The sequence below is a fragment of the Balaenoptera acutorostrata genome, chromosome 1 (assembly GCF_949987535.1).
Source record: "Balaenoptera acutorostrata chromosome 1, mBalAcu1.1, whole genome shotgun sequence".
NCBI classification, from domain to species: domain Eukaryota; kingdom Metazoa; phylum Chordata; class Mammalia; order Artiodactyla; family Balaenopteridae; genus Balaenoptera; species Balaenoptera acutorostrata.
In genome coordinates this window covers 19,979,389-20,101,921 of record NC_080064.1, presented here as the reverse complement: position 1 = coordinate 20,101,921, position 122,533 = coordinate 19,979,389, and the positions used below count along the sequence as shown (strand labels likewise).

Below are 122,533 nucleotides of genomic sequence, written 5' to 3'. Positions count from 1 at the left end.
GTGCCTGTACATGGCTCTTGATGGTAAGGATTGTTGATCTGATGATTGGCTGGAGTGGGATGATGGGAAAGGCCTCCTTGTCAAGAGCCCTAAGACAGGCCACAGTAAGTCTGCCCTTCTCCATTCCCTTCCTCTCACACCTCCTGTCCCAGCTGGACCCTGTATTTTCTGGACCAACCATAGCCCAAACCCCTTTGGCTCTAGCCAAGTTGCAGCCTTTCACCTCTGCAACCTGAAAGGACCCTTTGGGATCCTAAGGGCACAGAACTGGGCTGAGATGAGGCCTGACACAGAGCTCCCCAGTTCCCCACACTGCCACCACCAATCAGGAAGCAGGGGAGATCAGCAGTGGCCATTTAACAGATGAGTGAGACAGGGAAGAGGAAATCATTTGCTCTCATTCAAAAGACCAAGGGCCAGACAGGAATTCAAGGCTGTTCCTCCTCTTCTCCTGGGACTTTCTGATGGCCAAGGGGTTGGGATTGGCATGTGAGCTTCAACTGAGCTCAAAATAGCTCAGAATAGCCTGGAGAGAGATCATCACACCCTATTTCACATATGAGGAAATTGCATACCCACCTCTTTCAGCAGCTTCGATCCCCTCAAACCCACCAGGCATGGCTGGCCCAGCTGCCTTGAGCTTTGTTCCTGTCCCACGTGAGTCACAGAAAAATCCAGACATTGGATGGCCACCTCCTATACGTGTGTCTGCATCCCCCAGAGAACCCTGTTAATGAATGATGTTCATAGTATGTTTAGAACAGAAACAGTTTAGAAATAGCCCAGATATCCCACAAAGGGGGCTGGTCAAACAAATGATCACACATCCTTACTGTGGAAATCAGTGTGCCATGGCGAATGATGACACATAGCACTTAACTATGTGCAGGCACTCCTCTAAGTATCATATGCATTTTGATCTAATCCTCACAACAATCCTATGACACAGAGATTACTGCTGGTGCCATATTACAGATGAGAAAACTGTGACACACACAACTACTGAGCCTGCGCTCTAGAGCCCGCAAGCCACAACTATTGAGCCCACGTGCCACAACTACTGAAGCCCGTGTGCCTAGAGCCCACGCTCTGCAACAAGAGAAGCCACGACAGTGAGAAGCCCACGCACCGCAACGAGGAGTGGCCCCCGCTCGCCGCAACTAGAGAAAGCCCGCACGCAGCAACGAAGACCCAACCCAACCAAAAATAAATAAATAAATAAATAAATTTATTTAAAAAAAAAAAAGAAGAAAAGAAAACTGTGGCACAGAGAAGTTAAGTCATTTACCTAAGGTCACACAGTAAGTGATAGAGCTAGGATTCAAACCCAGGCAGTCTGGTGTCAGAGCCTGGGCTCTTATCCACCATGATAGTGTTATAGAAAGATTTTTCCTGGCTTGGAAACCGCTTATGATATTCTGTTCATGAAAAAAACAAGCTACTAAACATTTGCTCTATAATCCCTTTTTCGTAGGGGAAGAAAACAAGGCATAAATTCACATGAATAGAAAAAAATCTGAAAGGATATATACACAAAGAAGTAGAGCTGGTTTGGGGAGATGATGAAATCATGGGTGCTTTATGTAAGCTTTATGCACCTTTGCAGTTTTGAAGTTTTCTGTGGTAAACATGCCAAGCTTGTGCCACAATAATAATGCTAACATTTATGGAGTGTTTTCTACACATGTGACACTTCATGTGCATTACCTCATTTAATCTTCACAACCACCCTGTGAGATTGACCCTGATTTTCTCCACTTTACAGGTAAAGAAACAGACTCAGAGATATTGGTAATCTTACCGAAGGTCACACAGCTACTAATTTGCAGAGCTAGGATTTGAACCCATGTTGCCTGACTCCAGAGCTCATGTTTGTTAAATGAATAAATTATTGACGTAGCCACACTTTAACCAGGCATGCCCAGAGCAGGATCACACCCTTGGTGTGGACAAGCTTCCAGAGAGGAGATGGAGGGCCTACCTACCTCCTTGGTCACTGCTCATGACTGAGTTTTACAATACTTGACTCAGGTGAGGAGGGCGTGGTGAGTATTCTCACAGAGTCCTGTTTTTTACAGAAAACGCATGATGACATGTGAAAGCTGCAGTCTCTCTGACTTGATTCATCACACCCGGAGGACGCCTGGTCACTCAGAACAGGAGGCCCAGTCATGGCACCACTTGCTCACCTTCATTTCCAAAACCCAGGTTGCCGAGCATGCTTACATAGTCTCACATTTATAATAACTCCGTGAGGAAAGCAAAGCAGCTCATCTTATTTGACTCATGAGGAAATTGAGACTGTGAGTTGTTTAGTTAATGGAAGGCAGAATTGCAAAGTAGTTAACAGCACAAGCCACGGCATCAGATGGATGTGGGTTGGGTTCCGACTCTGCTGTTTATTAGCTTTGTGACTTTGGGCGCTCACATCACCTCTCTGAGCCGTAGTTTTCTCATCTGTAAAATGAGAGTGGTGATGCCTGTACTCACAGGCTTGAGGGGAAGAGTAGGTGAAATAATGTATGCAAAATGCTGGGTCCAGTGCTTGGCATTCCAGAAATGGCAGCTGTTATTCAGTCAACAGATATTTATTGAGCACCTACTATGGACTAAGCATCAGGTGCTGAGGATACAACAGTCAAAAGTCCCTGGTCTCCTGTTGCTTGGATCTGAGTCAGCGAGGGCGGGAGCATGCAGATACCTGGGGGGAGGGGTGCTTTTGGCATAGGGAGTGGCAGGTGCACACAGAACCTTTTCCCCCCAACATTTTGTTACGAAAAATTTCAAACATATACCAAAAATGTTGAAAGAAATGTTCAGTGAAAAGCCATGCACCTCCCACCTAGAGTCGACAATTAACATTTGATTCGCTTTATGACATTTCTGGCCTAGATCGCCTGTGCTTTTTTGTACTAGGGGCCCTGCCTTGAAGATTTGAAGTCAGACTATCTGGAACTGTCATCAGAAAACAGGGGTCTTTTGCAAGAGTTAGAGAGGAAGACAGAAAACTCCCCTTTTGACCAGTCCTCTGGGAGAGGCCACCTGTGGGGGGGGTCCCCTCCCTTTAATAAAAGAAGCCTTCCTGTTCACTGAGGAGCTTGGCCCTCTTGTCAAGCGGTCAGTCCCTCACTGAGGCAGGATCAGGACACATAGGGGGTTAGGATGCCCCTGTGAGAACCAGCTGTCGTCATCACTGAATTTGCTAGCTGGTAAACACAACCATCAGGGGCTCCAGGCACAGGAGCTGGCAGCGACTGGAAATCTTTGGTGTTCATCTGCCTGACATTTGGTTTCCCTGGGCTGCCTGGCTTACAACCTGCTGGTACAGGACCCATGCCAACAGGGGTCACATTCATTTATCCCCCTCACAGGGGAGTCCCTCTTTAAGGAAACCCAGCTCATAAGAAGTGCTGTTGGCCAGAAAAGGACCAGAAATCAGAACCAGGGCTGACCATGAGGGCTAATCTCTAGAGACCAGGGCACCTACTCCCTTATTTACTGTTGAGATAGCAGAAGGCTTAGAACCCTACATTCCTAGACTTTTAGAAGTGGAAGAAGACTTAGAAGTTATCTGGGCTAAAGTTAAGTGGTTAAACACCCAGGTGCACAAGTCAGACTGCCCGGCTTGAAATCCCAGCTCTATTACTTACTGGTCCCATAAACTTGGGCGAGTCACCTAACCTTTCTGTGCCTCAGCTTCCTCTGTTGTAGTAAAGGCTAATAGTCCCATCTCACAGGCTAGTTAACTGAGTTCATACATGTAAAGTGCCTAGGACAGTGCCTAGCATGCTAAGTGCTTAGTAAATTTTAGCTCCCGAAAATACCTAAAGCAAAAGTAACCAGGTAGTGGTTTGCAGCCATTTTTTTTCCTACGCATGTCTTAACATACTGTGTCATTATTATTTTACAAAAGTGGGATCATACTTACACACTGTTCTGTAATTTCCTTTTTCACCAAATAATATATCCTCTGTGCCGTTTTTGAGAAACCTTAAAAGCATTTTCCTCTGGATTTCCCCCCATGTTCAGAATCATCATATGGGTGGCAGATTGTGTATCCTGTAGTTTACTTAACCAGTCTTCTACTATTGGACATTTAGGTTATTCTCAATTTTCTCCCTTCTGTAAATAAAGCTGTGCTGAGCAAGAAGTGACTGTTGCCAATGACTGTATGACCTTGGGTGTGACCTTCTGGGTCTCAGTTTCTTCATCTAAAAACAAAAAGACAAGATTCTACCAGGTGATTAAAATCTCCCTTGATCCAGATATGAATCACATGCCAGACATCTCTGACCAGCAACCATCAGCTTCTGCTTGCATTCCCCCAGTGACAGGGTGCTCACTACCCCATGAATGGTCAATAAACTATCCACTCATGTTGGGCCAAAATCTGCCTCCCTGCTACTCCCAGCCAAGTTTTAGTCTCTGGGCTTCCATAAATTCAGTCTATACTCAGTGGCCAGTGGCTGGCCAGTGCAGAAGGTAAAAAACTTTGATTCCTCCCTCCCTCCCTTTCTCCATGCTTACTATGTATTAGATCTTCTGCTGAGCAAATGGATGTGGCCACAGGAAAAGTTAGCTGCAGAGTCAGAACTAGATCTCAGGTGCCCTAAATCCTATTCCAGGGGACTGTCCTCCATTGTGGGTTGGGCATGCTAAGGCCGGTGGCCATCCTCAAATGCATTGCAGTGTTCATGCCCCAGGCAGAGTCCTGGGATGCTCTGTGAGCAGGTGACCAGAATGGGGGACAATTTTAGTCTCTGGCTGGATCAGGACTCCCACCAGGGTTTTACTAGAGCTGGACCCAAGCCTCTTTTCTTTTCTCCCACCTGTCCTTAAGAGATTTAGAAACAGGTCAATTTAAATACAGTTTCAAATAAAAATAATTTCAACTGTGTAGCTCTGAGGAGTTAGTTCTCTGTGGGGCCTATGTCCTCCCCAGGGCTTAGCATTGCTCTTTGCTTTCATTCATTCATTCATTCATTCATTCAATATATCCTTTTTAAGAGCCCACTTGGTGCCCTCTCTGACATGTGGTAAGGTTTTAAAGAGAGATTTTGCCAATCCAAAGCCCCATCTGAGCTTTAGTTTCCCCATTTGTAAAATAGAGGTGTTGAGTTGATCTATTCTTTGCCATTCTTGCAAGATATAGTGAAGGTAAATGAAGTAAGGGGTAGAGAAGGATTCTCATGTTTGGGGATCGAGTGAATGAATGCCCTCTTTTCAACTGAGCACAGTGCCTGCAGTAGGAATGTAGCAACTACTTGTTGAATGAATAAATCAATGAATGATTGAATGAATCAGTTAATGTTGGAATAAATGCATTTTTTTCCTCCTCCCTGTTACTGCCCCTCTGCTCCTGTGTTAACTACATAGACAGGCCAGCAGGGCCAGCTGTGCAGCCTGAGATAAGGCCTTGGGTGGGTGTCTCCCCTATCCCTCCCCTGAGTGGGTGTGGAGCCGAGGTGTAATGCCCAGTGCTGGTGGAACTGCCGCACAGAGACGGACACAGGATGGGCTCTAAGTACCAAAAGTCTGTGCGGGGCCTGCTGACCCTGTGGGCCTTTATGCTGGAGGTGACTCTCATTCTCATCTTCTTCTTTTTCACCTCCTATGAAACTTCTGTAAAGGAACAGAAGAAGCTCCTGAGGACCTATCGTGGTGAGTGTCCAGAGGGGAGGTGGTCACAGAGGCAAATAGCAGGGACAGGGGAAGAGGAGGTCTGTGGTCCTCCAGGGGCCTAGGGGCTCCTTTCCACAAAGTCTCCGAGGAAAGGGGTTCCCTCATCCTCTTCCATTCGTTGCGCAAAGACCAAGCCAACAATACAGTCTCTTCTTTAGGACCGGTGTCACCATCACCTCTTCCATGAAGCCTCCCTTGATTTGTCAGGGCAGAGGGAGGGGCCTCCTTTTCTGTGTTCCTAGTATTCCCTTTGCCAAATGGTCTTCACAATTCTCTGCTTCTCTGCTTCCCCACCCCCGCTGCTCTCTCCTTAAAAGCAATGAATTTCATGTTGCTGTCAGGTTTGGGGGATTTCGTTTCCTTTTTTTGGTCTCTTTTTCTCATTTCTGTACCACCCTCCTTTTGGAAGCTTTCCTCTCACTTAGGGGCTGGGAAGTCTGCTTTCTGCCTGCAAATCCAGAGCCATAAGCTCTGGCTGAAGGGGAATGTAGGATGGTTGTTATTTTATATGCAGCTAAAAATATTCATAGACTGTGATGAGAACAACTCTAAACAAGACAGACATCCACAGTGGTGTGGCTTTTGCTTTTCTTAAAAGTTGAGATGAGTTTTCAAGTATATCAGTGGGTCAATATGTTGTTTATGATAACGGAAGGGCCTCCTTGAGTGAAGTCCCTGGGACAAAGCTGAAGCTTGAGCCTAGTTGAATGCTTGCTTGTTTCTAATTGATGTTAACTAGTTAACTGGAAGCAAAGGGAAGGCATCCCTGGGCCCTCAGCAGTGGAAAGAAGGACAAGGAGATGACTTGGGGAGGAAAGTCCCTACACTGCTTAATGGGCCAGCCCAGAGAGGGCTCTCAGTGCTGGACAAGTGAGGCCTGGACACAATTTTAATTCATTTCAATTTACTTTAATTCTTTTTAATCCGGTACAATGTAATTCAATCCATTCACTCATTCATTCCCTCAACCCTGTATTACAAACCATGTGAGATCCAAACGTATGCTAATCAGGGATGATATTTATTGATTACTTACTAGGTACCAGGCACTATTCTAAATGCTTTACCATAACTCTACAAGACAGGTACTATTATGATCTCCGTTGTCCTTGTGAGGAAACTGGGCACTTAGACATGGAGTGACTTGCCCAAGGTTGTTCAGCTAGCAGTAGCACAGCAGATTTAAACTTAGTCAGCCTTATATTTAAAATAGGTAACCAACAAGGACCTACTGTATAGCACAGGAAACTCTGCTCAATACTCTGTAATAACCTAAATGGGAAAAGAATTTTAAAAAGAATAAATCCACGTATATGTATAACTGAATCACTTTGCTGTATACCTGAAACTAACACATTGTTAATCAACTATACTACAGTATAAAAGTTAAAAAATTAAAAAGAAAAATTAAATTGATTAAATAAATAAATAAATAAAACTAAATTAAGGGAAAAAAATAAACTTAGGCAGCCTGGTTTGAGTTTCCATGCCCTTAACCATGATGCTTCACGACCCCATTTTACAGTAAGTTTGAGTCTCTTGTCATATAATCAGTAGACGTAGGAGCCAATATTTCAACTTTGTCGTTTAGGTACAGGGTCCCTCTTCTTTACCCCTAGGCTGTGCTGCTAACATATAATAGATATAAGCATCCTCAGATGCTCACTTTGTATGGAAGCACAGAGGAGGGCCCACAACCCAGGCAGGGAGATGGTTATGTCAGGAAAGGCCTCTGGAGAGAAGTGACTGCCCAGCCAGGCTTTGGAGGCTCAGTAGGAGTTACCATGTGAAAATGGAGGGTCGAGAGCGCAGCAGGAACCGTTGTGTGTACACTCATCGGACTGCACCAATCCGGGGTTTAACACTGCAGTGCTGTTGGAGCATAAATAGGGAAGCAGGGTGTGGTGGACCCATTGCATTGAGTAAGAAGTTTGCCCTTCATTCTTTTGATCTAATAGGAAGCAGGAGCGTGATCAGTTTGGGTTTGGGTTATGGAGAAAGCCATTCCAGGGCTGGCATGGGCATGGGGAAGGGAGCGTGACTTGAGGTAGAAGGCCAGTGTGGAGGCTGTAGTGTAGTATGGACCAGGGGGCTTCAAATTTTTCTGATCATGCACGCCATTATGCAAGCATGCACCATATTTATATGTACTGCTACATGAATACATTTTGTACATTATTATACATGTACACAACTTAGAAAATTTGAAAGAAATCAAAAGTAAATATAAAATATTTTCAAATTACTGATCATGATGGTGTCAGTCACTCTTAAGGCAAGGTCCATTGTTACTGTTTTTTTTTTAAAGGAAAGTTTTTTTTTTCCCACACTATTTTTAAAATATTTATTTATTTATTTTTGGCTGTGTTGGGTCTTCGTTTCTGTGCGAGGGCTTTCTCTCCTTGCGGCAAGCGGGGGCCACTCTTCATCGCGGTGCGCGGGCCTCTCACTAACGCGGCCTCTCTTGTTGCAGAGCACAGGCTCCAGACGCGCAGGCTCAGTAGTTGTGGCTCACGGGCCTAGTTGCTCCACGGCATGTGGGATCTTCCCAGACCAGGGCTTGAACCCGTGTCCCCTGCATTGGCAGGCAGATTCTCAACCACTGCGCCAGCAGGGAAGCCCCCATTGTTACTGTTAATGATAGTGGATGTGGACTTCCCTGGTGGTGCAGTGGTTAAGAATCCACCTGCAAAGGCAGGGCACACAGGTTCGATCCCTGGTCCGGGAAGATCCCACATGCCGTGGAGCAGCTAAGCCCGTGCTCCGCAAGTGAGCCCGTGTGCCACAACTACTGAAGCCTGCGCGCCTAGAGCTGGTACACTGCAACAAGAGAAGCCACTGCAGTAAGAAGCCCACGCACTGCAATGAAGAGTAGCCCCAACTCGCCGCAACTAGTGAAAGCCCGCGTGCAGCAATGAAGACCCAATGCAGCGAAATAAATAAATAAATAAATAAATAAATAAATAAATGATAGCGGATGGCAATCCATTCCTCGGGGTCTTCTTGACAATTTCAAATTATCTTGCTTGACTTCTTGTCAGATATGGTTCGACTGACTTTTTTTTTTTAAACTCTGAATGTGGCTGACGGAGGGTCTGCACGAGGAGAAGTATCACTCTGCCCTTTTGTTTCTGTATGTTTGGCTGCCATTATTGTTCTGCCTTCAATCTGTGTTTTTTGGCAGGAGTTGTTTGAGCCATTAGTCCATTTTGTGAAGGTTAGTTGACTTAAAACTAGGTAGCAATCTGTCAATCCACTTAACCTAATCCAGTCCCTGTAAACGATAAGTTATTTAAACCAACCAATTCTTTTTTTTTTTAACATCTGTATTGGAGTATAATTGCTTTACAATGGTAGGTTAGTTTCTGCTTTATAACAAAGTGAATCAGCTATAAATATACATATATCCCCATATCTCCTCCCTCTTGCGTCTCCCTCCCACCCTCCCTATCCCACCCTTCGAGGTGGTCACAAAGCACCGAGCTGATCTCCCTGTGCTATGTGGCTGCTTCCCACTAGCTATCTATTTTACATTTTGAAGTGTATATATGTCCATGCCACTCTCTCACTTCGTCCCAGCTTACCCTTCCCCCTCCCCGTGTCCTCAAGTCCATTCTCTACATCTGCGTCTTTATTCCTGTCCTGCCCCTAGGTTCTTCAGAACCATTTTTTTTTTTTAGATTCCATATATATGTGTTAGCTATACGGTATTTGTTTTTCTCTTTCTGACTTACTTTACTCTGTATGACAGACTCTAGGTCCATCCACCTCACTACAAATAACTCAATTTCGTTTCTTTTTATGGCTGAGTAATATTCCATTATATATATGTGCCACATCTTCTTTATCCATTCATCTGTCGATGGACACTTAGGTTGCTTCCATGTCCTGGCTATTGTAAATAGAGCTGCAATGAACATTGTGGTACATGACTCTTTTTGAATTATGGTTTTCTCAGGGTATATGTCTAGTAGTGGGATTGCTGGGTCGTATGTAAACCAGCCAATTCTTAAAAAGGACATTTTTAAGACAATCTGGAAACTGGAGAAAAACATCAATATTATATAATATACAGAAATTATTGTTAGTTTTGTTAGGTGTGATAATAGCATAGTGGGTGGTTTTTAACCTATTTAGAAACAGGTTTAACAATTTAACAAATAGTGGGCCCTGTTTGTTAGAAAAGCATATTGAAATGGAATGATGTCTAGGGTCTGCTTCATGCCAAAAAAAAAAAAAAAAGAAGAAGAAGAAAGGAAACAAGGATAATAAAAACAAGATTGACCCCATGTGACAATCATCAAAGCTGGGAATGGGTACATGAGGTTCATCATGCTACTCTGTTTTTGTGTATGCTTAAAATTTTCCATAATATAGAGGTAAATTAAAAAAAAAAATCCCTGTCGTTAGTTGCAACATGACGAATATCGAGAAACACGTCACCCCCGTGCTCAGTGGCCCAATATTCCCTTAGAACACCTTCTGAAGCTAGGAGACTAAACTGTCTGACATCCTGAGCAAGTGAGAGGAGGCTCCTGGGTTCATCTGAACATTAAATGCTTGCAGAGTTGCAAACTTCACCAAGTGCCTTTAGGGGTAGAAGAGCCTAGATTAGTGGTTCTCAAAATGTGGTCCCCAGACTAGCCACCTCAGAATCCCCTGGGAACTTGTTAGAAATACCCGGGCCCCCATCCATACCTACTGATCTGAAACTCTAGGGTGGGGCCCAGCAACCTGTGTTTTACCAAGCGCTCTAAGTGACTCTAATGCTCATGGAAGTTTGAGGACTACTGGAGCTAGACTGATTCACATCTTGCCTCTGCCTCTTCTTAGCTGTGAGACCTTGGGCAAATCACTCAACCTCTCTCTGCCTCTGTTTTAACCTCTGTCACATGATGATAGTACTTTTTTAGTTGTCGAAAGGATTAGAATGAACACATACCAAGACTGATAAAGAGTATTATCTTTTATTATGAATAAACTTTAATTTCTTAATTTTGTTAGTAAAAATGAATAGAGCTAGAGTGCTAATATCTCTTCTTCCAGCAGCCCCTGTGGATTGCCTGGAGCATCTTCTGAGGGGTGTGATCCCTACTCTGGTGACCACTGGCCTGGATGACCTGTGATGAGGCCAAATGGGCAGGGACAAGAGAGGAGAAGTGAAGAGTCAGATTCAAGAGCTATTTAGGAGATAAAATCAGCTGTTCTTGGTGAAAACGAGGGAGGAGTCAAGGATGGCTTCATATGTGAGATTTGGCAGATGGAGGAGCCCATTCCTGAGATGAGAGACACAAGGGGAGGGGCAGATTGTGGGATAAATGAACAATGATATGTTCATTCTGGGCTTGGGATTCAGGTGCCTGTGAGATGCTTGGGGGAAGCAAGTGCATCCATTATCTATTGCTGCATAACAAACCACCCCCAACCTTAGTGGTTCAAAAGAGAAATCATCTAACTTGCTCCTGATTATGATTCCATGGTTCAGCAATTTTAGCTGTACTTGGTGATGCAGTTCTTCTGTCAGTTTTACCTAGGGTCACTATGCATCTCCAGCCTGGAGGTTTGACTGTGGCTGAATGGCCTCAGATAACCTCATTCGCATGTTCGTCAGTTGGTACTGGCTGGCAGCTAGCCCATGTGGTTTCAGCAGACTAGCCCAGACTTTTCACATGGCAGCAAATGAGTTACCACGGTAAGAGAGGGCAAGCCCCAATGCGCAGGTGCTTTTCAAGCCTCTGCTTGTATCGTGTTTGCTAATGTCCCATTAACCAAAGCCAATCACAAGGCTCAACTCAGGTGGGAGGGGTCTATACTGGAAGGCATGATTCACTGGGAGCCATTACTCTGACAACCTATCACACAGAGCCTGCTTGCAAGCTGCCACATTGGGGGACCATCCTGGGCGCTGCACTGTGGCTACCACCCAATTGCCCCCGTACTCCTTAGAAGCAGTAAGCAGAGCTACTAAAAGACAAGAGGGGCTTTGCCAGTGACATATAAATACCCCCAAACCCTGGAACCTTCTATATCTCAGCCTTGACTGCCCCTTTGATTGGGCAATCTCTTTTTCTTGTCCCAGGCTGCTGCAGGGGTGCGGGTGGGGTGAGAGGCTGCGGGGAAGGGGACGGCAGCATGGGGCTCCGTGGATGGTCCCTGACAGGGGCTGCAGAGGTCCTCCCAGTCAGTGGTGGGGAGCACAGTGTGGAGGCCGAGCCCAGGGCCTGAGGGACAGAAGCTGGGCCTGGCTTCAGAGCTGACGATGCTGAAGTGTCTGCAGGCCAGAGGGAGGGGCTAGGGTGGGTGGGGACACAGAGTGAGACTCCCAGGGGCAGCCAGGCCGAAGGAAGGGGGCACAGTCTTGCCCAAAGTCAGAGCTAACAAGTGGCAGGCGTGGAATAATAGTTACTAATACTTACCATGCACCCAGTGCTAGGCTAAGCAATTCGAAGGAGCCAGAGAGCTCGGTACTCACAGCAAACCTCTGAGCAGGTGCTATTGTTTCAGACCATTTTACAGACTAGCAAGCAGGAACACAGAGGTAGAGCCAGACTCTGAACTCTGACAACCTGACTCAGAGGTCCACACTCTTCATTTGACACTATGGAGACTGAAGAATGTATGGAGAGGCAGGATGGTATAGTGGTTAAGCCCAGGGAGTCAGGATTCAGCTCTGCCACCAACATTTGCTAGCTGTGTGACCTGGGCTAATTACAGCACCTCTCTGTGCCTCCCTGTCCCCATCTGTAAAATGGGGATAATAAATAGTACCTCCTGCATGGGCTTGTTGAAGGTTAAGGCTGGCAGGCACTTGGAAGAGTGCCTGGTATGTGGCGGGCACCATGTATGTGCCCGCTGTTACAGTGATGGTAATTATTGTCCTGCAGGACTCCCAGGTTAGACTTTCTCTAAGTCATGGAACTTTCATAAACTTTAGAAGGCCTGCCTTAGACAGTATGTAAAACTCCCCTCTGGGGCCCGGTTGTTGGGGCCCCTGAAGCAATCCTCTCCTTATCACCCCTGGACACCTTAGCATCATTAGCTTATCAGACCAGCAGCTGATGAGGGGCGCAGCACAGGGTCTGAGAGGCAGAGGCTGACACCAGTGGGGATGCCCTGAGCTGGGACCCAGCGCTGAAGTTGGGGTCCAGGTCGTGAGACATGGGAGGAGCAGGGGTGGGCCAGAGCCCTGGGAGGCTGGGAGAGGAAACGGGAGGATGCAGGGGGTGAGAGTAAAGGGACCCTGAAATCAAATGTGATTTACTGACCAGTTTGGGGTGAATGTGCTCTGTCAACAGCTCCCAGAAACTGCCACCCTAATTTCATCCCCCTGGCTGAAGCACAACCCCACCCTCAAGGACACTGTGGGGTCTTGGGAGGAGGGTCCTGAGTGCCTATACCTGGCAGCAGGCGTGGCAGCTGTGCCTGATAAAGCTCCCAACCAAGAGCCTCTGACTTTCTATCTTTAGAGCCTCACGTCTGCCGTAATCCTGGTGCCCTTCCCCTCCCCACCCACTGACCCCCTCCTCTGAACACACCAGAGCGGTGAGATCCTTACAGAGTATCAAGTCTGACTCCCATGTGTTACAGATAGAGAAACGGAGACCCAAAGAGGGCAAGGGACTTGCCTAAGGTCCTTTAGTGCGTTGCGGGCAAACAAGAGCAAGAGACAGCCTAGCCTGATGGGAGGGCACTGCACCAGGAGTCCAGAGCTTGGCTCTGTTACTGACATGCTGTGTGCCCTTAAGTAAGTCACAGGCTGTCTCTGGTCCCCTTCTGTAGAATGAGAGGAAAAGGCAAGCATCCTCCTACTCATGGAATCTTCGATAAGTCTGGACCCTTTGCATATAGCATTGTTGCAAGATGGTGGATGTGTTTGTTTGTTTGTTAGTTTGTTTTTTAACAGCAGTGTTTAAGAAAAGATTGAATTTGAATATCTAAAGTGGGGTTTGCAGTCTCCAATTGGCCATAGCCCTCACCACTCCCTAATACACATTTTACCCTTTATATACATAGTTTCCTGCTCAGCTCCTGAAGGAATTTGAGGGATCCCAAGAGGAGCCCCTATACAAAATGTGCCCTGCCCACCCCCATTCCACCCCCATTCCTAAGGGGATGCAAGCAGGAGATGGAAACATTGCCTCCCCCTCCCTTATGTCAGAGAAAAAAGGTGAAAGAAGTTGAATCCTCCTGATTGTCCACTTCTCACCCACTCCCCAAGTCCCCAGATCCCATGGAGATGCCCGGGTCTCCTATAACCTGGTGTTGTCAGACTGACCTGGGATCATCAACACCCACCCAAGTCCTATGTGCAAGATTCTAGGTATGTGTATTTTTCAATGAAAGTGAATTTAAATGTAAATTGAAGAGGCTTTGGAGAGATCTGGAAATGAGAGCTTCCTTGTTATCAGAGCCAAGGGTGGAGACCAGGTGAATTCTTATTGCTGTGATGGTGATGATGGTGCTGGTGGTGAATAGCCACCATTTACTGAGCTTTTTCCATGTGCCAGGCATGGTGCTAAGCTCTTGAACAAAACATTACTTCCTCTGGCTCTCCCAGCACCCTCCGAGGGGGGGATAATTGCCCTTATTTAGCTGAGGAGGAAAGTAAGCAACCCACAAGGCCGTGCAGCTAAGAGGTTGAAACATAAAAATTGCCATTTTTATAGGTCAAAATGGTCAAATGTTGGCAATTTAATATGGCTTAACCTAATAGGGAATGATAGAGGTGGAGTCAAACAGAACTGTCTGACCTCAAAGCCCATGCTTTTTCCTTTAAAAAAAAATTACTTACTGTCCACATGCTGGCTGTAGAAATTTTTAACACTGAACATTTTTTAAAAAATAAAACTCTCCTAAACCCAGAGATAATCTCCATGGGGCAAAAAATTCCTTCAAGATCTCTCTCCAGGCATTTGTACATGTATGAACATAGTTGGTGTTTGTTGATAAAATAGTCTTTACTATTCTGAACAATTATGTGCCTCATACTGTTTGATTCTGGCAACCTGATAGGACAGGTATGATTATTTTTCCCATTTAATAGATCAGAAAAGCAGGAGGGCAGATAGTGTGGTAGCTCAAGGCACAGGCTCCAGAGCAGACCAGCTAGGTTGAAATCCCAACTCTACCAACTGGAGCAAGTTACTTAACCCCTCTGTGCCTCAGTTTTCTTGTCTGTAAAATGGTGATAATAACAGTACCTGGGACTTCCCTGGTGGCGCAGTTGTTAAGACTCCGCACTCCCAATGCAGGGGGCCCAGGTTCGTTCCCTGGTCAGGGCATTAGATCCCACATGCATGCTGCAACTATAAATTTGCATGCTACAGCTAAGGAGCCCGCCGGCCACAACTAAGACCCGGGGCAAACAAACAAATAAATAAATAATATTAAAAAAAAAAAACAGCACCCACCTTGAAGGATGCTTGTGAGAGCTAAATGAGATAGTTTATGTGAAGTGTTTAAAACAGTGTTGGCATTTGGTAAATACTTAATAAATGTTGGCTGTTATTAAAACTCAGAGACATTAAATAACTAGACTAAGCCACACAGCTGGAAAGTGCCAGAGCCCTGATATGACCCAAGCTTATCTGGTTCCAGAGCCCAAACTGTTATCCATTTTGCAAACCTGGAATTAATTCAAAGCATCCACCTGTTTCCTTTTGCTGGTCCCCTTCGGAACATTAGCTAAGTCCCTTGCGCTCATCTGTCACAGCAGCCCCTGCTGTGCAGGGTCTGAGGCTGGGAAAGGGAGGGTCACCCATGTGGCTCTGGTGCTTTCTGCTGGCCCACCAGGTCCCTTTCAGCAGGGGTCAAAGGGAGAGAGCCGTTTGCTGCGAAGATAATTTTGGTTCTTGCCTATGAACCTCTAGACCCGCTTCTGCCCCCTCTTCTGCATGACCTGAGCTAAGTCACCAGCTTCTGTGGCCTTATTTTCTCTCACACATGATCAGGAGGCTGAACCAGATTCTCAAAAGCAGGAGTCAGTACCTTTACTGAGTGTAAACTATGTGCAAGGACTTGTCCTGATGCTCTACACGTGTTCATATCATTGTGTTTAATAATAACAATAATTGCTGCATTTACTGAGCACTCACTATGGGCCAAGCCCTGCATTAGCTCAGTTAAACCTTCCCTCAAACCTGCATGGTATGTATGTGTTATCCCCATTATTCAGATGAGAAAACTGAGGCTCAAAGAGGGGAAGTAACTTGACTAAGCACTCTTCAATGATCTTTAATGTCCCTTCCAGCTGCCGTTCTGTAAAACTCCAATTTCACACAACCCTCCACCTTGTCTGCTTCTCTTCCTCCTTCTCGACATCTCTTCCCTGAGCAGACTTCCAGGATGTTATCATCATGGCAGTCCTCGGCTTGGGTTTCCTCAACACATCTTTGCGGAGACACTGCTGGAGCAGCGTGGCCTTCAATCTCTTCATGCTGGCCCTCGGGGTGCAGCTAACAGTCCTGCTGGATGGCTTCCTGAAGCAACTCTCCCTTAGGAAGATGGTCCTCAATCTTTCCAGGTAACTGGATGGCCGCTGGATCACTTTTGGGTCCTTGGGGGTCTGGGGCCCAAGAGGGCAGATTCTAGAAGAGCTGGCTTGTCCCCTTCTCTTTCTAGCACCGACACCATGCAATATTCAGGACTTATTTATACTAACAAATTACTCATTGTTTGTCTAAAATTCAAATTTAACTGGCATCCTCTATTTTATCTGACAACCCTACTCTGTGACATCACAAGGGGCCCAGATCTACAGCCCACCCTGTATCCTTTCTTTTTTATTGATTTTGATTTCATAAACTTATACAATAAATATTAGTTCAAAGAAAAAATTAATAGAGATTAGACAAAAAGAAATAGAAATCTCACACTCAAAGAGAGAGTCTCTTGAAAAGAAGGAAGTACTCTCAGTCCTCAAATGCTGGTGGACAAGAAATAGCCTTGTCTTTAGTTTCTTTAAATTAACTTTGATTTATTTAGATGCCTTTATAAGAACTAGCAAAATTAACCTGTGTTGCTAGAAGTCAGAATAATGGTTACCTGAGGAAGGTGGTGTCTATTGATTAGGAAGGGGCACAAAAGAAGTTTATGTGGTGCAGTAAACATTCTCTATGTTATCCTGTGTGATGGTTACACAAGAGTATATATGTATACACACACACATACATTAAGTTGTACATACCTGCAAAAAAAGTCATTCACACTTAATAGGAGGAACCAGGTAAAATTTTTCTTTAAAAATTGTTTTTTGGTTTTATCCAATTCTGAAACTTTGTCTTGCCCAGATGATGGGTAAATCCCACCTTAGGTATCTTGGGGACCCCTTCAAGGCCATTCTACCCTCCCCTCTGAGACCCTACTAAACCTCTGGGCACTGCTGTTAAACATCTCTCCATGAACCAGGCTCTGTGCTGGGCACTTCACAAACATTGTTTGTTTAGCCCTTCCAAGTAGGGGTCTGATGTGGCGTACAGGCAAGGAACTAGACGCTCAGAGCTCGTAAGACACTTGCCTAGGGTCACATAGCTAACTGGTGGAAATGGCTTCAGTTTTAACTCTGTAACCTTTCCCACACACTGCAGAGTGGTCCTGACAAGAAACACAGTGTAGCCAGCTCCCCACGGGCCCTGAAAAAAACTCTTCACCTTTTTTCTTTTAAACCATTTTAGGGCTAATCCCCATGGGGATTCAATAACCCCAGTAACCACCTGGGAAGTGACAAAGGGCATTCTGGGGGAACTCCAATAGGGTGGTCCTGGTCTGGTGTTTCTGCTGCCTTGGCTTAAGGTCACACAAGCCTTCGGCTTCCTGAGCCTGAGTCTCCAGGCATCTCCAGGCTGCCCCTTCTTCTGACGTCCTGCCTGCAGGAATCTGTTTGCTCTCCACTCAATCCAGAAAGACAAGAAGAGGCCATTTACAGCCCGAGTGAACGCCCCTGCCCTGCCCTGCCCACTTGGGTCCTCCCAGCTGCGACCCCCAATGGGGCTGGCTTCACAGATTTGAACAATGGGCTCCTTCCTGGACTTTCCTGCTCTGGCTGGGCTGGTGGGCGGTGTCCAGGCCTGCCTCTCAGACAGGCCCTCTCCTGCGGCCTCACCCGCCCGAGGCCTGACTTGGCACTGAATCGGTTCTGCCTTGAGTCACCGATGACCAGTCCCTTCAGGGCAGGGGCCTGTCTTATTCAGTTTTGTCCTCCTTTGTTTTCCTCACATAGTAAGGACTTAGTAAATGGTTATTGGAACAAAGATGAAAATAAAAAGAACCCTGAAAGTTGTGATATTTTTAATGCTGTGTGTTAAAAGGTCTTGGAGGGCCTATCATAGCAATAACCAACCCCCTTACTTTGCTTGACTCACTTTGCCCTCCCAACAGCTCCGTAGGCCTTGCCTCTCCCTTATAGATGAGGACATGGAAACACAGAGTGGTTAAGTCATTTGCCCAAGGCCACACAGCCAGGAAGTGGCTGAGTCAGGATTCCAACCTTGGCAGCCTGAACAAGACTGTGCTAAGCACCGTACTTCACTGTCTCAATACCTCCCTGGTCCCAGCTGGCCCCTGAGGTCTGAAATCCTCCCACTGGCACAGAATCTCTTGAATTAGGCTTTTGCCAGTTAAATGAGTGCTCGCCCAAAAGATAACATGGCCAGCCACAGTGAAGCACTGAGTGACCCTTCATTTCAAATAATTCCTGGCCCCTTCCCCATACCTTTGGCCTCCTCTGGCTTTCCCTCTGAAGTCCTTGAGCCTTAAGTAGGACACTACCTTGGCAGCAAACAGTGGGAAGTCTGTGTCCAGACTTCAGAACACAGGCTTTGGATCCAGGCCAAATGGGTGGGTTTGAACCTTACATTTGTCATTAACTAGCTGTGTGGCCATTACCAAAACAGTCACCTCTTCCAGTCTCAATGTCCTCACCTGTAAAATGGAGGTACTGAATGGTACCCTAGCACCATGTACAGAGGGCTACCTGGAGGATTAAAATTTAAATGAGGTGATGTACTTGCAAGCCTGTTATACATAATGCTCAATAGATTATTATTATTACTATCACTATTATGGTGGTGGTGGTGGTTGTAGCATCATCATCATCAACTCCCAGGGGGAGGGGTGGTCTCAGCAAAGTGCCAGAGGAGTGTGGGTTGGTTTAACCACAATGGATTGTCCAGCTCAGTGCCACCTCCTCCAGGAAGCCCTCCCTGATGAGTCCAGTTCACATTGCTCTCTCCCTCCAGTGAACCCCTCTGGCCTTGTGATATTGCAGATGGTTTTAATTGACAGGGTCATGATGTCCGCTTTGTCTCCCCAGCCCAATCATAAGTGTCTTGAAAACAAAAATTGTTTTCTCCTTCTGAATCCCTGCACTAAGCTTGCTCACTTGTCAAGGGAAGGAAGGAATCAGTAATAGCACTGAGTTAGTTCTTTGTGCCAGTCATGGTGTGCTAGACACACATGCACGACTATTCCTTCTAATCCCCCGCAACACTCCCATGAGATAAGTATTATCATCCTTCTTATTTTACAGATGAAGAAACAGGCTCAGTGAGATTAAATAGCTGTTCAAGTGGAAAAGCTGGAACTGGAAGCCAGGCTTGTCCTACTTCCAAACCCAGTCTCTTTCCACTACAGGGTGTGGGAGAGAGGAGGGTGGTGGTGCCTGAAGGATGGGCGGGCAGGTGAAGAGCGCCCTCTATTGAGCATCTGTGAGTGATGACAGTAGAAGAGAAGCCCAGGGCAGAATCCTAGTAGTCAGATCCCAGAAGCGGTCCCGTGGGAACAATCAGACATTCATATGAGAACTTCGGAGCATCCTCAGTACAGATGAGTGTATGCAGATCAATCAGAGTGTGGCTGCCATCCTGGGTGGGGGAGGGGATGAAAGAGACCCCAGACTCGGCAGCCTCCATCCCCATGAGAGCGGAAATTTTGTCTATTTGCTCTCCTACTCCATCCCCAGTTTCTTGAAAAGTTTCAGGCAGAGAGTAGGTCCTCAACAAGTGTTTGCTGAATGAGTGGATGAATGAATGGGAGGCATACTTCCTTCTCAGTCATCCCTGTCTTGCCCCCTCTCCCCAGTATTCAGATATCCACCATGAGCGCTACATCTGTGCTGATCTCAGTGGGTGTCATCCTGGGGAAGGTCAACCTGCTGCAGCTGCTGTTGATGACATTGATAGAGGTGACAGCCTTTAGTGCCACGAGGATGGTCGGCAAGGAAGTCTTCAATGTGAGTCATGGTGCTGTGAGAAGGGACCTCAGGGATGAGGGCTGAGCAGGTGAAAGGGGAGGGCTCTGTCTCCATTTGATAAAGCTTCTGGGATTAAAAAAATTAAAGACGGACCAAAATGGGGTTGCAAAAGTGTGGTCTATGCTAAACATTTAAACATAGCAAGCAAATGCTATGAAGGCGGTTCCCACGGTAAAAACTGTCAAGGAAAGAGGTCAATTCCCAGAGATGGAAAGCCCACTGTGGGCAATGCATTATAAGCCTTTTCCTGCTTTGTTATGGTTTTCATAGTGGTTGTTTTAAAAAGCTGCATTAATTCAAAGCCATCTCCTCTCTTCTCTGCAGCTTCAATGTGTTAGTTTAGCTGGTCCGGGGGAGGGTTTGGCACTGATTTTGAGAGTTCACTGCTTCTCCTCAAAAACTTCAATTCAGCCTGGGTTTGTTGCATGGAAGGGCTCAGGGGAAACTAGAGCCAGAAACCAGAGCTGTTCCCAGTAGAGGCAACTCAAGAAGTGAGTATTCCAAGCTGACGATTCCCAAATGTGGTTTTTGGATTCCTGGGGGACCTCAAAGAGATTAAAAATGCAAGACCTCTTCAGTTCTTACAAGGGAATTCCACAGACTTTCATTTTCATGTGTGACTGAGGGTTCCCTACCATTCATTCATTCCTTTCACAAATATTTATTCTGAGCCTATTATGTACCAGGCACTCTTCTAGGCAGTGGGAAAATGCAGCTGTCGTGGAACTTCTATTTCAGAGGGAAAGACTGCCAATAAACAATAAAAAGGCAAAAGATACAGTGTGTTAGATAGTGATAAGTACTATGGAGAAAAAAATAAAATGAGGAAAGCAGACAGGAATAGCTGTGAGGGAGGATAAAGTGTTAGAGAGGTTGGCCAAGGAAGGCTTCACTGGGCAAATAATTTTTGAGTAAAGAGCTGAAGGCAGCAGGTTTGCAAGTCACGTGGGTATCTGAGGACAGTGGCAGATGGAGGGCAGGGCCGTGGGAGTGGTCTGCCTCTTTCAGGAGGAGGATTGTGTCAGTGACACTGTTTAGAATTGTTGGCACATGATGATAATAAAAAGCAGATGGACTTTTAGTTGCTTTAATTGTTTTAAATTCTCTACAGACAATGCATCCCCTTATTGCCTGTACCCAGGGTGGACCACTCCCTCCACCCTGCACTCCAGGCAGTGGAACAGACGGTGCAAGGTGGTACTGACGTGGGAGCATGAGTGTGGGTTTGAGGAAGAGCAAGGACAGTGTGTGTGGAATGAGCAGGAGGTGAAGTCACAGAGGTTGTGCGAGAGCAGATCATGCAGGGTCCTGTAGGTCATAGTAAGAACGCTGACTTTGACATTGAGGGAGACATTGAGGAATTCCCACCCCCCTCACTGGGGGATTTGAGCAGAAATATGCCATGAGCTAAGATTTTAACAGGGTCTCTCTGGTTGCTACGTGGAGAAGAGTCAGTTAGGGGACAAGGGCGGAAATGGGGAGACAAGTTAGAAGATTACTGCAAAAATTTGGGAAAGTGTTGATGGTGGCTTAAACCAAGGTGGGGGTCAGTGGAGCATGGTGGTAAAAATTCTGCCAAATCTGGACATTTGTTGAAGGCACAGCTGACAGGACTTACCAGGAGCCCACGAAGTGAGTTATGAAGGGTTACTAAATTTGATATTCGTAAAGCAAAATTAGCATATAGCTGGAATTTTCTGAACACTTTAGTTCAGTATTATAAAAATTCCGGCTGCTTCATGTTGCAAAGATCATATCACTCATACTCTATGCAAAATTTGAAATTCTGCCAAAATGTAGGAAGCAGTGGGGTACATGTCCGTGTGGCTCTTCCCCCACCTAAGTGGACTTCAGCCAAAAGTGTTTAAAGCCAACCAGAGGGGAGTTCCCTGGCAGTCCAGTGGTTAGGACTTGGCGCTTTCACTGCTGTGGCCTGGATTCAATTCCTGGTCCTGGAACTAAGATCCTGCAAGCCACAAGACTCAGCCAACTAAATAAATAAAGCCAACCAGAAACCTGTCGGGAATAAATACACAGCAACTCACGGGACTCCTCTGAAAGGGGGGCTGCTGGGCTGGGTCAGCCTCCTGACTTCAAGTCACGCCTCCTACATGAAGCCAGAACTTTCTCCAAGGAACACGGGAGGTTCCCTCCCTGTGGGCAGAAGATGCTGACACTCACTGTTCCCGCTGGGTTTTGTTGCAGATGGACAACCACATAAGCATGATGTACATCCACGTGTTTGCGGCCTGTTTCGGGCTGACTGTGGCCTGCTGCCTCCCAAAGCCTCTGCCCAATGCAGCGGAGGACAAAGATCAGACGGCAACGAGCCCCAGTTTGTTCGCCATGCTGGGTGAGGACAAGGTGGCGTGGGTGGGCTCAGATCTGGGGTGGGCAAGAGGCTCCAAAAGGGCTCTGCAGAAAAATCTCTCTCCTTTTCCAAACTTCTCTGGGTGTCTGAAGCCCTTCGGTAATGATCCATTTCCTCAAGTAGTATCTGATGAATTCACATCTTTGAAGGAAGCATTCCCCTCTAGGGAACTTCTCTTCATTAATATCCAAAGGAGAGGAGAGGCTCATTACATCTCAGTTTAAATAAGGTTATCCAATCCTTTTGTCCTGAACTTAAAGCAGAGAATTGGACACGTGAAGAAAGCCAGGCCTGGGAGTGGAGGAAAGAACGGGGGTGGGAAGAGAGGAGTAATAATGATGTATCAATAGTTTGAAGAGCTCCAGTAAAAGTGATGAACTTAGAGGCTGGGAGAGGCTTAGACGAAGGAAATCAGGCAGTGAGATCGCCAGCAGGCAACTGAATACCAGGCCATTGGGCCAAATGAAAGCATCCCATTAATTTTTAAAAATAAGCATTTAGCCATCAAAGGCCAGGGTCAGGAGGCCTGGGGTTTGGTGATTTCAACTCTCTGGACCTTAGTTTCCTTGCCTGTAAAGTATGTTAGCTGGGCCCTACCAGCTTAAGAATTCAGAGTGGAGACATGATTTGCCCAAAGTCACAGAGCAAGAAAGTGACAGAGATGAGACTTGCCAGGTCCAGAATTCTCCTGTCTGAAGTCCCCCTGGCTCAGGCTTTGGAGCAGGAATACTGGTTCCGGCCACTGACCCTCTCTGGCCTCCAGGCACCCTCTTCTTGTGGATGTTCTGGCCGAGTTTCAACTCCGCTCTGCTGGACATTCTGGATGAAAAAAAGAAGGCCTTGTTCAACACCTACTACGCCCTTGCGGTCAGCATGGTGACAGCCATCTCAGTGTCAGCCTTGACTCACCCTCAAGGGAAGATCAACATGGTGAGGAGGGGGCCTTTCCCTTGGGCAGCACTTGGGTCTTCTAGGCCTGACACACATATTCACACCCCACCCGCCAGCCTCAGTGCCAGCGCCACAGGTCGGGAAAGAGCATATCGGGTGATGGGGTCTTGTCTGCAGCATCGTGGGGCATCAGCCCATCAGCACTGCCTTGTCAAAATGGGCCTGAAACATAGGAGACTGTCAAATGAGCAAAGGCCCTCTGGGGGGAGTGATTAAATCTATGAGCCTTGACATCAAACAAATCCAAGTCTGAACCCCATTTCTGCTAGTTACTGAAACCAGCTCCCATGAGCAAGAGTCAGCAGAGAAAAACGGGTAGAATGAGGCATCCTCTCCCCTTCCCCCAAGAACTTTCAAGAATGGAATAAACGGAATCAGAAGTAAAGAACTTTGTTCCCCTAGCCATCTGAACTTGGCCAAGCCACTTAAACTTTTTGAGTCTCAACTCCGTCATATGTAAAGGTGGGAATTGAGAGATGATGCACGTGAAGGGCTTCATGTGGAATAAGTGCTGGGCAAATATTAGCTGCTATTGTCAACGTAGCTGCGAGTCTGTGTGTAAGTTTTCGGGGGAGAGATGGGTGAGATGGTAGACTAAAGACAAAACAAGGTCCCATGATGATCAGGGCATGAGGTCAGCCAGCCAGACATGATGGGAAAAAGTCTAGACAGATCGGGGTTGGGGGGCGGTGGTAAGGGGCAGGGGTGAAGGGGAGAGAAGGTGGCCAAGGATGACAGGTTAAGTGCACTAAGGGGAGGTGAGGGTCCCCACAGGTGAGCTCCATGGTCACAGGGAGTCTAGGATCAGACAAGGTAGGGACATCCAGGGAGGCAGGTGTAGGCATCAGGTCAGGGAAGCCCAGAAGCTGGTCCCAGGGCCCAGAGCTCCAAGATCTGGGTAGAATTGAGAGGGGCAGAGAGCAGTAGCATAAGAGCAGGGCAAGGCCGCAGTTCTAGAGGAATGAAGGTCAGAGCAGAGACATGACCCAGGAACAAGAGCCAGCTTCTCGGGATGGGGTCCAATAATACAGGATGACATAGGCACCAAGTAGCCAATAATAATAATAGTAGAAAATGATAATAATGGCTTATATTTTGGGGGCATTTACTCATGTTCTATGCCAGGCATTGGGCTCAGAGTTTTATATATGGTAACTCAATTTTCACAATGACCATATCAGTAGATACAATCAAAACCCCATTTTTCTGGTGACAAAGTGAAAGCACTGAGTGGTTAAGTGCCCAAGGACACATCACAGCTAAGTGTGAGCATGGCTAGGATCCTGAGTAACTGCACTTTCAGGCTAAATGACTCCCAATCAGGGTGACTGCTCCCTGAGCCTGAGAAGTGGGGTGAGATAAGACCGTTGGTGAACTCCCAGCAGAGGGGAGGGGCTGGTTTCAGGATCAGAGAAGCAGGGAAGATGTTACACTGTTGTCTTGCTACCGGCTTACCAAGTAATTTAGAGAGATGCTGTCCTCTCTGTGTCATTTCATTCACCCACAAGCTATTGCTTTGCAGACTCACATCCACAATGCGGTTCTGGCAGGAGGTGTGGCTGTGGGCGCCCCCTGTTACCTGATCCCTTCTCCTTGGCTTGCCATGGTGCTGGGTCTCGTGGCTGGGCTGATCTCCATCTGGGGAGCCAAGTACCTGCAGGTAAGGAGCTGGGCGACGAACACCTGCTGCTTTGGCTTCCACCAGAGTCCGGGCCCCTAGAACATGGCGGGCCATCTTGTAGTGGCAAGGGCTGCATTAGGCAGCCGTTGGCACCTTCTCAATTTAGCTTCAGAGCTTGGGTGAGGGACTCACCCAGGTTGGGTGGTGCATTTGTTAAGATCTGGGGAGCTAGTATCAGAACCTATTCAAGCTTGCTCAGGAATAAGGGGGATTTGTTAGAAGGCTACTGGGGTATCACCGAACCCAAGGACAGGAATGCTGCTGGGAGCCCAGGAAAGGCTGGCACCAGGGATGCGGGTCTTGTGGGGAACCCAAGAAGTCCCTGCTCTTCTTTTTTTGCTTTTCCTGAACATCTGCTTTATTCTCACTCTGTAGACTTCCTTCTTCTTCTCCTACTCCACACGGTGGAATGTCGTCTTTCTCTTCAAGAAAGCAGCCAGGTGAAATCTCTTGGCCCCAGTTGCAAATTCTTTGGAGAAGGGGCTCCTTGGTCTAACTTGGATAATGTGCCCATCTTTGGCTGGGTGGGAGGTAGGACACATCATACATGCACGTCTGCTGTCCATGAACCATGTGAATGGGGGTGGGAAGGGCAGCACTCAAAAAAGGGATGCTGGGCTGATAATCTAGGTCACGTCCACTTCTGATTATTTAGTTCTTCTTCTAAGTGGATGGATTTTTCTTCCTTCAATATTCAACATATACTGGTAATATCAGAATGCTCCATTATAGCCGATTTGTTATCACACACTTCTAAGAGAAATATTTAGGAGCAACAGATCTTCATAGGTTTGAAGACCTGATGGAGGAAAAAGGAATAGACTTTTGGATGACACAAGAAGATGAATTTGGATGAACCGTGGATATTCAGGGAGGCAGTTTCAATCCCAGATAAGGAAGAACTTACCAACAGTTCGATCTGACCAAAAGATGGGGTAGTCTGCTTTTCATCTTTGGAGTGGAAGCACATGTCTTTTATCTCCTCTGGCTTTGAGATCCTCTGATGAAAGTAGGACATATTCAGCAAAACGTGTATCACGGGAATTCCCTGGCGATCCAGTGGTTAGGCCTCCGAGCTTTCACTGCAGAGGGCCCAGGTCCAATCCCTGGTTGGGGAACTAAGATCCCACAAGCTGCGCGGCGTGGCCAAAAAACATGTATCACAAGTATCATGAGGCTCAGTGTCCGTCACTTTCTCTATGCCTCAGGTTCCTTGAGTCTATCACTGCGGGAAGGATTCAAAGATGATTCACTGATTTTTCATTCATTCATTCACTCATTCATTCATTCATTCAACACATTTGTTTTAACAGTCATCCTGCTTCCCAAGCTATAGTGTAGTGAAGGAAATGGACAAATAAACGCAACACAGTGTGTTAACTGCTACTGGAGCACATCTAAGCTGGCCTGAGATGGATCAGGAAATGCTTCCCAGAGCAGAGAACGTCTTACCCGAGCATTGACAAAGAACTAATATTAGCCAGGGAAAGAAGTGGGAAATGTACTCCAGGCAGAAGGAACAGTGTGTTCAAAGGCTCAATGGCGAGAAGAGCATGTGACCCAACCAGGAAATGGAAAGATGTTCTTTGAGCTGAAGCATAAAGTTCATCAGGGAGTGTGCCTCTCACCATAGCCTTGAGAGATGGCAGGTGCTCAGGAATACCTTCTGGGTGAGTTCAAGAGCCTGAATTTTTATTCCCAAGACAAAGAGGATTCTAAGGAGGGAACTAGCCTGATCAAATTTGCATTGGTATCCACATCTGTTGGCTCCCGGCCATCTGGGAGGCCAAGTGATGAAATGGAAGGAGAACTGACTGGGCGTCCAGAGGTGTGGTCAGATTGTTTCCTTTTAATCAGCCATGTAGTCTCTTGGATGGCAGTTAGGTTTGGTCTAGACCAGTGGGTCTCAGTCAGCCCCTGGGGACATTTGACAATATCTGGAGACAGTTTCGGTTGACACACTTGGGAGAGGGGTGCTCCTGGCATCTAGAAGGTACAGGCCAGGGATGCCGCTAAACCTCCTACAGTGCACAGGAGGGGCCCTAGCATAACACAGAATTATCAGCCCCAAATGTGAGTAGTGTGGACAACGGACCAGCATTGGTGTCACCTGGGACTTTGCTAGAAATGCAGACTCTCAGGCCCCAGACCCACTAAATCCAACTCTGCATTTTAATGAGCTCCCCAGGTGCTGTGAGTGCACATTCAAATCTGAGAAGCACTTACTTAGTTGAGTCCTAATGCCCATCCCCCTGGATGCCCTGGATGCCAAGGGTCTGTGAAAGGGTGGGTAAGGAGTATCAGTTCCACATGCAGATCTGCTGATAATGGTATTTGCCCCCAGGTGTGTCTTCAACGAATGCTGGACCTCCATGACACCTATGGCGTGCAATATACCTTCGGCTTGCCGGGTCTACTCGGAGGGATCACCAACATTGTGCTGATGGCGCTTCAGGTCAAGTGGACCAAGATTTCCACGTAGGTCACTTGGCTCAGCCCCTTATCACCCCATCCAACACAGGAAGGAGTGTGCCCAGAGCCCTTGGCCGGGGAAGGGGGGGGTTACATTCAGGACCGGGCAGTCAGAGACCTCAGTGAATATTCATTGGCCAATTTATTCTGAAATTCTGCCCAGCCCCTACTGTGTATGGACTTATCACCTGTCCAGGCCACTTCTTTCTAAAGCAGGCAGCTTGGGTGCAGGGCAAAGACAGACAGTCCTGAGTCCTCCCGAAATGCAGACAGAGCAGGCAATCAGGCTCAAGCCAATTGAGCCTGTTTTCCAGTCCCTGGTGGTTTAGGTTGTGGTGAAGTGTGCCGTGGGGTCTTGACCTCTTACTAGCTGGGCCGTGCTACCTAACCTCTCTGAGCCTCTGTCACCCGATGGTAAATGAAGATAATGATAATTCCTCCCCTCATAGGGGTGTTGGATGCTACTTGAGGCCAGGTACTGTGTGGTTAAGAGGCTTTGATATGTTCATGTAGGAAAATGCTGAGTACAGCCCATCCCTGAGACCCAGAGAGGGAAGGAGCTTGGCTAAGGTCACACAGTGAGGTGGGACCGTGGGTCTCTGGACCAGAGTCAGGTCCTGTGCCCCCCAGACAATGGACAGCAATGATCAGAACCCTGGCCATCACCTTCTGGAAGTTGTTTATCTTCTTGTTTCTTTCCTTTCTTTTTTTTTTTTTTTTGCGGTGGGGGGCAGTTGTTTATCTTCTGAATGTGACTCACATATAATGAAAGAGTGACTTGGGCACAGGGATAGATTTTTCCAGATGAACTGAGTTAGTGATAACAATAATAATATAACTGATGACAATCAGTACTGTTTATTGACTGATTTCTAAATGCTAGGCATTATGCTAAAATCGTTACGTCATCATCTCAGTCAATCCTCACAACCACCTGGTGAGGTATTATTAGCTTTCCCTAAGAAATGATACTTCGGGGGAGTTAGCTGTCCAAGGTCATGTGGCTGAAACCTGGCAGTAAAGGTTATGAGCACCTGCGGTGGGTGATGAGAGCTCATCGTTGTGGAGGTATCTCAAAGAAATCATGGAGGTCTGCGTCCCTCAGTTCCAACAACAGAGACGACCATAGCCCCAAGTTATAGGAATCCTCTATGAGCAGGCGAGATATACCTCCATGAGCTGCTTGGGGGTGAGGAGGGTCCCATTTGGGGGTGGGGAGGGGATGGTCTGTGTGAAGCAGTGCATCTCTGTAATGGACTCCAATGATATGCCTGCCTCTGTTTCAATAGCTGTGCAACTCTCAGCAAAGCTTTTTCCTCTCTCCGGGCTCCTGAGTTTCCCTCTGTAAAATGAGAGGTTGACCTAGCAGGGTCCTACACTCAGATACCTGTAGGGACCAGGCAGGTAAGGTTAAAAATGAAACCGGTGAGGGGAGGAAACTATGGGCATTTGCTCTTCAGTGCCAGGCAGCTAATACCATGCAGGGTCCCAGGATAAGTGTTGCCAGATCTAATGACTTTTCAAAAGTCAGAAATCCAGAGTTATGCATGTACTCTTCCAAGCATTGGCAAAAGATTCAAAATCATTAGAAACATTGTGTGGGCCAAATTCTGCTCGTGGGCTGCCGACCTGGAACGTCTGGACCGCCTACCCTTCCATCCCCCAAATGCTGTGATTCTGTGGCTCTCCTAGAACAGTGGCTTTCAACAGCATCAGCATCACCTGGGACTTGTTTGAAATGCAAATCATACCCCACCCCAGACCCACACAATTAGAAATCTGGGGGCAGGCCCAGCAGTCTGTTTTAACGAGTCCTCTGTGTGATTCTCATACAAGCTCAAGTTTGAGAACTATTGGCCTATAGCAAAAAAAAACCCCCCAAAAACAAAGCAAAACCGTCAACCAGCAGTGTGCTGCTAAAGGATTAACAACTGGCTCTCCAGGGAAACAAAGCCCTGACTTAGAGCATTTGCTGATTTCTCCCTGTGGCCAATTTCAAGCCATCAAGGTAAGACCCCTGAATGTGGAGTTGAGAAGAGATGAGATCTATCGGCCTGTGTGTCTGTGTGAACTGGCTCCAGCACCCCTCTGCAAGTCAAGTCTCATCAGGATGAGACAGCCGAGGACCAAGAAGCAGTCCTCTCTCCTCTGCAGGAACCTGGCAAAGGGAAGGGCACAGTGACAGCAATGACCCCTCTCAGGGTGGCCTCTGGTCTGCTGGAAGTAAAGGGCACAGGCTTCAGGGACAAACAGACCAAGGTCACTTTTACCAGTTGTGTGACCTTAGGCATGGTATTCAAACTCTCTTTAAATCTCAGTTTTCTATCTGTAAAATAGGATAATAAGATCCATGTCCCAGGGCTGCTGTGAAGATTCAGCAACGTATAATAATTAAAGGGCTCAGGACAGTGCTTGGCATGGAGTAAACACCCAACACATAGCGCCTTTCTTTATGATGGTTACGGATGCTGCTGCCGCCGTAGGAGGGGCATCTGGATGTAGTGGAAAGATGGGGAAAGGACTGAGCTGGCAGTCAGAGCGCTTTCTGGGAAGTGTGGATCAGCTGCTTTATTAGCTCTGTGTCATTGGATGAGTCAGTTGACTTTACATTCATTCCACAGACAATATTTGTCGATTTCCTATTTGGGTGAGCGAATGTAAATGAGTCAGATGCTGTGCTTGGAGGCTGGATGGAGCATTTTTCACAAATTGTGGGATTTTTTAAAAATAAATCTATTTATTTAATTTATTTATTTTTGGCCGCGTTGGGTCTTCGTTACTGCGCGCGGGCTTTCTCTAGTTGCGGCAAGCAGGGGCCACTCCTCGTTGCGGTGTGCAGGCTTCTCATTGCGGTGGCTTCTCTTGTTGCAGAGCACGGGCTCTAGGCACACGGGCTTCAGTAGTTGTGGCACGCGGGCTCAGTAGTTGTGGCTCACGGGCTCTAGAGTGCAGGCTCACTATTTGTGGTGCACGGGCTTAGTTGCTCCACGGCATGTGGGATCTTCCCGGACCAGGGCTCGAACCCGTGTCCCCTGCATTGGCAGGTGGATTCCCAACCACTGCGCCACCAGGGAAGCCCAAATTGTGGGATTTTAAGTGGTGTGAAGATACACTTAAAGAGCACTGAATCACACAGTGCAGATGCTCTTTTTCACTTCTCATGCAATCTGTTGATTACATCAGGGAGAAAGTCTCCACCTGGGGCTGAGTGTCTCCACACTCTTCCAGCACCCGCTGACCTCTGATTTAAATAGCTGCAGACGTATGATGACGTAATGATTTTAGCATAATGCCTCAGGCTGAGATTTGCCCAGGTTGCCTCATCTGGGGGAGAGTAAAGCAATGTTTTGTTTTCATTGTATCTCTTTTTACAGTTACCTCCTATGTCTCTTCCATTTATGCAAGTGACACAAGGTTTTCTTTTAAATACATTTATTTAAATGTAAAAAAAAAAAGTCTATTTAAAGAAAAATATTTGTAACAAACGGTATCCCTGGAATTCGGATATGGCCAAATTTGTGAAGGTAACCCTCCAATGCTGAAATTTGGCCACCTTTATGGGTAGACAGACCTGCCTGGTTTGGATCCCAAGAGCCATTCATTCCAAGCCACATGGCATTGGAACCCTTGGTTCACTCTCCTAACCTGGACCTCCCATTTGTGAAAAAGGGACTTTCTCATAGGCCTGCTGTGAGGATCACATAAAACCAGATGGTAAACCATGGAGCTGAGGGCCTGGCACAGGGAGCCCATCCTGCACGGGGAAAGTTAATCTGGCGATTTCTACTTCATCCATTTCTGCTCTCAGATGGCATCAGGGTAGAGTGAATTGTGGGCTGGAAGTCAGCAGATTTGGGTTTAGCCTTTATTCCACCACTCATTAATTTTTTGAGAAACTTTTTTCTTGTGGTATAATCTACATCCAGAATAGTCAAATATCCTTAGGGTACCACTTGGTGACTTCTGACACACCCGGTAACCAGCACCCAGAACTCCTTCGTGTCCTGTCCCAGGGTAACCACTAACCTGACTTCTAAAAGCATCAGTCAGTTTTGCCTGCTTTTGTCCTTTATATACATGGAATCATACAGGAGGTCTGCTCTTGTGTGCTTGGCTTCTTATACTCAACATTGCAGTTGTGAGATTCATCCATGTCGTTGAGTATCTCTGTTGATTGCTCATTTTCAATGGTGTATGGCAATGAATTGTGCTTGCGTTTAATTTATAAAGGCAACTGAGTGGCAACACAGAGAGGTCAATGTCATCGAAAGGAAACTTTAATGTTACTCACAGTTGCCCTGGAAATGAGAGGCACGGCATCCACGCAGGGACACATGAAAGCTTATCACATGCAGGTACCAGGCAGTAGAGAGTGAGGGGAACAGAGACTACGTCTTTAGGACTTAGTGGTAGGGGAGGAACGTAGGGGCGCCCCCTATTGGGAGGAAGTGAAAACACATATGTTAGAGTTTGTGGTTGGGGGGTTTGTAATATGAGTTTTGCATTCCCATGAAAGCTGACTTACGAGAGAGAGGTAAACAACTTTGGCCATTAGCTTGGCCCTGTGATAAATGAGTGCCGAGTAGACAAATATAAAATTTAAGAAAACACAGAACAGAGCTCCATTATATGATTACAGCACAATTTATCCATTATTGATGAGCATTTGGGTTGTTTCTAGTTTGGAACTATTATGAACCTTCTAGTATTGCTGCCATGAACATTCTAGCACTTTTTTTTTTTTTTGAACATATGAATGCACTTCTGTTGAGTATATGCCTAGAAGTGGAACTGTTGGGTCGTACAGTATTCATACAATCCGTGTCAGTGAATACTTCCAGTTTTCCATTGTGGTTTGTGCAGTAGAACCTGAGAGCTTCCTTTACCCCATATATTTTCTAACATTCCATCTTTTCCTTCTTTTTAATTTTAGCCATTTAGGTTTCAAACTTACTGTTTTAATTTTAATTTCCCTGATGACTAATTAAGTGGAGTACTTTTCATATCTGCTTTGTGGACATTTGAATACCTTCTCTTGTGAAATGTCTGTTCAGGTTCTTTTGCCCATTTTTCTGTTGTGTGTTCTGACTTTTTATTGATTTGTAGGAATTCTTTTTTTTTTTAATTTTTTAATTTATTTGGCTGCATTGGGTCTTTGTTGCTGCATGCGGGCTTTCCCCCGTTGCGGTGAGCGGGGGCTACTCTTCGTTGTGGTACGCAGCCTTCTCATTGGGGTGGCTTCTCTTGTTGCGGAGCACAGGCTCTAGGCGCACGGGCTTCAGTAGTTGTGGCTCGCAGGCTCTAGGGCGCGCATGCTCAGTAGTTGTGGCACATGGGCTTAGTTGCTCTGAGGCATGTGGGATCTTCCCAGATCAGGGCTCGAACCCGTGTCCCCTGCATTGGCAGGCGGACTCTTATGCACTGTGCCACCAGGAAAGTCCCTCGATTTTTTACTTTCTTAATGGTATCTTTTGATGAACAGTAGTTTTAATTTTTATCATAGTCAAATTTATCATTGTTCCCTCTATGTTTAGCTCCTGTGTGTCATGTTTAAGAACTTTTTGCCTACTGCAAGGTCACACAGGTGTCCTCCAAGGGCCACTTAATAGTTTAAAGTGAAGCCCTGGGGTTGCTTTGAAGGAGAGAGGACAGGCAAGTATGTCCAAGGTGTAGGCAGGGGAAATGGGTCTGATGGTCAAGCTATACTCCATCTCGCCCTGACAGAAACAAAACCTTCATCTTTAATTGCCTAATGAGGAAACTCAGGACTGTGAGAGGTTAAGTGCCTAGGGTCGTGCAGCTAGTGACAGAACTGGGACTTGAACTTGGGTTTTCTGACTTCTAGTCTAGTTCATCGTTCATGGGGGTCTGAGAACTAAAGTAAGCTAAAGAGGATCTTGAAATCCCTTCTTCCCCTTCTACATGTCTGCATAGCTTTGTGGGAGAATGACAGGAATGTACTGCCTAGGGAGGGGACATTTGTTCTCCTGGTGGCCCTTCCTGACAGCATCACTACTGATGCAGTCTTTTCTGTCCCCAGTGACCTCTGCAGCCTAATGCCCAAATGTGACCACCTCTGCTTTGTCATTTCTAGGCTTGGCTACCAGATACTCACCGACTCCGGGGCATTCAGCTTCACCATCATTATGGGTATGGGATCTGGTCTTCTGACAGGTCAGTGTGAGACCACCCTTCTTCCACCATTGTCCTGGGCACAGGGCCTGGGCCTAGACTGCACCTGCCCCATCCCTGGACGAGTATGTGCCCATCCCCTTCCCTCTGAACCCACCCCCTCAGCTCCAGCCAAAGGAGGCAAAGAGCCCAGACCTTGATTAAAAAATAAAGGAACACAGAATTACAAACTTTCATAATTGGAAAGGTCCTCAGAAGTCACCTGGACACTGCAGCCTCTTGAGCCCAGGACTGGTGATTTCATCAAATTTTGCACAGAAGACCAAGGAGACCCTTATGCTACACCTGAGAACACCTAAATACTATTTTGTTCAGCAAATATTTGTTCAATATCTGCTATGAGCCAGGCACTATTCTTAGGTACTCGGGATACAGCAGTGAACCAACCAAATTCCCTGGCCTCATCGAGTTGACATTCTAGATGGGGAGGGGGCTTTTACCATAAACAGAAAAAATAATAATAATAAAATAAAATAAAAAATATATATGTGCTATGTCAGATAGTAATAAGCACTATGAAGGGAAATAAATCAGGGTAGGGGGAACGTAGAGTTATTGTGAAGGTGGGCTGCTCTTTTAGAAGGGTGGTAAGGAAGGCCTATCTAAGAAGTTGACTTTTAAGCAAGGACTTGAATGCAAAAAATGAGGGAGATACCATGTGTTTATTTGGGAGAAGAACCTTCCATGAAAAGGGACAGCAATTGCAAAGGCACTGAGGCAGGAGCATGCATTGCATGTTTGGGGAACAGCAAGGATGTCAGTGTAGCTGATGTGGATGGAGTGACAGGGAGAGAGTGGCAGGGGTTGAGGATAGAGTGGTAGCAAGGAGCCAGATCATTCTGAGAGATGGGAAGGCATTAGAGATCTGTAAACAGAGGATTGATGTTTTTTTGCTTCTGCAATATGACAGACCTGCAAAGAATCTTGGGGAGATACCAATTTGCCAGTCTTACATGCTAGGTGAAAACATGCATTTGGTACAGAACTGTTCACTGTTATTCTACAACAAACAGCTTTTATTGGTTAGACTTTCATATATTGTATCTCTAAGCATGGAGTGAATGGCAAATAAGAGACAAAATAGCATAAGTAGACACTAAGGAGTTGTGTGATCTTGGGCATGTGACTTTGGGCATTGGCTGTCTTCTCTGTAAAATGAAATGATTATAGTAACTAATCATATGGCATCCTTTCAGCTCTAAAACATGTATGAAAGTACTGTTTGGAGTTTTAGAGAGTGAGATTGGCTAGACTTGCTTTAACGTAACAATTGGCCTCAGCTTTCAACAGAGTCTGAGGTGATTAATTAAATACAGATAAGAAAAATGTCTCCAGCCATCACTTTACATTCTATTCATGGTGGCAGTCCAACCCTGAATAGGGTTGCCAGATTTAGCAAGTGAAAACACAAGGCACCCAATTTGGAATTCAAAAGTAACTGAGCATCTTGTATTTTATCTGGCAGCCCTACACCTGCCCTCTCACACCATTTACCACTCTCCCCAGCGTGTGGAGGCTTCCTCTGCTTCACTGAAGCCAAGAAAGAGAATAGAGGAAAGATACTCCTATTATTCCTTTAAGAGTTAAGACCAACCAGCTTTCCTCTTCACATGTTGCTTTCCACATGAGGGAGCCAGTGATAAAAAAGGACTTGGACAATGGAAGCGGAAAGAGGCCTCCAAGAGGCCAAGATGGCAACAAATTGACCCCCTAAAGCCAAGCATTTTACATATGAAGAGACCCCGTTCCGTGGAGCCCATCTATAATATATGCACTTATTTAAGAAACCATCTTATCAAGCATAGTTACGGGGTTTCCCAGGTCAGGCAGATTAGAAATAGCAGATTAGACGTGGACAGGTTTCTAGAAGCAAGTCACCCTGGTAGAAGTTAGAAGTGAAAGCAGAGAGCCTGGCAGGAGAAGAGAAATTCCTAAAACCAGTCACAAGAACATGAGAAGCTTGGGCTGCTGGAGAACAGGCCAGTAACCTTCAGCAGCTGTAGCCCTTCTCCAGGTTACACAGCACATTTCATAAAAGGATGTTCCTAGGAACAGTTCTGATTTTTTTTTTAAAAAGTCTAAATGTGTTCAGTGTTGTCTCATAAGACAAGAAAATATAATAATTTTAGGGGATTTGCATCAGATGAGTAAGCCTCAGCTATCTGGAAAATATATGTAAGCGACAGGGATCATTTCTGAGTAATTCTAGCTAAATGAGGTGTGCTGATTGCACTCTACATGCCAGTATCAGTTAAAGGCACGCACTGTAAGACGAAAATATGAATAAGCACACACCTACTCTTGTTAATCTTACTATTTAATACATTGGGACTGATCATCATTAAAAACACACAGATAAACCTATCAATGGCATTTCCCTACTTCACGTGAAAGGTAAACACTACTTTATGTACTGGAAATTTGGCAGACTTTGAGCGACTGGGGAAGGCACAGGGCCCGAGCTCTCTGGGCGGAGGAGGGATGGGTGAAAAGAACAGGCACAGAAGCAAGTTGTTATAAACTACTTTCCTAACAAGTGGAATCTTGAGCTGAGGTCACTGGGACTTTATTGGAACCAGTGAGGATGGACCTGCAGGGTGGCTATTTGAGTCGCTCTCCATGGTAGCTTTTGCATTTTAAATGGATCAGCTCTTAAGTGGGGCACGGTCTAACAGGGTCCTTCTATTCCGTCTTGGGAAGTGTGTTAATCCATGACTATCGTATACCTTCCTGCGTAACCAAATCCTTTGCATGTAATTGCTCTTGCCAGTTCCTTTTGAAAGATGTCTATAGAATTAATTAAGCTGGTCCAGGAAGGACAGTGCTTCAATTTGTCTATCTCCTGGTTGTGGAAGAAAAAAGGATTTCTGTTGAGATACCATAGTTGACATAATATTTTGATTAATTTTGAGATAACAAATGCAATCATCTAAGTGTGTAACATTTAATTATGAATTTAAACAGGTTTGCTCTTAAACCTCAAAATATGGAAGTCACCTCACGTGGTTAACTATTTTAATGACCAAACTTTCTGGAAGGTAAGAGTTTTAACCTATTAATGTCTAAGGTTTTGAGTAAATGAACTTAAAAAGATACCTGGGTATATATGTTAACTTGCTGTTTATGAGAGTAAAGTAACAAACAAACAAATCCAAGATGTGTGTGTGAGCATGTGTGCATGCGTGCGTGCGTGTGTGTGTGTGTGTGTGTGTGTGTGTGTTGGTGGGGGGGTGGGGAGGTAGTAAAGGTTCCCATTTCCCTGATGCCTCAAAATCACTGAGGGTCAGGGGTGCGAGAACTGTCACTGGCCACATGTCTCCTCCCCACCTGGAGTCACCAAAGTGGGCGGGCGAACAGTTTGACGTGAAGGTGATGGAATTCTGCAGTGCAAGAGCCAGAAGGACCACAGGGGCCAGCGAGTCCAATCCCCTCACTTGATGGACCTCCAAGTGGAGCCATGAGTACCCAAGTTCTCACAGGGAGTGAGTGGCACAGCTGAAGAAATCAGAGCTAGTGGGGACATGAGAAAACTTGCAGGTGTCTGGGGTTATTTAGTCAGGGGACATAAAGCTCAAACAACTCAGCTGCTGCTGAGGGTCTGTGTGACATTGTAGTGTTTGTTGTCATGACTGGGCTAGAAAGGAGGTCAGGGCTCATTCCCTGAAACCCCACTGCCCTCCTCCCTTTAACCCACACTCACAGTTCACAAAGCATTCTGATGTCTGTCACCTTAGGTAATCTTCCAATTGATGCTGAGGTTGGCTGGGCAAGCAGGGACCCATATTGCCAAGTTATAAATGGGAAGTGGGGGCCGACAGAGGGCAGGCTAATGCCCAGCATCATGCTTTTGTGTGTGGAAGCAGTCCTTCTGAGTCCCAGGCCAACCCTTTCTCCACCCAGCAGGCCAAGATACTGACCACTAAAGGGACAGAGAACCAGCCTTACTACAGGCCTTGGCATTTGTGTCTGTAGGGGCGAAACAGAGAGAACCTACGGAGAAAACCCACCTCGTCTCCCTTTCCTTCATCTCCGCGCTCTCTTTCCTCCTCTTCCTCTTGAAACAGCTTTCTAGAGGTATACTTGACAATGAACTGCACATATTTAAAGCATACATTTTGATACATTAAACATGTTTATACTCCTATGAAACCATGACCGCAATAAAGGTAAGAACATATCCATCACCACCAAACATTTCCTCCTGACTCTTTGAAACTGGTCCCTCCTGACTCCACCCTGTTCCATCCCCAGGCCACCACTGAGCTGCTTTCTGTCCTATAGATTAGCTTACATTTTCTATAATTTTATGTAAATGGAAGCACATGGCATGTACTCTTCTTCGTCTGGCTTCTTTTGCTCAGTGTAATTATTCTGGGAGTCATCCACGTTGTTGTGTGTAATCTGCCTCATCTTGCACCAGCTTCTCTCTATATGGCTTCTCCCAACAGCTAGTCTCTCCCAGTCCCCTGCAAGTGTTCTTGCCCCTTTAGCAGAAGCAGTGTAATCCAGTGAAAGGACTCAGAAAACTGGCTTCATCCATCCATTCATTCCACAAGTGCTTATTGAGCAACTATTATATACCAAGCACTCTGCTCATTAACGAGAGATACCACAAATAGGACAAATATCCAGCTCAATTATTTGGGTTGCAATAAATACTTGCTGAACAAATGAAGGAAATCTGAGGAACGCACCCCTCCCAACACTAGCCCCTTGCAGCAGCAGGTGAAATGGAGATTGTGTCCCTGGAACAAGAAGACCTGGATTCTAGTCACCATTCTGCAAGGTCTGATGTAGGCAAGACCCTTGACCTCTCTCACTGGTAAAATAAGAACAGTAACCTTCATTCTACCTCACTGGGTTGTTTTGAAGACCAAATGGGGTCATAACATATGTGACCACATTATGTAAAATGCAAACTGCCATGTGAATGTGAAAGTTTATTACTAGGGGCTTAGACAAAGGAATGTGTAAGCCTAACAGCTATCATTTATTGCAAGCCTATTGTTTCCGATTCTGTGCTGGATGCTTTTCAACATTATCTGATTTTATCTTCGCAAAAACCCTGCGTAAGAATAAGTCTCCCCGTCTGCAGATGAGGAGTAACTTGTCCAAAATGACAGAGCTAGTAAATGGAACAGGAGGAATTTGAATCGGTGTCAGTTTGGCTCCAAAGACACAGCATGTATGTGTTGTGGGCAGCTACTGGAGAATGGTTATTTCTCCCCTCATCTTCTGATGTATTTTTTTTACAGCTGAGTAGAACTACTTATTCAGCAGCGTAACACTTATAGCTTGCATTTAAAAAGCAAGAATACAAACTTCCAAAGCTGATAAATCCAGGGGTGATTTTTTTTTTTCTTTTTTGGTAAACCATCCAAAAAGACATTTTAAACGTTATGGAATGCCCTTTATTGTATGTCATAGAAGCAGACTACTGGGGGTTGGAAGGGACATTCCTTCACTGGTTGCCCAGACCATGCTCAGCACTTCCTGGGATGGGGCACTCACCACCCCCCAAGAACACCCATCCCATCCTTGGATGATTTTATTAAGATGTACTCATTCATTCACTCATTATTAACTCCATAAATATATTATCTAATATGTGATCAATATTGTATGAAGAGCTGGGGAGACAAATCTAAATAAAATTTAGTTCTAGGTCTTAAGGAGCTGCATGTACTAATCCTTCGTCTTCCTGGAAATTACAGTGATCCTCACCCAGATACTGATTTACAAAAATCCAATTTATAATTTTTCATATGTCTTCTGCCTTCGCTAAGAGGATAAATTCTTTCAACTTTTAATTTCAATTTCATAAACCATGGATTTTATTTCATGCTTTCCAAGGCACAAGGACCCACTGACATCCGTTTATTAAAATGAAGAAAGGAACTTTTTTTTGCGAGTCTCCCATGGACAAGCCCCTGTTCTGATTATTGTGTGGATGCAAACAGAGAAAATAGGGGTCTAAGCACTTAGAAGAACTGGATCTTTACCTGTGCACAGCTCTATCTATTAGGTACTAAATAAGTAACGCTGGCAGTAGCTGCTAGTTGAACCAGCAGAGGCAGAGGTCACAAGCTTGGGGAGGTCAGGATTTGCTGGACGTGGCTAAGTGACAGAAAGTGAAAGACATTCCAAGAAAGGGGAGGATTGAGAGCAAACACAGGAGAAGCATGAAGCAACTGGCTCAGGGGCGAGTTGGTGAAGAGGAGGATGAATGGTGGGCAGAGTCACTTGAATCATCCTTCAGGCGATGGGAAGCTCCCAAGGTTTACGTGGGGAAATGGTGCTGTAAAATGAATGTTTCGGGGGTGAGCAGTATGACAGGATTAAGCATGTAGGATGGATTCTGAAATGACTGCGGTATACTCAAGGTCATCCATGGCTTTCTGAACACATATTTGCTGTTTATTTTTTTCATGATTGTATTGCCAAGAAATTTAAACACCACCACTGTTTTAGCACAAAAACACGACAAAATGTGTTGAGTTCCTCTTGCTGTTTTACGCAAAACAGCATAGCCCTGTCACACTGGTGTCACCCCTGCTTCTGATTTAACACAGATGTTCTAGACACACAGTAAGGGTCCAAAAAATGCTCGTTCTGCCAAAATGAGGAGAGCCGGTTTTTAAAGCAAAGTAGGAAAACAGATCAGGAGCCTGCTGATTCCTCCCCTTTGGGAGGGGCCCAGTGGAAACAGCCTTATCTGGGAGGCAGATCTGAATTGAGTCCTAGCTCACCCACCACAGGCTGGTGTCCTTGGGCAAGTCACTTTACTTCTGTGGGGTGGAAGGGAGGCTCAGTTCCTTCATTTGTGAAATGAGATCAAATTCAACGTTCAGGAGTCAGACAGATCTGGGTTCTACCACCTCTAGCTCTGTGATCTCTGAAATGGAGATATCTCACTAGGTTGTTGGAAGGATTTAAGGGAGGTAACATGTGTGAAATGTTAGCACACTGATCCATAGAAAACACCGCATAAACTTTAGCTACTCTGATTTCTGGTTCTAGAATTCTGTGATCCAAGGCTACTCAACATGCAGTGATGTTGTATGGCAGGGTACCACATGGCACTACCAAAGAACTGAGGATCGACTTATTTAGCTTGCAGAAGAGAAGACCCAAGGGAGACCTAAGAACAATCTTCAAACACTTGAGAGACTGTCATGTAGAAGAGGGAAAATATTTTTTTCTATGCTTCTCCAAAGAATTTAACTAGGCCCAGTGGGTGATGCAGTATAAATTGCTAACAATTTGAACTGTCTGCAAAACGGAATAAACTACTTCATGTGGTAGTGAGTCTCCTGTCATTGGAGGTGTTCAGACACAAGCCAGGTGACCATTAATGATCCATGTAAAGAGCTATATGAAATGAGATCTAGCTATCTAAGAGATCTTCCACTTCAGATTTTATGAAAGGACTAAGACCTTTGTGATGAAACAACATTTTGGGCAACATAAGTTTCGAAAGATCAAGCCAGAATCAATATGTGTACAATATTAAGCATATAATAAGGGTTCATCTGTAATAAAAAATGTTTGCTTTCCTTTTACAGTTTCCACATTTGGCTGTTGGATATTAAGCGAAAGCATCCAAGAAAAACGAGGCCTGTTTGAAAACAACTTCTTTTCACTGTTGCCCATTTTTCTGTGTGTGTGACAAACACTCATTACAGCAAAGTCTCCTTATGTACAATGAAACAGGTCAGAGATAGATTTGATATTAAAAATAAAAGACTAAAAACATAAGGGATAATTTTATATTATAATAATTTTAAATAATTATGTTTGATTTCATGAAAGATGATGCTATCATTTTCTTGGGTGCAGACACACAGTTCACAAAACTAAGGTTTTGGTTCAATTTTAATGACAATTCCTAGATTCTTTCTTGAGCTTAATAAAGTATTAAGCTATCAGTTAACTCATCTACATCAGCAAAGCAGACGATATAAAACAGGGGAAAACTAAGAACTCACTTAGATTTAGCCCTTGCAGACACTGTGCTTTTATTCCAGTGGTTTTACAAGGAGTTTTTACTCCCTGAGCATATCCTGAATTTAACTGTGGGGAAGACATTCGTGGTCAAACGTGGAGATACACTGCCTCAAGATTTAAAAACTAGTTCTGTGACCTTGAGGAAATCATTTAAATTGCCATGGTCTGGGTTCCCTTATCAGTAAGAAGAGAAGGTGAACTTCAACCCCTAAGATTGCCTCCACTTCTCACATCCTGTGGATCTAAAACCTCACCAGGAGTGATTTGCTGTGAGATGACAGCAACACAGCCATTTCTTTGAATAGTTGATGACCAGGCAACATTCAAATTGTACACACTGGGAGAAAACTATGGCTGACATAGAAAGGGGACCACTGGGACTTCTCTGGTGGTCCAGTGGTAAAGAATCCGCCTTCCAATGTGGGGGACGAGGGTTCGATCCCTGGTCGGGGAAGATCCCACATGCCACGGAGTAACTAAGCCCGTGCACCACAACTACTGAGCTCGCGTGCCTCAACTAGAGAGCCCGTGTACCGCAAACCACAGAGCCCACACCCTCTGGAACCCGCGCACAGCAGCTAGAGAAGAGAAAACCCGCCGCCACAACTAGACAGGAGCCCACACGCTGCAACGAAGATCCCGCGTGCCGCAACGAAGATGCAGCCAAACAAACAAACAAACAAACAAACAATTTAAAATAAAAAATAAATATTAAAAAAAAAGGACCACAATTTAAATCTAAGAGATATTTGGCATTTAATGAATGGCTAATTGTAGCAAGTTTTATGTAAGAAAACATTTTAAGCTTTAGTTCTGAAGAACATGTATCCCACAGTTAGCTAGTTTATTAAAGAAAAAATAAATTCCCATTTTGCCAAAGTGGGGCGCCTGGGGGATAACAGAATTCCAAAGAGGAACAGACTAAGAATTCCCAGTAGTTAACATTTGTCATTATAATTGACCCTGCTGGTCTATCTTGAGCTTAGTGGTTCAGTACAGAGATACAATGAAATGGAATCCCATTTATTATCAAACCGACAACAGAATTAGTCACCTGAGTAAAGACCAGTGTCAAATCCCTATCCTCTTCCTCTTTCCTTCCATGGTGGCTGTGGAGTGACTGTCAGCGTCCCACCAGGACCAGGTATCACAGCTGAGTTACTACTCACCCCCTTCCCCCCCTACATCAGTGCCACTGAAGGGACACTTTTGAGGAGACTGGCGGCAGGACTGTGGGGCTACTCTCTTTCAACATGTTCACTCACCCCTTGGGAGATGCTCAATAGTTACTTACACTGAAATATTTACAGAATTTGTGGCAAAACCATATAAACCAAACACAAAGTATACTGAGAAAGAATTCTGACCACTGAGTAGTTTTTTAAAAACAATACGTTTATATTTCATTTAACATTTGACACAGAAGAGGCCACATTTAAATAAACACATTCAATCTTCAGAGCACTTTAACTGCAGTTTTGCACCTTGGATATGACAAATACTCATATAAGATGCTTCCATAATTTCTTTTGTGATTTATTTTTATTTTTACAAATTATACCATGATAAAACATAATAAAAATTTCTCATGTGAAATATTTTTCTTTAACATTTTACAAGTTAAGCAAATGCATACCACAATAGATTTTGCTGTTGTTGTTGTTGTTTAAATAGGGAGTTCTCATGATTTTAGTATTATACAAATTTAAGTTGAGACTACACTCAGAAAGAAGTTTAGAAAAAGGCATTACAAAAGACTGGGAGTGAGTAGTGAAAAAAAAAAACAAACCCATGCAGGACTTCTCTGCAGTAAGAAATCAGATGTTTTCACTGCCACAAGTCTTCAGTGCGGCCAAACTTAAAAACGAGTCCTCTGTGAATAAAATAAGAAACATCACATGACTAGCTGAGTTTGGTGAAAGAAAGACTGTGTGAGATTTAGAATCGTGGGAAACTAACAACAAAGAATAATTGATGAGTTGTATGGAAAAAACCCATGGGATGTATCAGAACAGAAACTGATCATTCTAAGGTAGTAAATTCTTTCACTGTGCTCAGCTGTGCTATTTACCATTAGCTTCCCTGCATCCTTAACTTCTGAGTTTGGAGACATATGTCCCTCCTAAAAAGTTAACCAATGTTTAGCATGTAACCATTATATGCCTGATTTTATCTAATTCATTTAACAAGCCTTTTTTTCTTTTAACATCTTTATTGGAGTATAATTGCTTTACAATGGTGTGTTAGTTTCTGCTTTATAAAAAAGTGAATCAGCTATACATATACATATATCCCCATATCCCCACATTTAGGTTGATTCCATATCCTGGCTATTGCAAATAGTGCTGCAATGAACATGATTGTACATGTATCTTTTTGAATTATGGTTTTCTCAGGGTATATGCCCAGTAGTGGGATTGCTGGGTCATATGGTAGTTCTATTTTTAGGTTTTTAAGGAACCTCCATACTGTTCTCCATAGTGGCTGTATCAATTTACATTCCCACCAACAGTGCAAGAGGGTTCCCTTTTCTCCACACCCTCTCCAGCATTTATTGTTTGTAGATCTTTTGATGATGGCTATTCTGACTGGTGTGAGGTGATACCTCATTGTAGTTTTGATTTGCATTTCTCTAATGATTAGTGATGTTCAGCATCCTTTCATGTGTTTGTTGACAATCTATATATCTTCTTTGGAGAAATGTCTATTTAGGTCTTTTGCCCATTTTTGGATTGGGTTGTTTGTTTTTTTGATATTGAGCTGCATGAGCTGCTTGTAAATTTTGGAGATTAATCCTTTGTCAGTTGCTTCATTTGCAAATATTTTCTCCCATTCAGAGGGTTGTCTTTTCATCTTGTTTATGTTTTCCTTTGCTGTGCAAAAGCTTTTAAGTTTCATTAGGTCCCAGTTGTTTATTTTTGTTTTTATTTCTATTTCTCTAGGAGGTGGGTCAAAAAGGATCTTGCTGTGATTTATGTCATAGAGTGTTCTGCCTATGTTTTCCTCTAAGAGTTTTATAGCGTCTGGCCTTACATTTAGGTCTTTAATCCATTTGGAGTTTATTTTTGTGTATGGTGTTAGGGAGTGTTCTAATTTCATTCTTTTACATGTAGCTGTCCAGTTTTCCCAGCACCACTTATTGAAGAGGCTGTCTTTTCTCCATTGTATATTCTTGCCTCCTTTATCAAAGATAAGGTGACCACATGTGCATGGGTTTATCTCTGGGTTTTCTATCCTGTTCCATTGATCTATATTTCTGTTTTTGTGCCAGTACCATACTGTCTTGATTACTGTAGTTTTGTAGTATAGTCTGAAGTCCAGGAGCCTGATTCCTCCAGCTCCGTTTTTCTTTCTCAAGATAGCTTTGGCTATTCGGGGTCTTTTGTGTTTCCATACAAATTGTGAAATTTTTTGTTCTAGTTCTGTGAAAAATGCCATTGGTAGTTTGATAGGGATTGCACTGAATCTGTAGATTACTTTGGGTAGTATAGTCATTTTCACAATGTTGATTCTTCCAATCCAAGAACATGGTATACCTCTCCATCTGTTTGTATCATCTTTACTTTCTTTCATCAGTGTCTTATAGTTTTCTGCATACAGGTCTTTTGTCTCCTTAGGTAGGTTTATTCCTAGGTATTTTATTCTTTTTGTTGCAGTGGTAAATGGGAGTGTTTCCTTGATTTCTCTTTCAGATTTTTCATCATTAGTGTATAGGAATGCAAGAGACTTCTGTGCATTAATTTTGTATCCTGCTACTTTACCAAATTCATTGATTAGCTCTAGCAGTTTTCTGGTAGCATCTTTAGGATTCTCTATGTATAGTATCATGTCATCTGCAAACAGTGACAGCTTTACTTCTTTTCTGATTTGGATTCCTTTTATTTCTTTTTCTTCTCTGAGTGCTGTGGCTAAAACTTCCAAAACTATGTTGAATAATAGTGGTCAGAGTGGACAACCTTGTCTTGTTCCTGATCTTAGAGAAAATGGTTTCAGTTTTTCACCACTGAGGACAATGTTGGCTGTGGGTTTGTCATATATGGCCTTTATTATGTTGATGTAAGTTCTCTCTATGCCTACTTTCTGGAGGGTTTTTTTTTTATCATAAATGGGTGTTGAATTTTGTCAAAAGCTTTTTCTGCATCTATTGAGAGGATCATATGGATTTTCTTCTTCAATTTGTTAATATGGTTTATCACATTGATTGATATGGATATATTGAAGAATTCTTGCATCCCTGGGATAAACCTCACTTGTTCATGGTGTATGATCCTTTTAATGTGCTGTTGGATTCTGTTTGCTAGTATTTTTTTGAGGATTTTTGCGTCTATGTTCATCAGTGATATTGGCCTGTAGTTTTCTTTCTTTGTGACATCTTTGTCTCGTTTTGGTATCAGGGTGATAATGGCCTTGTAGAATGAGTTTGGGAGTGTTCCTTCTCTGCTATATTTTGGAAGAGTTTGAGAAGGATAGGTGTTAGCTCTTCTCTAAATGTTTGATAGAATTCGCCTGTGAAGCCATCTGGTCCTGGGCTTTTGTCTGCTGGAAGATTTTTAATCAGTCTCAATTTCAGTGCTTGTGATTGGTCTGTTTATATTTTCTGTTTCTTCCTGGTTCAGTATCGGAAGGTTGTGCTTTTCTAACAATTTGTCCATTTCTTCCAGGTTGTCCATTTTATTGGCATAGAGTTGCTTGTAGTAATCGCTCATGATCCTGTGTATTTCTGCAGTGTCAGTTGTTACTTCTCCTTTTTCATTTCTAATTCTATTGATTTGTCTTCTCCCTTTTTTTCTTGATGAGGCTGGCTAATGGTTTATCAATTTTGTGTATCTTCTCAAAGAACCAGCTTTTAGTTTTATTGATCTTAGCTATTGTTTCCTTCATTTCTTTTTCATTTATTTCTGATCTGATCTTTATGATTTCTTTCATTCTGCTAACTTTGGGGGTTTTTTGCTCTTCTTTCTCTAATTGCTTTAGGTGTAAGGTTAGGTTGTTTATTTGAGATGTTTCTTGTTTCTTGAGGTAGGATTGTGTTGTTATAAACTTCCCTCTTACAACTGCTTTTGCTGCATCCCATAGGTTTTGGGTCATCGTGTTTTCATTGTCATTTGTTTCTAGGTATTTTTTGATTTCCTCTTTGATTTCTTCAGAGATCTCTTGGTTATTTAGTAGTGTATTGTTTACCCTCCATGTGTTTGTATTTTTTACAGATTTTTTCCTGTAATTGATATCTAGTCTCATAGCGTTGTGGTCGGAAAAGATACTTGATATGATTTCAATTTTCTTAAATCTACCAAGGCTTGATTTGTGACCCAAGATATGGTCTATCCTGGAGAATGTTCCACGAGCACTTAAGAAAAGTGTATTCTGTTGTTCTTGGATGGAATATCCTATAAATATCAATTAAATCCATCTTGTTTAATGTATCATTGAAATCTTGTGTTTCCTTATTTATTTTCATTTTGGATGATCTGTCCATTGGTGAAAGTGGGGTGTTAAAGTCCCCTACTATGATTGTGTTACTGTCGATTTCCCCTTTTATGGCTGTTAGCATTTGCCTTATGAATTGAGGTGCTCCTATGTTGGGTGCATAAATATTTACAATTGTTACATCTTCTTTTTGGATTGATCCCTTGGTCATTATGTAGTGTCCTTCTTTGTCTCTTGTAATTGCCTTTATTTTAAAGTCTATTTTGTCTGATATGAGAATTGCTACTCCAGCTTTCTTTTGATTTCCATTTGCATGGAATATCTTTTTCCATCCCCTCGCTTTCAGTCTGTATGTGTCCCTAGGTCTGAAGTGGGTCTCTTGTAGACAGCATATATACGGGTCTTGTTTTTGTTATCCATTCAGCCAGTCTATGTCTTTTGGTTGGAGCATTTAATCCATTTACATTTAAGGTAGTTATCAATATGTATGTTCCTATTACCATTTTCTTAATTGATTTGGGTTTGTTATTGTAGGTCTTTTCCTTCTCTTGTGTTTCCTGCCGAGAGAAGTTCCTTTAGCATTTGTTGTAAAGCTGGTTTGGTGGTGCTGATTCTCTTAGCTTTTGCTTGTCTGTAAAGGTTTTAATTTCTCCATCGAATCTGAATGAGATCCTTGCTGGGTAGAGTAATCTTGGTTGTAGTTTTTTCCCTTTCATCCCTTTAAATATGTCCTGCCACTCCCTTCTGGCTTGCAGAGTTTCTGCTGAAAGATCAGCTGTTAACCTTATGGGGATTCCCTTGTATGTTATTTGTTGCTTTTCCTCTGCTGCTTTTAATATTTTCTCTTTGTATTTAATTTTTGATAGCTTGATTAATATGTGTCTTGGCATGTTTCTCCTTGGATATATCCCGTATGGGACTCTCTGCACTTCCTGGACTTGATTGACTATTTCCTTTCCCATATTAGGGAAGTTTTCAACTATAATCTCTTCAAATATTTTCTCAGTCCCTTTCTTTTTCTCTTCTTCTTCTGGGACCCCTATAATTTGAATGTTGGTGTGCTTAATGTTGTCCCAGAGGTCTCTAAGACTGTCTTCAATTCTTTTCATTCTTTTTTCTTTATTCTGCTCTGTGGTAGTTATTTCCACTATTTTATCTTCCAGGTCACTTATCCGTTTTTCTGCCTCAGTTATTCTATTGATTCCTTCTAGAGAATTTTTAATTTCATTTCTTGTGTTGTTCATCACTGTTTGTTTGCTCTTTAGTTCTTCTAGGTCCTTGTTAAAAATTTCTTGTATTTTCTCCATTGTATTTCCAAGATTTTGGATCATCTTTACTATTATTGCTCTGAATTCTTTTTCAGGTAGACTGCCTATTTCCTCTTCATTTGTTTGGTCTGGTGGGTTTTTACCTTGCTCCTTTATCTGCTGTGTGTTTCTCTGTCTTCTCATTTTGCTTAACTTACTGTGTTTGGGGTCTCCTTTTTGCAGGCTGCAGGTTTGTAGTTCCTGTTGTTTTTGGTGTCTGCCCGCAGTGGCTAAGGTTGGTTCAGTGTGTTGTGTAGGCTTCCTGGTGGAGGGGACTGGTGCCTGTGTTCTGGTGGATGAGGCTGGATCTTGTCTTTCTGGTGGGCAGGACCATGTCCGGTGGTGTGTCTCGGGGTGTCTGTGACCTTATTATGATTTTTGGTAGCCTCTCTGCTAATGGGTGGGGTTGTATTCCTGTCTTGCTAGTTGTTTGCCATGGGGTGTCCAGCACTGTAGCTTGCTGGTCGTTGAGTGGAGCTGGGTCTTAGCGTTGAGATGGAGATCTCTGGGAGAGCTCTCGCCATTTGATATTATGTGGAGCTGGGAGGTCTCTGGTGGACCAATGTCCTGAACTCGGCTCTCCCACCTCAGAGGCACAGGCCTGACGCCCGGCCGGAGCACCAAGACCCTGTCAGCCACACGGCTGCTGCCATTTTCCCCTGGCCAACAAGCCTTTTTTAAGTTGAGGTGCTAGGTGCTAGAAGCTAGGGCTATAAAAGTAAAGATACAGTCCCTGCCTTCAAGTTGCTCATGTTCTTGATGACACAATGTGGTAGTATAGGGGGTGGGGGTGGGGAGACACATATGTATCACATGTTAAGGGAGCAGAGAACATATGGGAATTTATTTTGCCTGGATGTGTTAGAAAAGGATTTACAGAGGAGGTAATATGAGATGAATTTTGAAGGATAAGCAGGAGTTTGAATGGGAGGTTGGGAGGAACAGGAGCTAGTGGGATGATGAAGGAAGATGTTTTAGGGAGAGGAAAAGGAAAAGTAGATCAAAAGGCAAAGAGGAATAAAAGACCATGGGGCCTCAGAACAAGCCCAGGAGATGGATGTGTCAGGAAATGCCCTCACAGAGCTTACACTCTAGGTTTTAGTTTGGGAAGTATCTATAGTTGTCTTCAAGGCTTCAGTTTAAGAGGGCAGACTGGAATTATATGCATAAGAATATGTATACACACACATATATATATCTCAATATAAATATCTGTGGTGTAGTAAAGCAGCGGAGAGTCCAATATGGCCAGAGTATAGTTTAAGAATCAAGGAAGATGAGCAACGGCAGTGGCCAGATTTGGTAAGCCAATTGACCAGGGTGGCAAATTGCCCACAGGGGCCTTCGGTGCCTTAGATGAGTCAAGGGGGCAGGCACCAGCCTGTGATCTACTAAAGGGGCAGCTGGTACTCAGGCCCAGGCAATGCATGAGATAGGACTATGCAGAGATGCATCCCCATTAAAAGAAACAACTTTAGCTCCAGCGGATTGTTGCTGAGCAGGACCCAGGTTGTTAGATCATCTAGCTTTTCAAGAAAGGCCCCAAATTCCAATTTTTGATGAAATCTCTTGATTTTTAAATGTCAGCTCCATAAAACAAAAAATAGTGTATAGGCTAAATAAAACAGAATTGTGGGCAGAATTTGGCTGGATAGTCACTAGTGGTAACCTCTTCTGTAGACAGCTCCGAGTTTTGAAAAATTTTAAGGTGGGACATGACAGGCTTAGAGCTTTGTTTAAGAAGGAAACCTGACATAGGAAAACTGGATCCAAGAGAGGGATAGTCCAGGATGTGAAGTGCTCAGGAAGGGATGAGGACGACCAAACATAACAATGGAAATAGACAAAAAGAGAACTGGTTTAAGACAATTCAGAAGCAGACTCGTCATCAGGGCTTGGATGTGGGGAGTAAGTGCAAGGGAGAAATGAGAGGAGTGGACGCTTCAGTGGCATCTGCTGGTTTTCATATCTGTTTTCCAATCTCCAGTGTATACTCAAGGTTAAACCCTCAATCAAAATGGTTGATTTAAAACAGGTTTCATAGGGAATTCCCTGGCGCTCCACTGGTTAGGACTCTGCGCTACCACTGCAGGGGGCCCAGGTTCGATCCCTGGTGGGGGAACTAAGATCCTGTAAGCTTAGCAGCACGGCCAAAAAATTAAAAAAACAGGTTCCATAGGCCTTTATAAAGGTAAACACCTGAGTGTTTTTTGATGAAAACAAAAATGCAACCAGGAAAAAACAAAAAAAAGTGCAACCAGGAAGTCATCTATACCCTCTCTTGGAAGTATATGAATTTCTCTTTATAAAGGATTTCATAAACCTCCAAAAAGTGATTTGATCTCTGCTCTTCCAGGTAATATCAAACCTACTGCTGCAAAAAAAGAAAAACCGAAGTTGGGTATTAGGGCCCCTACTCTCCAGAGAGCTTAAAAGAGATGTGGTAACTTCAGCACACTAGTCACCAGATGTAAACTATAATCTCAATAGTTTCTTGGGCAAGAGCCAGTCCCTCCTACATTGTCAGATGGTCACCTTTGGTACTGACATCAGTTTCTGAAACAGTAATTTCTAAGCTGTTGCTGAGAATTGTTCTGTTATAAATCAAAATGGTAGGCAATCTGCTACAACTGTTCTAACAATGGTGTCTATTAGTTGAATTTAATTTCAATTTGCTTACAGTATTTTCACAAAACCAAATTAGTTTTTAGACTTAATAGATAGAATAGTAATAAATGAGAAATTAACCAAACTCGTTGCATAGAAAAGTAATTTATTATAACTAATTTGAGACAATGACAAGTCACTGATCGGTTTCCAAGGTTTTGTGAAATGTGATAACTACCATATGAACTTAACGTGTTTCTTCCCTCATTGGAAAAGATAAAAGTTTCCCACAAATCTTCACTCAATCCTCTGGTTCCTCCCTGCTGTGATAGAGTAACTTCTCTGCCAAAAACAGTATCTCAAGGTGGAACTTACTTTATCCTCTACCTCTGCCAGAGAAAATGATGATTAAAATAAAGAAGTCTGCTGTTTGCCCTTCCTTGGCTGGTTCTCGTAAATCCCCTCCCCACCACTCCATCCTGAAACTTTTCTAACCCCTGCCTCTGACCCTGTTACACTGCCTTCCTTTGGCTGAAGTTGTGGGGCACTGAATTCCCCCGAGCACCTCTAACCCTGTGGAGATACTGGAGTAGTGAGCTCAGGGTGCCTGGTCTTTCTTTAAAGATGCCCAAGCCTCAGCATTGCAGCTTGAAAGGAAAAGAAATCATAAATATCAACACTGTCCCTCTCATAAACACAGGCTACATTACCCTATAAAATAACAAACTTACCCATATTTACCAAATTTGCATAACCTGGGGAGTGAGGTTTGTTCACTTTGTATTTTTCATGTACAGTGTTACATTCTTTAAAAAAAAAAAAAAAAAAAGAAGGCAGGAGGGAAACAGTACTAAGCAACTGGTTGAAGATTCACCAAAAGGAGAAAACGTCAATTAAATTCATTCCAGGGCTTCCCTGGTGGCGCAGTGGTTGAGAGTCTGCCTGCCAATGCAGGGGACACGGGTTCGAGCCCTGGTCTGGGAGGATCCCACATGCCGCGGGGCAACTGGGCCCGTGAGCCACAATTACTGAGCCTGCGTGTCTGGAGCCTGTGCTCCGCAACAGGAGAGGCCGCGATGGTTGGAGGCCTGCGCACCGCGATGAAGAGTGGTCCCCGCTTGCCGCAGCTGGAGAGGGCCCTCGCACAGAAACGAAGACCCAACACAGCCATAAATAAATTTAAAAAAAATAAAAAAATTTAAAAAATTAAAAAAAAAAAATTCATTCCAAATTTCAAATTTCACCCTCATAGTAGCTGGAGACTGAACTTTGAAGTCAGATAGCCTGCATTTCAGCCACATGATCTCAAACATGAGCTCTGTGCCTGTTTCTCACATAAAAAATGGTGATACTAATGGAGCCACCTTCCGAGTCATGTTGGGGATTAACTGAGAGCACACGTGTAACACTAAGATGATGCCCTGCACATAAAAAGTGCTCAATAAACTTTGGTCATTATTATTTTCTGCACAAAAATCAATGGACTAACATTTTTTAAAAAACTCTTTGGGTTTTCTCCACTAGTTTCAAGATGCAAGGTATGACCCAAAGAGGCTGTGTATCTTGCCACATGTAAGTTCACATTTTTCTTATTTCTAAACTGATTTTATAAAATTGCAAAAATGCTTTGTGGTAGAATGGAAGAAGTGTGAATACCAGCTGCTGACTATTATTAAAGGGCAACTGTTAGCATTGCATGAGTGGTTCAAGTAGATATGGGGCATCTATTTCCTTTCAGGAGGTGGGTGGGAAGGGACAGGGAAGGAAAAGTCCTAGAATAGACTGTCCTAGAATATACAACATATAAAGAAGATACAGAATATAAAGGTTTTTTTAAAACCTATTTTGGATTAAGGACATCTTTGAAAATCTGATGAAAGCCACAGACTCTCTTCCCAGAAACAAGCAGAAAAACCAATGTCTTGCATACAGAAATACCCGGTGGTTCCCAATCTTCAGAAGCCTACCCATGGAACGGAAGTTAAGAACTCCTGATGCACAGGATAAAGAGAAGTTTTTGTTGTTGTTGTTGTTTTGGGGGGGAGGGGTTAAGTGGGAGGCCAGGGATAGGGGAAAGGGCAGGCCCTAAGTGTCCAGGAAAGAATGAACATTAGAAAAGATTAGTGATAAAAGTATTAAGGTCTTAGCAATCTTTTAATTTGTCATTGCATCAGAAGGATAAAAAAATGTCAGGGCTTTTCCTCTACCCCTCAAATGTCACAAATTCTAGTGACACCAAGGATAGTAAGAACCATAAAATGCATTCAGAAACAAAATTTTAAGGAGAAATGATTTTAAGCAGGCTTTCATTAAAAGCAACTGTTAGAGATACAGATTTTAAATGAACAGTGCCAGTGTTATGTAACTAAATCTACACAAATCACAGTTCTTCGTTAAAGGGGAGGTGGTGGCAATTTAAAAAATCGATGTATGTTCCCAAGGTGGGCAGCAAGCCAACCCGTGTAGTAAAAATATCTTTCTCAGCCTCATTCTTCGTATTTTATGACACTAACATGGGGAAGGGGCATTAGACAGGGGGAAATTAAGCAACTAAATATAGTAAATGACATAAAATAAACCATTATTTTAAAAAAAGATAGGATGAAGAATGCAAAACAAACTTACCCAAAAAAGATGAAGGCATTTTGGAAAAATACAGCAATTCCAGGGTATACGATGGCTTTTTCTGTAAAAGTAATTGTAATACTTAGAGGTTTATGATCTCAACACATTGTTTCTGATAAACTGGTGCATATCAGTTTTCCTGCCTAACATAATTGATTTTTCTGGTAACTATAGTTGGTGTGGGCATTAAATGGCATAATACATACGACAGAGTGTAGCGCTGGTAGCCTCCTTCATTTATTTAACAAATACTGAGTACATATTATGTGCCAGCACTGTTCAATGTGCTGAGGATACTGCAGTAAATAAAACAGGCAAAGTGTTTGCCTTCACGGAGCTAGAGAATACCAAGAATAAATAAGGAGAAAAAGCAGGAAAGGTATAGGAAATGTAGTGAATGATGATATTTTATACAGGTGGGCAGAAAAACCACATGAGAAGGTGACACTGGCATAAGGACACGAAGAAGGAAGTGGGGGCAGGAGCCATGCAGAAACAGTGGAACAACAAGTGCAAAAGCCCTGGGGTGGGAGTGGCCTGGTACATTAGAGGAATGGTCATGTGGGCCGAAGAGAGAAAAGCAGGAGACAGATCAGAGAAGTACGAGGGGCAGGCTGGGAGGTGCGGATCCTCTAGAGCCTTGCAGTAATGGTGAGGACTTTGATTTTCACTCTGGGTGAGAGGAAAAGCCATCGGAGGGTTTTGAGCAGAAAAGTGACCTGAGCTGACACATTTCAATAGGATCCTTCTGGTTGCTGTGCTGACAGTAGACTAAAGGGGGGAAGGGGAGAAACAGAAACCAGTGAGGCGGCTATTTTAGGAAATCAGGCCAGAGACTATAATGGATTGAACCAGGGTGGGAGCCATGGAGAAGGTAAAAAGTGGTCAGATGCAAGACCACTTTTTTTTTTTTTTTTTGAAATTCACGTTCTTTTATTTATTTATTTATTTATTTATTTATGACTGTGTTGAGTCTTCGTTTCTGTGCGAGGGCTTTCTCTAGTTACGGCAAGTGGGGACCACTCTTCATCGCTGTGCGCGGGCCTCTCACCATCGCGGCCTCTCTTGTTGCGGAGCACAGGCTCCAGACGCGCAGGCTCAGCAGTTGTGGCTCACGGGCCTAGTTGCTCCACGGCACGTGGGATCTTCCCAGACCAGGGCTCGAACCCGTGTCGCCTGCATTAGCAGGCAGATTCTCAACCACTGCGCCACCAGGGAAGCCCAAGACCACTTTTTTTAATAGCAGAATCAACAGGATTTGCTGATGGACTGGGGTGTGTGGGATGTGAGAGAAAGAGGTGTCATCCTTGACAGGCCTTAACCACCCAGGTTTTGGGCTTAAACACCTGGATGGAGAAAGCAGCCCCTAACTAAGACGGGCAAGACTGCCAGAGGACCATTTTGTCCCCATTTTATCCTCGACTTAAGTTGAAATTCTCATAAATTTCTACTATTGGAACTGTTAATCATCGCTGACTAATTGACAAACTGAGGCATGATGAATAGATGAATAGCAACTTTTTCTCATAATAGTTTCAGATTAATCTGATTACCATAACCACTGGTTTGTATAAGCCTTCTCTACTAGAAGGCCACATTAAATAACTATTAACACTAGATTGACTCATAAAGATCCTATATAAAGGCAACTTTATAAAATTCCAGATCTGCTGCTAATAATTCTCAAAGCATAACCTGGCTTCAGAAGCCTTTAGGAAAATAACTTAAAAGTGTATGAGATGAACACATTCCTACAAAAAGGGGCTCTGTATCAATAGTTGTATCTAGGAAAGAAGAATTATCAGTAATTTTATTTTCCTCTGAGCTCTTTTATAGTCTCAATTTCCTACAATGAACAAGAATTATGCACTTCACATGATAAAAGGTAACATTTTTGTTTTTAAAACATGATGGTGATAGATTTTATAGCAGCAAGAAAACTACTTATGATATCATGTTAAATGCAAAAGGCTAGGTTCAAAATTATATTTATACTATGATTATAACTACTTAAAAAACGCAAGATACCAAAGGAATATACCAAAATATTTAAGAGTAGAAAGATTATTATAGTTTTTCTTTTCTTTCTTTTCTACATTTTTAGTAACATGGTTTTATAATATATAAATAAAAGAAAAAATATAAATATTTAAAACTGCCTATCATTCCTATCTGTAAGATTAAAACAATTTTAATAAAAAATCAGGAAACCAATGATTTCAATCCAAGAATTACATTTTATTCAAAGAAGTAAAATGTTAAAATATGAGCTAGCTTAGATCTCTGCTGGTCTAGTTTGGCAAATCATTAATATTATATTTTTACTATGATAAGCATCGTCAATTTTACCCAGAACATTAAATGGATCTCATGTTTTTCTGGGGTCCCTCAAGGCAAAATTTCAGCCAGGGACCCAAAGGCAGGTCTTTTCCTAGCTTGCCTTAAACTGGCCTTATATAGCAGATACGCCTTAAGGGTTAATTTGCTTTTCTGTCTAAAAGAAGATGCTATCATATTATCACGGAGGCTTAGCTCAATAAATTTCAATTCTAGGATGTTAGAGCTTTGCCTGGATATTATTCAGCAAGTCAAAACTTGCCAAATAGCTGGACAACATGTGTTCTGCTTTTGAGGTTTTTGGAAGCCAAAGAGAAACAAGGTATAGAGCTGTGTTCCATTCCTTCCAGGCTCTAGATTAGAAAATACAGAAGAAAGGCACACTAAAAACATAGCAAACAAACAAAACAAATACAGATAGGGGGAGGAGAGTTCCCAGGCACAAATGCCTTGCTAGTATGAAAAAAGCTTTATTCTGAAGAAAAACCAACTTTAACACAAAATTTCAGTATTCCATTGAAGTAAAATAAAAACTGCGTTTTCTCTTACCTTTAGCAACATACCCTCCAAAAAGAATCCACATAGATGCGATCAGAGAGCCAAAGGCCAACATGAAACCAATGAACAGCCAAATGCGAGCACCTTAAGGAAAATAATATTTTACCAGAATTGTTTCTCAAATGGCAGCAGTCAGTTCAAATAACTTTTCAAAAAGAAGACAAAAACCCAAAGAGAAAAAAATGTGTAGTTGTCATTAAAGTCTAAAGCAAGACCAGTGAAAAATGTGCTGAGTATCATCAGTGTGGACGTTGGCCCTTTTCCTGTTGGTTGGTTGGTCTGTATATTCTAAGTGCCTAAGCTTACTTTCCCCAACTATGACACTGAGAAAAACTTCACTCTCCCTTCCTATATAAATCTCACGAAATATGTTTCCCTATATTTAGAAGCTCCTTCTCCAAGTATTTTTAGAAATTGTGCTCCAAAGTTTAAAGCCCTCCAAGAGAACTTGCAAACAATAACATAGGTATACTTAACAAAAAATTCATACTCAGTGATATGTGAACCTAAACACTACCGTATTTCCCTTTCAAGCAAGTCAGGCAGCAAAGCAAATTCAAATTTAGTGTGGCTGGCACTTAGGACTAAGTTGCATTAAAATTATGTTAACAGAGAAAGACAACCAACTTATAAATCACATTATACAATATTTATGAAGATTTGATATGAAATAAATGGAGTTATTAGATGGCCTAAAATGAATTCTGAGATGAGTTTGTTTAATTAGCACAAATACATTTTAATAAAAACACTGCCCTGCTCAATAAAGCACAGCAAATAGAATGTTATACATAAATTTCTGATTTCATACCCAAAACATAAAATAGTTCTGAAATAATAAGCTGTTACTCATAGATGAGATACTAAAACAAATACAACTAGCTCTGGACCCCCAAAGCTGTGCTAGCTAACAAATTTTATTTATGGATGGATTGATTGATTGATTGATTGATTGATTGATTTATGGATAATATTATTGGCTTATTATTACCAACACTAACTGCTAACGTTCATCTCTGTTTAGAGTTTACAAGGTTGTGGTACGTCAGTATTTCTGTATCTCTTCTACTTAAGTTGATCTACAAAGAGAGTGAACCAAAGGAGTCTGAAAGCATAGACCAGAGCTGACTACTGCAGTTTCTCCTGTTTCATTAGGGAAAGAAAAAAAAAAAGTCACCTGAAATTTGCCTATATCCAGGTTTATTTTTGTATGGATATAATATTTTAAGTTTACCACTTAAACTGCTCAATAAATATCTGCCCCCTCAAATCTTTGACTAAACTGGACCCTATAGGAAGCTGTGCTATACGTATCCTGTATTCTGCCTACCTTGGGTACATGGCCATGGGGTTCAGGGGATATGAGTTCCTTAGTTGAGCAGGGCAGGCCTGGGTGAATCTAAGCACTAAAATTCTATTATTCTATTCAGTTTTGCAAGATTAAAAGAGTTGCACAACAAAAATGAATGCACCTACTACTGAACTGTATACTTAAATTTTGGTAAATTTTATGTTGTGTATTTTAAAACACACCAAAAAACTATGACTCTAAGCTATTTCAAAATGCTAATTCAATCAAGTAAGGTTTGCAAAAAAGGGAAGAAAATAATTTATATGGTATAGCTTCTTTTAAAAAAAAATAATTAATTAATTAATTAATTAATTAGGCTGCACTGGGTCTTAGTTGCGGCACACGCAATCTTCATTGCTGTGTGTGGGATCTTTGTTGCAACATGTGGGATCTTTAGTTGTGGCATGTGGGCTCCAGTTCCCTGACCAGGGATCCAACCCAGGCCCCCTGCATTGGGAGCGCAAAGTCTTAACCACTGGACCATCAGGGAAGTCCGGGTACAGTCTCAAGTAGCAGAAATTCTATTTTGCACATGTATTCTTTATTATATACTGTTCTTTACCGTACTCTGTATACATTTATATCCACATATTATTGCACAGGGTTATATATTCAAAACTGTGCATATATTTAAAAATACTATTCTGCAATCTTTGATCAAATGCGACTTTTACCTTAGGCCTTGGAACCTATAACCTCTCCTTGGAACCTATAACCTATCTCCAATCTGAAGGAGTCAGACAAGTGGCCCTTCCATGTATAATTCTCATTTTAAGGGTGTATAGTAAGATGTTTTTTGCACCTATTTACCTGTTTGACCCAGGCAACCTTCACTGTAACTATCACCTCGCACTTGTCCATTCGATACTGCATTAATCCTGTGTGAATACAATAAAACCAAGAGATCAGGGTCTCTGACTCTTAACAGGAAATTATCCATGACATCAAATTACCAGGTACAATAAGCTAGAGTTCTGAAAATTTCAGGTAAGTCTTCATAAGTCTTGAGTAATGGGTTTATACACCTTAGGCAAGTCCCCTCAACCAGATATCCTGTAAAGCAGTGGCCATAGTCCCCAGACCAGCAGAATCAGCATCACCTGGGAATTCTTTAGAAAGAAAATTCCCCGGCTCCACCCCAAGTTTATTGAAGCAGAAACGCTGGGTATGGGCCCCAGCAATCTGAATTTTAACAAATCCTTCAGGTGATTCTGATGCTTGTTAAAATTTGAGAGTGAAATTCTCAAAATTATATCTTGTTAAGATTGGAAGGATCTTTACCTTGGTCCTATCTAGTTTTCCATTTGTACACATCAGACATACTCAACATGAAGAGATGCAAGTGGTAAAATCTTGTTTTTTCAATCCCTGTTACACATTCCAGACATAAGAAGTCTTTTGCTGACTTTCACAGAATACTAAATTGAGATAGCCTTGCTTTCTTTAGAAGTATCCTCTGAAAATTTTAAAATATTATGGGAAACTGTTCACAATATATCAAGAAGTTAGAAAACTATGTATGTGTGTATGTGTGTGTGTGTGTGTGTGTGTGTATCTCCATTTAACTGTGTATGTGTGAGTGTCTACTGCTAGAAAGACACAGGGGCTGTGTCTATCGTATTTCTCACTTTTAGTCTCAGTGCCTAGCACAGGGATTGGCAAATAGTAGGTGCTAAATACATGAACCCTAATTTTTTCACAACAACATAAAGTCTTAATTTATTCATTCAAATCTAAGTTTTAAAAAGAATGACCAAAATACTCTTAATTATTTTTAGTGATCTCTTTTAAGTTATTTGGTACATAAAACAAACACATTTTAAAACAAGTTTCATATTTTTAAACAATGCAGATGTTCTTGGGCTAGTGGCTATTGGCTCTTCTTTTTCCTTGCTGAGCCACCTGAATACACTTCACAGCCCTCTGTGGGACAGCCATGACCCTGCCTCGTCAGTCTTCACCACTAGGCACATCCTCGAATGAACAACCTCTTTTTGTTCTCTGGTATTACGGGTTTTATACATATCTCAAACTTATAGAAAAGTCCCAAGTATAGTTCAAATAAATTTGTTTTCCTGAAACATTTGACACTTGCCAACATGATGACCCATAACCCCAGAAATTTGTATGTATTTCCTACAAATGAGACAGTTCTACTGAACAATACAACCATCAAGATCGGGAAATTAACAATGATCCATTCCCATTAGCTAACCATCAGACCTCATTCAAGTTCCCCGGTTGTCCCAATAATGCTCTAAATAGTAAAAGGATCCGGTCCAGAACCATGAGGGACATTTTGTTCTCCTGTCTCTTTAGTCTCCGCAGTCTGGACAGTTCCGCAGTCTTCTCTGGCTTTTATGACCTTGACCCTTTACTCCAGCCATGCTGGTCCCCTTGCCATACAGCCTTTGTGCTTGCTCTTCCGTCTGCCTGGAATGATCCTCTCTTATGTATCTCCATGATCAGATCCTTAACTTCTTCAAATCTGTACTTAAAAATCACCTTCCAGTAAGGCCTTCCTTGACTCTATTTAAAATTTCTGCACCCCCTGCTGACATCTCATATCCCCCCCTCTGCTTTTTCTCCCTATCACTTATCATTATCTTACATGCTATATATTTAAGTTATTTCTCTTTAGTTACAATCTGCCTCACTCATTAAGGTATAAATTCCATAAATGCATGGATTTTCCTGTTTTATATACTGTATTTACTGTACCTAGAGCAGAGCCTGGGAATATAAAAGCTTAATAAATATTTGTTGGATGAATGAATAAACAAACTCTTAGACAAAGTATATGGTTTCTGACGTGAAAGTAAAGTTATAAACACTGGCAGCCTAGAAATAAAAGGATAGCTGAGAGAAGCTGGGAGACAGAAGTGGGAGAGGAGAGGTGGAAGGAAGAACAGAAAAGAAGCCTGCTGCTTTTCTTCATCAGCCCTTCTCTATGATTTGACTTTTAAACCATGTCCCATATGTTAATTTGGTAACACTTAAAAAATTTAACTCTACTCAACTGTATGTAAAACATTTTTCTTTTGTGACAATCTGTAAGTCATGTCACTAACAATGACACTTACATTAGGAAGGCTATGGTTGCTATAACACCACAGGCATGGTAGGAGTGGTTGAACTCTTCCATGCTGGGATAAATGACAGCTGCATCTATGATAATCCACCAGCCTGTAAAAAACTAAAACAAACAAACCACAAAAAGGAGAAAGTACAGTTATTTCATATCTTACTGGATAAAAAGAAAGCAAGGAATCTTGCTTTCCAGCAAAGAAAGCAAGGAATCAGGCAAAGAATCTAAGTGAAGAGATCCCTTCTAATAAAGTCCAAAATTTTCTTAAATGTTCCAGCAGTTTCTTGCATATAATTAGTATATGGCTTAATATCTGATGAAAAATTAGATACCCTAAAGTCCCACAGCAATTATTATTTATTAACACTTCTTTTCTAAGTCTACTTTAGTCATTATTTTATGTTGCCATATTAAAGTCTGTAATCTAATTTTGTGAACTAGAAGTTACAATATTTCATGGCAGGAGAAAGGAAAAAAGTGATTCAGACTCCAGCTGACAGGAGGAGTGGCCTGTTGTCGATATACTATAAGCCTCCAGGAAGATATTATTGAAAATGGAAAAAAAAAAAAGTATTGAAAATAATATAGGGAATAATTATCGTTGATAGAATTTTAGCTAGCCTCTTGGTGTTGTGAAATAAACAATGGCTATGCAGTACTGCTTTCCCTTTTGATGAATTATAGTGCAGTCTACAGATGGTTTCAGAGATTATGCTAAATTCAATTTAAATACCAAATTATAATTTATCTTAATTTCATTTGGCTCTGGACACTATCAAGGGCAAACATATAATGAAAAAACATTAAAACTGCACAAATATTTTTATCACATGAGCAGAAACTTACAATAAGATGATATTAAGCAAATACTGACAAGTAGCTTAGAAGGTTTGGAAAGTAACCCCCTTCTCTATCCCCACTTGCAACCCTGACCTAGTTCGCTCTCAGCATTGCCATCTTCAGGGAATTATTTTAAAATAACTATTTTAGGCTAATCAAATTATTTTTATCAGGTTACAGACAGATCCATACTCCATTAATGACTTTTTTACTAGCTAGTGCAAGTACTCTTTCACTGTTTTTTTTTCACCCTTAGCTCAATGTATTCAAGATATTTTCTTCATAGACTAACATTCAAAGCTTTTTTTTTTTTTAAGAGCAGAATTTCTATAGTAGTTTTATATTTTGACATTACTTTGGAAAAATATAGGATAATTATTTTTCATAGATTATAACTGTCAGAGACTAGGCAAAGAGGACATATTTAAACTTAGAGTTTTGTTTGTTTAAAATTCACTCTTTAGAGCATATGACAACATTAGAGGACAAAACAAATATCAGATACCTTGAAGGATCTGTAATGTAAATAAGAATTTTATACTATAAATTACTTCTAAGCAATATATTTTTATGAGTTCTTTCTTTCTATTTTCTAATGAGATTGAGAAGAAAGTTAATGCTGGATCATGGAGAAACACAATCATATCTCTTGAATGGTTTTGACCTGATTGTTTCTTAAACACTTCTTAGTAACTTAATGTACTTATTAAGAGGAAGCATAATCCATGCTATGAGTAAGTGTATAAAATATACTGTCTTACTATACAATTTTTTTCATGCAGTTAAAGTAAAATAATCTAATCAAATTTCAAGCCATAATGTCAACTCTTTAAATGGAATAACTAAACCCTCCCATAAATAAAACAAAATATCAACATTTATTTTTAAAAATTCAGTAGTCAAAGATAAAATAAATAGCACTTACTTAAAGACATCACACAGAGCTTTAAATACATAAAAACAAACACACCAAAATAATGAAGGCCCAAATTATCAAGGACACTTACTAGGATACCAGCAGCAATGGAAGCAATAGTATTGCGCTTTTCCCCCCAATCAATGCATTCTGAGCATCTCAAGCCTTCTAGAAATCCAGACATTTTTTTCAGGTCACTTGAAAAAACAAACAAACAAAAAAACCAACTAAAGTACTTCTATTGACTTGCTTCAAACCTGACTTGTGTTTCTAGAAAATAATTAACAGTTCAGGAATAATTTAATAAAAGTGAAGTTACAAATACTTTATCTGGCTACATATACTTCAGAATATTTGATTTAGCTTTTGATGAATTTCCACATAACTTTGGAAAACAAAATGTGGACTCATTTAAGTTTTTTTTTTTAATTTAAAAGATAGTTTCGGTATATTTTAAGCAATATAAACAAAAGTGGGCATCCAAATATTGAAAAAATTTTACACTGATTATTAATTTTAATTCCAAACTAAGTTATTATGTGACTTAGATATTTACAGTCCAGCAGCACTAGCATAGCAAAGAGACAAATGATAACACTTTGGTTCTGAGTTAAAGCATGGACTCAGATGAAAAATATTTCTCTTAGCAATTTACACATTTTGTCATAGAACATGTTTCTTCACACTCAGATTAAGAAATTAAACACTGCACCCGCATCACATCCCTTCACTTCATTATTTTTTCCTTCTCTATGTCTGTCTGTTGGCGTCATTTCTATGTAAAGAACACCCATTTCATTTTAGTAAGCTCTATCTCTGATTCTAACATGTTTTCCACCCAAAAGAAAGCACAAAATTGAAGTCAATATTAATTCAGACCATAAAAAAAGAAGAAAGAAAAAAAAAGAAAGGAAGGAAGGAAGAAATTAAAGAAAGAAGGAAGGAAAGAAAGGAAAGAAAGAAAGAAAACGCACTGCTATATTACCATGGCTAAATTACCATAGACGACATTTACATAAAACATTCCTTAGAGCTGGGCCATACAAACCCGGTCTGAGACACATCCATAGGATCTCTATTTCAGAATATGAAAAAGCCTGCATTAAGTGTAAATTGTTAATAATCAAGCAAACATCCTAACTCCTACAGCGAATCTTAACCTGTCCATGAAGCTACTCTGTAGCCAGCAACTATGGTTGTTCGAAAACATATTCTAAAAAAGAGCAATGAATCCAGTTGGAAACTCCCTTTTAAAAATTAAATTTAAAACTGTGATTATACCCAGTGCTAATATGCCTTTAGAACAAGTCCAATTTTGAAAATTCACTCGTTTTATTCTTCCCTGGAAGGAACGGCAAGCCAGTATGTTGTTTTCGGTTCACCCCAATGACGCCGCCCCGAATCCGTTTTTCTTTGGTTTATTACCCGCACAACTCGTGCCCAAACTCCGCCCTCCAGATTCTGGGGATCTGAGGTGTAGAGAGTGGCCTGCGACTGGGAAGATGTGGAAACTAGTTCTAGCTCTTATGGCTCGGCCATCTCCCTCGCCGAGGGAACCAGCCAGCTTACACTCCTTCCGGGGTGTCAGTTTCTGCAGCTCTCAAGTAGGGGGGCATGCTGAGTTTCAGGGATCCTGTGACGTGCCGGGGAGGGCGCTGTCCGGAGTGCGGAGGAGGTCGCCCTCTCCCGCCGCCGGCCGGACACGAGTCAGCAGGAAGTGGCCAGGAAGGGTCCAGCAAGGCACAGCCTGAGCCTGCAGCTTCCCAGAGGGTGGACCCAACGACTCAGGCAGCATCAGCCGGGCAGACACTCCCGGGTCCCGGCCTCATCCGGCCTGCGGCAGTTCCTCCCCTTCCCCCACTCCTGCCTGGCACTTACGTCCAGCCCCGCGCGTGCAGTCGGTCCAGAGCCCGGTGTCGCGCCGCGCCGGGCCGCCTCACTTTCCCAGTTCCAGCCAAGAAAACAAAACAGCTACAGGCCGCCGGATACCCGGATTGAGCAGCACCGCCCCGGGAGCTCGGTCGCGCATGCGGAGACGCGGCGGAGGGAGCGGCGCGGGGAGAGAGTAGGACTCGCTGAGGGAGGGCTAGAGAGAGCCACGCCCACCGCGCCGACGTCTCTGCGCATGCTCCGGGCGCCAGCTGTGGGGATGCTCCGGGCGCTAGCTGTGGGGATGCTCCGGGCGCTAGCTGTGGGGACTTTCCGCAGCGCTCAGTTCACATGTGTACGTCGGAAGTGATACTTGGGTCCGGCATTCAAGGGTAGGTGTGAGAAGTTGCTTTCTCCTAAGCTTTCGAAAGAAGGCGTTTGTTGGGGCTCTGTATCCGTCTTCAGTGAGGTGGTAAATTTTCTAGTGCTGGGGTCGCTCACACAGTTATCTCAGGCATGGGTCCTGTGTGGTGCAAAACGTAGGTCCGGGTTCGCGGCCCCACAGCACTAATCGGGGTTTTAAAGTCCCGTTTATTTTCTCAGAGCCTGGCCCCGTCCTCGCCGTAGCTTCGCCTCCGTAAGTGGCGGGGTCATTCCCGGGAGGCGGGGACCTCCCGGTTCTGGAAGCGGGCTACCTGGGCGACCCAGAGGGTCCCGGCGCGGTGACCCTCTTCTGAGACTTGAGCTTTTTTTTCCGTTTGCTTGAAGGCAGGGCTTCTCAGCCTAGGCACTACTGACATTTTGGGCCAGATAATTCTGTTTTTTGGGGGGGAGCAGTCCTGTGCGCTGTAGGGTGTTTATCTGCATCCCCTTCTTTCCCCCAGTTGTGACAACCAAAAATGTCTCCAGATTGCCAGACATCCCCTCCCGGGGAAAATCGTCGGGAGATAGGATTAGGTTTAGGAGATACTCTGGGTTTTGGGGAAGTGACCCTTTTCAGAGCCGGCAGCAACGATGTCTTAGCTACGTGAACGAACTTGTGGCCGGGCTCGCGCGCTCTTCCAGACGCTCTCGTTCCTGTTCCAGCGTCTCGCTGGAGTCGGTCGTGGTCCAGGAGTCAAGAGCCCGCCCGGGAGAAGGAGCAGGTCACGGTCTCGGTCCGAAAGGCGCCACCAGAGAAAGTACGGGCGCCACTCGCAGTCTTCCTCGCGGAGCGGGTCGCAATCCCGCAGGAAGTGCCGCTCTCGGGGAAGGTCGTATTACAGAAGGGCCTTCTCGAACACGCAGGGTGACAGTACTAGGGCTTTGACCCTGTGGTGTACCCGAAAGAACACAGCACTTGGAGGGAGAGATCCAGGAAGAGGTCGCAGAGCAGAACCCCGTTTCCTGTAAGTAAGAAAGGTGGGTGGGTTATTTGTGGTTAAGAGAGGCGCACAGGTTCACCTCTTTTTACATGTAGGGCGACAGTATATGAGTAGGCTAGGGAACCAAGGTTGTTGTATCATTTAATTTCTTTGATTTCTTTTGATGTATGAAATCTCTGTAGCTTTGGGTTGGGGGCGGTATTATCTTTTTTAAAAAATAAATTTATTTATTTTATTATTTTATTTTATTTATTTATTGTTTCTGGCTGCGTTGCGTCTTCGTTGCTGCGCGTGGGCTTTCTCCAGTTGCGTCGAGCGGGAGCTACTCTTTGTTGCGGTGCGCGGGCTTCTCATTGCGGTGGCTTCTCTTGTTGCGGAGCATGGGCTCTAGGCGCGCGGGCTTCAGTAGTTGGGCGTCGCAGGCTCTAGAGCACAGGGTCAGTAGTTGTGGCGTACGGGCTTAGTTGCTCCGCGGCATGTGGGATCTTCCCGGACCAGAGATCGAACCCGTGTCCCCTGCACTGGTAGGTGGATTCTCAACCATTGCACCACCAGAGAGGCCCGTGGGGGCGGTATTATCTGATTAGCAGACAAAACTATACAATCACAATCTATAGCCTGTTTTTAAATGGACATCATACCCCTCGAGATTAAAGATTAATTGTGGCTTTAAATGGCTCAAGGTGGAGGAATCTAGTGCAGGCAGTTCTTAATGGAACCTTTTAAATGTCTATTAATGACATTAGTTTACCAGCTCTGAGCAGCTTTAACAAATCTTGCCTTCAGCTTTTAATAAGTTAACTAATGACTGCGGGAGGAACGGTATTAATTTTCCTTTCTCTTTTGCGTTTTCTGTCTCCACCCTTTTTTACATTTACTGGCATAACAAGACTGTGGAGTATTTTATAAACATAAGTGAGCATCTTTATCTTGCTTTTATAATAAAGTGCATCCTTAGTTTGTCATTCTTAGCCTTTTTGGGGTATGCTATAGAATTAATGAGTGTTCGGTGTTTTCTTTGTAGGTAAAATGGAGCTATTAGAAATAGCAAAAGCAAGCGCAGCTAAATCATTCAGAACAGCCAACCTTGACTTCCCAGCTAGTCTCAGAACTGTTCCTTGTAGCTAAAGAAAGAAACTGTGGAACAGCTGTATCAAATACTGCAAAGTTCAAGGTAAGCCAGATTTATCCAAACAAAACTTACAGAAAAACTACCATCAGAAAGATTTGGCTAACCATTTTTATCTGATTTACCTTAGACTATACTTCTCAGAAAGTCTAGCTAAACCTAATTTGCTAAAGTCAAAATAGCAGATCTGAAAATACTAGACAGGCTCTCACTCATGAAAATGAGAGAGTAATGACCATACCAGATTGGGACTGTCCCTGAAAGTCCCATATTCCAAGGAATCCCTCCTGGGTAAAAAAATGCCCTGGTTCTCAGCAGTGAGTGCAAAGATTAGCAGGGGAGAGGAGGGGCGCAAAACCCATATTATGGCCCCCCAAAAAAGAGGCTGAAGACTACACCTTTTTTATGAATACGATGATAGTCTGCCTTCTGTTAACCACAAATGAATATGGTGATTGTCAGCCTTCCCTTGACCAGTGATATTGGCAACCATTTGTGTGGTTCACATAGTATATCCATTGTAGCCTTCTCTCAGAGCAACTTAAGTTCTAGTCAGGAATGTTAACAGTCCAATTAACTGTTTGCTCTGTATGGAGATAGTGCTAGTGTAATTTTTAACTTTATGAATATTGTGACCATGTTTTCTAAGAGTTCAGATAATGAAAATGAGAGTGAGTTCCATACCAATGCCAGCATGACCCAGACAATACCAAGGAAGAAGACTAAATGGCTATGTTATTTTAATGATAGATGGAAGGACACTTACTACTGGATTAGGGAGGTAAATAATCCAAAAGGAGCATACTGCACAATATGTAGAAAAGAATTCGGGGTTGGCCATGGTGGAGAAGGGAATGTGAAGACACATATGGGGACCGAATCCCACAAATCCGGGATGAGACAAGCAAGCACTTTTGAATCAATACAAAGTGTTTTTGTCTCCCCAAAACACACCAGTGCTCAATGGAAAATAGCAGCTGCTGAATTAGCTTGGGCATATCATACAAATGAACATGCGTTGTTCTATTGCTCTCTTGATCGCTCTGTGAAGCTGAGTAAAGTTACATATCCTGATTCAGAGGTTGCAACTAAAATGTCTTGTGGGCGAACAAAAGGGGCGATTTTGATCACGGATGTGTTGACCCCTTACAGTATAGAGCTGATCCTGTCAGATCTTACCAGCAGTCATGCTTTCTATGGTATATCAAGTGATGTGTTGAATCATGGCAATAAAAAGTGTTCCCCCTAGCTCTCAGGTACCTCGATTTGAAAAATGGAGTTTCAAACTGTCTTCTTGATTTCTATGAAGATTTTAATGAAACCTCAGAAAATACAAAACAAAAGATTGTTGATATCCTGTCCAAATACAAACTAGACTTTGCTCACCTATCTGCATATTCAGCAGATAGTGCAGATGTAAATTTCAGCAAATTCCATTCAGTCTATAAACTTCTTACCAAAGACAACGAAAATATCTTACCTGCTAAATGTCCTGCACAGCTTGTACACAAGACTGCTAAAAAAGGGTGTGATTTGCTTTCCTCTGACATTGAGACTTTCATAATGAAGGTTTTGGGTTACTTTTCAGTTTCTTCAAAACATGTAGAAGCACTTAATGAGATTTTTGACTTGGTAGAAATGGAAGGAGAGAGACTCCTTAGACAGATGCCAACAAGATGGCTGTCATTGTTGCCAGCCATAGGAAAGATGTTAAAATGTTGGCCTACTATAGAATCCTATTTTCAAAGTGTGGGAAAAGAAGAATGTCCTTCTCTAATTTGGAAGTGCGTTGAAGATGAGAATGGAGAAAAGGATTACAGTACAACAGAAATTTATATGCTTTTCTCCAGAACTGCTTGATGATCTTTGAAGAGGCCATAAGGAGCCTAGAAAAGGATAAACTGTCTGCACCTGCATTATTTGATACTATGTGTAAGTTGTGACAAAAACTCACACAGCAAAAAAATGACTCATTTTTTGGAAAGAAAACTGCTTTAGAACTGAAAAGAATGTCACCAGAAAAGGGCAACCAAATTAAACAGGATTTTCTCAACTTCTTTACTAGAACAATAACTCATTTGGAATCCAATTTCAATTTCACAAGTTCAAATTACCCCTGTGCTTTAAAACCATTTTCCCTGAGAAAGAGAGGTTTAACTTACAAGGACATTCAATGTGCTTCAGAATGTTTAAAAATAATGGATATTTTAGACACGGATAACCTCTATGATGAATTTATAGATGCAAAGGACCTGACTGACAAACAGTTGGTCTACCAAAATAAGCCTGTAGATAAAAAATGGATGGACATTTTTGGAGAGCTAGAAATTAATTCCTGCAAGTCCCAAAACTTGCTGTTGCTAGTAAGTAAAATCCTAAGTATTCCACCCTCAAATATTTTTATTGAGAGGATATTTAGATTGATGTCATCACATTGGACGGACACCATGAATCAGTGTAATGTGGGTTTGATAAGAGCACAGCTGCAAGTCAAAGAGAATTTCACATTTGACTGTATTCAGTTTTACCACTACATAAAAGGAAAGAAGGATGTCCTAAAGGCAGCAGGCAGTTCAGAGAAGTATTATTGGAAAAGGAAACCAAAGGAGTGAAAAGATCCTGTATCATGAGGCAGAAAGGAACATGCCACTGTTATTTTTTAATAAATATAGCAATGTTTGTTTAATTAATCCTATTGAATTTACATTCTCCTTTAAAAAATTCTTATGTTTTTATGTCTTAAGAATACAGAATAATATAGCCTATAAAGTTTAAATATTCAACTGTTTAAAACAAGTAAATTGCTGTATCAGAGGAGGGAAATGCATAAAGATATTGTTACATATTTCTCATACATTATTTAATTAGTCCTGTTATTGTCACTGTTAACAAGTCCTATTTTTAAATAACAGCATTTATGTAAATGAAGGATAAATTATATAACATGTAAACACCTGTCTTTCATATTTTTATATTAAAGTAATGACACTTGTGTATAATTATTATCTATTGTATTATGGTGTGTATGTGTATGTTTTTGTTTGTTTTAGCTTTGTCCCAGATTGGCTCCCCCTACAATCAGTCCTTTTATCTTTCTTAACTATGGAATTTTGGTCCCTGTTTTAAGTGGATTCTCTTTGGGATTCCCCCCTCCCTGCTCCTGTACCAATTATCCTTGGCTAAAGAGAATCACCAAATAATTACTTTAGGCTGAGGTGGTAAGGAAGGGCCTTGTAGGTTGAATTGGGTCTGTTAAAATGGAGACTAGGCCTAAAAATCCCTCAAGCAGACAAAGCCAGTTAAACCATGTAAGCAAAACTTAATCTAGCTTACTTCATGAATGTTAACAAAACTAAATTTAGGATATTTCTTGCAAATGCCTCTGATAATCATACCCAAAACTTAGTGTCTTCCTAAAATGGTATAAGATAATCACTTTTAACCAATCCCCTGCCATTTGGAAACCCCCATTGTTTAGTAACCAATCCTTGTAAAAGTTAAACAACTTCCTCAATCTCATGTTATAAGCCATCCTATAAACATGCCTTTGAGCTTCTTGCCATTTTCAGTCTGAAGTCTCCCAGTTTGTGAACTGTTCTTTTGTGTGCACAATAAACTCTTAAGATTTTAATTTGATCTGATTTTTTCACAGTTTCTTGTGTCATAAGTGGGATCTGAAGACTATCCCCTGACAAGCCCTGAGGCCGGTGAGTAACCAGGTGCCAGTACCTAACAAGCCCATTGTGCTCACTGCTTTCTCATTGGCCATGGAATTCTAGGGTAAGTCTCTCTTGGATCCAAGCTCTGCTCTCTTTGTGTCTGGAGCTCTCTGACTTTATTGTGCATACTGGCTCATCTTCAAGCTTTTTGGTCACCCTTCTGTCTGTAAAGGGAGAAAACCCATGATTCCCTGGGTCTCTAGATAGCAGTAAAATTCCCACACTCTCTTATAGATACAGTCATTTTTAGGGAATCTAAAGGCAAAGATTAGGGAATTTCCTCGTGATCCAGTGGTTAAAACTCTGCACTTTCACTGCTGAGGACATGGGTTCAATCCCTGGTCAGGGAATGAAGATCCCACAAGCCACGTGCCACCGCCAAAAAATAAATAAAGGCAAAGATTAGTTGCACCCAGTCTAAAACTCTTTCCCTACCTCCTTCAAAAACTCCTGCTTCTTATGTATATGTACTTAATGACCAGGATCTTGTCCCTTTTTGGAAAAATGAGTGCACTCTACATAGGGTAACTTGGAATTGCAGTGGAAACTTTGGGGAAACTTTAACTTAGATAAGGTAGTCCACCTTAGGGGTACCCCTGAAAAGATATGATCCCAAACCTTTCAAAAACAATGGAATGCATGGGACTTCCCTTGTGGTCCAGTGGGTAACTCTCCACACTCCCAATACAGGGGGCCTGGGTTCGATCCCTGGTAGGGGAACTTGATTCCATATACATGGCTCAACTAAGAGTCCACATGCCGCAACTAAGACCCAGCGCAGCCAAAATACATAAATAATAAATAAATAAGTAAATAAATAAATATTTTAAAAAACCCAATGGAATGCATTTTCGATTGATATGGAAGCCTCCAGAAGACAAAATGACTCTAAAATAGCCTCTTCTAATGGAATCATTACAATGAGCCAACGAAAAACTTAAGACCAAAGCTCTGATCGGCATGAATGACTTGAGTGACCTGCAGCTAATCACTCTGCTCCTGTTTATTCTCCTTAATCTGATTATTTCTGAACCCACTAACCCCTTTGATCTTTTACCCTTTCCCCCCAAACCCCCTAAATATCAGATGTCCTTTAAAATAAGTTACTCTAATGAACCAGGGATCAGTAGAATTTAAACCCTGGTCTTGAGCCAAGCTTTGAACCATTGTAAATGATTTTCCAGACCCTAAAAAGGACCAAACCACTGATAAATTTATAGAAGAATTTCAAAATTCTTGGTGCCTATGACCCTGGACTACCTGATTTTTACCAGTTTGTTAACACCGAGTCCAGGAAATGCTCAAAATTGGCTTCAAGAAATATATTGGAAAGACCCTACCTAAGATTTTGAAGGCCCCAACAAACATGCCTCCAGAGGTAGAATAAAAAGAGCAAGAAAATAAGTCAGCGGCTTCTTGAAGAAGTTCCCAAGATTTTCCCTATGAGAATTGACTGGGCCATATTACAATCCTGTTTTAGAAAAAAAACCAGTGGCAGATTTCTGAATTAGTTTAGAAGTAGTACTTAGACAATATTGTGGTCTCAAAGACCTGGGAACTGGTTTTGCCTTGTGTGCTCATTTTGTTAATGGGCTTAACCCAGAACTCAATGGTTTGTTACGGGAACATAAATTAGAATCAGAAGCCACTTCTCTCCCAGAGCTTCAACGTCTTGCTGAACATTTTGAAAGAACAACAGAACAGAAAAAGGCCGCTATCAAGAAAGTAAATTCATGGCCCTACGACTGCAACAACCTGGACCCAACTTCAAGAGGTCCATTCCTACTCCAAGTTTTGCCCCTATTGGTAGAGATAGCTGCAAATACTGTAATCAAAAGGGGCATTGGAAGAACAGCCCACTTTTTTTTTCTTTTTTGGCTGCACCACACAGCATATGGAACCTTAGTTCCCCTACCAGGGATCGAACCTGCGCCCCTTGCATTGGAAGCGCAGAGTCTTAACCACTGGACTGCCAGGGAAGTCTAAGATCAGGCCACTTTTAGCAATCCAGTTGCCCTATAAGAGAGAGCTCTCAACTCTCAGATTCTTGTGATGACTTTCAACAATGATAAGGCTCCAAGAAATTGCCCAGTAAGCTACTTTCAATAATTCCTTTAACTCAAGAATGAAAATTAAACTAAACTTAAATGGAGAAATTTCTACCATGTTGATAGATATGAGAACAACTCTACTTTTTCTTTCTTTTTTTTTTTTTTTTGTGGCTGTGCCATGATGCTGGTGGTATCTCAGTTCCCCACCAGGGGTTGAACCTGAGCCATGGCAGTGAAGGCCCCGAATCCTAACCACTAGGCCACCAGGGAACTCCCTTCCCCCCATCCCCCCAACTCTATTTACTTTAAAACCACCATGATACTTGAAGAACCTCCTCAGAGTAATAAAAATATCTTAGTAGTGGGAGTTTCCAGTCAAGTTCAAAGAGTTCCTTTATTGGAACCCATAACTGTTGGCTCTTTCTCTGAAAGTCATACTTTTCTATTATGCAGTACTGCCCCTGTGAATTTCCTAGGTAAAGACCTGCTTTCTATAGCTATTTACTATTTATAATAGCCAAGACATGGAAGCAACCTAAATGTCATCAACAGATGAATGGATAAAGAAGATGTGGTATGTACACACACACATACACACACACCAATGGAATATTACTCAGCCATAAGAAAGAATGAAATTATGCCATTTGCAGCGACATGGATGGACCTAGAGATTATCATACTAAGTGAAGTAAGTCAGACAAAGAAAGACAAATATAGTATGATATCACTTATATGCGGAATCTTAAAAAATGATACAGGGACTTCCCTGGTGGCACAGTGGATAAGACTCTGCGCTCCCAATGCAGGGGGCCTGGGTTCGATCCCTGGTCAGGGAACTAGATCCCACATGCGTGCCACAACTAAGGAGCCCTCGTGCTACAACTAAGGAGCCTGCGAGCCACAACTAAGACCTGGTGCAACCAAATAAATAAATAAATATTTTTTTTTTAAAATGATACAAATGAACTTATTTACAAAACAGAAATAGACTCACAGACAGAAAACAAACTTATGGTTACCAAAGGGGGGAGGGGAGGAATAAATTAATAGACACACACTACTATATATAAATAGATAAATAACAACGACCTATACTATATGGCACAGGGAACTACATTCAATATCTTGTAATAAATAACCTATAATGGAAAAGAATCTGAAAAAGTTATACATATATAACTTTGCTGTACACCTGAAACTAACACAACATTGTAAATCAATTATACTTCAATAAAAAGTTGGTTGTTTTGGGGGGAGAAAAAGATCTGCTTTCTAAATTACAAGGCCAAATAAAATTTTCCTCGGGAGAAATAACCTTAGACTTTCCAGACTCATCAGACACTGAAGCATTATGTGTTCTCCAAGCCCAAATTGATTGTCCAGAGGAGAATACTAAATTCCATAAAAATATAGATGTTATAGATCTCTCTGAAATCCCTGATACTTTTTATCAGGGATAAAAAGTATTAAAATTCAGAATGATCATTAAAATTCAGAATGATCCTTCTAAACTGCTTCCTAACTCACCTCAGTACCCCTTAAAGCCTGAAGCCATGTAAGGGGTCACCCCTATAATAGAAGATTTATTAAGTCAGAGGCTAATTATCCCCTGTATCAATTCTTGCAGTGCTCCTATCTTGCCTTTAAAGAAACCCTGTAGATGGGGATGGAGATTTGTATAAGACCTTAGAGCCATAAGTAAGAGCCACTGTGATACTGACGTTTCCAGGGGTACCAAACCCAAGTACTTTGTTGGCAAATATACCAACTGAATCCAAATGCTTTACAGTTGTGATCTTATGCTCTGCTTTCTTCAGCATCCCTGTGGGCAAAGTAAGTCAATATTTTTTTGCTTTTACTTGGAGAAATCAAGTCGTATCGGACGATAATGCATCAGGGATTTACCGAGGCTCCCCCACACTTCACAAATTTAACATCAGGATTTAAACACTCTGCTGCAATTTCTCAGAAATTCTACCTTGATTTAATATGTAGATGATTTAATATGTAGGAATCGATTCAACATATCTGTTACAACGACTGGCTTATAAAGGCTGTAAGGCCTCAAGATAAGCTTCAGTTACCACAAGAGATGGTTCATTATCTAGGTCATGACTTCTCTGCAAAAGGAATCTTTCTGTCTTTAGAAAGAATAAATACCATTCGGGACTTCCCTGGTGGCGCAGTGGTTAAGACTCTGCAGTCCCAGTACAGGGCGCCCAGGTTTGATCCCTGCTCAGGGAACTAGATCCCACATGCATGCCACAACTAAGAGTTTGCATGCCACAACTAAGAGGTCACATGCCACAACTAAGGAGCCTGCCCCCCGCAACTAAGGAGCCCACCTGCTGTAACTAAGACCTGGCACAACCAAATCAATAAATAAGTAAATATTAAAAAAGTAAATAAATACCATTCAAAATTATCCTAGACCTGTAAGGATTCCTCGGACTTGCAGGATATTGTAGGTCCTGAGTCTCGTATTTTTCTTTATTGGCTTCCCCACTCTATGAACTAAACGTAGCACTCAGGAATCTCTTCCTTGGAAAATAAAACATAAGGAAACCTTTACTGAACTCAAATGGGCTTTACAAAATCCTCCCACATTATTGCCCCCCAAATGTACTAAACCCTTTGTATTGTTCATCCATGAATGGAACAATCGGGCTTTAGGAGTCCTCACTCAAGAACATGGAGCAATAAATAGACCTATAGCCTCTTACAGCCTGCAGTTGGACCCAGCAGTCAGGGCATATCCAAATTGTTTAAAAGCAGTAGCTGCAGCAACAAAAAATTGTAGAGTCTTCCTCAGAACTTTTTCAGGGAAATGATTCATACCTACAGGTTCCTCATGCTATAGAAAGTTTACTAAATACTGAGCATTCACAGCATTTCTCAGTCAGGAGACTAACATCTTATGAGATTCTGCTCCTTCCTGTGTCCTTCAAACCTATGCATTCTTTGCTATAACTCTTTAAACCCTGCTACCCTCCTACCTTTACCTAACAAAGGAGAGACGTATAACTGTATTGAATTGGTTCCTCAAAATTTGACTCCTAGATTAAATTTACAGGAAACCCCATTAACCAATCCAGAATTAATACTCTATGTTGATGGCTCCTATGCCAAAAATTCTGCAGGAAAATATCAGGCTTCTATGTTGTTACTATCCCAAATGAATTATTAGAAAGGAAAGTTCTTCCCCAATTTAATTCAGCACAACCTGCACAGTTAGTTGGCCTGACTCAAGCCTGTGAGTTAGCCAAAGATAAAACTATAAATAGGTATGACCAATAGAGAGTATGCTTTTGGAGTAGTCCATGATTTTGGTATACTATAGAAACAGAGGGAATTCCTAACATCAAATGGCATGCCTATAAAAAATGGACCTCAGATTGCTGAGCTCCTCTGCACTATTACTACCTTCACAAGTTGCTGTCAGAAAAGCTGAAGCTTATACAGATCAGACCATGAATATCAAGGAAATGTTATAGCTGACTTTTATGCTAAGGTTGTAACTCAAGAGATTCAAAATGTACCAAAACTCTATAACGAATTAACTCCATAAAATTGATCCAAATCAAATCACTTATGATAACTTATTTAACAGACAAGCAAGTTTATCTATATTAGAAAACAAAAGTGGCACCAAGTAGGATGAAAATTTGATATAAAAAGAAGACTGGGAGGCCCTGAGTAGCCACCTGGTGTGTTTCCTGAACCCCTCAAGTTGCCACTTTTGCAAGCACTCTATGACTATTCACCATGGAATTGACAAAATGATTCAAATTATGAAAAAGTATTGGTGGGGTAACTGTTCTAAGATGGTGTGAAACATCTCTAATTAATGTCTAACCTGCCAATCACATATCCTGGGTAAGTCCATTATAGTGGCTCCAGAACTGCTCCCTCACCATCTGGACCATTTGAACATTTGCATTTGCATTTCATTCATTTGCCTCCTTCTATGGGCCATCAGTATGTACTTAATAATAGTATGTCTGTTTTCTAGATGGGTAGAAGCTTTTCCATGTTGGAAAGCTGTTGCCACCACTATAGCAAAGAAATTATTAGAAAATGTTTTTTCCCTTCAGGGAATACCAAACTTAATTTATTTTTTAAATTTTATTTATTTATTTTTCGCTGCATTGGGTCTTCGTTGCTGTGTGCGGGCTTTCTCTAGTTGCAGCAAGCGGGGCTACTCTCTGTTGCAGTGTGCAGGCTTCTCTTGTGGAGCATGGGCTCTCGGCGTGCGGGCTTCAGTAGTTGTGGCACGCGGGCTCAGTAGTTGTGGCTTGTGGGCTCTAGAGCACAGGCTCAGTAATTGTGGCTCCCGGGCTTAGTTGCTCTGCGGTATGTGGGATCTTCCCGGACCAGGGCTTGAACCCCTGTCCCCTGCATTGGCAGGCAGCTTTTTTTTTTTTTTTTTTTTTAATTTATTTATTTTTGGCTGTGTTGGGTCTTCGTTTCTGTGCGGGGGCTTTCTCCAGTTGCGGCAAGCGGGGGCCACTCTTCATCGCGGTGCGCGGGCCTCTCACTATCGCGGCCTCTCTTGTTGCGGAGCACAGGCTCTAGACGCGCAGGCTCAATAGTTGTGGCTCACGGGCCTGGTTGCTCCGTGGCATGTGGGATCCTCCCAGACCAGGGCTTGAACCCGTGTCCCCTGCATTGGCAGGCAGATTCTCAACCACTGCGCCACCAGGGAAGCCCCTGGCAGGCAGCTTTTTAACCACTGTGCCACCAGGGAAGTCCCCAAACTTAATTTCAAGTGATAGAGGGATTCACTTTACTGGACAAGTTATAAAACAACTAGACAAGGTTATTCAAACGTAATGGCACTACCACTGTCCCTGTCATCCTCAGTCTTCAGGAAAGGTTGAATGCACCAATAGCATTCTAAAATTAAAATTGATGAAATTAACTGAGACCACAGGATTACCTCGGCCTAAAGCGTTACCTTTAACTCTGATGACAATAAGATCAGCACCTTTTGGAAAATATAAGTTGACGCCTGATGGACTTATATATACTAACAAATGTAATATAGATAGCTAGTAGGAAGCAGCCGCATAGCACAGGGAGATCAGCTCGGTGCTTTGTGACCACCTAGAGGGGTGGATAGGGAGGGTGGGAGGGAGATGCAAGAGGGAGGAGATATGGGGATATATGTATAGGTATAGCTGATTCACTTTGTTATAAAGCAGAAACTAACACACCATTGTAAAGCAATTATACTCCAATAAAGATGTTAAAAAAAAAAGTTGACGCCTGATGAAATCATTACTGTGTGACCCATGCCCTTAATGATAGAACCCCACATGCTCGTCCAGCTCTTGTGAACTCTGATATGACCAAGTACTGTAAGGCTCTAGTGCAATATTAGAAGCTTATTTCCAGCAGGTCAAAGAGGCCTTTAGAGACCCTCAACCTGATGAGGACTTTCTACCCCACACTTTGGAACCCAGTGACAGTATTCAGGAAAACACATCAACCAAAAGCTGCACTTGAACCTTGATGGTGTCCCATCAGGTTCTTTTAACCTCTCAGATAGTAGTCAGATTACAGAGTGTTGAACCGTGGGTTCATATCTTTCAACTAAAAAGAACTCCCTCAGACTCTCGGACCTGTCAACCTACAGCCGACTTAAAATTAAGGATACCAGGGAAAAATTTTACCCAGAAGCAGACAACCACATGATGTAGACAACTTTCCCAAGTCAATGGAACAAGACCACTGGTGCCAAAATTAACATGCTTTTATTATTAATAATTCTATTAAGCCTTTACTAATGTTAAGTATAAACACCTCTTAATTGACACTGTACAAAATAAAATAGCAAGAGTGACTAATTAAGTAGAATGTTGGATATGTACCCAGATTGATGAAGAACCTGATGTATTCTTACAGTTATATCTTGCTAACAAAACAGTTTGGTATCAACCCAGTGGATTATGGACACATTCCTAAAGCCTAACTAACCAGCCCTTCCCAATTATATTTCCTATTCATCCTCCAATAAAAGAAAAATTTCCACTTCATATTTTCAGTAATCAAACAGATTGTCACTCTTTGGGACTTATCACTCCTCAGTAGTGTAATGAAACTGTTCGGATTAGACTTTCTTAACAAAACTCTAAAGATTCTCTACCTATATTCATTACCAATACTATGACCAAAATAAAATTTCCCTGACTGGATGTTCTCCAATCCCTAATCCCATGGCGAATTCTTCCTTCTGTCTAAATTCAGTAATCGAAGCACTACTTGCTCATGGTTCTTGAAGAAACCTCGGGTAACCAATCCACAAATTGCCCAAGCCAAGACCATCAGAACTTAACTCTGTCCCTAAGAGGAGTGGGGCTTTATTTCCAATGCAACACCACTCTATATCAGGAACTTCCCCTAAACTGGAATGGTCATTGTGGGTTAGATCTATTAACTCCCAATAGTCAGAAACAAAAAAAATATCTGCACATGAAACCACCAATCTTGATTCATTTATTCATAAGAGAAATCCATGAAGCACCAAAATCCTCTCACTACACACAATGCTGGATTCCTTCCTTTGTCAGAGCATTAATTCTTCATATTGGCACCTGTAAATTAGAAAAGGCTGTTTTATATATCTCTAAAACTTAAAAAAAAAAAAAGCTTCAGTGACACAGCTAATTCTCTCCAAGCCTTAGATACCAAGGTTTCCAGCCTTGCTTCAGAAGTCTTACAAATAGAAGAGTCTTAGGCACCTAACTGCCCAACAAGGAGGTGCGTGTATTGTCATTGGTGAAAAATGTTTCCATGTTAATAAATCAGGAATTGTTACCCCAAATTTAAAAGATCTTAAAGGTCAGATGTTCATCTTTCGCCAAATAGGTGACACGGTTCATCCACTGATTTCTTTAGTTAAGTCTTGGCCCCTGGGAATCTCTGCCCTAGGGAATTTTTCAGTCCTTGGGTATTATTCTCATAGTCATCACATCAATTTCCCTAGTGTGTTGCATCTTCTCAAGAGATTTAAATACCTTTCAGCAGCTACTCACGCATCAAATGATGTCCATCAGGATTAGGCAACTAGAAGAACTCAATGATCCAACCACCCATGTCTACCATGACTATACAACTGTCAGTAATAGTGACTGCACACAATCCACCCCACCCCCCACCCCCCAAAAAAAGAAAGGAATTCCCTGGTGGTCCAGTGGTTAAGACTTGGCGCTTTCACTGCCAGGACCCGAGTTCAATCCCTGGTCGGGGAACTGAGATCCTGCAAGCCTCGTGGTGCGTCCAACAAACAAACAAACAAAAAACCAATCCATCCTACCAACATCAACAGTGGTACCCGAGAGTAACCCTATACTAGAACATATACAGGAACAAGAACTTGCTGAGGGTATGACCAAAAGTGGAGACCAGCCTTAAAAATCCCCCGAGCAGGAACTTCTCTGGTGGTCCAGTGGCTAAGACTGCACTCCTGATGCAGGGGGCCAGGGGTTCGATCCCTGGTCAGGGAACTAGATCCCACATGCCACAACTAAGTGTTCGTATGCCGCAACTAAAGATGCCACATGTGGCAACGAAGATCCCGAGTGCCGCAACTAAGACCCAGAGCAGCCAAATAAATAAATATTAAAAAAAAAAATCCCCTGAGCAGACAAAACCAATTAGGCCATGAAAGGGAAACTTAATCTTGCTTATTTCATGAATGTAAACGAAATTCAATTTAGGTTATTTCTTGTAAATGCCTCTGATAATCATAAATGAAATTTAAATTGTCTTCCTAAAATAGTATAAGATAATCACTTTTAACCAATCTCCTACTGTATGGAAACCCCTATTGTAATAATCGATCATTGTAAAGGTTGAACAACTTCCTATTCTCGTGTTATAAGCCATCCTGTAAGGACATGCCTCTGAGCTTCTTGCCACTTTCTATCTGAAGTCTACCAGTTTGCGAACTCTTCTTTTGTATGCGCAGTAAACTCTTAACATTTTACTTTGATCTGATTTTATTTTTGACAGGTCTTATCAGAAATGAGGGAGGCTTTCTAGAAAAAGGAAGAGTATTAGGAAAAAGTACAGAATTAGAGAAGTGTAGACATGTCAAAAGAAAATGAGATAGATTAATTTGACCTGAAAGGCCAGTTGAGACCAGCTCATAAAGGGTTTTTTGAAAGCCCAATTTGAGTTAGTAGGCAATGGACTCCCCTTAAAGTTCCTTTGCAGAGGAGAGGGAAATCATCTGAGCTGACCTTACGAATACTTTGGAATCAGTTACTAGGTTACACTGAAGTAGGATTAGACTATCGATCTGGAGACCCCGAAGGTACTTTTGTAAAGAAGTAGGCAAGAGGTGTTAAGGAAGCATGGGATCCCTACAGAGAGAACAGGATGACTTTGCACTGAATACTACAGGGAGGATCAGGTTTGGTGTGGAGAGTAGGTGTTGAAGTTAGCTTTGCACAAGCTGAATTTTTCAAACAGCTGGAGCCTCAGGTCTAGACCTTGGAGAAAAGGCTAAAGATGTGGGATCCATTGTTCAGAACCCCTTGAAGTAGATGCAAGAATAAAGAAAAAGGGGAGGGTTCAAGACAGCCTTAGGAATTGCCTACATTTCAGGAAGTGGAAGGAGGAACAGTTAAAGAAAATAAAGTGTGATCACAGAAGAACAGCTAGGGGAGTTCAGTGCCATGGTAGCCAAGGAAAGAAGAGCTTCAGAAAGAAGGCATTAAGATAAAAAGGATAAAAACAGAAAAAAACTTTTGGCAATTTGGAGGCCATGGAAGATCAACTTTAAGAGAATGGTTCTATTAAAAGATTAATGAAAGAGATTTAAAGGTGTCTTACGGACCTTTTCACACACCATTGATTCCCTGATGTTCACCTTCCCCTGTGTTTAAACTGAAGACCCGTGGCACCATATGCCCTCCCTAGCTGAGCAGATATAAACAGGGTTCTAGTCATGGCTCCCCTGAGTAGCTGGGTGGCCTCCTATTTGAAAAATAACTTCTCAAAGGGCAGAGGCTTGGGAGAGAACACTCAATTTCCTTCTAGCTTCAGATGCCACGGTACAGGGGTAAAAAAGAAGTTCCATGTACATGAAGCTCAGATCTTATGGGAGAGATAAAAGACATAAACAGAAGAAACAATCAATAACCAGAGGAATCTATCATAAAATACAGGTATAGACAATTAGAGAATAGGGCGACTCAAGCTACTAACAATGTGAGGTGTGAACCTTCCCTCATGGTAAACACAATACCAGAAATAACAAAAATAATGCTCTTGTCTCCAATGAACAAGGAGGCCATTAAAAGCTTTGGCTTTAGAGCTAGACACACCTGAGTTTAATGCCTGGCTTGGGTACACCTAGGTCTATAATACTGAACAAGTGATGTAACCTCTCCAAGCTGCAGTTTTCTCAGGTCTATAGCACTACCTCTTTCACTGTGGGCTGTGATGAGAATTACACGAGTATGGAAAAGGTACTGGCATAGTGCCTGGTACCTAGGAAAAGCTCAATTCATATTTGTTGAATGAATGAATATGAGCTAGTAATCTTAAGAGCTCTCTGGGGGAGGTAAGACCTTGGAATATATGTGAAATGCAAGGGGAGGAGGGGTTCCACGGACACTAATGGAGGGACAATAAAGCAGGGTGGTTAAGGCATGGGCTTTGGAGGCAGATCTGGGTTCAAATATCAGTTCTGTCACTTATAATACTATGACTGAGGAAATCACCTAATTCTAAACCTTGTGAACAGAAAAAAAAAAAACTGAAGCAAAAATGTCAAACATCTTTTTTTATTGCAATAAAATGTATGTAACATACAATTTATCATTTTAACCATTTTTAAGTATATGGTTTTGTGGCATTAAGTATATTCACATTGTGCATCCGTCACCACCAGCCATCTCCATGGATACATGGATATGAGTTACATTGTTGGTTTTTTTTTTCCTTTTTAACTTGGATTTACAGAAAAAAATGAACAGATAGTATAGAAGGTTTCATATTACTCCCCCCACACACAGTTTCCCTATGAACATTGTGCATTAGTGTGGTACATTTGGTATAATTAATGAACTGATATTGATGCATTATTATTACTGAAGTCCATAGTTTATACAGATTTCCTTAGTTTTTACCTAATGTCTATTTTCTGTTCCAGGATCCCATCCAGGACAGCACGTTACATTTATGTCTCCTGAGGCTCCTCTTAACTGTGACAGTTTCTCAGACTTTCCTTGTTTCTGATGCACAGATTTGAGGAGTACTGGTCAGGAATATTGTAGGTGTTGGTTATTTTTTGTATGTAACATTTCATGATTAAAAATTACTAATCAGGGGGACTTCCCTGGTGGTCCAGTGGTTAAGAATCCATCTGCCAATGCAGGGGACACAGGTTCCATCCCTGGTCTGGGAAGATCCCATATGCCGTGGGGCAGCTAAGCCCGTGCACCATACTACCAAGCCCGAGCTCTAGAACCCGCGTGCCGCAACTACTGAGCCTGCGTGCTGCAACTACTGAAGCCTGCACGCCTAGAGCCTGTGCTCCACAACAAGAGAAGCCACTGCAGTGAGAAGCCCACGCACTGCAACGAAGAGTAGCCCCGCTCGCCGCATCTAGAGAAAACACTGCGAGCAGCAATGAAGACCCAGCGCAGCCAAAAAACAAAAAAGAACCTAAGAGTGGTGATCATTAAAAAAAAAAAGAAAAATTAGTAATCAGGGACTTCCCTGGCGGTCCAGTGGTTAAGAATTCGTGCTTCCACTGCAGGGGGCACAGGTTCGATTCCTGGTTGGGGAACTAAGATCCCGCATGCCATACGGCATGACCAAAAAGAGAAAAAAATTACTAATCAATTGTGATAGCAATACCTGTTGGGCCTACCTTAAAACACACACACACACACACACACACACACACACACACACACACACACCCCACCCACCCCCCCCCCGTGCTGTCAATTTAGTGCAAGCCAGCATCATTTCTCACTCTAATCACTGCAGTTGTCTCTCTGCTCTATATTGGGCCTCCACTCCTCCCATCTTTTCTCCACACAGCAGCCAGAGAGGCTTTAAAATATAAATCAGCTTCTATTTCTTCTGGTCTCCAGATGCTTCAATGGCTTCTTTTCTTGTAGACTAAAATACACTACAGGATCCTTCATGCTCTCATCACTTACCACTCTTCCCCCGGCTCACTCTGCTCTGTCACACTGGCTTCCTTGTAGCCCCTGAAACACACCGCACTCCTGCCCTAGGACCGTTGCACCTGTCCTTTACCTGGAACGCTCCTCCTCCGCACAGCCACCGGCTCACTCCTCCACTCTTTCTAGTCTCTGCTCAGATGTCACCTCTTCAGAGAGGCATTCCCTCGCACCTTAGCTTGCTGCCCACCCCCCACAAGTTGTCCTCTTTCTCCTTAACTTTTTTTTTTAATTCAAAATATCACTACCTGACATTACATTCTACATCTTAATTTGTTTATTGTCTGTCTCTTCCATTAGAATACAAGTTTCTCGAGGCCAAGCACTTAATACAATTTGTTTATTGCTGTATCTTAGGCTCAAAGTTAACACTCAATAAATATTGGTTACATTAATTAGTCAATAAAATACTTTTTTTTTTTTTTTACAAGGAAGTTGGTTGTTAGGTAAGGTGGGTCACAGTCTGGGACTCCTGAACTCCTAGATATCTTTGAAGGTGGCAGTTTTCTGAATTTCTAAAGATCTGGTCAGACTACAATTTACTTACAGGGGGATGGTTCATTAATGGATATATCTCCAAAATCTGGGATAATTCCTTGAATACACTGAGCACTCAATAGAGATACCTGTATTATAATTAACTGGAATGAAATTGGCAATGTGGCAAAGCCAAGTCTTTGTGATGGCAGCATATCTGAAAGGCAGAGGAATACTGAGAAAGTTTATGTACGAGGACAATAATCACACATTAAAATTATATAATGTTTGTTAATAACACTGTTATGGACTGAATTGTGTCTCCGTGCCCCACCCCTCCCCCTGTAGCCCTAACCCCCATTATGACTATATTTGGAGATAGAGCCTCTAAGGAAGTCATTAAGGTTAAATGAGGTCATAACAGCAGGGCCCTAATCTAATAGAACTAGTGTCCTTATAAGAAGAGGAAGAGACAGGTGTGCACAGAGAAAAGGCCATGTGAATACACAGTGAGAAGGCCACTATCTGCAAGCTAGGAAGAGGTCTCACAAAACCAACCCCTCTAGCACCTTGATCTTGGACTTCCAGCCTCCAGAACTGTAAACAAATAAATCTCTGTGGTTTTAAGCCACCTAGTCTGATTTCAGTCACTATGAGTGGTATCATCTCAGAAGGTGAAGGACAATGAGGAAGACACCCCACCCCGTGTTTTGGGGGTGGCTTCAGATTCATTGTTTTATGTACTATATGGGAAGATATCTATGAAATAAAATTGTATTTCAGTTGTAAATAATCAATAGATTGGTTCTCTTTCATTCAAATAATGTTCATAATTTAAAAGTCCTGGAAAAATAAATTCACAATCAAATTTTACATGTGCAACTACATTGATACAAGTGAAACCTCGGTAATTGGATAGCTTGTTCATTTTTTTAAGTGTTATGGAAACATAAAGGACCTTGGTCTGCAGGATTTTCATTAAAAATAATACTTTGGCCAAACCAAGATTCCCCACAGTAATAACCTACATACAGCCATATTTAGTGACTAAATTGTGTTTATGCTTTTCTTAAGCAATGGCGTTCATTTTGACCATCTATCTAAACAAAATACGACAAACAGCAATAGAAAAGACAAACGTAACCCTGGGCTGCATTTGCAATCAATGCACAGAGCTGTGGCATTAGCTTTTGGAAGAGTACTTAAACTGCCACACAGTGTCCAGCTGTGTGTTCTGCCCTTGGTCTCAATGGAAGTCTGAATTACAAGCACTACCAGGTTCACAAGATTGTTAATTCTGCAAAAACACCAAATGGGCTTCAAAAAGGGAAGTATAAAAATCTTAAGACTCTAATAGTGTATCCTAGCTAAAATTCCATGAAGCACATGATTGTAGTTGGGACAAAGTGGTCTTTTTTTTTTAAACATCTTTATTGGAGTATAATTGCTTTACAATGGTGTGTTAGTTTCTGCTTTATAACATAGTGAATCAGCTATACATTTACATATGTTCCCATATCTCTTCCCTCTTGCGTCTCCCTCCCACCCTCCCTATCCCACCCCTCTAGGTAGTCACAAAGCATCGAGCTGATCTCCCTGTGCTATGCGGCTGCTTCCCACTAGCTATCTATTTCACATTTGGTAGTATATATAAGTCCATGCCACTCTCTCACTTCGTCCCAGCTTACCCTTCCCCCTCCCCATGTCCACTACTGGGCATATACCCTGAGAAAACCATAATTCAAAAAGAGTCATGTTTACCTCAATGCTATGTGGGTCCACATGGGATTAAACTTAGAATCCCCTCCCCCAAACCCAAGACCAGGCCCAAACAGGTCTATCAGCCTCAAGATTTACTTAGATTTAAAAAAAAAAAAAAAAAAAAGAGTCATGTACCACAATGTTCATTGCAGCTCTATTTACAATAGCCAGGACATGGAAGCAACCTAAGTGTCCATCGACAGATGAATGGGTAAAGAAGATGTGGCACATATATACAAAATGGTCTTTATGAGCATGTTTACTGTTAAAAAAAAGTAGAAGCCCTGCCAGAAAGACTTTATATATAATGTATTAAACTTATTAATGTTTGAGCTTTTTATTTTCCAAATTTCATAACATTTTCTAATTATCAGTGCTAATTTTATGTGATGCTACATAGGACCAAGTTCTCTAAAAAAATTGGCTCAAATAAAAGTATATTTGCTTCAGGAATTCCCTGGCAGTTCAGTGGTTAGGACTCGCCACTTTCACTGATGTACTTCGAGTTAGGAATCATGTTTAATTTAGTTTTGTTTTTCCTGTAACTGGTAAAAAAAGGATATATGGAGAAAATGCTTGTTGAATGAATTAATGAATAATCAAGCACAGTTCAGAATTTTAGAAAGAAATTTCTAGAGAATACCAGATCCTACAGCTACCGTTTACTTCTAGTTTCCTCCTTTTCTGAAAATAACATGTAGATGGACAGATTCAAAACTAGTTGTCAGGGGCTTCCCAGGTGGCACAGTGGTTGAGAATCTGCCTGCCCAATGCAGGGGACACGGGTTCGAGCCCTGGTCTGGGGGGATCCCACATGCCGCGGAGCGGCTGGGCCCGTGAGCCACAACTACTGAGCCTGCGCGTCTGGAGCCTGTGCTCCGCAACAAGAGAGGCCGCGATAGTGAGAGGCCCGCGCACCGCAATAAAGAGTGGCCCCCACTTGCCGCAACTGGAGAAAGCCCTCGCACAGAAACGAAGACCCAACACAGCCAAAAATAAATTAAAAAAAAAAAAAACAAACAAAAACTAGTTGTCAGTTTTAAATCCTTCTTTATTCAGCAACGTCATCCTCAAGAGAAATAAATGTACTAAAATGAAATCCTTGTTTAATCTAATTACCTCGATCAGAAAAATTGGACTAAGGTATGCTATTCTTTGCTCTTATGTGGTCTTTAATTTAAATAAAATCTGGCATAAAGCATTTCTCTTTGTGCATGCAACATAAACTCAGTATTAACTCACTTTATTTTTCATTCATTTAAATACTGAAAACCTCTATGGTAAGAGAAGATCAGATGTTGGAGAAAAAAATAGTACTGACTGGTCTTCTTTTGAACTCATGATCACTAACTTCAAGTGATGCCTAGCTGTCCTACTCTATCCAGTCAATTTCATCCTAAAAGATTACATTGGACCTTCTTCTTTCTCTTCAGATCTTTAATATCTCCTCCCCCTCCTCAGTCTCAGCTGCTCATTTCACTGGGGTAAAAATCACAAAGGGATTTCCACAAGTGCTCACCACCAAGCTATCATCTTACCTTCATTTGTACTCCTGCTCTGCCTTCCCACCTGCTTTAGTCCATTTGGGCTGCTATAACAAAGTACCACAGACTGGGGGGCTTAAACAAAAGTTCATTTCTCACATTTCTGAAAGCTGGAAGTTCAAGATCAGGGTGCCAATATGGTCAGGTTCTGGAAAAGGGCTTCTTATGGGTTGCAGACTGCTGACTTCTTGCTGTGTCCTCACATGGTAGAAAAGATGAGGAATCTCTCCAGGGTTCCTTTTATAAGGGCACTAATCCCAATCATGAAGCCCCACCCTCATAACCTAATCACCCCCAAGGGCCCCACCTCCTAATTTAATCACCTTGGGGATTAGATTTCAATATATGAACTTGGGCACAAACATTCAGACCACAGCACCACCATATTGGGTAAACTGTCTGTGCTCCCATGTAAGGCCAACTCTTCCACTTGTCCTCTGGACCTACCCTCTCTCCTACTCAAGAACATGGCTCCACAACTGTACAATCTCTCTCCTACATAACCCATTTCCCCCTCTCTACTAGATTATTACCATCAGTATACAAACATGCTATAATATATCCCATCTTAAAATAAAAAACAAAAACAAAAAAACCTTGATAGAACCACCCTCTCTAGCCACCAGCCCAATTCTTTGCTTCTCTTTACAGCAAAACTCTCTAAATTTATATCCACTATGATGATTATAATTTTTTTTAAAGGAAAAGTGTTGGCAAGGATGTAGAGAAATTAGAACCCTCATACTTGCCTGGTAGGAATATAAAATGGTGCCGTCACTGTGAAAAACAGTTTGACAGTCCCACAAAAAGTTAAACATAGTGTTATCAAATGACCCAGCAATTCCACTCCAGCAATGTACCCAAGAGAACCGAAGACATTTGTTCACACAAAAACTTGTACATGGATGTTCACAGCAGCATTATTCATAATAGCCAAAAAATAGAAACAACCCAAATGTCCATCAACCAGTGAATGGATAAACAAAGTGTGGTATATACATACAGTGGAATATCATTTAGCCATAAAAAGGGATGAAGTATGGATGCATGCTACAACAGGGCTGAACTCTTAAAACATGCCAAGTGAAAGAAGCCACACACAAAAGACCACATGTTGTAGGATTCCTTTTATATGAAATGTCCATAATAGGCAAATCTCAAATAAATCTTGAAGGGCAGGCAGAGGGAAAAGAAGGAAATATTTTATTTTATTTTATTTATTTATTGGCCACACCACGCGGCTTGCAGGATCTTAGTTCCCCAACCAGGGATCGAACCCAGGCCCACGGCAGCAAAAGCACCAAGTCCTAACCACTGGACCGCCAGGGAATTCTGGAAAAAAACGGAATGTTTCTCTCCTTCTCCATAGAGACAGAAAGTAGATCAGTGGTTTCAAAGGACTGAGGGGAATGACGCATGTTGCCAATGGGTAAGGAGTTTCTTTTTGGGGGGATGAAAAAGTTCTGGAATTAGTGGTTATGGTTACACAACCTTGTGAGTATACTAAAAACCATTGAGTTGTATACCTTAAAAGGATGGATGTTTTGCTATGTACATTATATCTCAATTAAAAAACTCCTCTAATTTGCCCAAACCTACTATCTTGACATCCTCTTTTCTTATTTTTTTTTTCTTGAGTCTATTCCAGTCTGGTTTTCATTCCCAGTAACCCATGGAAACTGCTATTGTCGATGTCAACTATGCCCTGTTGTTTTCTGTACTTTTAATCGAAACATTTTCACAGAATGTCAAGGAAAAATAGTTTAAAATTCCTTTAGTGAATGAATTTGTCCTCATGACAGAGGATTCTGAAAGTTATAGAAAGGAAGCTAAAGGTGTTCATTATGGGCAGTATTTTATCGTTGCATTCTATAGTGCATAATAAGGTGTGAGATTATGCATTTTTATAGTATAGCTGACTATTTTAGGTGTCTGTTTAAGGGGAGCATATGTTAGGGTTAAAAGCCTTTTGAACCCTATTCCCCAAATCCTGCAAGTGTTTTCTTCCTTCCAATCAAGTAAAGCTATTTACCATCTCATTGTATTCAGTCAGGTTTTGAAAGGTAGATTCAGTATTTCTGACAAACTAGGACCCTGCTGCTTGATAAGCAGATGTTCACATTCATGGTTCCCCATAATCTGCCCCAATTCTACATCTCCAGCTTGATCTTCCAAAATTCCGCACCACAAACTCGTTGCTCTAGCCAAGCTGGTTTGTTTTCTGTCCCCAAATTATAAAATGGGCAATTCTATTTCTAACATTTTGCTAAGAACTTTGTTCCTGTCTAAAACATTCCCTTCCTTTCCAGAATTCCCTGGTGGTCCAGTGGTTAGGACTTGGCGCTTTTACTGCCGTGGGCCTGGGTTCGATCCCTGGTTGAGGAACTAAGATCCTGCAAGCCGCGTGGTGTGGCCAATAAATAAATAAAATAAAATAAAATATTTCCTTTCTTTCCCTCTGCCTGCCCTTCAAGATTTATTTGAGAGTCTATGCCATTTGCTTATTCAGTAAACATCAACTGAGTGCCTTCCATATGCCACGTACTGTCTAGAATACTGGAGTACAATAAAAACAAGCCTGTCCTTATGTAGTTTGTATTCTAGCAGGAAAATGACACATTACAAAATGAATTAAAACGTTATTACAGTTGTGATAAATGCTAAAAATATGAGGCACAGGAAAATAGGATAACCTATACTGGGGAAAATTAACTGGTCTGGGGGATCAGAAAGGCTTTCTCTCAAGACATTGTTGCTTTTTGGAAAGCAATATGGCAATATATTAAATCACACAAAAACTTTAACCCAGAAATCCCACTTTTGAGACTTTATCATATAACAATAAAAGTACCAGTACTTAAAGTGGATTAAAGTGTGACTCTGGCTCCTAGTAAAGTTGCAAGCATTATAATGTATAATATCCCACCAAGCCAGGCTGCCCAAGAGGTCAAATCTCCAAGCCAGACTGGTGGATTGAGGAAAGCAAATGCAGGTAACCCAGTATGTCATTAAAAAATATTCAGGTGGGTGGACTCATCATGAGATGCATAGAACATTCCAGAGAAATCAGATTTAGGTCCAATCACATAATACAAAGTATCCAGCACCTGAAAGCTTGCTATAAGGTCCTGATGGAAGTCTCCCAGTAAAAGTTTATCCATTAATGGGGTTTGATGAAACGGTTGTGGAACATGGGGGCGATGGCTAGTTCTGGCTACCTGGAGCACATTTGTCTTATTGGCCAAACTAGCTGATATGTATGGTCCTTTGCCTATGGGAGGCAAATTGCTGTATGAGATCCTGTTCCATTGGTAAAACATCACAGTTGCATTGCATTGTACCTTGAAGCAAAGCTCACCTGTTAGATTGAGGACAGAATAGTTTATCTTTACATAGGGGAAGACAAGTGCTAAGTCTCATGAGATAATATCTGTGATTATTTGGTTGTTGAGCCAAGGTTGCAAAAATTGAGTATGGTCAAGTAAAGGCTGTGAGAAACTTGAGGGAGCAGGACAGAGTAGATTGCATGACGTATATCCTTTGAAAAGGAAGTCTCTTACAGAATCAATAGTGTAGCCTTGTGCAATATTTCTCCGTTTTCTATTCTGGACCCATTGACATTCTCGTTATTATATTGCCTCTGACTGTGCCTTTACTGAAGTCAAATTCCTTGTGCAGGTCGTATAATCCACAGACGTACAGTTAGTTATGGTTCCTCTGATGTTCAGGTGGGTATGGCTGAGATGGCTTGTCTGATTGAGGAGCAGCGCTCTAGTGAGCAAAGGTGTGCACTGAAGTTATATTGCTGTGCAGAGTAGAGCAATCCTCAAACAAGCAATACAGGTGGCCATTAGGCATGGACACAAATGTCACATTCTTAGTTAGGCAGAGGCACCGATCAGTCCTTATATTGTAATGACACCACTTTTGTGGGTTATTGGGAATGCTATTGACAGGTACACATCTGGATTTGTGTGCTGTTTGCTTGCTTCTCCTGGCTTCTGAGTAGACACCCAAAAGCCAAATGACATGGTACAGGAGACTTCCTAACACCTCTCGATGGTGGCTGCAATGGGGACACGGTGGTCAGCTTCCATGGTGATACTGTAGATAACATCCTCCTGTGATAAGTCTTCATGGCAGGAAACAGCTGTGTCAAGCTGCTACATTGAGGGGTGCCTCCTGAATAGCATTGCAAGCCTGGTATTTCCATGCCAGAGCTACCAACCCAAGAAACAGCCATCCGGAGGAGCAGTAGGAATAACAGCCTAGTTATAGTGAGGCTCAGTGATCACAAGGCAGTGGAGTGGCGAGCCCACATGGGGTGATGTTTGAACCAATGGCAGGAGTTCCATGGGACATCTTGGAAGACAGGAACGTCACATCAGGCTGGAGTTTATTGATCTTTGTGTTAACTGCCTTGAATGCTGCACTGGTTGACTGTAGCTAATGATTCTATAGCAGCTCTAACAACAGAGATGTCTCATCTCAACTCATCTCTGATCTAAGATCAATGAATATGTCTTCTGTGTCAGAATTCCTCTTTGCAGCTCTCACTCTCTAGATGAGCTCCATGGTTGCAAGTTCGTCTTGTCCTGTCATCTGAGAGAGCTAAGCTTACTTCCTGAGCTACTATCTCAGGTACTTTGGAGGTAACTCCTCCAGTAGTGCTGGAGTCTTCATTGCAATCAGCTGCTCCAAGTTGTATACTGGACATGGCTCTGTTGACTTTGAAGCCATGTATTAAGAGCCAGTGGAGGAGCTCCACTCTGCAACTGTTCTTATGTTTTTGGACTCTGACTTTGGTTCCAAGGCATAGTTTTTAGTGGTGGAAAAACTGGATACCACATGAATGTCCATGAATAAGCAATAAGGGATAAAAGATTAATTTCTGGTTTTTCTAGACAATGGAATATTAGATAGCTGATTGGAAATAAATTAGATCTAAATGGTTTGTCTTAAAGGATATTGATTATAAGAACAAGTTTCAAATCAGTTTGTTTAGAATGAGCCCATATTCATAAAAAATACCATATGCTTGTATATTTGAAAGAGTTTGAAAATGTCAACATTGGTTACTTCTAAGTTACGGGGAAGAAGAATGGGGACTCTTTTAGAGGATTCCATACTTCTAGGGAATGGATTATTAGCTTTTACTTTATATATCTTCGGATTTCCTCACCTGTCACAAAATTAGCTGTTATTAAAATTAATGAAAAAATTTAATTTTGGTAGGGAAAGGACTACTAAATTTTTCTTAACCTATCCTACACCATCTAATACAGTAAACATTCTATAAATATTTATGGAAGGAGATATGGGGGAGGAGGAACAGGTTAAAATATGTTTCACAGCGCTAAAAAGATAACCCTTAAAGCATTAATGGTATGATGAAGCACTGCAGAACCTCTAAATGAACAGCAGGAGGAAGAAAGAGATACTTGATTAGGCTGGCAAAATAAAATGGGAAGAAGTGAAAAAAGCAAAGTATTATAAAATAAATAATAGGCACCAATGGAAAAGATAAGATCAATATTGCAGTTACTCCAATAAATGTAAATGGGTTGAATTTACCTATTGAATAACAAAATCTTTCATACTTGGTGTAAACACTCAGGTAGGTGTTATTCACCTAACTAGATGTTGTGTACCTTTCAAAAACACATAAAACAAAGTGAACCTTTAACAAAACGTGATCTCGGGTGGCCTTGGCCTGCAGTGGCTTGCAGCAGGATTTCGGTTCCCGGCCAGAGATTGAGGTTGGGCAGCGGCAGTGAGAGCACTGAATCCTAACCACTAGACCACAGGGGACCAGTGGCCCGGGACAAGGCCCTGGCCCATCAGCTGTGTAGAAATGAATTTCCACATGGAGACGGAAAGTAGTGAAGCAAGTAAACTGTTTATTAGGAGGAAAAAGACTACAGTACGTGCAGATAGACACACATGCAGGCTCAGAGAGAGAGTCTTGCCCTCCTGGCACTTTGAATCACTTTTATGGGGCATTTCCTCCGGGTTTCCTTTGACCAATCATCTTGCTTTGCCTGGTTCTAAGTCTGTATTTGGTACCTCTCACTATCCTCCCCTGTGTGCGTGTGCGTCTCTTAGCCAAGATGGATTCTAGTGAAGAGGCCTATGGGTAGTTGGCATCACTTGCTATGAGGTGGCGCCCCCTCCCTTTTTGATCTCCAAGGAGCCTTTCTGTGCATGTGTAGTCGGTGAAGTCTCCTTGACTTCAAGAATGAGGAATACGTGGTCTTTTATCTCTTTTCTGGGCAGGGCCCAGCCTCCTCCATCATCCTGCTTTTATGGAGTTTCTGCTATTATGAAGTTTCTGTCCACAGGGGAGAAACTGTTCAGCCTGGGGCTCATCTATCTCCTGCCTCAGAAGGATACTATTTGCAAGCCACAAGTACCATCAAAATATTTTAGAATACACCTAGCAAGACAAGTACAAGATGTGTATGGAAAAAAGCTATAAAATTTTGGTGAATGTATTAGTTTTCTATTGCTTCAGTAACAAAGAGCCACAGACTTAGTGGCTTAAATCAATCCCAACTTATTACCTGACAGTTCTGTAGGTGAGACGTCTCACTGAGGTAAAGTCAAGGTGTCAGCAGGGCAGCGAGTGCATTCTTTTCATAAACCTAGGGGAGAATCCCCAGCACTGCTCCTTCAGGTGTTGGAGGAATTCACTTCTGAGGTCATAGGACTGAGATCTCTGTTTCCTTGGTGCTGCCAGCTGGGAGCCATCCTTAGCTCCTAGACGTCTCTCAGGGGTCCTTGTGGAGACCCCACATTTCAGAAGCAGCAATAAAATGTGGAATTCTTCTCACGCTTTTAATCTCTCAGGTGATTAGATTAGGCCCACCCTATATAATCCAGGATAAGTGATTTCGTATCTCCCTCCCAAGAAAGTAGCTTTTGTAAAAATGCCTGCAAAGCAGCATTGACTTGCAAAGCAGCTCATAGGACTAATTCTCCTTACATAAGTGGTTAGTTCATTCGATGAAAAATTATTTCAAGGCAATTGTCATGCTTTATTAACAACAATAAATATGTCTAAAATGTATCCTACTTATAAATCCCTGGAAATAAAACAGTCACCATTGTTTGATCCTTAGCACCAAGAACACTGTCCTCAGAATAGACATCTCAGACGTCATTCTGAACCTTTAGACTAACTTAAAGGTCAGCTATGAGTGCCCTTTGCATTCTGTCTCCACCTTTCTGACTTTTCCTAGCCAAAACACGGGAGTGAAAAACGTTTTCTAAGATAATGCATTGACAGGCATCCTGTGACGTCTCGGGGAAGGCGGCCCGCCGGCCGGACACGGGTCAGGAGGAAGTGGCCAAGAAGGGTCCAGGGAGGCACAGCCCGAAGGGGAGGCAACGACCTAGTTAACAAAGGCCAGGCGCACAGTCCCAGAGTCCCGTGTAGCCGGCGCAAAACCGCCTCATTTTCACCCGATTTCAGCCAAGAACACCAAATAGCCACAGGCTGCTACCCGGATGGAGCGGCGACTTCCCCCACCCCTCTCCCGTGCTAGGGCGCGCATGCGCATCCTGGAGGCCATTGGGTGAGGCGGAGGGTGGGGCTCGGAGTGGAGAGAGGAGGGGAGCGGCGGTTGGACGAGAGGGGAGCCACGCCCACCACGCAACGTCTCTGCGCAGGCGCGGGGCGCCAGCTTCTGGTCTTTTCGACACGTCTGCCGCGCCCCCATTCAGTTCGCTTTTGGACGTTGGACGACGGAGGTGGAGGTTGTGAGTCCGCCGTTCAGGAGAAGCAGCGAAAAGCCTCTCTTCGTCCTTAACTTCAGAAGGAAGGCGTCCGTTGGGCCTTTCTCTCCTTGAGTGAGGCGTCGACGGCCCGTGGTGGGTTTTCTGGTGACGGGGTGGCCCTGCGGTCGGTTACCTCAAGGCGAGCGTAGCCGGGGCCCTGTGGGCCCCGCGGGGCGTGGACGGTGGCGGGGCGGGAAGGCCGGCAGCAGGCGGCGCCACAGCCCGGAGTTCCGGAGGCCGGGAGGCTCGTTTCTTTCTGGGCCCGAGGCTGCCCGCGCGGCTCACTTCGGGACTTCACTTCTATTTTGTTTTCTCTCGTTTGTTTTTAGGAACTGAGTTTTCGGGCAGGGGTGGTCGAAGAAAAGGAAGCTCGGAAGCTGCCGTCCGAGATGAACAGCTACGTGAACGACTTGTGGCCGGGCTCGCCGCACAAGGTCTCCCCCTCGTCGTCGCGGTCGGGCCCGTCCAGCTGGCTGTCCTCAGCGTCCGAGAGCCGCTCTCCCCGGAGCTCTCCGTCCCGGTCCATCGTCTGGAGTCGGTCGTGGTCGCGGAGCCGCAGCCGCAGCGCGCCCCGGCGGAGGAGCAGGTCGAGGTCTCGCTCCCGAAGGCGCCACCGAAGGAGGTACCGGCGCTACTCGCGCTCCTACTCGCGGAGCCACTCGCGCTCCTACTCGCGGAGTCGCTCGCGCCCCGGCAGCCGCCGGTACCGGGAGAGGCACCACGGCTCCTCCAGGAGGTCCTACCGGTCCCTCAGCCGCCCCCGCTCCCGCGGCCGCTCGCCTTACCGGAGGGCCTACGCCTTCGCGCAGGACCGCCGTTACTACGGCTTCGGCTGCACCGTCTACCCGGAGGAGCGCAGAGGCTGGAGGGGGCGATCCCGGACCAGGTCGCGGAGCCCAACCCCATTTCGTCTGAGTGAGAAGGGTGAGTCGTCGGCCTTCGAGAGAGGCGTTTGGGGAAAGAGGAAGGACTCCAGTAGGTTAATAGTTAAAACCACACTGTAGTGGGCGCCCAGTTTTAAAATGGACGGCATGCTTTCCCCTTGGGATTAACGCTGTGCACGTTAAATGGCTTGGTGGAGGGCGGTTCTGGGTGGAGCCTTGAAATTGTTAGGGAGTCAGTTATTTACCCACCCTGTGCTTTTACTTGTTACTTAGGGATGCTTGTTTTTCTCAGCAAAATAAGTAGAGTTCTTTTTCCATCAGTAGAAATATATCTTACATGTGGAAGTACCGTGTACACGTCTGGATATTACTAGTTTAAAAGCACAAACATAGTTTGTGATTTTTGAGTTTTCTGGAGAAATACTACAGGATAAATGAACATTTTGTGTTTCTTTTGTAGATCGAATGGAGCTGTTAGAAATAGCAAAAGCCAATGCCGCAAAAGCATTAGGAACAGCCAACTTTGACTTGCCAGCTAGTCTCAGAACTGTTTCTGTATCTAAAGAAACCAACCGTGGAACAGCTGTACTGAATAATGGTGCAAAGTCTGAGGTAAGTATTTTAGATTTATCCAAACAAAATCTTCAGAAAACTACTACCAGAAAGATCTGATTAGCCATTTTTATTTGATTTGCCTTAGACTGCTTCCTGGAAAGGCTAGCTAAATATAGTTTAAAATAACAGATCTGACAATACTAGATAGTCTCCCCCCGTGAAAATGGGAGACTAATGAACTTTATTTTCAGTTGACACAGTACTAATTATTTTCATAATTGTAGCTGGTACTTTGGTGATTTCTATGTAGTTACCACGTTTTTCTAGCTAGTTTTTTACGGAGTATTTATCTGTAGCGCTCATTTGCAGCATTATGTTCCCACAGATTCTGTACTCAACATACAGTATAGTTTATCTGCTTTATTTCTGTCTTATAGAAATCATGAATGTGGTCTCCAGACATTGATGAAGAAAATCTGTTGGTAATTGATACATGGGCAAAAGCATCAGAGGTTTAACTAATTTGAAGTTTATGTTGACACACTGAAAGCTTAGTTTTTTGTTGGTAGATCCCTGTGCATGCTAGAATTTGGGACAGGTACGAAACTAAACAAAAGTGTACTTTGTAATGGTGGGGCATCTGATATAGATGTCCCTTTCATAATATATGCAATATATTCCAGATGTTTTGAGAGATTACAGAAGAAGAGGCCTGCTTCACTTGCAGATAAGTTTATTACAATTCTCCAGAAATGTGCAGCATAAAATTCATAGCTTAAAGGTTTTAAGGTAGTTAGGAATTGGTAACACTCAGTTAATATAGGAAAGATGGGTTATCTCCTGTCATTCAGACCCAGATGTGGGTTTGCCTAAGTATTGTGGTGGACAAAAAGATCTTAGTTCAGTCGCTTTTTCAGACGGTTAGGTGCCCAACTGGATGGGCAAATGCCATAGTTCTTTGAAACTAGGTGTTTTCTGGTATGACTTGACTTTCAAAGTTACTTGAATTTGCATCAGGGGGATACAATACTGCTTTATGGGGAAGAGTGTCTTAAGCCTATCATTGAATCAGTTTTGTTATGGGGAAAACTCAACAGAGTACTATGTTGTTTATTTTAGGATGTTAACTATTTGGTTACATCCAACTTGATTTGTGTCTCTACAAGTGAATTTGTAATACAGTTGGGCTGCTTTTTATACCTACTAGGGTATGGTTTTTTAAAATTTACTTTTTCTTACCTGTCTAGCCGTCGGATAAGTTAATAGAAGATGAAACAGAAAATCCCAACAAGAAGTCTTCCCAGCAGAAAAGCATAGCTTTTAGCTCTAATGTAAGTATATCTAAGCATTGGCCACTCAAAAACTGGCCTTAAACATATTTCTGTTATGTGGGTTTTTATTTTTGTTGGCTCATTGTTTTTATGCTGATAATTCGAGGCCTACTAAGCCACTAAATAAATAGAATTAAAAAAATTTTTTTTGTATGGTTCTTACAAGTGACCAATATAATGGGCTCCTATCTAATATCTACATTCTCAGTCTCAATATGTTGTCCTCCTTTTAACTATTCCCATTATCCTTTTTAACTGTTAAAATATTCAAAAAACAAGTCTCAGAATATCCTGTAGTCAGAATATTTTAAAATCAGCTAAGGGCTTAATAAACAAAATTTCAAAACTATTTTTAATACTTCACTATTGCAGTGTGCCTTGCATATGTCTGATTTGATTAAATCAAGTTGCAAGTGCGGTCCGTGGCTTTGCATTTATTTGGTTGGTGTCTTTTTTTAAGTTCTAGTCTTAAATGGAATTATTTAATGTATTTTGTAAAAAACAAATATTTTAAATATGTATAATAATATTTGTTTGGAAAGCTGACTTAAGAACTTGTTCCCTTACAGAATTCTGTAGCAAAGCCATTGCTTCAGAAATCAGCTAAAGCTACTGCTGAAGAGACCTCTTCAGGATCCCCAAAAATAGATAAGAAGAAAAGTCCATATGGACTGTGGATACCTGTCGAAAAGAACATCAATAGCTAAGGTTGCCTGAAATGCACTTTTTTTTTTGCTAGTTTGTTTCCAGCATTATTCCATTCCTTTGAACCATTTAGTGATAATTGTTGCAATTACAGATGACAACACAGAAAGATGTAAATACTTAATATTTAAATATTAACATTTTAGATTTCTCTTGCAGATAGGAGATAGCACAAATGGACCAGAGGTTACGCACAGGTGGCATTCTTGCATATATACTTGTAAATGTTTTATATAATATGGATTGGTTATGTAGAAGTGAAATTTTTAAGACAAACAATAATTGAACTGTTTGTGTTGTATATATTTTGTTAATAAATTTGTTATTATCATTTGTTTTTATTGTGTATATTTTACATAATGGGTTTTTATTTAATGACGAAGAATGAGGTTGTATCTCTTGTTTAAAGCCTTGCTAATCCCAGATCCAAATCCGTGGACTGACAGCATAGGGCTCAGTGATCTTAACCTGAGAGTTTGTGAGAAATGCTGAATCTCACATCTACCCCAGAACTGAATTAGAAGCTGATTTGTAAAGTAATCCCGGTTGATGTAGATAATCATTAAAATTTGGGAAGTTTGGCCTAAGACTTAAGAGAATACTGGCATAGTGTTGTCCTGGAAGAATTGAGCTTCACGGCAGGAAACTCAGCCAGAGAAGGGTTGAAACAGAATGCCTCATTGGGCTATAAAATCAGAGGTTTCGTTGCATTTTTTTCTTATGTTTTAAAAAGTATTCATTGATTTGAAATTCTTCATTGCTTCTTACTCTAGCTGGGAAAGACCTTAACTAAGCACATAAAAATTTAGAGATGAATGTTACACTTAACTGAAAGGTCTGGGCAGTTGGTTTAAACGTTAGCTGATTATGGATTTTTGTGGTTTTGCCTGTTAATACATACTAGTGGATACCAAAACTAGGAAGATTTAAGCCAGTTTTAGATGGTCTCTCCAAGTGTTAATTTGACTTAATAGATCAAATGTTTGGATTAAACGTAAAATGCCAGCTTAATGAATTTATTTTGCCTATGTGCTAGGCTTTAGCAACAAAACATGTCTTGCTAGAACCTAAGCAAAAAATAAAAATCCTAGTAGACCAAAAACATGCATGAGGTTTTATTTTAGTGATGGGGGTGGGTACTATTGATTGCTTGAATGTTTTTCTTTTTCCTCCTTGGAATCTTGCCATAATTTTGAACAGACTCTTTAGTTTGGGAAATAATGAAATAGACTTCCAATAGGCAGGGATAACAAGTTAGAGAATAGGATGAGGAGAATATTAGAGGCAAGACAAAAAACCTGGGAAAAGACAAACACCCAGAAATTAGATAATAGATGAGCAGGCTTAAGTCCTAAATTTGTAAGTAGAAGTTGACTTCAAAAAGATGGTGAAGAATCCTGAAGTGGAATGTAATACTGTATTAACTAAAGCTGTGCTGTCCAGTATTTTACCTGCATTTCCCATTAAGACAGCCACCAGCCACTGTGGCTATTGACCACTTGAGAAGTTGGCTAGTATGACTGAGGAACTGAATTTTAAGTAACCACTTACTGGAAAGTGCAGATAATAGAATACTTCTATGGTAGAACATTGTATTGGATAAGAGCTGCTCTTAAATTTGACCCTATGAAAAATTTAAATGTACAAATTTAGACTTGGATATATACATTCCTGGACATATAATTTCTATTACTATAGTAAAGTTATAGAACTCAAGGATATCCTTGTAAGGGAGACTTCTGCAATGAATTGATGACATAATGCTAAGATCATTTTCACCTTCACTTAGCTGGTAACAGAAAAGCACCTGCTTTGATTATGACCTTATGTAAGAGGTTTGGCTAGTTGCTATGGGTATGTGCCACTTCTGAGATTTCACTTCTACAGTGGTCTTTTCCTTTGGCCTTGAGACTTGCCTATTTTCTCTTTCTTTATTAGTTCATTTTCTTTTTACTACCCAGTATCCTGAAAAGAATGTACACTTTCTCCATTTTTTTTTTTTTTCATAATCACCCCATGAAGTCCTGTCAGTCCTTGTCTAACCTGACCTTGTTGTTTGGGTGTGGCCAGGACAACTGTGTTCAGTCTCTCCTAGGCTTTGTAACACAGAACGTAACTCGTGCCTATTCCCAGACTGCCTGTCATTACATAAGTGGGATGCAGCTGCCCAGGTGTGATACCACGTCATTACATAACCCATGGACAATATAGCAAGCAGGCGCTGACAGTGAGAAATTGTACCAAGAGACTAGATTTAGTGCTGTCCAATAGAAAGGAGAGCTTCAATGAAAAGTAAAAAGGTGAATTCGTTTTTTACCCCAGTAGATGTTAAAATAGTTAAACATATAATGTAGAAAAGTGATATTTTACTTTTTTTGGGTAGGTGGTGTGATTCAGTGTGTATATTACACTTAAAGCACACCTCAATTTGCCCTAGTCACATTTCAGATGATCACTAGTCACATAACGGTGGGTGGCTACCATTTTGGAAAGCACAGCCCTAGACTGTAGGTTCAGGTGTGTAATGCTTTGCTTTTTTTCTAGAGAAGCCATGATTACTGAACTAACCACAGCATGCTGTCTTTTGGTTTTCTTTGCTGAAGCACTTATTAAGCTTACCTAGCAAAATAAAACTTGTTCTTATGAGGGCTCACTTTTCACTATTTCTTTATGGAGTCCTTTCTCAAATTTTTCTGTCATTCAGGCAGAGATTTCCATGCATTTGTCTTCTTTTCTTTGACCTCTTCCATTATCTACAGTGGCTTTCTGTCCTTTGCCCACTGTTAGGATTCTATCCTTAGCCTACTCCCTCTACAAGCTCTTTTGCTAATTTCCTCCACTCTGCCTTTAACTGCCATCTACTAACTGAAGAGTATCAATTTCTGAACTCTAGTTTCCAATGCTTGCCTCAGCTCTTCAAAATGAACTTTTCCTATACTGAGCTTATTACAGTATTGCCTGTTTGAATTAGTGGCTTTTACCATCCACCTAGTCACCTTCAGAGTAGTCTTCAGATCATACTGACATCTGTTTTTTTGGTTGGCTGTTGGGAGTGCTTTTCTCCTCTGGGGAAATCTTATTTGTCCTTTAAACCCAAGTCAGTATGATGTCTTTGAAGACCTATTAATTTTTCCCTCCCCTCCTTTTCCCTTAATAAAAAGGTATTATTAAATGTTTCTTTGAAAATACAGGAGAAGAAAAAACTACTGGCATGTTACTACTCTTGAAAGATTGGGCAGCATCGGTGTGTATTTGTGTCAAATTATTTTAAAAAATAAGTAAAATTACCACCTGTTCCCATTCCCTAGGAGCAATCACTGTAAATAGTATGGTGCACATCCTGGATTTTTTTTCTATGCCTGTACAAACCTCTCTTTATATAGGTAAGAGCATCTATTCATGTTAGATCTGTCTCATTCTATAGTTATATGACTGTACCACAATGTTAAAATTTTCCTATTCACAGTACATTGAATATACCTTTATTAGCATTTATATTACCATCTTTATAAGCCCGTCATTAGCTAAATCAGAGCTTCCTACTCATTGATCAGTAAGTGTGCCCAGCTTATACTGATCTCAATCCTAGGCATGTTTTTATTCACATAACATGGCACAAATAATCTTCACTTTCATGGGCTACTCCTGACTTCAGGTTTTCTATCGTCTGTTTCCCATAATTACTACTAAAATCACGTCCTAATTTTTTAGTTACAGTTGAAATAAGGTTAGAATTCCAGTTAGCCTTTAAAAAAAAAAGATTGTATTATGTGTATTTTAATAATACTTTCACCAAGTGTTTTAACCTTCTTCCAAGGGATATTTGCTTTTTGAAGGATGGCATATTTGTAAAATGCTATCGGAGAATCAGTCTCCCACCCTCTATGCTTGCCCCATAAATGGACCTGGGCTATGGGATGGAACATGGGACAGGCAAGCACCTGCTAATTGTGACCTCTTGGAGCAGGGAGGGATTAGGTTGAATTTCCAGTGACCACTGCCTTCCTTTCACTACCTACCATAGCTTATAAGAAGAATTAGTGCCAATTTAGCATCTCACCTCTGAAGCTCCCAAGTTCAACTCCAGGTCAAGTCAAATGTATGACAGATTTCAGCATGATGATGACTTGTGTTCGTACCTAAGGATTTTAAGCCTAGCAGAGTGCACACATTAAGCACACACTTTAAACAGAAATACAAGACAGATTTTTCTAAAACAAATGAATAATAAATATATAAGTATGAAAATACACAGATTTGTAAAACATGTCTTTACAAATTATAAAAGGAAAGAGTCCTGATTTACTGGTACAATTTGGCAGTCAGAACAGTTCCTGAAGGAGATTAGACAGCTGTTCCTCTTTCCAAGTTTTGTTTAATTTCAGCTGTATATTTACCATAGAATCTTTCTGCCTTCTTGTTGAATTTAGCATTCCTTTCATTAATGTAGTCAATATCTGCATCATCATTATAAGGACGTCTCCGGCTGTATTTGTCTCGTTTTTCAATTCTGTAACGGAAACAAATATACAGAATTCAAAGCTGCTTTCCTTTTCTTTTTTTATTTATTTTTATTTATTTATTTATTTATTTTTTTTTAGAGAAGGTTTTCTTTTTTTTTTTTTTTTCCACACACACACACTGTATTTTATTTTTACAAGAGATAAATAGACTGACACCAAGCATTGTACATGGATGACCACAACAAAAGCAACAATGATTGCAATTTCCTTTTCTTTTTTAAAAAATAAATTTATTTATTTATTTATTTGTGGCTGTGTTGGGTCCTCGTTGCCGTGCGCGGCCTTTTCTCTGGTTGCGGTGAGCAGGGGCTACTCTTCATTGTGGTGGCTCCTCTTGTTGCAGAGCATGGGCTCTAGGACCGCGGGCTTCAGTAGTTGTGGCTCGCGGGCTTAGTTGCTCTGCGGCATGTGGGATCTTCTCGGACCAGGGATCGAACCCGTGTCCCCTGCATTGGCAGGTGGATTCTTAACCACTGTGCCACCAGGGAAGTCCCTCCTTTTTGTTCTTAATAGATAAGACTGAAAGCAATATCTTTAGAAAGCATCCTACAAGGATATATGTTCAATGAGCATTCTCCTTGAATTTAATCTTGTAAGTTAACAGTATCATCAGATGATCTGGTCTGAAGTTTGGGAAATTACCCAGGTTCACGCTGAAATATGAGTGGTGATATATTATGTTGAGAGAATTTTTATACGTACTCTAGATTCTGCCTAGTGTAACCCCATTCAAAACACATATAAGCAACGTAAGTATCCATCGACAGATGAATGGATAAAGAAGATGTGGCACATATATACAATGGAATTCTACTCAGCCATAAAATGAAATGAAATTTGAGTTATTTGAGGTGGATGGACCTAGTGTTTGTCATACAGAGTGAAGTCAGTCAGAAAGAAAAAATACTGCATGCTAACACATACATGGAATCTTAAAAAAAAATGGTTCTGATGAACCTAGGGGCAGGACAGGATAAAGACACACTAGAGAATGGACTTGAGGAGGGGAGTGGAGTGGGGGGAGGGTAAGCTGGGACGAAGTGAGAGAGTAGCACTGAAATATATACACTACCAAATGTAAAATAGCTAGTGGGAAGCAGCTGCATAGCACAGGGAGATCAGCTTGATGCTTTGTGACCACCTAGAAGGGTGGGAGAGCAAGGGTGGGAGGGAGACGCAAGAGGGAGGGGATATGGGATATATGTATACATATAGCTGATTCACTTTTTTATACAGCAGAAACTAACACATTGTAAAGCAATTATACTCCAATAAAAATATTTAAAAAAAACCCCACACATATAAAAGTGGTGGTGAATGGGACCATTCTTCATAATAATAATTCAAATGTTCCTTAACTTCAATCCAGTTGCTACACTTCAAGACCATATAGTTAATTTTGTTATTAAGCATGAATCACTACTAAAACTTTAGGCTGCATTTGTAGTACTTACTGCTTTTCCAAGTCTACGACCATCCTATCAATTTCCTCTGTGGAAGGCACATGTGTTCCATGAAGAAGACTGTTAGATGTTGGGTAGAACTCCTCTCCACTGAAAAAGAGTGAAGTGGTGAGTAACACGAAAAAAGATCCTATACCTTCAGAGCTGGACAATGTTTAGTGGTCAAAAGTGGAAAACTTTGAGATATTTGATTGCAAAGAAATAGATTTCAGACCAAAAAAAAGATATTTAAGAAATATCTACTCCTGGGACTTCCCTGGCAGTCCAGTGGTTAAAACTCCATGCTTCCACTGCAGGGGGCGTGGGTTCGATCCCTGATCCGGAACTAAGATCCTGCATTATGCGTGGCCAAAAACAAAAACAAAAACAAAAACAAAACAAACCCTCCAAAGCCCAAATGAGTTGGCTGAGGACCACAGGTTAATGGAATTAACGAAGTTCATACAGTGGGAGAGCTTAGTAACATGCTCAATTGAGGGCACAATTTACAGCCCTCTCCACTCTCTACACTATCACTATTAAAACAGTCTTGATCTTTAGCACAGTACCTGTCTTACATAATTAGGTAAGGAGTGCAGTTTAGCATTGTTTACCGTGCATGATGAAAGAAAGTATTACTGTGTCCCTTACCTGTGGATAAGGGTAATAGCAACAGTAATAATCATGATAAATAATAGCCAATACATATACAGTGCTTTGTATGTGCCAAGCACTGATTGAGGGCATTGTATGAATTTATTTAATCTTGATAATAACCCTGTGAGGTGGGCACTGTTGTTATTCCCTATTTACAGATGAGGAAACAGAGAAAAATTGTGTGACACAGCTACTAAGTGGTGGAGCCAGGACCCAAGGCCAGGAAGCAAAGCTCCAGAATCAGCACTCTTAAATGCAAGGCCTTCCAGTAACATACATAATGTATGCTTTTAAATCACATCAACTTACTGCTTTTCTCTCAGTCTCTCATAGTTTCCATGTCAGGTCTGATCTGCTTTGTCAACCTATGATACTGGTGTAATTGGGCAGCAGCATAATCTGAAAAAATGAGAACCCATACTATTTTAGATGTTGGGTGGGGCATTATTAGACTTGTTAAATGGGCTATTAATAGGCCCATTCAATAAAGTAAAAGCTATTTTTACCTGAAAATCCCAGATTGGGGTTTTTCCTCCTCTTTTTCCTCTGCCATCTTTCTGCATCTTCTGCACTGATCTCTAGCAACTTCACTTTCTTATAGTCTTCCCCTCTTGCTGTACATTCCTAAAACGAGGGGAAAAAACATTAGCTTTATTGCCTTATACAATTCCTTAATTCCTTTCAAATCAAAGGCCTAAAGACTGCCATCAAGACAGTAAAGTGGCCAGTTTACAAAGAAAATTGTGGAATCTGCTATATCTGTAAGAAAATAATACATCTATAAAACTGACACCAAAAATAGCTGTGGGGGACACATTAGGTGTCCATCAAAATCCTTTCTCCCCTCCTTTCTGGGCTCATGGCTGCCCATTTCTCAACGTCCCTTGCAGCTACATCAGGCCAGGTGACTTGGGCTGCTCAACTGGGAACTGATACAGGAGAGACTCATAAGCTTTATCTTTTCTTATTGTTGGAGCTTTTGTTACTGTAGCTTAACCTTTTACCCTAATATCCATTATGTGGCTGTAATTATGTGCCAGGCAGTGTTGTAAATTTCTTACATATTTTATTCTCACAACTCTCTAAGGTACAGATGAGGAAACCAGAGCTGGAATGCTTAATGCTTAACTACCATGCAATATACCGCCTCAACAAAACACAATATAATATTTGAATACACAGCTTATGAAGGTGGCAGGAGTGCACTTACTTTTTTCTTTTCTTCTTCCTGCAATTCCCATTCCAAACGAGCTTTCTTAGCTTCCCAATTTGCAGGTAATTTAAGTCTTTTATCTTCCTCCACAACTTCCTGGTGATTTAATTTTCGAGCTTCATTCTACCACCAGGACACAAAGTTTGTCAGCAGAGGTATGGAAACAAATCCAGATAAATGTTACCTATCTTCTTGTATGGTAGGCCATCGAAAATGGACTTATGCATTTTATCCTGAAAGGAAGGGAGCCACTGGAGAAGTTTGTGTGCGAGTGTGTTTGTACTGAAGAGATTTCATGTAGGGGGAAGAGAGGTAAACACCAATACCTATACCTTTAAGTATTATTTTACTGCCTTCAAGGAACCATGTGATAAAGATGGAAAGAGCAATAGTTTGGGAGTAAGAAGGCCTGAGAAATATACTGACTTGACTACTCCCTGGCTGTGTGATGTAAGCAAGTCGCTTAGGATTGGATTGAAACAGCATTTCCCAAACTATGAGTTCTGCTGTACAGAGGTCCTTGAGATGATTTTAGATACTACTGAATGACACAGTCACATACTGAGAAAGTGATTCCATTTCTCATTCCTTTTTTAATTCAGATTGGGTTGAAGACAAAGTTTCAGTTTTAACACCTCTAAAAACACCTATCTTAACACCTCCTTTAGTCTCCCTTTAAAAACAGAGGGGGCATTCCTTGGTGGCGCAGTGGTTAAGAATCCGCCCGCCAATGCAGGAGACACGGGATCGAGCCCTGGTCCAGGAAGATCCCACATGCCGCAGAGCAACGAAGCCCGTGCGCCACAACTACTGAGCCTGTGCTCTAGAGCCCGCGTGGCTAGAGCCCATGCTCCGCAACAAGAGAAACCACCGCAATGAGAAGCCTGCGCACCACAACGAAGAGTAGCCCCCGCTCGCCACAACTAGAGAAAGCCCACGTGCAGCAACGAACACCCAACGCAGCCAAAAATAAAATACATTAAAAAAATAAAAACACTGAGCAAGTGGACAGGTGGTCACACTTACAGTATAAACCATGAAGGTGGTATGAGAAGGACTACAATCTAATTCTCCTATTATCTATGAAGTCCAGAAAGTTTTTGGTGACAGAGTTAGTGGCAGAGTTAGGCCAAGAACCCAAATTTCCTGATTTCTAGCTGGTTTTCTTTTCTACCTATAATATTGTAGTATCTCTTTAACCACAATACCATCAGCACACTCCCCAAATAATTCCTTATTATCAAATATCCTGTCAGTGTTCATATTTTCCTGATGGTCTCATAAGTGTTCATTATTATTATTATTTTTTTTAAAGGAATTCCTTTATTTTTATTATTTATTCATTTATTTTTGGCTGTGTTGGGTCTTCATTTCTGTGTGAGGGCTTTCTCTAGTTGCAGCAAGCGGGGGCCACTCTTCATCGCGGTGCGCGGACCTCTCACTATCGTGGCCTCTCTTGTTGCGGAGCACAAGCTCCAGACGTGCAGGCTCAGTAGTTGTGGCTCACAGGCCTAGTTGCTCCGCAGCATGTGGGATCTTCCCAGACCAGGGCTCGAACCCGTGTCCCCTGCACTGGCAGGCAGATTCTCAACCACTGCGCCACCAGGGAAGCCCTCATTATTATTTTTACAGTTTGTTTGAATTGGAATTCAGACGAGTCCCACATGTTGTGATTAGTCAATATGCATGTACACCTCTTAAGATTTATTTAATGTATAGTTTCCATCTTTTTTATCCATTGTTTTGAGGAGTATGAAAATAACTGTGTTGACTGTCCTATTGTTTCCCAAAGTGGTATCTGCTAGTTGTCTCCCTATAATGTCCTATAACGTATTTTTTGACCCCTGTATTTCCTGTAAATTGGTCAGTAGATCTAGTGGCTTCATCCAATTCAGGTTAGATTTTTTTAAAAGATTTATTTATTATTTATTTATTTAATTTTATTTTTGGCTGTGTCGGGTCTTAGTTGCGGCACGCGGAATCTTCATTGAGGCATGCAGGATCTTTCGTTGTGGTGCGTGGGCTTCTCTCTAGTGTCGTGCGGGTTTTCTCTTCTCTAGTCGTGGCATGCAGGTTCCAGAGTGCGTGGGCTCTGTAGTTTGCGGCACACGGGCTCTAGCTGAGGTGCGCAAGTTCAGTAGTTGTGGCGCGCAGGCTTAGTTGCCCCGTGGCATGTGGGATGTGGGATCTTAGTTCCCCGACCAGGGATTGAACCCGCATCCCCTGCATTTTAAGGCAGATTCTTTACCACTGGACCACCAGGGAAGGCCCCAATTTAGGTTAGATTTATTTTTAGCAAGTCTACTTATATGAAACTGGTGCTACATACTTCTATCAGGAGACACATAATCTCTGATTTTATCCTTTTTGTGATGTTCACAGCCACTGACTGTGATCCAGTGACTCATTAAAGATTGCAAAAGGGGGATGTTTGAATTATATCATTGCTTCTTCACATATCATCTGGCCTCATTTTTTTTTTACAATATTTCAAGTGAATTAAGTATGTCCCACTAGTTTTTGGATTGCGTTTTTCTGGGCAAATAGAGATAACTACCGTCCTCACACATACCTCTTGTCTCCAGCTGCCTGCTGACCTCCTATCCAAATGAGGACTTTTCCTTTGCTCTCGTTCCTACTGCTCTATACCACTTCCCCCAACTCCTTTACTTGTCTGATAATATCCTACCCATTTTTCAAGCAGCTTAGTTGTCACCTTAGTCTCTAGTTGTCAGTCTTCTTCTCCGCACTTCTGAGGCACTTCGTTTCTCCCTCTAACATACCATTTACCAAATCGTGAAGTAGTTATTGGTTATGGATCTGCCTCCATAACTGGGCAGAAGCCTTACCATATTTACCGCTGTATCCACACCATCTGTTGATAGTTGGCTATAGCACACTAGAGGCCATTAGGGGAGGGGCTGTTTTTGGATGAATGACGCCAACTTGCTGCGTGACAACAGACAAGTTACTTTCCATTTCTGGTCCACGGTATCCCCCTCCATAAAAAGAAAGGTTTGACAGAATCACTTGAGCTAAGAGGAGGGTGCGGGGAGAGGATGCTTAAAAAAATAACAATGTCTGTGTTTAGAAACTGATCAAATCAGACACTCTGGAAGTGAGACCTAAGCATGTCTAGCTTTTAAAAGTTCTCAGAGTGACTTCAGTGTGATGCCAGGTTGAGAACCACCGGGACCGAACTTTCATGCAGCTCTGCAGGTCTGTCACACGCGCTGGTGCGGCTTCCTCGTCCCTCCACAAACGCGCACGGGCCTGGCCACGTGACAGGTCTCAGCTGGCCTCTGGGGCGACTCATCCGCTTCAGGTGCAGCTCCCGGAATTTGCGCAGTCTCTGTTCGCGCTTCTGGGCGGCCAACTCCTCGGCCGCCGCAGGGGGATGCTGCTCCTCTGCGCCGTCCACCGGCATCTGCGGCGGAGGACAAGCTGGAGGCGGGGCCGGTTCAGCTTCTTCCCGGACGGCCCAGGTGATTCCCCGCGGTTCCCGACAGGCCGGGCGCCCTCACCGCCGACCCCGACCCCACAGTGTCTGCGGCCCCCTCTCTGACTCCCTGGCACCGCCTCTTCGTCTAGCCGCAAACGCCCCTACACTCCCAACCGCTGGGCGAGACCAGCCCCACCCACCTCCTCTGCCTTAGCCTTTGCCGCCATCACCCGGTAGCGTTTTTCCCCCAGACTTCCGGCGACAACAACTTTACCGAGTCTCCAGCTCACTTCCGTCAGCCAGCAGCCACAGGTTTCGGGATAAAGCCCCGCCCCTTTCTGCTTCCCCAGCTGAGGAACCAATCCCGCCCTCGATACAGCCTTGGGCTATATCCGATTGGGCCAGGCTTGGGCGCAGGCGCACTGAGTGGAGAACCAGGGCAGCGCGGCGGAATCGTCTGAGCGTGTTGCTGGAGGAAGAGGGGTAAAAGGAAAAAAACGCCACCAAAAGTGTGAGAAAGCAACCCAGAGCACAAATTGTGCCCATCAAGTGACCAAAGTAGGCCTACAGTCACCATCACAGCATCCTATCTTAATCTTTGCGTGGCGGTACAACGGAAGCTCCAAGAGAACAGGATCTATTTCTGTCTTGTGCACAGTGGATTCCCTGTGCCCCGAACGGTTTGAATGAAGAAAGGAAGGAACAAATTGACTGAGGGTATTTGGGATCTCTTCCTCAAGCATCTCCGAGATGCAGAAAGATTTCTTGGATTAATGTGAGATTTTGACTTTCTTCTCAAAATTCTGCATAGGACACCATTCTTCGTATATCTGTCCATTCATTAATGAACTGTATAACCATTCTCTATTTAACTCGTCTATTCTTTGGTTCCTCATCTATGAAAAATAAATAATAAGACAATACCCATGGCACAGAGTAGTTTGAGGACAAATTCGACAATATTTGTGAAATATTTGTGACTTGTGCCTGGCCCATGGCAAATGACCAATATACCAGTTGGGATTAGGTGTGTCCTCCTCCTAAGATGTCCTTAAATGTTTTTCTTCAGGGAAGCCCTAACCTTCACCACCTTAAGGGTCAGTTTCCCCTGTTACAGCTTTTCATACTTTCTTCTTTGTGGTGCCTACATAAATGTAACTAAATCAGCGTGGAATTGACTGTTTAGTGCAGTTAATTTAAATGAGACAAGTTTCTTAACAACTATGAAAGCAGCAAATCTAGCAGTCATAAGCTTATATTTTTTCTATATTATGGGTGATTTGACAGAGCAGTCGTAACACGTATTTTTATTCTTTAGGAATACAGAAATGTCCGTTATTTTCAGTATGATCGCTTAACCAGAATTACATGGTTTGTAAAAATATTTTATCCGTCAAAGCTCTACATACTCAAACCAGGTAATTAAGGAGAGTTTAATAAAGGGACTGTTTACAAAATTGTAGACTGGGTTAAGAGAAACCAACAAAAGAGTGAAGCATTCCAGGGCTAGCAACAAGGGGGAGCCATTGCTACCCTTAATCCTAAAGAGAAGAATGAAGGATAGGATAGGAGAAAGTCTTCAGACAGAAGATGTGACTCAAGAAATGCAGCCAACCCATAATCCAGTCAGGGAATAGATATCCTGACCATTTATTCTCTTCTATTCTAGAAAGCATCACTTTCCCACTAAATCCACTTGTGAACTTTCTATTCTGTTCCTTTTTTTTTTTGGTGGCCCATATGGGGACCGAACCCATGACCTTATTCTGTTCCGATTATGTGTCATTTTCTGTGCAAGTGTTTTTACTGAAGCCTCTTATTAAGTTTTAATTCCTAGTAAGATAAGTTCCTTCTCAGTTTTTTTTTTCCCCAAAAATACTCTTGGCTGTTTCTGTAAAAATTAATTTTTAATTTTGGATTTGGAAATATATTGATATGATTCGAAGTATATATGTATATATATAGTAAATCCCCCCAGATTATCACTTATATTAGCTTCTTGCAAAGCAAAAATATGTTCTTAGTAACCCTAACCCTGCCCATTGCCTCCTAAATATAGCATACTATAACCATATACACAGTTCTGTACCTTGCATTTTTCATTTAGTATACTTTGGAGAACTTTCCAAATTAGTATACAGAGAGCTGCCCCATTCCTTATTTATTTATTTATTTTGGCTGTGCCGTGTGGCTTGTGGGATCCTAGATCCCCAACCAGGGATTGAACCCATGCCCCCTGCACTGGAAGTACAGTGTCCTAACCACTGGACCGCCAGAGAATTCCCTGCCCCATTCCTTTTTACAGCTTCCCCCGAATGTACCATAATGTATTTAACCGGTCTTCTACTGACAGACATTTGAGTTGTTTCCAATTTTTTGCTTTTACAAAAAACTGAAATGAACAACCTTGTACATAAGTCAGTTTATGCCTGTGCAATTGTACCTGTAGGATAAATTCCCAGATAGCTGGGTCAAAGATTAGATGTCTTTGTAATTTTTATAGATATTGCCAAATTGCTCTCCCTAAGGGTTGTACCAATTTTCAGTCCTACTGAGACAGGCTGGGACCTGGGACCACAAGGAAACAATAAGGGACTAAAAATAACTGGGTACATGAGCAGTTGGGGCAAATTATGAACCACACAATACAAAAAGGCCCAAAACCCAACTGCCACTTCTGAGATGTCAGGAGCAAAAGCAGTCTACTGCAGCATGATCCCTGCACACAGCACCACAAATCAGGTGGCAGACCACCTAAGCCAACCCTCCCGCCCAACCCATGGATCCGCCCCTACCATTTAAAAGGACCAGCTAGCGTGCCCCATCTCCACCACTCCCTCAGGGAGCTAACAAGGGCACCTGTTACTTGTTTTCACTCCCTCCTGCTACAGCAAGAGTCCCAATTCAAGCCTTGCTTGAATTCCTCATCTGGCCTCATCAATTTCTATTGATTAAAGAGTCCAAGAACCCTGGCTGGTAACACTTCACAGGCTCACCGATAGTGTTTCACTGAACTTTTAGATTTTTGTCACAATATTTTACAGTTCCAAAAGAAAAAAAAACCCACTGAGATTGATGGAGTAATATTATATTTATACTCATTTGAGATACTCTTTTGTGATATTACATTTTTCTATTGTCTTCCAACCAGAAAATGCTTCATCACTTACTGAAATTTAATTTCTTTGTACTTTAAATTATTTCATATTTTTCTTCATATTACTGTTTAAATCTTATACCCAGGTATCTTTTCATTTGGGGGATTACTTTTTCATTTCCACATCTAATTAATGGTTTTAGTGAAGAAAAAAATTATTTTCATGTATTTCTCTTGTATCCGGCACCTTACTGAATTATAATAACTTTAGCACTATTATTAATTCTGGCGCAGTTTCACCGCTGAACACGGAAGAACGAACGGGATGGGACGGGTCCTGCTCTCCTGCAGTTTACAACGTCATTGGGGGAAAAAGAAAACGAACAGACGAGAAAAATATCGTACATATATTAAAGAGAATGAAAATGGTACCATACGACAGTACTAAGGGCCTACGCGAGACAACGTAGTCAGGGGAGACCTGCCTCGGAGGAGGTGACACAGGTTAAGCGTTGAATGGAAAGCACGTTTCGCTCAAGGGTGCAGCACACAGTTGAGGTGACGTTCCACGAAGTTCCCAGTTCCACCATTCCTACCTAGCCGCCCTCTACCGAAACCCCCCAGCGCTTCTCTCTCAGCCTCCACCCTTCCGGCCCCCGCCTCTGCGGCCTTTTGCGGCTGCGCACGGCCCTGCCCAATTGAAAACGTCTCACTGCCAAAAGGGGCAGGGATTGGTCCTAAATTCCTGAGGCTGACAGGGAGGGGCGGGGCTTATAGTAGGTTATTAATCTGTATTGACGCTGCAGTCCAAAGGCCGGCGGAAGTGCTCTGGGTTGTTGCCGGAAGTGGGCGAGGAAAGGTTGAGATGGCGGCTGCGACTGGAGCAGAGAAGGTAAGTGCTGCCGGCTCTTTCCAGGGGTTTTTGTTGGGGAGGGCTCTGAGGGACGGCAAGGGCGAGAGGTGGAGGAGGTGCTTGTGTGCCGGGCCAGGAAGGCGCAGATACTGTGGGGCCTGGGTCGGCGGTGAGGGCCCGGCCTGGGCTTTCGGGACCCGCGGGTAATCCGCCTGGGCTCTCACGGGGAGAAGCCTAACCGGCCCCAACTCCAGCCTGTCCTCCACCGCAGGTGCCGGTAGACGGCGCGGAGGAACAGCAGCCCCCTGCGGCGGCCGAGGAGCTGGCCGCCCAGAAGCGCGAACAGAGACTGCGCAAATTCCGGGAGCTGCACCTGAAGCGGGTGAGTCGCCCTAGAGGCCAGCTGAGACCTGTCACGTGGCCAGGCCCGTGCGCGTTTGTGGAGGGACGAGGAAGCCGCACCAGCGCGTGTGACAGACCCGCAGAGCTGGATGAAAGTTCGGTCCCGATGCTTCTCAACCTGGCAACACATTGTAGTCACTTTTGGAAATGGACATGCTTTCACCAAGCTTTCTTTCACCCCCATCTGTTTTAACTTAGTTGGGCTAGTTTGGGGGTCTCTGTTACTAACCGCCTCCGTGCTGTATGATTCTAGTAAACTCTTCATTTTACCTAGGGAAATATGTGGAGCTAGAGACTGGAAGAAACTTGTCCAGTAAGAGAGCTGGTTACCTCTTCATTCAAAAATAATCAGCAAATCTCGGGAAGTCTATAGGGTCAGTGGTTCAGCTAGTAGGTGGGGAACTAGATGAGTAAGATAAGTCCTCTGCTCTTAAGTAGAAGAGACAACGTTCTAGCTAGAAATTATATTGTGATAAATGCCATGCTTGAGTTAGGAACAAAGTGCCTTGGGAGTGTAGTGAAGGAGAGATTGGTATAGTTTGGGGGCCCCCAGGGAGTGCCTCGTATAAGAGGTGACACCTAAAGTACTGCTATAAAGATGAGTAAGATGTTATCAGAAAAATAAAGAAGTTTGAGGAAGAAATATCTAAGCAGAGGGAACAAATGCAAAGGAAGAGAATTCATAGCAAGGATAAGAGTCCAGCAAACAACTGGCTGCAGTTGGAGCTGAGAAACAAAAAAGCAGCTCTTGGCTGTTTCACCTCAAAGGGGCCTGACTGATAGCTTGGCCATGGTTTCACAAAACTCCAACATCACTCTGACTATCGCAGTGTGACAAAACAAAACTGTTCAAACCACAGAAATGACCACACAGCACCCACTTCTGCTAACAACAGTGATAAATACAGCACTAGCCTCACTCCATTAATCCTGCTTCCTGTATAAAAACTGAAGATAACCCAATCATAGAATGCCCCGGCTTTCTGACAGTGCCTAATCCAGGGCACAACCATGCTTCCTTGAACCTTTCCCTCCAGTCACTTGATACAAACTCAAATCATGTAAGTGGCTCCTCCTAACACCCTCTCACTGAAATGCCTCCAGTTCCCCATGGTTTGCTGTTTCCTTCAATGCCATACACACAACTTTGTTTGACTACACATGTGTTCTTGGTGTCTTCAACTGGAGGGCATTGCCAGAGCCAAGAGTATGTGAGGGATGGTTGTTGAGAGAAATGTTCTGGGTTTTTCTCTTTACCCAGAAGAATTTAATAAAGAATTCAACACACATATATTTACTTGGAGGGACTGTGTAAAGAACATGGGGTTGGATATTAAGAGACATGTCTTCCTGGACTAACGGCCACCAGCCTGTAACCCAAGAAACATCTAACTTAAGTTGTCCTTAAGATGGTATACTCATTTTGTTTTATGCAATTATTTAAAAACAGACTCTACATACAGTAATTTAAATGGAAAATGCTTTTCATTTGACATGATGTAAACTGCTAAAATATCTAAAGAGGAGGGGGGACTTGGGAAAGGTTAGAGATATTATGATAGGTATTAAAGCCCCCAGCCCCAAATTGAGGCTTCTTCTTTGCATCAGTCAGGATTAAAAGACAATTGAAAGTAGAATATCTATCTCATAATGTGAGACATTAACGCCCAGGCCTTTGGCACAGCAAACCAGTGCAGCTCAACACATTTCTTGACTGTATACAAATGTAGACCTAATTAGGCCGTTTCCTTGCTTAAAATCCTCTGATGGTTCTCTTGCTTTTAGGGTAAAATGGAGTCCCCTTGTTAACGTGTCTTACTTGACCTTCCTCAAAGAGGGAAATATTTGTTTGGATTTATTTTCATGTTTCAGCCGATAGCCTTTTTGCGTTTATGGTTTTAGAATGAAGCTCGTAAATTAAATCACCAGGAAGTTGTTGAAGAAGATAAAAGACTTAAGTTACCTGCAAATTGGGAAGCCAAAAAAGCTCGTTTGGAATGGGAACTACAAGAAGAAGAAAAGAAAAAGGTTAGGAACTACTCCGCTATTTTCATAAGTGGTTTATTCAATCTTTCTATAGTATTAAGACAGTAAAATATGCTTTTTACCAGCTGCCAAGCTTTGGGTGAGTAATTTAACCTCTCTGTGCCTATGTTTTCTCATCTGTAAAATGGGGCCTGTAATAATTATTTGAGTTAATTATGAATTAAATGAGTCAATGCATGTAAAACATTTAAAAGAGGGTCTGACACCTGATAAATGTTGAATAAGTATTATTTTTTAGATTGATGTACTCACTTCTTATATACCATAGCAGATTATCAAATTTCCTTCAAATATTAATCATTATTTTTAATGTATTGCTTGATATCTTTATTTAAAATAGGTCAAATAATTGCTTGAATCATATGGGCAGGCATTAGCTTTTTTTCCTTTCTTTTTCAGGAATGTGCAGCAAGAGGGGAAGACTATGAGAAAGTGAAGTTGCTAGAGATCAGTGCAGAAGATGCAGAAAGATGGGAGAGGAAAAAGAGGAGGAAAAATCCCGACCTGGGATTTTCAGGTAAAACTCACCTTTACTTTATTGAGTGAACCTGTGAGATAAGCGTTGCCTTCAGTGTTTCTGGTTTTAAGAAAGGATATACCGCTTCATGGAATATTCTCCAAGAGGCTTACTCCCAAGAAAAATACAAATATATCTCATAGGGCAGAAGTAAAAAAGGCTGTGCTTGAGGCAGCTGGATCCCTTTACTCATTGTGCTAGAATTAAAGCCTGTATTAGCAGCATCTTCAGGATAGAGGCTCTGCTTAGATTAGTGCGTATATTGCTAATAATAATTTTGATTTTTCTCTGAATAGTAATGACCAAACAAGGAAATATATCATTTCCAATTCTCATTTTATTTTTAGATTATGCTGCTGCCCAGCTTCGCCAGTACCATCGGCTGACCAAACAGATCAAACCGGACATGGAAACATATGAGAGACTGAGAGAAAAGCAGTAAGTTGACAGGATTAATACCAGTCCTTTTTCATCCTGAAGTGATTTTTTTTTAAAACATTACACTTTATTTATTTATTTATAAATTTATTTATTTATTTTATTATTTTTGGCTGCGTTGGGTCTTTGTTGCTGTGCGCGGGCTTTCTCTAGTTGTGGCGAGCGGAGGCTACACTTCATCGCGGTGCACAGGCTTCTCATTGCGGTGGCTTCCCTTGTTGTGGAGCACGGGCTCTAGGCTCGCAGGCTTCAGTAGTTGTAGCACATGGGCTCAGTAGTTGTGGCTTGTGGGTTCTAGAGCACAGGCTCAGTAGTTGTGGCGCACAGACTCAGTTGCTCCACGGCATGTGGGATCTTCCTGGACCAGGGCTCAAACCCGTGTCCCCTGCCTTGGCAGGCGGATTCTTAACCACTGCGCCACCAGGGAAGCCCTTCTGAAGTGATATTGATGTACTTGTGCATGTGTATAAACGTACATACATAAATACAAACAGACTGCAGTGCTTGGGTATGGGTTATCAACAGCTGTTTAAGAATAGTTTCTGGTTGTGATGACACTATTTATTGCTCATCCACAGCAGTTAAGCTAACCACCTGGTTATCTTTCTAGCTGGGCATTCTATGACTGGGTGTTGAGAGTTTAATACCCAGATTATCATAGTTATTCAGATATTTTGGGACACTGCTTTAGTGCCAGGATGGGTGAACTTCTGCTGTAAAGGACCAGATAGTAAATATTTTAGGCTTTGTGGGCTATGTGGTCTCTGTCATAGCTACTCCACTCTGTCCTTGTGATGTGAAAGCAGCAGCAGCCTGTAGAGGAGATATAAACAAATGGACTGTGTCCCAGTAAAACTGTTTATAGAAACATGCTGCAGTTTGTTGGCCTGCTGTAGCGGAGAGAGAAATATACTGAGCCTAGAAGCAAGTCCTTTAACCTCTGGCCCTGGGCTCTTTCATCTGTAGAATGAAGGTGTTGGAGTAAGTGATTTCTTACTTCTGTCCCTTCCAATTCTGTGTTGTTTTTTTTTAAAAGGTAAGGTAGGCTCCCATAGTATAAAGATACGTATGTATTTTCTCTCTCATCGTGAATGGTAGTTTAGTTTGAAAATGTGGAGCACTTGCAGTGTTACTCCAAGTCCCTGTTGCCATCTTTCCAGTGAAGAAGAGTTTTACCCAACATCCAACAGTCTTCTTCATGGGACACATGTGCCTTCCACAGAGGAAATTGATAGGATGGTCGTAGACCTGGAAAAACAGTGAGTACTCCGTGTAGCAGCCTGAAATTTTAAACGTTTAATGACAAAATGGACATAATATGCTTAGAATGAATTGAGAGGACAGATATTATACTTCCTAATTTCTGACCTAGCATCTCTAGTGGTTTTGGGGACAGACAGTAAGGATGGGTCGAGTCCCTATGATTTGGAATGAAGATGCAAAATATTGATGGAATTGAGTTGTTATAATTGAAAATTATAAAGAAAATTATTCTTCGTTAAGAAATTATTCTTGTTTTTACTTTAGCAACCATTCCACTCTTTGATTTGAAGAAGTACAAATGTTCTAGTAAATTTATCTTTGTATGTTTGTGTTTCTTAATACTGATAGGAGTGTGTTTCCTGATGCTGATCAGGCAGAGCAAAATGAATTTATATTATAGGAACTAATACACTTAAGTATTAAGAATAGTGTCTAGTATATACTGTGTACTCTGTTCATATTAGCTGTGGTTATTATTAATATAATTACTGTTGTAATCATTTTCTGTTAAGTGATACTTCATGTGTCCAGTTCCTAGCAGTGTATCATTGCTCTTCTAGAAACATTCTAAAGATGAGTTTGTATTTACTAAATCTCATGGTTCATACCCAGGGTTGTGCTGTTAATTGGCAGTTTCAACTTCATCTTGATGAAACTGGGCTTCCCCCCGCCCCTTCCCAAAGTGCTAGTGTTAAGTGTACTGATTCTATTCTATTTGGCTGTGTTTTATTAAGATCAAAAAAGAAGGCAAGTTTGAATTTTATAAATTATTTTCTTCTCCCAGAATTGAAAAACGAGACAAATATAGTCGGAGACGTCCCTATAATGATGATGCAGATATTGACTACATTAACGAAAGGAATGCCAAATTCAACAAGAAGGCAGAAAGATTCTATGGGAAATATACAGCTGAAATTAAACAGAATTTGGAAAGAGGAACAGCTGTTTAATCCCTTCAGGAACTGTTCAGAAGCTTGAGAATGGAGTGAAAATTTCTACTAGCAAATTGAAGTTCTCTTCAGAGTTACACCAGTAAACCAGAACTCAGTCTATGCCTTCCCACTCAGCATTTAAAAATAAATGTTTTTTCTTAAACTTCTCCTTCCATGTATATTTCCACATTTTTGTGCTTGGATATAAGATGTATTTCTTGTAATGTACTTGTTTTGTAAAAATCTACTTTGTATAAATTCTATTATTTTTCTATGTATTTTAAATGTGTATGACTGTTGAATCTTTGAAGCATTTTGGCTTTAAGAATGCTGGCAGCATACGTAAATGCAGTCATTGTTACTTTGAATGTTTTTATGAATTTGACAAAATCTAGAGCTGGACTCAGGAACTATTTGGGGTTGTAGACTCCGAAGCTAAGGACGGTGATGAGGAAGGGGGCAGTGGCTGCTGGAGGGTGGGTATAGGCTCTACCTGGGCTGCTTAGGACCAAGTTCAGGAAGTAGCAGAACTGTCCTCCCATGAATACTGACTATGCACAGTTCCCTTTTAAAAAAGGAAATGTCTTGTGGAATAGAATCCCTACTCAACAATTTATCATTTAAAACAAATAATTGTATTTATACATTTATATATACACAAATATACACATACATGCTTCCATTCCACAAACATTAAAAATTTTTCTATTATAGGAAATTCCAAACATATTCAAAAGAAGACAGAATAGTACAATGAGTCCCATATACCCAGTGCCCATCTTCAATAATTATCAATTTATGCCAATCTTTGTCTTTATTTCTATCCTCTTTTCCCTGTATAACTCCTGTGTTATTTTGAAGCAAATACTAAATATCTAATTTCGTCTATAAATATTTTCAGTATGTATCTGAAAGATAAAAACTTAAAAAAGGCCACAGTACTATTATCGCAATAATAGTTTAATAAAAGTCAAGAGTGAAAGATTGGTATAATTTTTTTCTATGTGATGGTAACAATACTAAGTACCTAATTAGGACATTCCAAATTAAGAAAAATCTGAAATTCAGAGAAAGTTTCACAAATACTTCAGCTTTTGTGTTTAATGAACATTTAATACCACTGGTAATTATTCCCTTTTAAAATTTATGTAGTACTTTCTATTTCTGCTCTTATTTTGTTTCTTCTAGCATTTAATCTATGTGCAGTTAATCAGGTCTGATCATAGGGCCTTGATGCTGCCTCTGAAAATGTTTCTTTTCCCATTTCCACTACTTTAGTTCAGGTCTTTAGTCCTGAGTATTGCAATAGCCCTAAACAAAATCACAAGAAACATTGTCAAATAGAATCTGGCAAGGTATTTAAAAGAATAATTCACTATGAGCCAGCAGGGTTTATTCTAAGAATGCAAGAGTAGCTTGTAGATGTGTTAGTTACCTGTCCAATATCAATTCTCTTTTCTTCATAACCAACCAAACCCTGATTTTTTTGGTGAATTTGTGGTAAAATTTCCAGCTAAACATTTGCTTCCCCAGACCAACTTGCTGTTACAGGTGGTCAAATGTTATCGTTCTGGCTAATAAGACAAAATCTAGTTATTCTGAGAAATCTTTTGCTTTCCTGGTAAGGGAGTTGCCACTCCCTCCCCCTTCCTTCCAGCTTGGATCACATATGTGAGGCCTGGAGTTTTAGCAGCCGTCTGTGCCATGAAGTGACAAGCATGAGGACAAAGTCAATGTGCTGAGGAGAGTGGAGAAGTGCTTGCATTCCTTTTGGCATTGCTGAGCAGCTGCACCGGCACTAGATGCCTACCTCTCATCTTCCTGTTCCTCACTGCTGAATAAATTTATGACCAATGCATATTTCAATTTCAGGACAAATGTTAATAGTTTTTTCTCCACTGTAGAAATAAATACATAGAAATGGAAATGGGAGGAAATGGTTACAATAGCAATAAAAATAACCTACTGAGACACAAATTTAATGAGAAGTCATAGGACCTACGTGAAGAAAATTATAAAATTTAATGAAAGAATTAACAGGAGTATAACTGAGTCACTTTGCTGTACAGCAGAGACTGGCACAACATTGTAAATCAACTATACTTCAAAAAAAAAAGTTAAGACTTTTACTTCCAGCCAAGATGGAGTGACGGGATGGATTTACCTTGCCACTTGAAATTTAAAAAAACAGCAGTTTTCAAGATAATGGAAATCAAGCAAGGAAGGCCAATGGTTCCTAAGGGAGGAAACAAACAGGTGTAGCCCTATGATCACCTCAGCTTACTGTCTTTAGAGAACTTCCAGCCTGTGGCGCATGGCGGAAGAACCCAGGCAGAGCCCAGGGTCGCCCTTCGTTGAGATAGAGCTAAAAGTCTGGGGACACCACAGTGGCAAGATCTTACAGTACAGAGTGCTGGAGAGGTGGGAGCTGCACACAGAACTCTGAAAGTCCGCAGAGGTCTCTTCAAGTATCAGGCAGAATACATGTGTGAGGAAACGACTCGAGGCTGAGGGGTGAATAGCACCTGGCCCTCACGTGTGGCCAGAAATAGTGTTTTCCACCAGCTGAACTGGAAAACTTTGTAATTCATGGAGTAGTACAGTGAGGTTTGCCTCAGTAGTGGAGAATAATTAGTCCTAGACTAAACACTGCTTGGGTCTTGCCTA

At 42.2% G+C, this 122,533-nt stretch overlaps 5 protein-coding genes, 1 long non-coding RNA gene and 1 other non-coding gene across 16 annotated transcripts; 5 read left to right on the top strand and 2 right to left on the bottom strand.

The window, feature by feature from the left end:
* Nucleotides 1-5,513: 5,513 nt before the first annotated feature.
* RHCE (Rh blood group CcEe antigens) lies at nt 5,514-41,189 on the top strand. Its single transcript, XM_007178689.2, has 10 exons — nt 5,514-5,661; nt 16,018-16,204; nt 19,759-19,909; nt 22,136-22,283; nt 23,065-23,231; nt 24,775-24,912; nt 27,278-27,411; nt 33,500-33,579; nt 36,562-36,635; nt 41,163-41,189. Exons 1-10 carry the CDS (start codon nt 5,514-5,516, stop codon nt 41,187-41,189), a joined length of 1,254 nt encoding a protein of 417 aa, XP_007178751.2.
* Nucleotides 41,190-42,978: 1,789 nt separating this feature from the next.
* On the bottom strand, nt 42,979-64,690 carry TMEM50A (transmembrane protein 50A). Of its 2 annotated transcripts, none has more exons than XM_007178691.3 (7): nt 64,539-64,690; nt 62,752-62,857; nt 60,900-61,012; nt 58,627-58,694; nt 56,457-56,549; nt 53,571-53,631; nt 42,979-43,477 (listed from the first exon to the last, which is right to left on the bottom strand). In XM_007178691.3, exons 2-7 carry the CDS (start codon nt 62,842-62,844, stop codon nt 43,432-43,434), a joined length of 474 nt encoding a protein of 157 aa, XP_007178753.1. In that variant the 5' UTR covers nt 62,845-62,857; nt 64,539-64,690; the 3' UTR covers nt 42,979-43,431. The 2 variants fall into 2 exon arrangements, with proteins under 2 accessions (XP_007178753.1, XP_007178754.1); XM_007178692.3 differs by lacking the exon at nt 64,539-64,690 and adding an exon at nt 63,942-64,068.
* Nucleotides 64,691-64,742: 52 nt separating this feature from the next.
* On the top strand, nt 64,743-83,725 carry LOC103008834 (uncharacterized). 3 transcript variants are annotated; one of them, XR_450671.2, is made up of 5 exons: nt 64,743-64,921; nt 65,616-65,917; nt 66,918-67,067; nt 70,675-70,802; nt 82,961-83,725. It is a non-coding gene; the product is annotated as an uncharacterized LOC103008834 (long non-coding RNA). The 3 variants fall into 3 exon arrangements; XR_009009211.1 differs by having other exon boundaries at nt 65,595-65,917; nt 70,675-70,729; XR_009009210.1 differs by having other exon boundaries at nt 65,595-65,917.
* Nucleotides 83,726-90,099: 6,374 nt separating this feature from the next.
* On the top strand, nt 90,100-90,172 carry TRNAK-UUU (transfer RNA lysine (anticodon UUU)). Its single transcript has one exon. It is a non-coding gene; the product is annotated as a tRNA-Lys (tRNA).
* A 5,301-nt stretch (nt 90,173-95,473) lies between these two features.
* RSRP1 (arginine and serine rich protein 1) lies at nt 95,474-99,376 on the top strand. Of its 7 annotated transcripts, XR_009005907.1 has the most exons (6): nt 95,475-95,659; nt 95,896-96,490; nt 96,911-97,062; nt 97,443-97,487; nt 97,689-98,336; nt 98,906-98,971. XR_009005907.1 is itself a non-coding variant. In XM_007178697.3 (5 exons), the coding sequence occupies exons 2-4, from the start codon at nt 95,956-95,958 to the stop codon at nt 97,449-97,451; spliced, it is 696 nt and encodes a 231-aa protein (XP_007178759.2). In that variant the 5' UTR covers nt 95,475-95,659; nt 95,896-95,955; the 3' UTR covers nt 97,452-97,487; nt 98,253-98,336. The 7 variants fall into 7 exon arrangements, 2 of the variants coding, with proteins under 2 accessions (XP_007178759.2, XP_007178755.2); XR_450673.2 differs by having other exon boundaries at nt 95,474-95,659; nt 96,911-97,487; XR_009005912.1 differs by lacking the exon at nt 97,443-97,487.
* A 3,295-nt stretch (nt 99,377-102,671) lies between these two features.
* Nucleotides 102,672-110,607, bottom strand: LOC103010385 (pre-mRNA-splicing factor SYF2-like). Its single transcript, XM_028165573.2, is given in 7 exon segments — nt 102,672-103,551; nt 105,019-105,117; nt 105,973-105,997; nt 106,000-106,062; nt 106,170-106,287; nt 106,874-107,000; nt 110,194-110,607. Coding segments are annotated over 7 exon segments (708 nt in total). The 5' UTR covers nt 110,304-110,607; the 3' UTR covers nt 102,672-103,385.
* A 3,552-nt stretch (nt 110,608-114,159) lies between these two features.
* SYF2 (SYF2 pre-mRNA splicing factor) lies at nt 114,160-120,033 on the top strand. The gene is made up of 7 exons (XM_007178698.3): nt 114,160-114,307; nt 114,540-114,650; nt 116,573-116,698; nt 117,116-117,233; nt 117,581-117,671; nt 118,832-118,930; nt 119,719-120,033. Exons 1-7 carry the CDS (start codon nt 114,281-114,283, stop codon nt 119,882-119,884), a joined length of 738 nt encoding a protein of 245 aa, XP_007178760.2. The 5' UTR covers nt 114,160-114,280; the 3' UTR covers nt 119,885-120,033.
* Nucleotides 120,034-122,533: the final 2,500 nt, after the last annotated feature.

Bases quoted from the DNA above. Each gene is read 5' to 3' on its own strand.
- TMEM50A (XM_007178691.3), bottom strand. From the start codon at position 62,844: ATGTCTGGATTTCTAGAAGGCTTGAGATGCTCAGAATGCATTGATTGG. The intron at 58,695-60,899 runs GTAAGTGTCATT...GTATTCACACAG, and splicing joins GCAACCATAGCCTTCCTAAT to GATTAATGCAGTATCGAATG. The intron at 56,550-58,626 runs GTAAATAGGTGC...ATTTTCCTTAAG, and splicing joins AGGTTGCCTGGGTCAAACAG to GTGCTCGCATTTGGCTGTTC.
- SYF2 (XM_007178698.3), top strand. From the start codon at position 114,281: ATGGCGGCTGCGACTGGAGCAGAGAAG. The intron at 114,308-114,539 runs GTAAGTGCTGCC...CCTCCACCGCAG, and splicing joins CTGCGACTGGAGCAGAGAAG to GTGCCGGTAGACGGCGCGGA. The intron at 117,234-117,580 runs GTAAAACTCACC...TTTTATTTTTAG, and splicing joins TCCCGACCTGGGATTTTCAG to ATTATGCTGCTGCCCAGCTT.
- RSRP1 (XM_007178693.2), top strand. From the start codon at position 95,956: ATGAACAGCTACGTGAACGACTTGTGGCCGGGCTCGCCGCACAAGGTC. The intron at 97,063-98,252 runs GTAAGTATTTTA...TTACCTGTCTAG, and splicing joins ATAATGGTGCAAAGTCTGAG to CCGTCGGATAAGTTAATAGA. The intron at 98,337-98,905 runs GTAAGTATATCT...GTTCCCTTACAG, and splicing joins GCATAGCTTTTAGCTCTAAT to AATTCTGTAGCAAAGCCATT.
- RHCE (XM_007178689.2), top strand. From the start codon at position 5,514: ATGGGCTCTAAGTACCAAAAGTCTGTGCGGGGCCTGCTGACCCTGTGG. The intron at 19,910-22,135 runs GTGAGTCATGGT...GTTTTGTTGCAG, and splicing joins TCGGCAAGGAAGTCTTCAAT to ATGGACAACCACATAAGCAT. The intron at 27,412-33,499 runs GTAGGTCACTTG...TGTCATTTCTAG, and splicing joins AAGTGGACCAAGATTTCCAC to GCTTGGCTACCAGATACTCA.